The sequence below is a fragment of the Schistocerca cancellata genome, chromosome 8 (genome assembly GCF_023864275.1).
Source record: "Schistocerca cancellata isolate TAMUIC-IGC-003103 chromosome 8, iqSchCanc2.1, whole genome shotgun sequence".
In the NCBI taxonomy this organism is placed as follows: domain Eukaryota; kingdom Metazoa; phylum Arthropoda; class Insecta; order Orthoptera; family Acrididae; genus Schistocerca; species Schistocerca cancellata.
Window position 1 is genome coordinate 243105141 of NC_064633.1, and position 144179 is coordinate 243249319.

Consider the following 144179-nt stretch of genomic DNA (forward strand, 5'->3'; position numbering starts at 1 on the left):
CTGATTCTTTGTGTCCTTTGCCGTCTCTGACATAACTACTACGTTCTCGGTAAACCTCAAAGTTTTTAATGTCTCCATCGTTGTTGACGGTGGCATCTTGGAGGCACGTAGCAGGGTACACTGTCGGTAAAAAATGCAGCACCTACAAGGAGAAGGTCAGTATATGATAACAGTGTAACATGCCCCCCCCCCCCCCCCCTCCCCAGCGGCAAAGGGCAAAGCTGGTCCTGGCGTGTATTCTTGCAAGCAAACGATCATGAAGGTGACGAATGACACCCTGCAGTAGACTGTTCCGAGCATGTTGCACCTTTTGTTCGAAGTCGGCAGTGGTTCTTGCATGCTCTGGAGGACGAATTAATGACCACTTCTCCATGTTTCGTAACTGTTCAATTGGTGAGAGACTCGGTGCTCTTGATGATCGGAGCCGTTGTCGTACGCCATGAAGAGCACGTTGCGTAGCAGCTGCCTTACATGGAAGTGCATGGTCCTGCTGAAAATGCACGTAGCTTTCTTGTCGAAGAAATGGTGGAAACACACGGGTAACAACCTGTGCAACGGAGCGAGTATTGGTTACCTCATCCTGCAGTAACACCAAATAAAATCGTGAGTTGTAACTGACAGCTCTCCACAACTTTAAGCTTTGGGTAGGACCTGTGGATCGTGGGCGAATACACTCTGAAATATGCAGTTCACCAGGTCCGTACTTGTATGCCCATCAGTGGCATACAGGCAGAACCTACTCTCACTGCTGAAGACAAAAGAGCGCCATTTAATTGTCCAATCGACCCGTTCACGGAACCAGAGTAGCCGTGCTTGGCGGCGTCGTATTGTCAGTGATAGCCTGGCCAGAGGCACACGAGATCTTAATTGTGCTGCAAGCAGGAGGTTCCAAATGGTCCCTGACGACACAGCGGGTGCAACATATGACGGGATCTCGTGCCTGGACGACGATGATCGGTCGGCCACCGCTGGTCGAACTATCTGCCGAGCTTGACTTGTGTGTGTATGACGAGGACGTGCAGAACTTGGTCTAAAGGTGTGGGAATGTACCACAGATCACTGCTGAAAGTAGCGACACAACACCGATACACAGCGCTTGAGACCGAGAGAGGTGACGCAGTGGCTAGACACTGGACTCGCATTCGGGAGGACGACGGTTCAATCCCGCGTCCGGCCATCCTGATTTAGGTTTTCCGTGATTTCCCTCAATCGCTCCAGGCAAATGCCGGGATGGTTCCATTCAAAGGGCACGGCCGACTTCCTTCCCCGTCCTTCCCTACTCCGATGAGACCGATGACCTCGCTGTCTGGTCTCCTTCCCCGAAACAACCAACCAACCAACCAACACAGCGCTTGACAGGCGCAGCATTCCGTCCATCTCCATTCAACTTCCTGCAGGCCCACAATGCGAAGCCGTTCAAATGGCTGAGGCTGTTCAACAGGAGTACGTAGGCGTTTGTGGGGCTTAGTTGTGCCGTAGGCTGAATGTTGGAATCACAGTTCACATATGTATAAACTCAGCACAGCCACTGTTTACAGAGTAAAAGGAGAGGACGTACAGACAAGCTTCCTGAGCGGCATCTGAATTCCGATGAACGCGACAAATGAATCACTAACACTGCAACATGCAGTACGCGCATTTTATAACCTGGTACCACTGAACACAGCCCTTGAAGGTGTAGCACTTTTTTCTGACAGTGGAAGATTACAACCACAAAGGGTTGGATTTTATTGCTGTTGATTGTTCGCTAAGAAAACATGATCGATTTCGGAATACACATTCCATCACTTGATGTATCTGTAGAAAATAAAAGGATCATAAGCAAGTACGAGAGCAAATAACATTTATCGCATTTAACAAAACTGTTTGTATGTATAGACAGAATGACAAGAGGGATAGGCTGCAATCGTGACTCACTTTATTCTCAATTATTGCCTCTGTTTCATTTCGTTCAGTTATTATAGTTTCAGCCCGGTGTTGTACAAGCTGTAGACAACCATTCGATCTCTGTATTATTCCCTCACTACAGCATCTCGTGGCCGTGCGGTAGCGTTCTCGCTTCCCACGCCCGGGTTCCCGGGTTCGATTCCCGGCGGGGTCAGGGATTTTCTCTGCCTCGTGATGGCTGGGTGTTGTGTGATGTCCTTAGGTTAGTTAGGTTTAAGTAGTTCTAAGTTCTAGGGGACTGATGACCATAGATGTTAAGTCCCATAGTGCTCAGAGCCATTTTTAGCCCTCACTACCTCCAGAATTTCAAAGAGCGAATTGGGAGGTAAATTTGCCACAGAAAAGTCGGAACAAGGCCTCACGACTCTAGAGCAGACGACATTTCCTCAGAATAGCTGATATCCTTGGGAGAGTTGAACATGACAAAACGATTCCGTCTGGTGAGCAAGGCGTATGATACAGGACGAATTCCCCCCAGACTTCCAAAAGAATGTAATAATTCCAGTTCCAAAGAAAGCAGGTGCTGGCAAGTGTGAATATTATAAAACTATCAATTTGATAAGTCAGGCTGCAGAATACTGACAAGAATTATTTACAGGTGAATGGCAAAGTTGGTGGGAGCCAAACTGAGATCATTATTGGTTCCTCAGAAATCAAGGAACGTGCGAGGCACACTGATCCTATGGCTTCTCATAGATGATGGGTTAAGGAAATCCAAACCAAGGTTTATAGCATACTAGCCGAGTACCCGACATTAGCCAGCTATGTATTTACTCCAGTCTTCTATTACTCCATCTTCTCCTCCCTCTCTCTCTACATCTCCTCCTCTGTGTCCACCTCCTCCACTCACTCCATCTACATCCTTCACCCTCCGCTCTCTGTCCGATTCCTTCTGCGCATCTCTTAGTCCATCTCTACCACCCCCTATCTGTCAATCTGCTCCTCCCTGCTCTGACCATTTGCTCCTTCCCCCTCTGTCCATTTCCTCCTCTCCCCTCCACCTGCTCCACCTCCTCCTCCATCTCTCTGCTCATCTCTTCCTCCTACTCTTCCTGTTTATCTCCTCCCCTTTCCTTTTGTGTCGATGTCCTCCTCTCCTCTATCTCTGTCCATTTCGTTCTCTTCCCTTTCTCCGTCCGTTTTCTCCTCCCCTCAGTTCATCCCCTTCTCCTCCATTACCTCTTCCACCACCTGCGTCTGACCACTTGCTCCTCTTTCTTTCCTCTATACATGTCCCCCTCTCTCCCCTCCCCATAAATTTCTTCCACTTCCTCCTCTCCTATCTGTGCCTATCTCCTCCTTCTCCTTTACTGTTTGTCCATGTTCTCTTCCCCCCTTTTCGCTCCACGGTATCACGCTCACCACAAAAGGAGGCTGATGGTTCTTGTCCCTAGAGTATTTCTTTCCAGATTCTAACTAATAAGTGTATAAAATTTCCAGAATGAGATTTTAACTCTGCAGCGGAGTGTGCGCTGATATGAAACTTCCTGGCAGATTAAAACTGTGTGCCCGACCGAGACTCGAACTCGGGACCTTTGCCTTTCGCGGGCAAGTGCTCTACCATCTGAGCTACCGAAGCACGACTCACGCCAGGCACTCAAAGCTTTACTTCTGCCAGTACCTCGTCTCCTACCTTCCAAACTTTACAGAAGCTCTCCTGCGAGAAATTTGACTGAAATTCCTCCAGGAGATTGGTGTGAGCTTTTCACCAGTGGATTTGCCCGCATACGCTTTCATAAAATATATTTCACAAATGTTTCACACATTTCAAACGTATTTGCACATATATTTCACCAGTATTTCTAACGAATTTCGGCTTGTAGTTTCATTTTCACGCAGCTCAGTGTTTTGCATTGCATGTCCTGAACTATGTGCTGCATTATGATATAATTTTGAAGGTACATCCAGTCTTGTATGTGGCCACTGTATGAGAAATGTGTCGTGAACAGAGTTAATAGTAAAAAAGTAATAAAGTAAAACGTCATTCATGATGTGGCAGTTTTTCACATCTCTCTGTATACGATTTTATATTCCTGAACTGAGTCACAGAATGATAAATTTTTGTTGGCACATTCAGCGGCAGATTTAGATACTGTCAGCTAAAATTGTTGTGCGTAGAGTTAATAGCAACGAAGTAATAAATTTAATCGTCTTGCATGATGCGGTAGTTTCTTTGCCCATCTTAGTGTTTTTGACGTCATACCTCCAGAACCAAATGTTATAGAATTATGTAATTTTTCTGGTAAAGTCCGTGGTACATGTGAATACTGCCTGCAAAATGTGTCTAGAATAAATTTACTAGTAAAGAAGTAATAGATTAAATGGTATGCTTCATGTAGCAGTTTTACTTTATGAAAAGTGAAAATGTACTAAGCGATAAACTTTCATTTTTCATGTAGTTGGGGTCATCAGCGAGAAAAAGTTTCTTAAAGATGTGTAAAATATGTATTAAATTTTGTTGCAATCCTCTAAGTGCACTATTTCTCAAATGTCGGATGACTAAACTATGAGTATTCGCACGTCGTGGGTACACTGATATTTCACCTCTGATAGATCAGTGGTTCTTACTTCCACAGTGTTTCTTTCCAGACACAAAGGGAAACCTGTACCAAGTTTGGTTGAAATTGATCCAGTGGTTTAGGAGGAGACGTGGGACATACATACATAATTTCTGGACCCATTTTTATAATTTGTATGGATGTAGACTTAAAGAAATTTTTTTGACAGTATTGTCTGGGATATTCTCTTTGTAATTCTGAATGTAGCAGGGGTGAAATACAGGGAGGGAAAGATCGTTTACAACTTATACGCCTGTACATTGGGCAAGCGGTAAAGGAACCCAAAGAAAGGTTGGGAGAAGGAATTAATCTTCAGAAAGAAGAAATAAAACTTCGTGGTTTGCCGATGACACTGCTGTAATTCTGTCAGAGATATTAAGGACTTGGAAGAGCAATTGAACGGGATGGACAGTGTTTTGAAAGGAGGATATAAGATGAAGATCAGCAAAAGGAAAAGAAGGGTAATGAAATGTCTAACATTCTGCGTGGTGTCTGTTGTTCTATGTCGTGTCTCCCTACCACTTTCGCGCAACGACGCTCTGAGCGTGTTTTTTAGGGAATTGACTAGTTTGAACCTGGGATCTGTTGCTGGTAAGGAGACGCCAGACCACACATGACATGTAGAGTTCAGAAGAGTTCAGTGAGACTAGCGATGATATAACCAAACACTTAATGATTTCAGCGTCAGCTCCACTGCACTCCCTGTAAAAGAACCTTAATAGTAACTAAATTTAGTGGAAGGGGTTCAAGGCTTTCCTATTTTTAGTTAGATGGTAAAATAACGTCGAAAAAGCAGTTAAGTTTACCATTGGAAATTTTATTCTACTCACAAAACATTGTATATAAATTGCATTATTGATAAAACGAAATATTTTAATACAGGATGATAAAAACCAACTGCGTTCAACAAAAATGTGAACGAATATTCCCTGAATGGGTTTCCAAGTTCTACAATGGATCGAAGGATGACCTATGCCATATCACATCTATAATCTAGGTTTAAATTAAGTTTCACAAAAGAGAAAAGTATCAAAATGGTCTACAGTGACCCTCAATTATCTTTAATTACTTATCTAACTTGTCGTAAATTACAGTGGCTCATGTGGCTTCTCAATAATTATATAACAGAAAAAATCATCGCGTTTCAGATTTTAACTTACGTAGCAAATGTGAATACCATGAGCTTCAATTGACGATCGACACTAGTATTACATAAAAAGCGGATGTAACAGATGAGACTTCTGCAGTTCTGAGTGAAGCCTTATGCGCTCAAAAATGCGGCATCGCGTGCGTTCATTACCTTGTCGGTGTTTAGGCAGCGTCAGTGCGGCGCAGCTCCTCACATCTCGCCGTCTCGGAAGCAACTCTCTCCTAACTTCTCCTTACTACAATTTACCGAAGTTGGTTAAAAAAAAACAAAAACTATCTGGCTGTGTTTTCATCTGACCAATCAGGGTCTCAATGTTAACCTTAAGCTCCGCCTACAAACATTCTGTCTATCCAATGAGAAACGTTATACTTTTCGTGGTGGGGCAATGTTTTTAAAGTTTGCAACGTAACAGAGACGCGAAAAAGTCTCACGCTAAACCTTGCAGCTGGTGTGGCCCTTTTAGTGTTATCGTAAGATCTATACTGTTCTTCTGGAGGGCTATATCTTTTAACATGGGCTGGGGGGTGGTCTTGTCGGCTAATTTTAGTGGTGGGGCAACGTTTTTAACGTTTGCAACGTAACAGAGACGCGAAAAAGTCTCACGCTAAAACTTGCGGCTTGTGTGGCCCTTTTTGTGTTATAGTAAGATCTATACTTTTCTTCTGGAGGGCTCTAGCTTTTAACATGGGCTAGGGGGTGGTCCTGGTAGTTAGCTGGCGACGTGGGTGATCGTCCCTTGTCGTAGGGCCTTCTAGCTTAACACGGTTCTGCTCTCGGCTTCTGTTCTCGTTTCTCCCCTCGGAACTGCGTCTGTCTCACGGTGGGAAGGTATGACATGCATTTAGGCGTTCTTGTGTTAGTCTGTGATATTCCATTTGCTCACTCGTTACTCGTATTACTTTGGTTAATTTAATGTCACGATTTATTCGGAGTTATGTGACATACTACTGGATTTGCTTATCATGTCAGGGTTTTCATGGAAGGTGTTGGATTTGCCTGACACCTTACAAATGTAGTCGAATTAAATCGATCGATGCTGAGGAAACTAAACTAGGAAGTGAGACACGCACAATTGAAGATGAGTTTTGCTATTTGAACACAAAAATAAATAATGAAGGCAAAAGTAGAGACGATTTAAAATGTAGGCTGGCAATGACTGAAAGGCGTTACTGAAGAAGAGAAATTTGTTTATAACTAATGAAGTTTAAGGGTTAGGAAGTCTTTTCTGAAGGTATTTGTCTGGAGTGTAGTCATGCATGGAAGTGAAACGTGGACGCTAAGCAATTCAGACAAGTACAGAACAGAAGGTTACAAAGAAAGGTTAGGTGGGTAAATCGCGTAGCTGAACAGAATAGAGACGAAAAGAAATTTGTGGCACAACTTGACTGAAAGAAGGGGTTTATTGATGGGATACACTTTGAGACATCAAGGAGTCATCAATTAAATACTGGAGGGAAGTGTGGAAGAGGAGGGGGGGGGGGGGAAGAATTGTAGATGGAGACCAAGAGATGGATTCAGTAATCAACTTCAAATGGATGAAGATTGTAGTGGTATTCGGAGATGAAGAGGCTTGCATCGGATAGAGTAGTATGCAAAGCTGCAATAAGCCAGTTTCCGGACTGAATACTGCAACAACTACAACAAAATTCCAATCAGCAATGTCAAAAGCTTCCCTTAAGTTCACAAATGCTGAAAATGTAGGTTTGTCTTCTTTCAATCTTCCTTCAGATCGTAGGATCACTAAAGCTTCGTGTGTTCCTACATTTCTCCACGACCCAACTGATCTCCCCCAGGATCGACTTCTATCAGTCTTCCCATTCTAATGGACTACACAGAGCTGCTACGATACAAGCAACGCATGTCTCAATCCAGTTTCTGCTGCCAAGTACGTACACTTGGTAGGATTCAAAACGGTGGGGCAGAGCTCCACAACTGGTCGAACCGTGTAGTCCAAGTATCCTGTCAAATGCGGAATCGACCACTAGACGTAACAACAGGCCGACCCTACAGAAAAGAAGTGAGGCGGGGAGTAGTGTGTTGTCAGTAGAAACGCAGTGAGAGTAGAGTAGGTTGGCCAGGAAAGCTAAATGACTTTGACGAGGACTTGTGATTGGTCAAATCCGTCAGGGAAATTTCAACCCTCCTAAAGCTGCCTGAGTAGACTGTTGATGATGTGACTGTGACGCGGAAGCGCGGAGGAGCAGCCACGGCTAAACCAAGTCCAAGTAGATGTGTAATGAGGGACAGGGACCGTCAGGATTTGTGGAGAGTGCTTGTAAATATTCGCATCAAATCAGCGGGAGGAGTCACTTGTGAGTTCCGAAGTGCTGCCACAGTCCAGATAGCACAATGACTGCCCGTAGGAAGGTAAAAAAAAAGGGGTACCATGGTGGAGCGCGTTTTCACAAGCCACACCTTAAACGACGCTTGATGAGATGGAGAGAGCAACGCCATTCCACAGCGCATAATGGGAAACGAATGATTTGAAGGTTGAATCATGCCACACCCGATGGAAAAGCGATGCAAGAACTTAGGTGTAGAGAAATCCTGGCGAACGCTACGTGTCATCGTGCGTAGTACCAACAAAGTATGGAGAAGGTGCTGTTTGGGGATGGGATTGTTTTTCCTGGTTAGGATGTGCTCTTCGAATTGTGTTTGACAAAACACTATTTGTGGAAGGATGTGAACACAGTTTACAGCATTTTGTACTGCGTACATTAATGGAACAGTTCGGAGGCGATGATAGCTTGTACCAATATGACAGTGCACTCCGTCGTAAAGTAGCAACGGTGAGACGCGGATTAGTAGACAAAAACATTCCTGTAGTGCAGCCCAGTCCCGACCTGAACAAAATGGAATACCTTGGGACGAGTTAGAACGTAGAATTCTCTCCGAACCCCACCGCCCAACGTCACTACCTTTTCTTGCTCTTGTTTCGGTTCTTGAGGAACTGACCGCCGTTCCTACACAGACATTCAGACACCTCATTGAAAGTGTACCCAGGAGAAATCAAACAGTCATAAAGGCGAAGGGTAGACACTCCCCCTACTAATATCCACTAATGAGTATCCGGATAGTTTTGATAGGATAGCGTATGCGATATTTCTTTATAGATGCAGTGCTCTTTCGCTGAAGTCTTCCAACAATCGAAGACTTTCAGTCCCTTCCCTAATACAGATTTTACGTGTTCGTCCCAATTTATAGTGCTTTTACTCACAGATAACTGTATTCGTATAAATAAAAATGTAGGTGTTCATTTGTTCAAAATCGTATATCTTCGAAAGTTCTTCGCCGATTCCTTGAAATTTTGATACAACGTCGCATTCGAATACGCGCGTTTTTCTAAGTGCCTACCGGAGTGTCCGCCCGGCGACCCGCTGCGAGAGGTCGTGCCGGTTCCCGGCACCAATCCGTCCGGCGGATTAATGTCGACGTCCGGAGTGCCGGCCAGCCTGTGGATGGTTGTTAAGGCGGTTTCCCATCTGCCTCGGCTGGTTCCCCTTATTCCGCCTCAGTTACACGATGTCGGCGATTGCTGCGCCAACACGGTCTCCACGCACGTGTACACCTTAATTACTCTACCACACGAACATTTGGGGTTACACTCGTCTGGTGTAAGACGTTCCCAGAGAGGGGGGGAGGAGGGGGTGGGGTCCAGTGTCCACTGGTGGCCGAACCGCGCAATAACCGTGGGTTCGGTGTGGGGTGGCGGTAGGGTAGGTGGACTGCTGTGGCCTGTTGTGGCGTTGTGAACCACTGAGGACTACGGTGGGACGAAGCCTCTCCGTCGTTTCTAGGTCCGCAGTTCAATAATACACGCACACACACATACACACACCTACCGGAGTGCCATGTATGTTACAAGTAGTTACCATTTGTGGACTCTCCGGCCCATGCATTTCACATTTTATAAACAAAAAGAAAGAAAAATTCTTGGGGGTTCTACAGGATACACAGTAATACCGCGTACTTGCCAGTTCACAACCCCAGCACCTCAGCAGAAGCGTCAACTTGACATTTCTGGAGCCCACAGCAGAGCAGCAGGACGCGGTCTGGTGCGTTGTGTTGTGTGGAGGTGGGACGGTCTCTGACAGAAGTCAATTATTTTAATGTAAGACGAAGAAGACCCAAAGTCTAATGAGTTTTTATTCTATTTTGACTTATGAACACAGAAATTATTATTCTTGGCAGATGTTTGAGTATTTTAACTTCATGAGCTAAGTTTAACAATCTGATAGTGGGAAAATTGCCTCTCTAAAGGCGTTGTTGAGCTGTGTGTAGGACAGAGAGGAGGTGTAATGCTACCAATTATTACAGCAAAAACTTTCAATGTTACTTAAAATCCGTCTTGATTGCATTTTTTTTTATTATTCATATGACCGGTTTCGGTTCATTCAGAACCATCTTCAGATCTGACATTTCAGTTACAGGAGAAACCCGTCCAAATCCAGCAACTTTCACATGCTACGTCACATGACGTAGCTGGATTTGGACGGGTTAATCCTGTAACTGAAATATCAGATCTGAAGATGGTTCTGAATGAACCGAAACCGGTCATATGAATAATAAAAAAAAATTGCAATCAAGACGGATTTTAAGTAACATAAAATCACTGATTGCTGTTATCCCATAAGACATTATATTTGTTTTTGCGAAAGAACTTTCAACTGTTAACTAATATCCGGAGTGGCTCTTATTGGAGCACAGCATTATATGGGAGCGAATCATGATCTGTGGGAAAATCAGAAAGGAGAAGGACCGAAGCGAACGAGTTGTGGTGATGTAGACGCATGCTGAAAACTAGGTGGACTGATAAGGTGAGAAATGAAGGGTTTCTGCGCAGAATCGCCAAGGAGAGGAATATGTGGAAATCATTGGCAATAAGAAGAAACAGGATGGTAGAACACATATTATGGCATCAAAGATCGACTTCTATGCTACTGGTACGGCAATGGACGGTGGAAACGGTAGTGGAAGACAGAGATTGGAATATATCCAACAAGCGAGGACGTCGGGTGCAAGTGATATTCTGAGATGAAGTTGCTGTAGGAGAGGAATTCGTGACACACCACTTCAAAGCAGTCTCACAACATAGAGTACATCCAAACAGTTTGATATGACTTGTGACGGTAAGAGTGTGCGGCCTAGAGACGTTTGGTAGCTGACAAGAAATCCTAAATAATCCCGGCTTAAATGTTGTTGAAATCCGTTAGGAAATGCGAAAACCCAAACTGCCCTCGGAAACGGGTGCGGCTGTAGTTGGAAATGGGTAACTTGAAGATGTTATATGACAAGCAGCGGCTTCCAGAATTTATTTCGCTGTACGGGGCAGGATGAGGTAAACTTGTACGATGTGACGGATCTCAGCTAATGAGAAGGTGTTAATGTAGTGGGCCATTTGCAACGTGTTAAAATGCCGTAATCGGCGCTTTCGTAAGGTTATCCAAAAACGTTGCATTTTGTTAACGTAGTTTTTGTGGAATATATCCGTGGTGCTGGAGATGAATAGTCCTACTTGCTTGCGAAACCTAACGTGTGGGAGCCAATGCGATTGTTGCATGGCTAGTTGACCGATCACCTGTAGTAAGTTCTGATTTCTGCCTAGAGTGTGGCACCACTCCCTTCATATTGCCGTATAAGTTATGTAAGACAATTTAAGCTTCGCCAATGAGAATGACGCTCATGTCATCTACATAGTACTGTACATATGTGTCATGTGAAGCACTCGAAGTTAGAACTTGGGCATCAATAGCTCAAGCACGAGGATGGTTCAATAAATAACACCCCACATGTTTTTTCTCCGAACATATTTATTCTTAATTGTTAGGATTAAGTGGCAACATCAGTCAACATTGCTTTCGCGTATACTAGTTTTCTACATGGTATTCATCACGATGTACCGCCTTACGCCAGCGTTATGTAAGAAGCGTGTATTCCCTGTCAGAAAAAGCTCTTGTTCTGTACTCGAGAGTATACATTCTGGGTGTCCACAAAGTCTTAGATTCAAGTAAATATGAAAGTGGGGAAATTAATAGCATCTGCTGTATAACAGTTATGCTTATCAACATGTGTGTACAACTACAGCCACTGTCAATAATAATAATAACGATATTAATAATATGATAAACTTGTCTGAGAAAAGAAAGAACTGCTTCTGTGGAATTTTGTGTGCTTTGTACGTAATTAACTACGTTTATGGCAAGAACGAAATAATGGTTAAGCTTTAGATACTCTCCGTTTCATATTTTTGTGTAAGTGATAGATTCCGTATTTTATTTTTTTCAGACAAATGTACAAGATCCCTACCACATGTATTAACTAACGAATTAACTTGCGGGCCGAAAATCGGACTTTCGTACGTTGTACCCACACAATAACTTAACGCTTATTATACATTTTGTTATATGTTCCCTTGTAGTCACGCTTATTTGATTTCGTCTCTTTCTCAGTCGACCGCTTTGGTCTGAGTGGCTCTAGTTCCTTTGAGGCTAGCTTTTCCTGGCAATTTTCTTTCCTGTTAGCACTTAAAACAGGTTCGTCAGAGTTCATGACACTGTACACGAAAGCGATTCCTCCACAGTAAACAACAGCTTCAAACACTAACTCCGTTTATGGAAATGATTAAATTCAAGTAGTATTTTCTACCAACATGGCCACTTGACTAGAATACAAATGAGGCGCTGAGAACCATAATGGCCAAAAGCACACCCTCGTCGATCCCACATTTAAGTGAATATCACAGAAACCAGTGAGACAGCTTTTTGTGAATGTTCATACATACTAAGTTGGCTACAGCCTAGATAAAGCTGATCTACCAGATGATCAACAGATGTCAGAAGCATGAATAAAAGCTACAGTCTCATAATCGACGATGATGTGCTTTTTGGATTACTTTATGGTAAAATCCAATACTTCCTATAATATATCTCATTCATAACCCCACAAAATAGGTGTAACTATAACATATACTGATGTCCGATCTACTTTTACTATACAGTGAGTGAATTGACATATCTGAGGAGTGCGCTACCGTCTAGCGGGATTTATGCTGAGCGAACGGTGATAAAAGTCTGCTGCAGTGTGCCACCCCACTGATGTAAACTTGTAGTTGAATGGAAGACTTAACTGTGCCCTCCATGAACTGCGCACATTGTTTATCTAGTCCGTATGTATTTGGCCCGTAAAGCAATTACGTCACGCCAGTTGCACAAGCGCGAAAGCTCCTTAAAACGTGCACAACTGAAGGTGTGCTCGCGATCCTGATACCAACTTTCACGTAGTCCAGAAGAGTAGCAAAGTAGCGTAGCGCGGCAGATTTAGTGCCGTCTATTTCAGCGCACCGCATCTGCACTACATTTAACAGGATTCAAAGAAAAATAACCGATAAGTCCTCAAAGTGTGCCCTTACACAAAAGCCGCCACCGCTCGTAGCCATATTTTACCTGTATGAATTAGGCTCTCGACATCTTCAAAGTATATCCCACCTAGAGAATCTTTAAGTGACCCAAACAAATAGAACTCGGAGGGTAATTGCGGATGGTGCCTCTCCACGGAGTGCAATTTACTTTCTGGCTGAAAGTGATGCACACAGGTCTCGTCACCTGTAGCGATCCGTGACGAAAGGCCTGTCCATTGATCTGAAACAGATCCAACAGCTCAATGAAGCAGCTGTCATGATCCTTTGTGGAACTCATCTTGAGCACACCCTTGAATATCGAAGTGTCTCATTCAATCCACATGCACTTCCAACGCTCTCCGATTGTTGTAAAGCCAACTGTCTACTGGTGATGCACCCGTTTACACGCATAATGTCATCCAGGCCGTTCACCATGTCGGGAGCAGTGGCTGTGACAGGACTTCCCGCAGGTGGTCGATCATGGAGCATAGTTTCTGCACTCCCTGACGCTTCGACTATCTTCACCCTACACCAGATTTGAAGCACCTAAAAGGACGTTTTCCTATGTATGTAAAAATGGGGCATTATTTTTACTCAAAGATCCTCGTATATAGCATTACTGACAGCAGGCATCCTTGTCTCAACCGTCAGTGACAGGGTATGAGTAATGTTTGGGATAAGTTGGCCTCACTTCAGCTTTTCGTATACAGCATGCATGCAGTTGTTGCCCGAACGAAGTCGAGCTCAGAGCCGTAAATCAGCAGAGCCTGTCTCATCTAAGACTACTCGATACTATCATATGCACTTTGAAAATCTATAAAGCGAAGGAAGTGTTTTCATACCAAGACATTGATACCATATTCCTGTATACTGCAAAAAATTTCTCCGGATCGATCGGGTACCGCACAAGATCGGTACTCTCCCATTACTATCCGAGTGACTATCAGCATTCGTGTATAAAGTACTCGATTATACAAACCGTACTCTGCATCCGAGGCACGTGATGAGTCCATAATGCGCTTACTTTCGCCTTTGGACTTCATTGGCTATGGCTCTGAGCACTATGGGACTTAACATCTGTGGTCATTAGTCCCCTAGAACTTAGAACTACTTAAACCTAACTAACCTAAGGACATCACACACATCCATGCCCGAGGTAGGATTCGAACCTGCGACCGTAGCAGTCGCACGGTTCCGGACTGAGCGCCTAGAACCGCTAGACCACCGCGGCGGGCCATTGGCTATAAGGCCGGTGACTCCCTCTGCTAAGTCTTCAGTAACGCTTTTCCTCTAGTAGGGTTCGTTAAAATCCTACAAAGGCGGTGTTCCCTATAAGTAGGAAAACCGCTTAAATGGATAGTCGATTTCGAAAATTTGTTTTTTGGGCTTAAAATGTTCTCTGGGATGTCTACTTTATTATAATGTTCACCCGAACTCGCCAGAAACTCCGTTATTGAATTACAAGAGGATTTGTGAAAAAGTGTCGGCGAAAACCATTCACAACGTGGAAAAAGTAATTGACATCGCGGTCCTTGGGGAGCATATGATTTCTTCGACGGTCTAACATCCATTATCAAAACTAGGATGGTGCTCGATCTTCAAATCCGACCAGCCTGGTAAGACTTCTGCACAACAGCGGACGAGAAGTTTACCGAGCGAGCAGACCAGCGGATTAAAGGAGCTGTCAAAAAAGCCCGCAGGATAACAATGGCCATGAAGAAGATGGAGCGGACCTCCATTTGGATCTGCAAGGATTGCTTTATGGCCAAGGGGTCAGTATGCTTAAACCTACATTCATGCTCATAAATTAAGAATAATTGCAGAATGTGGTGCCACACAACGTGGTACTACACAAAACTGACGCTATTAGCAAAGGCACATAGGGAACACACATGACACAGATCTGTAAGTCCACGGTATTGGTGATAAGTTGAGAAAACTGTCCAGAAACAGATGTCCTACAAAACGCCACTGTTTCCTACGCATGTACCCCGACATCAATATGGGGTATGATCACCGTGGTCACGTACACAAGCCGCACAACGGGTTGGCATACTCTGGATCAGGTGGTTGAGCAGCTGCTGGGGTATAGCCTGCCATTCTTGCACCAGTGCCTGTCGGAGCTCCTACAGTGCCCTAGCAGCGTGAAGACGTGCAGTGATACGTCGACCGAGAGCATCCCAGACGTTCTCGATGAGGTTTAGGTCTGGAGAACAGGCAGACCACTCCATTCGCCTGATATCTTCTGTTTCAAGGTACTCCTCCACGATGGCAGCTCGGTGGGGCCGTGCGTTATCATCCATCAGGAGGAAGGTGGGACCCACTGTACCCCTGAAAAGGCGGACATAATGGTGCAAAATGACGTCCCGATACAGCTGATCTATTACAGTTCCTATTTCAAAGACATGCAGGGGTGTACGTGCACCAATCATAATTCCACCCCACACCATCAAACCACGACCTCCATACAGGTCTCTTTCAAGGACATTAAGGGGTTTGTATTTGGTTCCTCGTCCATGCCAGATGAAATCCCGGCGAGGATCACTGTTCTAACTGTACCTGGACTCGTCCATGAACATAACCTGGGACCACTGTTTCAATGACCATGTACTGTGTTCTTGACACAAGGCTTTACTGGCTCTCCTGCGACCAGGGGTCAGTGGAATGCACCTTGCAGGTCTCCGGGCGAATAAACTATGTCTGTTCAGTCGTCTGTAGACCGTGTGTCTGCAGACAACTGTTCCAGTGGCTGAGGTAAGTTCCCGAGCAAGGCTACCTGCAGTACTCCGTGGCCGTCTGTGGGCACTGATGGTGAGATATCGGTCTTCTTGTGGTGTTGTTCACTGTGGATGTCACGTCCTGTAGCGCCTGGACACGTTTCCTGTCTGCTGGAATCGTTGCCATAATCTTGAGAGCACACTTTGTGGCACACGGAGGGCCCGTGCTGCGACCTGCTGTGTTTGACCAGCCCTAGTATTCTACCCCTCATAACGTCATCAGCATGTGTTCTTTGAGCCATTTTCAACACAGTCACCATTAGCACGTCTGAAAACGTCTGCACACTTACTCGCTGCACCGTACTCTGACATACACCAACAAACCTCTGCATATGTGGACTGCTGCCAGCGCCATCGTGCGACGACCACAGGTCAAATGCACTGCATAGTCATACCCCGAGGTGATTTAAACCCGCAAACTGCCCACCAGAGCGTTGTTTCACGATGTATCAGCATTATCCTTAATTTATGAGCATGAGTGTATAAACACGTTCCCTTGAAACCTTATTTTTCAAATTGGCGGAAAACTTAACTTGATAAGGGTGCATACGATTAAAATATTGAAATGCCTAAAGACAGGATGGCGTAGGACAAGGAAAGCATGGAAGGGCGAACCCAGAATAGCAGCGGCATTCGTCGTTTGAATGGTTATATTTATTCAACCACCACATATTAGCATGAATACATAAATGCAATAATCACAAATAATTGTGAGTGACAAGGTAAGGCTAATTAGTTGCTTACAACAATAATCGGCTTTAACAAATCATTTTACCCCAACATGCTACAAAACATAGTGCCAGAATAAATCTAAAATACAAAAATTTAAAAGAAAAGTGGTTTCGTTATAAGACAGAAGCTGCTGAAGGGCAACAGCAAAGATACCGTGTAAGACAGTTTAAGAAAAGATCACTTAAGGCCTTCAAATGATTTCCGGAACACTAAATTTTTTAAATCAAACACTTTCTTAACACACAAGAGGACAAACACACTGCCGATATCAGCATAAACTGTACTGAAAATTTTATCAAGTACCAAAACAGCAAAATAGGTTAAGGTTGTCCACACGTGAGGAAGGATAATACCAATGTAGGCCCAAAGCAGTGGTTACGGTAAAATGCATTGGAAATATTCACGTAACATAATGATGAATACATTACCTTGTGCTTAAGCATGTTTAGAAAAATCTTAGTTACCCGAAATTCATAACATGGGCATTACAAGGATACTCCAAAGAAGATGTACAACTTTTAGTAAAACTTAAATAGGGTTCCTCAGACCAGAACATTGAGTAATATAGCCAGTACTTAATTTAAAATGTATTAGCAGGCGGCGTGAGCCAGCGCACTTAGGCAATTGCGGACGCCCTCTCAAAGACAGCCAATAAACACCAAGGCGGTGCATAACAGCAACAAGCCCCCGAGGTTACCAGCCGCTGAAAAACCGGCCGTGAAGCTCAGAAGACTAGGTAGGACTTTTAACAGACACCGCTTAGATGAAACGTGGGCCAAACAAACAAGTTAAGCATATATTAATGGCCACTTTCTCGAGAAATGGTCAGCATAAGGTCTCTTAATATTTCAAAAATTAATCTTTAACCAAATTTACAAAATATCAAGAATGTATAGTAGTGGCGAAGGTAATGTCTCTTAAACCACTTAACCGAATAAAATTTGATACAGATAAACTTAATAAACGCCCATAGAATAAAATCTGACAGTAATTTAGCCAAACCACAAGGCAAGGAACTTTGCGTGAACAAAGCAGTTATGTAAGGAAAATGACAAGCTTACGTCTACGAGGCGGTACTTAATGATTAGGTCTTACAAGCAGTGCTTCCTTCCGTGGTATCTGCACGTGGAAATCTACAGCACGATTTTAACACATATTTTAAATACCGGAAATTTCTCTTAAAGCAAAAGAGTAAACGCAAGATGCTTAAAACGGTTAAGATCACAATTTAACCTGCAAAAACACTTTTCCAGAATACTATGGCAGAAGAAAGTTGACAGCCATATCAATGGGAAAATCTAACATTAAAGTTAACCACCGTATTTAGTCTTTCACACTGCATACATCCAACATAAACACACTACAATGAAGCTCTCAGTGGTATATAGAACTCCCCAATACAAGGACAACTGCATATACAGCCATATATCAAAAATTTAATTAATCTGAAGCAACAGAGCCTTAGCTCAGATAATTACGCTCAAATATTTCAGTAAGCCACCCAGGCGACAGAGGTTGTCGTATTGTAGTGTGAAGAAAACGACCATAAACGCACGATGTGGTGGATATTTGATAATCCTGGAAATAACCAGTGCGGCATCCAGGACTGGGTGCCTGAAATATGAGGCTGGTTCGATAAATAACAACCCACGCGCACTATACAGACGCGCATCTTCAAATGAGATACATGTTGGTAACGAGTAACATGAAGCCAACTGTAGTGCAACGCGATAAGTAGGAGACAAATGGCACGAAAAACAATTACTAAACATTTGTGATGGTGTGTCAAATTGCAGTTATTGTTATTAATTAATTGTCATTAACTAATACGACGTACTAATTTATTTAGTTTACCAGTTAATAATACTATCGGTATGGGGAGGTATGGCAAAGTGGCCAGGACGGGAAAAGTGTGTAACGCCGGAAATGCATATCCTCCTATTTCCATCTATTGTACTATAATTTTTTTTCCTTGTTTTGTTACCTCAAGATATGACATTTCTGTCTCTTTATATATTGTAATCGTTTTACTGTTTGTATATATATATATATATATATATATATATATATATATGTATGTTGGTTTGTTTTGTGAATATTATTTGTATTTATACGCTGGGTCTGGCCTAGGGAAAACTATGCTATCGAACGAATACATCGATAGGTCGTGTGGAGAACCAAAGTGTTGAGGATCTTTGGTAGTGTTAACTCCGTCGCGTGGATCGCGGGCAGAGGGGGAGTCTGGCTGGGGTGGTGCAGTGGAGCAGGTGTGTTGTGTGACGCTCCCGCGAGTTGCCGCGCTTTCGGAGTTGGGCAGCATGTAATTGCGCTCGACTTCCGATGATAGTTTCTGACACGGTGTCGCGGACGGGAAACATTAGCTGGCGCGCATAAAGAGCCCGTTTCGCCTGGTGACCGTGTCGAGAAGAAGGCGCGCCAACATCCAGCTTCTGCAACAGCGACGGCCGACAATGAGTGACTGTCGCCACCTCCTCGATCGACGGCTTCAAACCTTCAATCAACCAACAAGGAAGACTGGAAGCACGTAAAGTTTTAGAACTGTATGGCAGACCTCAGCTTTTCAAACTGATCCATTTTCATAACTAAATTACAGCAACGTAGCATGAATCTTTGTTGCATTACCAAGCAGGGTCCCTTCCTTATCCGGAATGAACCCGAGTGTCGTTGAAATTCAAACGCCAGCATCATTCGATTTCACTGCTTTAATTTCAAAGTTCAGTTAAGGTATTCATAGCTGGCCACAATATTTAGATTACACAAGCACAAATTAAGAGTGTGAGTTTTGTTACCGTATTTTAGCTTACGTGTGACTGCAGCTCAGCTTGGTACGTACTAAATTTTACTATTGTTAATTGTTCAGAATCATTTAATTCAAGTTCAAAGTTAAATCTCTTATTTCTAAATTGCGTAGATTCAAGTATCTTTTGAAATGATTGTTGAGGTAGTCCAAGACTAACCGTATTTTACTGAATTTCGATGTGCTTCAGAAAGAAAGCTCACTATTAACTTCAGTCACTAAATTAACTTTCAATTTTCCGGTTTTATTAATTCTTTTGCTAAATAAAGCCAGAGTGTAGCGAAATTTATTACTTCTGACAAACTTTCAGTTTTCACACTACACGTGCCAACCTTCAGTTACCACGCTTCTAGTGCTAATTATATGTGTAATAATCTTTCTTTTTCAGTTACTATAGTAATTGTCCATAGGACTGGCGACCGTAATTTCCCCCAAATCTCAAATATCTAATTACCGCTAGTTAATTGTTAACGTTACGGTCGCACATTTACTTTCTTTATTAACCTTACCCCTTTTCAAAATTAATTTCCACTAGTTCCATTGGCATTTTTCCTTTCATTTAGATGTAACCCTTTCCTCCCTCTTTACCGACAGATTAACTTCGGTGACGATTGCTTTTCCCAAATTTCCATTAGGTACACGCGGTTTAATTTTTCACTGTCATTAATGTCGATAAGTGAGGGGGAGGTTACAAGTGGTCATAGATTAGTTTTTGCCTTGAACAGTGCTGCACCCTGCGAAGAAGTGGTCAGACTAGTTCCAACATGCATCACCATTGTTGTCAGTGAGTCTGACAATGGAAGCTTGTTCCGTTACTTTTTAGTAAAAACTTTTTTGGTTTTGTGTCGCCTGACGTAAGTTACGTCATTTATATTATTCTTGTTACATTCCTCGTATGGAGAGTAACAATTTCTTAGAATGTTCGTGTTTGATCAACGTCTTTCCGCCTAAAAATGTGGTTCCTTCTTATTACTTTCAGTTTGATAGTTTCTTCTGTGAATAACTAACACAGACATGGCGTTCGATCTGAGAGAGTGGCCACACTACTCGTCAGGAAAAGTGGCCAAGGTGTTTACCCTAACAACAATTAGTTTCTTCAAAAAAAATGCGCATAATACAATAGATAAAACTGACTTTTAAACCCTTTTATACGGAAAGCTATCATATACCGTCTTATCCCTTCCCGAAAATTGTTAGTTAATTATATTATTTCAAACCGACTCTGTTTTGTTATATTTGGCATACTACAAACGTTCGATTCAAAACGGTCTACTGCAACCGCCTGGCATTCTTTCAGATCTGGGGCACGAAGGTACCTAGAAAATATTACTGGAAATCAGAAAAAGAAACATGGGATCCTGCTGCGATGGCTCTGACCATGTTACCCACTTAGGTATGGAAAAAGAATCACTATGTAAGCATTCAGAAAAATGCATATAGTTCCTTTACATTTCTTTTATTTTTCGCTTAAAAATACCAGGGTTGTCAAAAAAATGGTTCAAATGGCTCTGAGCACTATGGGACTCAACATCTTAGGTCATAAGTCCCCTAGAACTTAGAACTACTTAAACCTAACTAACCTAAGGACATCACACACATACATGCCCGAGGCAGGATTCGAACCTGCGACCGTAGCAGTCCCGCGGTTCCGGACTGCAGCGTCAGAACCGCTAGACCACCACGGCCGGCATACCAGGGTTGTCCAGAAAGTAAGTTCCGATTAGTCGCTAAAACCAGAAACGTTTTATTTGCAACAGTTAGGTACACCTTCCACCTACTTCTCTACGTAGTCGTCACTCCAACTTCGATTTTTGTCGTAGTGTTGTATCGACTTCCCAATATCCTCGTCATAGAAAGCAGCCGCCTGTGCTTTCGGCCAGTCATCTGCACTGGTCTGCATCTCTTTGTCTGTGGAAAAATTTTGTATTCATAGCCAGCAGTTCTTGTGTGCAGAGATGAGACCAATTACGGACCGTATTGTGGGTGATAAAACACTTCTCATCGGAAACGCTGCAGCAGCGTCTACATTGCCCCTGCAATGTGCGGCCGAGAATTGGCACGTAAGAGGAACTGCTCGACAATTGTTTTATGTGGGGTGCATGACACAGGCGAAATCTCTAGCCAGGCCCTCATACTTGGCGGGAGACGCTATTCCCTACGCATCTTTACGTGCTCACTGTTCACTCAAAATTGAAAAGAGAGACGCGACACGATCGACGAGCTAGTAGAGACACTGTCCAACAAATGTGTGCAAAGCTTTACCGGATTTTCCCAGTGGTTTTCATTTCGCGACTGATCGGAAATTACGTTCTGGAGAACCCTCGTATTTGGTGTGACAACTAATAATATGTAGACTCAAAATGTACAGGCGGTAATCTTCTATCAGTAACCACAATTCGGTGAAAATTCAATTTCTATTTGAGATGCCAATTTACCTCCAACCGCCTACCTATACGGCGCGAGGTATCGCCTTGGCTCTTGAGCAAAGAAGTTGACGACCACAGGTATAGCGTGATGGTGTGCGCAGAACTGGGAATCCTCCGAAAAGATTGTGTGGTGTCTAGTCCTCTCTTCACTGTTGTCATTAGCCATACAATGATGTACGTGAAAAGCTGTGTAGGTTTCCGACCTTTGCGTTTAAGTGCTATTTATCTTTGCAACGCGTACGTTAAGATTCGTGGGAACATGAAATATACATTTAACACTCCTTTAATAATATTGTAACACTTCTTTAATAATATTTGCTGTAAACTCCAACCTGCGCTTGCTGTCATCCGAGTCACTGATCATTGGTTTTCAACGTGAGGCAATAGAAAAACGATTTGTTTGGAGGTTGTGGTCAAGACGTGAGAATTAGATAGGTGGCTGCCAATATGCACCAGACATCTACAGCAGGAATCTGAATCGTTATCGGATTTCGTGTGGCAGCAGACATATCTCTGCGCGTATAAAGTACGTCCCGTAATCACAGGCAGTGATAAATGACGAGTTCCTGCGTCGTATAGAAGGCAGACTGATTTCCTGCGTCACGAAGTTCCGTTTGTGCACCGAAACACTACACAAGATCTGACAATACAGTCAGCTGTAGTAATTTGCAACTCCGAACTGCCACTCCAAGAGGAATAAATCATCGAAGATGTATGAAATGTCTTTTATGCAGCGTTCTTTGTCACCCGTAAATCAATATTTTTTTTAAAAAAAAAAGCTACCTACATCGCGGCGTTCAGGCTTTTTATCAAAGTTGCGACACCACTGCTAGAATTTTCCGCGGAGAAGTTAACACGGCAGAATTCAGTTAGGGACAGAGACATAACTCACTCATTGGCAATCTTCGCATTCTTGACAAATTCTGACAACAATATGACCCTCCATCACCGAGTTCGGAAGTCTGACTATGTGAACCTAGAAAGAAACCAATAATCACAATAATCAATTAAAACAGGATACAGCAGTGGGGTGCGTATTATCAGTGTCCAGTTCAGTATATACAGGGTGGTCCACTGATCGTGACCGGGCCAAATATCTCACGAAATAAGCGTCAAACGAAATAACTACACAGAACGAAATTGTCTACCTTGAAGGGGGAGACCAGATGACGCCATGCTTGGCCCGTTAGATGTCGCTGCCATAGATCAAACGGATATCAACTGCGTTTTTTTTTAAATAGTGTTTTAGTTGGAGCACTATTTCGCTTTGTGATAGATAGCGCTGTAATAGTCACAAACACATGGCTCACAATTTTAGACGAACAGTTGGTAACAGGTAGGTTTTTTAAATTAAAATACAGAACGTAGGTACGTTTGAACATTTTATTTCAGTTGTTCCAATGTGATACATGTGCCTTTGTGAAATCATTTCTGAGAACGCATGCTGTTACAGAGTGATTACCTGTAAATGCCACATTAATGCAATAAAGGCTCAAAATTATGTCCGTCAAGCGCAATGCATTTGGCAATACGTGTAATCTCAACAGCGAGTAGTTCGCCTTCCGTAATGTTCGCACATGCATTTCCAATGCGCTGACGCATGTTGTCAGGCGTTGTCGGTGGATCACGATAACAAATATCCTTCAACTTTCCCCACAGAAAGAAATCCGGGGACGTCAGATCAAGCGAACTTGCGGGCCATGGTATGGTGCTTCGACGACCAATCCACCTGTCATGAAATATGCTGTTCAATACCGCTTCAACCGCATGCGAGCTACGTGCCGGACATCCATCATGTTGGAAGTACATCGCCAATCTGTCATGCAGTGAAACATCTTGTAGTAACATCGGTAGAACATTACGTAGGAAATCAGCATACATTGCACCATTTAGATTGCCATCGATAAAATGGGGGCCAATTATCCTTCCTCCACCATACATTACCCACCAAGGTCTCTGATGTTCCAATTGTCGCAGCCATCGTGGATTTTCCGTTGCCCAATAGTGCATATTATGCCGGTTTACGTTACCGCTGTTGGTGAATGACGCTTCGTCGCTAAATAGAACGCTTGCAAAAAATCTGTCATCGTCCGGTAATTTCTCTTGCGCGCAGTGTCAGAACTGGACACGACGTTCAAAGTCGTCGCCATGTAATTCCTGGTGCATAGAAATATGGTACGGGTGCAATCGATGTTGATGTAGCATTTTTGAGATTCCCGATTCTCGCGCAAGTTGTCTGCTACTGATGTGCGGATTAGCCGCGACAGCAGCTAAAACACCTACTTGGGTATCATCATTTGTTGCAGGTCGTGGTTGAACACTTCCTGTTTCCTTAAATAACGTAACCATCCGGTGAACGGTCCGGACACTTGGATGATATCGTCCAGGATACCGAGCAGCATACATAGCACACGCCCGTTGCGTATTTTTATCACAATAGCCATACACTAACACGATATCGACCCTTTCCACAATTGGTAAACTGTCCATTTTAAGACGGGTAATGTATGACGTGCAAATACCGTCCGCACTGGCGGAATGTTATGTGATACCACGTACTTATACGTTTGTGGCTATTACAGCGCCATCTATCACAAAGCGAAAAAAGTGGTCCAACTTAACCCTTCATATTTCTTTACGTACTACATGAATATGTAATAAAAAATGAGGGTTCCTATTTAAAAAAAAAACGAGGTTGATATCCGCTTGACCTATGGCAGCGCCATCTAGGGGCCAACCACAGCGGCATCTGGTTTCCCCCTTCAAGCTAGACGAGTTTTCGTTTGATGCTTATTTCGTGATATATTTGGCCCGGTCACCATCAATATGGACCGAAGAAACCATTTAATTACGTTGTCACGCCGAACCGCAATCAAATCGGAATCCGAAGGCAGAGGAACACTTAGGACTGGAAGCACGTTATTACTGACACCAACGTACTACCAGAACAAAAATGATCTCCTGGACAAAGAATGGAGCATCGAATATTCCAATATGCTGGTATTTATACAAGTATAGAACATTCCGATGGCCAGGAATCAACTGATGACCCAGAGTACGCCAACCAGCGACGCTACGCTGCTTGCACCGTAACTCGGAGCATTACACCCTCTCCTGGAAAAACAGAGAGCTATGTTTCAGAAATTATCATTGGAGCCGACCACAGCGCCCTGGATCTAGGTCTCAGCAGCGCTGGCGGATCCCCACGTTCTGGTCGTCTTACTACATCCTCTTGGCTGCGCTGAGCATCAAAGGTAGGCTCTCCCGTCGAAGCTCCGCCATCGTCGAATGGCTCGTCTGCTTCCTTGAATCTCTGACCGCCAGTCTGCGCCTCTGGGCCGCAGTAGGGTTTCGCACGGAGCACATGAACCACGTCTCGGCGCTTTTGTCGCCTTGATGAAGGGCGGTAATCCTCCTACGACGTCCGACAAGCGCCGAAGGATACGATACAGTCCAAAGCAGCGCTTAGTAGGTTTTCTGCTGATTCTGCTTTCCTCAAAGGTGCAAAAATCCAAACCAAATATCCTAGGTTGTATCTCACTGGTTAGCGCTTGGCACTGTAGTGCCTCGGTCCTTCTCCTGGACGTCCAGGGTCCGCATGTCAGCCAGCTTGTTGTCTTTTCAGCGCTGGTGATGAGCTCTTTCAGTCATCCTGAATACTGTCTGGCTGAAAACGGAACAGTGTATCCATCCGTTGTTGATTTGGCCTCCGCAACCGTGGAGTAGAAAGAATGGTGTGAAGTCTGAAATGTCTTCTTTCACTGTTTTGGATGCGAGTGTCACGGTGGGCATACTGTTTCGCAGTATACATCTGCCAATGTCTTCGGGCAGGTCATTCTTCTGTGGATGGTATGGCGTTATTATCCTGTGAGCGCAACGTGAGATTACACTACTGGCCATTAAAATTGCTACACCAAGAAGAAATGCAGATGATAAACGGGTATTCATTGGACAAATATATTATACTAGAACTGACATGTGATTACATTTTCACGCAATTTTGGTGCATAGATCTTGAGAAATCAGTACCCAGAACAACCACCTCTGGACATAATAACGGCCTTGGTACACCTGGGCATTGAGTCAAAGAGCTTGGATGGCGTGTACAGGAACAGCTGCCCATGCAGCTTCAACACGATACCACATTTCATCAAGAGTAGTGACCGGCGTATGGTGACGAGCCAGTTGCTCGACCACCACTAATCAGACGTTTTCAATTGGTGAGAGATTCGGAGAATGTGCAGGCCAGGGCAGCAGTCGAACATTTTCTGTATCCAGAATGGCCCGTACAGGACCTGCAACATGCGGTCGTGCATTATCCTTCTGAAATGTAGGGATTCAAAATGGTTCAGATGGCTCTGAGCACTATGCGACTAAACTTCTGAGATCATCAGTCGCCTAGAACTTAGAACTAATTAAATCTAACTAACCTAAGGACATCACACACATCCATGCCCGAGGCAGGATTCGAACCTGCGACCGTAGCAGTCGCACGGTTCCGGACTGAGCGCCTAGAACCGCTAGACCGGCGAAGTGTAGGGTTTAGCAGGGATCGAATGAAGGGTAGAGCCACGAGTCGTAACACATCTGAAATGTAGCGGCCACTGTTCAAACTGCCGTCAATGCGAACAAGAGGTGACACAGACGTGTAATCAGTGGCACCCCATACCATCACGCCGGGTGATACGCCAGTATGGCGATGACGAATACACGCTTCCAATGTGCGTTCTCCGTGATGTCGCCAAACACGGATGCGACTATCATGATGTTATAAACAGAACCTGGATTCATCCGAAAAAGTGACGTTTTGCCATTCGTGCACCCAGGTTCGTCGTTGAGTACACCATCGCAGCCGCTCCTGTCTGTGATGCAGAGTCAAGGTAACCGCAGCCATAGTCTCCTAGCTGATAGTCCATGCTACTGGAAACGTCGTCGAACTGTTAGTGCAGATGGTGGTTGTCTTGCAAACGTCCCCATCTGTTGACTCAGGGATCAAGACGTGGCTGCACAATCCGTTACAGCCATGCGGATAAGATGCCTTTCATCTCGACTGCTAGTGATACGAGTCCGTTGGAATCCAGCACGGCGCTCCGTATTACCCTCCTGATCCCACCGATACCATATTCTGCTAACAGTCATTGTATCTCGACCAACGCGAGCAGCAATGTCGCGATACGATAAACCGCAATCGCGATAGGCTACAATCCGACCTTTATCAACGTCGGAAACCTGATGGTACGCATTTCTCCTCCTTATATGAGGCATCACACCAACGTTTCACCAGGCAACGCCGGCCAACTGCTGTTTGTGTATGAGAAATTGGTTGGAAACTTTCCTCATGTCAGCACGTTGTAGGTGTCGCCACCGGCGCCAACCTTGTGTGAATGCTCTGAAAAGCTAATCATTTGCTTGTCACAGCACCTTTCTCCTGTCGGTTAAATTTCGCGCCTGTAGCACGTCATCTTCGTGGTGTAGCAATTTTAATGGCCAGTAGTGTATATCCTATACTAGTCTGAAATGGAAGACATTTCTACGATCAGAGAGCGTCACATGAGGTGCTCCATACCTCAAAATGCGCTCTTTTACAAGGAACTTTGCAATTTCCAGAGCTTGGGCGGTCTGCACAGATTTAGCGACCACATAGCAAGTGAGGTAATCAAGAGCAGACTTTTATCCATCAGTTCCCATACATCGATTGCTGAAACCTACCCCAAGAGGTCGATTTAAATTCGGAAGGGCGCTGTGCGACTGGGATTGGTACCAGATGTCCCAGAGGTAACTACAGCATGTGCTTCCGTCATTGGCATTCCTCACAGTGACTCATCTGCTGTATTATCGATCGCTAGAGAGACGGCCATTGATATTTGTGAATCATTTGATATAAAGCCTTCACGAATCCCAGGTATTAAAAATACCTAAGGATAGCTCGCTATAGATGAGTCGGGTTAACATTCCTCTCTTCTGGATGTTCATCTACATCTACATCTACATTTATACTCCGCAAGCCACCCAACGGTGTGTGGCGGAGGGCACTTTCCGTGCTACTGTCATTACCTCCCTTTTCTGTTCCAGTCGTATGGTTCGCGGGAAGAACGACTGTCTGAAAGCCTCCGTGCGCGCTCGAATCTCTCTAATTTTACATTCGTGATCTCCTCGGGAGATATAAGTAGGGGGAAGCAATATATTCGATACCTCATCCAGAAACGCACCCTCTCGAAACCTGGCGAGCAAGCTACACCGCGATGCAGAGCGCCTCTCTTGCAGAGTCTGCCACTTGAGTTTGCTAAACATCTCCGTAACGCTATCACGGTTACCAAATAACCCTGTGACGAAACGCGCCGCTCTTCTTTGGATCTTCTCTATCTCCTCCGTCAACCCGATCTGGTACGGATCCCACACTGATGAGCAACACTCAAGTATAGGTCGAACGAGTGTTTTGTAAGCCACCTCCTTTGTTGATGGACTACATTTTCTAAGGACTCTCCCAATGAATCTCAACCTGGTACCCGCGTTACCAACAATTAATTTTATATGATCATTCCACTTCAAATCGTTCCGCACGCATACTCCCAGATATTTTACAGAAGTAACTTCTACCAGTGTTTGTTCCGCTGTCATATAATCCTACAATAAAGGATCCTTCTTTCTATGTATTCGCAATACATTACAATTGTCTATGTTAAGGGTCAGTTGCCACTCCCTGCACCAAGTGCCTATCCGGTGCAGATCTTCCTGCCAATTTTCTAATGCTGCAACTTCTCTGTATACTACAGCATCAACCGCGAAAAGCCGCATGGAACTTCCGACGCTATCTACTAGGCCATTTAAATATATTGTGAAAAGCAAGGGTCTCATAACACTGCCCTGTGGCACGCCAGAGGTTACCTTAACGGCTGTAGACGTCTCTGAGGAGGGATGGTCAGCAACTCACTCAACGAAAGTACAGGCCAAAAGTAGTTGAAAAACTCGAATAAACATGGGTCCTAAAATCAACCGTTGCTGAGGTATCGCATTAATTCGTGTTGGGGAGCAACTGTAAATGCCCCTGGATACGCAGTATTTACTTGGTGTCTCAAGATTTGCGATCGCCTATCTGTTTGTTTACGCATGCGCAACTGCTTCCCTTTCCCACTCTGTGCACTTTGCCGTATCGACCTCAGAAACAGTTACGAACGTGAAGGCATCAAGGACAGAGGTTATACCAGTCAAGAGTACTCTGACATGTATGACAAAGCGAATAGCCTTGAGGCTGCACGATTGTATGAAGAAGCTTTTCCTCTCCGCAGGCAGTCCGACAGGCGTAAATTTAGCAGATTACATCAGTGCCTTAGAGAAACGTTTCGTACACCATGCATGAGAAACTCGACCCAGATCCGTAACGCCCGATGTTGAGGAGAGAGTGCTACGCATTGTACACGAACTTCGACAAGGAGGATTGCTACCCAAGAGCGTGTTCTTAGTCGTAGCAGTAAGTCGAGGAGTGTACCCTGAACTCCTGGTTGCATGCATTATCCTGTTCACGGGTGAAGCTGAATTTACCCGTGGCGGTATTTATAACTATCATAACTATCACACTTGAGCCCATGGCAATCCTAATGCAACGCATGTATCACGACGTCAACTGCGTTATTCTTTGAACGTATGGGTAGGACTGCTCAGAGACCGCATAATTGGACCACAATTCCTACCACAGAGACTAAATGTACAGCAGTATATGCGGTTTCTTAGGACTGTACTTCCATAAATCCGTGATGATGTCTCATGAACCAATGCCTGAACAAGTGCTTCATGCATGACGGTGCTCCGGCACATTTTCATTTACGAGTACGCCTGCTTCTGACTCCGACGTATGGTCAACCTTGGAGGAGGGCCTGTGCCATGGCCTCACAGGTCTCCGGATTTAAATCCCGTGGATTTCTGTGTGTGGGTTAATGTCAAAAGCCTGATACACGCTACCGGGGGCAACTCTCTTGAGGAATTACACTTTCGGATTCATGCAGACTTCCAGCATTTACAGAATTCCCCAGGACTGGCTGAGAGGATTGGCAACTCATTTCAGAGACGAGTTCAATGTTCCATCCAGACACATGGATAACATTTCGAGTACCTATTTTAACGTTTAGAGATTCCATGTGTTCCTAGACGCTGATGAACCGCGACAGAAAATGTTTCATATTTCGACAACGGTTGATTTGTGGACCCATGTTTGTTGGAGCATTGTCCGCAGCTCGTGGTCGTGCGGTAGCGTTCTCGCTTCCCACGCCCGGGTTCCCGGGTTCGATTCCCGGCGGGGTCAGGGATTTTCTCTGCCTCGTGATGACTGGGTGTTGTGTGCTGTCCTTAGGTTAGTTAGGTTTAAGTAGTTCTAAGTTCTAGGGGACTGATGACCATAGATGTTAAGTCCCATAGTGCTCAGAGCCATTTTTTTGTTGGCGCATTTTAGATAATTTTCTCATTCTTCAGGGCGGCTATGGTTCTCAGTAGTGCTGGATCTTCCCTTTGTTCAATATCAGTGTCATTTAAAGCAGCGGTGATTGAGATTTCATTCACACTGCTATTTTCCGCTAGAGGATTCCTTGAGATGTCGACGTCCTCGTGTTTGCGTCTGTTTTCATATACGTCTGTGGCGTCGTCCTCCCGAAGCCATAGTGCCCTTCTTGCCAATTGACCTGACAGATGCTTCAGAATAGTTAGGCATCAGAGAGAATGATGGTTCGTCACAACAGAAAATGGTCTGCCAGATAAATATGGCCAGAACTTGTTTATGGCCCAAACAAGTACAAGGCGTTCTTTTCCAGCTGTGTAGTAGTTCATCTCGGATTTTAAGAGTAGCCTGGAAGTATAAATTATCACGTTTTGAGCACCTCTTTGTATTTTTAGTAGAAATGATCCTATTCCAAAACCACGAGCGTGTCTGTGGAATTATGTCCCAGCATTCTCTTCATACAATGCTAAAACTGGAGAAGACGTTAGCGCTCTTTTTAAGGACAAAGGAAGAGCTTTCTTGTGCCTCATTCTAGGAAAATTTGGCGTCTCGCTGCAGGAATTCTTGCAAAGGCTGTGTCTTGGTACAGAAGTCTTCCATGAATTGCCGGTAGTACGAGAACATCCCGAGAAAACTGCTCACATCCCGAACGTGCCGTGCAGGCGGAAAATCTGTGACACATTTATTTTCTTCCGATCTGGACGGAATCCATCTTCATTCACTTATTGGCCCAAGATTTTCATTCCTTGGACAACTAAGAGGTACTTTCTCGGATTGAGTCGTCAGACAGCTTAGACACTCATCAAATGCCAGTCAAAAAACGATAATGTCATCCATATAGCAAAGACACGTTGGCTATTTAAGATGGCGAAGGAAGTTGTCCATCATACGTTCTAAGATGGTTGGATCACAACACAGTGCAAACAGTGTAACCTTAAACTCATGAAGGCCATTAGGAATTATGACGGCGGAGTTCTCCCAGGTGACCTCCTCAACCTTGGTTTGCCAAAAGCTTGTCCACATGTCCATAGTTAAGACATATTTTGGTCCTTTAAAGCAGTCTAAGGTGTCATCAACGCACAGCAGTGGGTAGATACTTTTCTTCGTCATTTTGTTTACTCTTCGGCAAGTGTTCTTCACAAGGACCAGGGAGAGGACGAAGGATTTTCTCTGAAGGTTCAATGAAATCTTCTTGCAACATCTTCTCCATCTCCTCCGGAATTAGCGGTCATTGAGCTGGCACAAATTGGTGGATGATCCCCAATGTTGATACGGTGTTTTACCATAGGCTACTTGGTCTATCTTTTCTCCACTCCTCGTTTGAAAGCACACAAAAATTGACACCGAACGGCTATCACTCGACGATGTTGTTCCAGTGTCAGGCCAAATTTTAGTGGCAGTTCGATAGTGCTTGTTGTAGTGGAGCATGATTCTTTTTCGATGACACTAAGCTGGGCTGGTTCAGCTGTCCCTACGCACGTACCTTTAGGGGTGAATTGTTGCTGATCGTGACAATTAGTAAACCAAATCTTTTCGTCACAGCCTACGACGGTTACATAGGTTTTTTCTGTGAACCTGAGTGGTTTTTTGCAATCGACAAAAGCTTCACAGTTTAATCGAGCATCTAGACTGACTATTGCAACTCGTCCCATTGATGACGGCTGGATAGCAACGTCTTCAGTGCCAAACAGCCGCCAATAGAAGTCTTCGTTACGTGTGCTTTTTGGAACAGCTACGTCAGTGTGGAGCTCTGATCATCCAAAATATGATTGTGATGCTTGCGAGAAGTCCCCCATTCTCCAGATGTCTGTCTTTTTGCGGAGCGTTCTATTTGGTGGAGGAGTTGATTCTGCCTGCGTTTGTCGGATACTGGGCTGTCGCATGACGGTTACATCATAAGTTAAGCACTGAGGTATGGGATCGATATTCATAACTGCTACCTGTTATGTACTCGGTAGGATATTTCCGCCTGCCATTCACTGCTGTACTCTTCCCTTACTACTGTATATGGCGTACGAGAGAGGCGAACTTGAACTTCCATATGGACAAGGCATCGTTCGTCTTTTTTTCGTTGCATTTCCTCGATTCGTTGGCACCCGTTGATGAACTGCTCCTACGACTCCTTTCATCAAGTGCAAAATTTCTTCAGTTTCTGTCCTAATTGGATTTATCACGCGGTATAGCACCAAACCACACTAAATTTACGACTGCTCTGTCGTGTTCCATTGACAATGGGCCCTGCTTCCAGGACCGGTTAGTGTGATCATCTGATGAAGCCGACGAAGATAGTTATCAAATTTTGTACACGCATTACTGTCCAGTTAACCTTACGTGTTGCTGTGCGGATTCTAGTGAGCCTTCCCACCGCTTACTGGAACTTCCACACCCACATTTTTTATTTAGGATGCCCACCGCCGCTGTTTAACAGTCTTTTCGTTTGATGACGACCATTGAGGGATCACTCACTTTCGTGTATAGCTGCACCTTGGAACATCGTAATTCTCAACAGGTGCGTAGTGATTACTGAAACGCACCTGAGGATGCACCTTAAAGGTGCGATACTGGTCGAGGCTAATGCGGACACATGGACATTCAAGGATTTTAATTCTAATTTTCTTTTGACACCGTGCGTAATATTATGGTATCAAAGTTCCAGTTTCTTCACTCATGGAAGACTTCCAGCAGCGTGAGCCTTCATACACTGCATGATAAAATATGGTGAAACTTGGGATGAAACGTAGCATAAATACACTAAGCGATCGAGACCAACCTGGAACTCACCTCTCCTTGTCCCCTCAGCCTTCCCGTTGGCTTCACTGCCGTCTAAATGTATTAAAGGGGTGCTGCACCTTTCTTGAAATTGCGCCTAACACCAGTATTGAAAGATAAAGGAGTAGGTATATGCTGCTTCCAGTACATCATCTGCAGTATTTAACTGTACTGAACTGAAGTGTACCTTTACTGGAAACCAGCGGAGGACTGGAAATTTGTTTTGACAAAGAGGGAACAGGAGAGAGAGAGAGAGTGGGTTTGGGGGTTGGTTGCCGCTCCGCGCTGGAAGGGATATTCCCGAGGGCTGCAACCCTTGCCACCGCAGCCGTGTTTGCCGGATTGTAGCAGGTCGGGCATTAGAGCGCGCCGGGCATTATCGTGGCGAGTTAATTTAGTTGTCAGTAATTCGGCCTGAGCCGGCGCGCCCGCCGGCAATCAATTAAGCGCAATTAACCGCCGCACCGCCGCTCGCCCGTCTTCCCGCCGTCTGCGGGGTACGCCGCACCAAACCAGGGCCCGCGCAGTTCCGACCGGGAGCCTGGCCCAGCCGGGACCAGGGCCAGGGCAAAGCGGAAACCACGCTCTCTGTCCCCAAAACAGGGCGGGCTCCGTGTCTCTAGCTTTCTGTTCAGTGCCACACTGTCGCATGCTGACGAATATACTGGGTCCGCACTATTACGCTGAAGAGCCAAAGAAATTGGTACACCTGCCTAATATCGTGTAGGACCCCCGCGAGTACGCAGAAGTGCCGCAAAACGACGTGAAATGGACTCGACTAATGTCTGAAGTACTGCTGGAGGGAACTAACACAATGAATCGTGCAGGGCTGTCCATAAATCCGTAAGAGTATTAGTTGGTGGAGGTCTCTTCTGATCAGCATGTTGCAAGGCACCCCAGATATGCTCAATAATGTTCATGTCTGCGGAGTTTGGTGGCCAGCGGAAGTGTTGAAATTCAGGCGAGTGTTCCTGGAGCCAGCAGCAATTCTGGACGTGTAGGGTGACGCATTGTCCTACTGGAATCGCCCAAGTCCGTCGGAATGCATAGTGTGCAAAAGGATTTAGTTTGATTATGAAAGAATATCCGGAGCTTGTTGTCGAAGAAATTCTTCGTATTTATTTGTCAGGATATGTGTTAAAGTTCGAGAATCTTTCTTCCAGCAGGATGGATGCAGGTGATCAGACAGGATCCTTACGTATGTGTCACCTGTCGGAGTCATATCTAGACGTATCAGGGTTCTCATATCACTCCTACTGCACACGCCCGCCGGCCGCTGTGGCCGAGTGTTTCTAGGCGCTTCAGTCCGGAACCGCGCTGCTGTTACGGTCGCAGGTTCGAATTCTGCCTCGGGAATGGATGTGTGTGATGCCCTTAGGTTAGTGAGGTTTAAGTAGTTCTTAGTCTAGGGGACTGATGACCTCAGATGTTAAGTCCCATAGTACTTAGAGCCATTTGAATTTTTTTGCGCACGCCCCACACCGTTACAGAGCCTTCACCTGCTTGAACAGTCGCCCGCGGACATGCAGGATCCATGGATTCATGAGATTGTCTCCATACACGTATACATCCATCCGCTCCATACAATTTGAAACGAGAATTGTCCGACCAAGCAATATGTTCCTAGTCATCAGCAGGTTTTTCGGTTCCGAAAGCCCATACCGATGATGTTTCGCTGGATGGTTTGCACGCTGCCACTTGTTGATGGCCCAGAATTGAAATTTATAGCAGTTTGTGGAAGGGTTGCACTTCCGTCACGTTGAATGATTCTCTTCATTCGTCGTTGGTCCCGTTCTTGCAGGATCTTTTTCCAGCCGCAGCGATGTCGGAGATTTGATGTTTTAGCGGATTCCTGATATTCACGGTACACTCATGAAATGGTCGTACGCGAAAATCCCCACTTCATCGCTACTTCGAAGGTGCTATGTCCCATCGGTCCTGCGCCGCCTATAACACCACTTTCAAACTCACTCAGATCTTGATAACCTGACATTGTAGCAGCACTAAGCGATCTAACAACTGTGCCAGACACTTGTTGCCTTATATAGGCTGAAACTTCAAAATATGATTTTACTTAAACTGAAATAAGTGAGAAGGTGAAACTTCTACGTATTTACCTAAACTGCTATAACTGAGTGAAACTGCTGAATGCTTCCTGAACCTTCTTAAACTGCCATCTCTTTATTTGTTTTTATCATTTCACTGACCTACAAAATTTTCCCTGATAGATCCAACTGAAACTTATTCTATTCATTTTTTGCCCACGATATACAAACGCAGCGCAGTCTGACTGCAAATAGTCAACACAAAAGAATGTCCCTGAATTAGAAGCAATCCTAACAATACAATTTTTCATCAGTCACCTATAGAAAATCTTCATGACACGAACTACAGTAAGCAACAATTACAGCCAGCTAAATAAAAAGATTCTAACAACTGTAGGCTCTAACTACTAATAGGCATTTGGCAAGCAAAGGAAAGATTTGTTGCTTAGCAAACAATGTATTTAGTAGATATTACCGTAATCATGTGATATCCAGTTCCAAAAATTATATAATTATCAATAATTCTATTATCCAAACATTAGCAGATATATCAATCATCATTTTACAATCCATTACTAACCAACACTAAATCTCCACGACGGACACATGTTCAGATTGTCCGCTCGCGCTAACACTGCAAACCTCCATCGCTGCTGTTATCTTCTAACTCCCTACTGCGAGTCCTTTCAGCCACATAGTCTCTTAGCGAGGGTGCAGAGCGCTGTCAGTGATATTAATGCAGTCTATAGCGCTGCCAACATAAAAACATATAACGGGCAACATACAAGGTGTTGCCGACCGCAGCGCCGTATTCTGCCTGTTTACTTATTTCTGTATTTGAATACGCATGCCTATACCAGTTTCTTTTGCGCTTCAGTGCAGAACACGGCCTTAAGTTGTGTAGGAACCACGAAAAAAGGAATCGTCACGGACTCTAATAATTGGGATTAATTATACGTATTTTCCACGATTTAGTTTTTCTTAATTACCACTTTGTCAACTTTCTCAATAGACCCATCAACGAGAGAAAGTTCAAACATGTACACGATGGGCGAAATACACTCTTAAAAGAAACGAAGGACTTACGCAAATTCGGTACAAACTGGTATCCATGGAGGTATGGGCGGAAATGCAAAATTGTTGACTTGGGCGACCGATGGATAAATGTGTGATGTTGGAGCGCAGTTTCACCTCGCTGCTGGCAAGGATAGCAAACAAGAGACATGTCGTTACCAGAGGATAAAGTCTTCGCGAATTTCACCCACTGTACTCAGTTGGACAGTAACTATGCTTCGTAGACAGACGCGTGAACAATATACTCAGATGTTAAAATTTGAGCGAGGGCTTGTACCTGGGCTCCAAGAAGCCGGTAGGAGCAGTTGGCGTATCGCTCGACGCTTGAATAGGAGCGGTGCCACTGTTAGACTATGTTGGCAGGAATGGGTGAACCATGACCGAAGATGGCATCAAGAAGAAGGCGGTCGACCTCGAGAGACGACAGAATATGAAACAGAGCAGTCGTGAGAGTGGCACTCAGAGCCCTAATTCATCATTATCAATCGGACGCGCAACTGGTGCTTCATCGGTCACTAGGAGCGTTAACAGGCGGCTCACAGAAAAGGGCGCCTGGGTCACGGCCGTTGACCTCTGTACACGAACGAGACCGTTTGCAGTGGTTTTGGACACATATGGCTTGTCTTCAGTGATGAGGCCCGTCTCGAACTGAGCTCCGATGACCAGTGACGACATATTTGGAGAATATATGAAGATGGTATCTGTTCTTTCGGACATTAAAATGGTTCAAATGGCTCTGAGAACTATGGGACTTAACAGCTGAGCTCATCAGTTCCCTAGAACTTATAACTACTTAAACCTAACTAACCTAAGGACAACACACACATCCATGGCAGAGGCAGGATTCGAACCTGCGACATGTCCGGAAGAAAAGATACCATCTTCATATACAGTTAAGGCTAACCGGCCATTGACCTTCTTCTACTGTGCTGGATGCACACGCATTGCCCGAACTCCTCACGGGACTTGGTAAGATTGTCTCCGCGAGTAATGAGTGTAATGGGCAGGGGCACTACGTATGTAGCGTAGTGTGTGGACATTAAGTTGGGAATGTGGATCTCACGGGGAGCGTGCAAGGGATAAATCCCTGCATCGCACTATGCTCTGTGCCCTCGGTGGCTCAGATGGAGCCGACACAGTAGCTCAGCGTGTTTGGCTAGAGAGCTGCTTGGCCTCTATAATAAAAAAACTGAGTGGAAGGATCAACAAACGAACTTTAACGGATGTCATGTGACGTCCGCAACGACCAAACCCAACGATCAATGACGAAAAAAAAAAAAAAGATGGATGGAGCGTCTGCCATGTAAGCAGGAGATCTTGGGTTCGCGTCCCGGTCGGGGCACACGTTTTCAACTGTCCCCGTTGATGTATATCAATGCCTATCGACAGCTTAGGGGTCTTGATTAATTATCATTTCATATCTGGAGAAGCTGTGGTATGCCAATCTGACTGTCGTCCGCCAGTAGTGATGGTCTGAAGTGCCATTTCTTTCCATAGCAGAACCCCTTTGTTGTCATCGACGGTGCCCTAACAGCACAGCGGTACGTCGCCAATACTTTGGTCACTCTCAGTGGCAAGCCATGCTGGGCTTACATTTCAGAAAGATAATGCCCTCCCACACTCGGCGAGAGTTTGTACTGTCTGTCTTCGTTCTTGCCAAACCGTACCTTGGCCAGCAAGGCTGCCGCAATCTCCCCCATTGACAACTTTTGAAACATTATGGGCAGGTCACTCCAACCATCTCGAGATTTTGACGATCTAACGTACCAGTTGGACAGAATTTGGCACGATATTCCTCAGGAGGACATCCACCAACTATGTCAATCAGTGCCAAGACGAATAACTGTTTGCATAAGGGCAGAGGTGCACCAGCGTTATTGACTTGCTCAACTTGTGAAGCTCTTTCTCTTGAATAAACGATCCAATTTTTCTGAAGTTGTGAGCATTTATTTGTCTATACATGTACATCAGATATATCAGATCTACCGACTTGAGTCCCATGCGGATAATTCCTTCGTAGTGCGTCGTTTTTTTGTCTTACGTATATAAGGGGTGATAAAAAAGTTTCCGTTCAAAGGCCGCACAGTCCAGAATCGGCATGCAAATCAGGCAAAATCGCCATGAGCATCGAGGGACTCACCCCACCGACGCACCAGGTTGAGGATAGACTCCTTGTAAAATCCCGCTGTCCTGCAGCTTGAATAAGTCCGTAATTGTCTGCTGCACGTCCTCATCCGACAGGTATCGTCTATTTTTCAAAGCCTTTTTTAAAGCTCGATAGTCGCATGGGGAGAGATCAGGACTGTAGGGCAGGTACCTGAGTGTCTCCCACTTGAGCCGGCATAACTTGTGTGTTATGATAGTTGCGATATGGGTACATGCTTTATCATCAAGCGGCAGCAACATTTGCCGCTGTTTTCATCCCACCAAGGTGGTTTCCCACAGGCATGCTTCCCCATACACATTGTTCATCCTCTGATGGATGTCTGCCGCTATTTGTCCTTCGGCAGCCTTGAAAAGACTAAAAGCACAGTGGTTGGTATGGTCGCATTTGGTAATAACGTCGCCACAGTTGACGCTTTCCCATGTATCGCACGGGCATCGGAAAACCACTAATCCTTTGCCTACATGTCGGTGCTTATGTACCCACATCGGAGTCGCACTACGTTGCATACACGCTGCTGCAACGCCCTCGGACTCCAACTTTTAGATCGACGTTTGTAAAACTGCAGCTTAAAATGTTTCATCCGTATTAAGATAGGCAACCCAACTTACGTCATCTGCAACTCGGAAGGATGATGTCAGTTGGGTTGCATATTTTAAGGTGGATGAAACCTTTTCAGGGGCAGTTTTATTTTGTCCACTCTGTACATATCTCGCCAGGACATGGTAACGTGGCAGAGTCGAGGAGAGGCGGCGCGGAAGCTGTGTGAAGAATATTATCCTGGATAACAGCTGGGCTGTGAATTACTTCACATGCAATGGCGACAAATATCGTTTGTCCCTTGCACTAACAAGATCGTGGATTTACTACTTATCGTGACTTCCAAGGGATAGATTCTGCTCTTCCTTCAGCTATTACTTAACAGAAAAGAGTTACTACTAAAATGAATTTACACATGCGTCTAGCAGTGACAACATAGTTGAAATCAGCGTATCGGCAACATTTTCTTTATATTAAAATTAGACCTAGCTGACGACAAAGGATGCCTCAAAATGAACGCAACATTAGTCTGTCTGTACTACAACCGGCCACCTGCTAAAAACCCTCCTGCAAGGGCGGAGTCAATTTAGTGCTTTCGAATGACAATCCCACCCCTATACATCGCCTATTCGGATTATACACCAAAAAATACGTATGGTTTACCAAACCATTGTTTCCAATTCATGGTAGCTAGCTCTGTAATCGACAAATATCAAGTGTGCCTGTTTTTGCAATTAAATATTTGCGTTGCACTAAAAATATTGTGTGTCAGTTTATTGATGATCAGAATAAGTAAAGAGAGAAATGTCTGAGTACGTTCAGTTTTATTCAGCTGTCTCTGTATCAGATAATGTAGAAGTTTACCAGCACAGTAATTTATAATTTTTCTAAGGGGACGTTTCACGCGGAGCGCCCCATTCTGCTCTCTCACGATGTCTAATGACTACTGAGGTCGCTGATGTGGAGTACCTGGCAGCAGGTGACAGCACAATGCACCTAATATTAAAAACGTTCGTTTCTGAGGGTGTTCGGATACTTTTGATCACAAAGTGTAGTTTCTAACCAGCCATTGAAACGGCTAGCCATACTGTACTGTGCAGTCAAATTTGCAACACTAAAGTAAATTTCGGACATAAATATAAACCGTTAGAACACCAAGATTTACATTTATATACTAAATGAATTGTAGAATCAAATGTGTCTGTTCTTAGTCGCAATATCAGGCACACTTGATATTTGTGGTTTACAGCGTCATCTGCAACGAATGAAAAACAATGTTTTCAGTTAACCGTACGTATTTTTAAACGTAGAATCCGAATAGGCAATGAAAATAAGGGTGTTTCCATTTGAAAATACAAAGCTGACTCCGCCCAAGCAAGAGGGGTGGTTAGGTGGCCAGTTGTAATAGACAGGTGTCTCCTTTACTAATATCAACTTTTTACTTAGAATATATTTTTCGTACGGTGAGCTGTTTTCGAGGTATTTAGTCACCTCAGATTCAAACCAACACCCCGTGTACTCTACAGAAAACGTAGGACGAACACATTGAGGTGTTTTACCCAGTACTGATCGGGTCCTTTCGTTCGGAACTGAGTGAGGTGACCCAAGCAGTGGCCCCGTAGATACAGTGACAGTCGTGTCTGCGGATTTCTGAATCTGGGTTATGTGGTGGGGAACTGTAGCATCCACTTGACAGGTTAGGGGTGCACTACACATAGGAAGCAGTTACTATTGTAGCAGAGCACGAGTGGAGTACACGCGGCGGTTTTATAGGCTAGACTTTAATTTGAAGACCTATGATGAACGCTCGTCAGTTGATACCCAGAGAGTGAAATTAGACTGCGTAACAAATAGACACACTCCGAATGTCAGGATTTCAACAGTAAATTTCCGCCCTCCAGCAAGGCTGTCGCGCTCAAATTATACTAGATGAAACGAAAGGTAGAAAGCCCAGAAATATTTACTGAGGCATAGAATGTGTATCGAAAAGACAGATTACACTTCATAGGAAGGGAACTGTTTATTACAGTCAACAAAAGTATTGTATCTATCAAGATCGAAACTGACAGACTATGAAATACACTGAAAGTGAGTAGCAGCCTAGATGAATTCAATCATGGGATGTTTGCGCCGGCCAACCGATTCCACTGTAACAGTTGTAGAAAAATTCAGAAAGTGTTTACTCTCAGTAGCGTGAAAGTACTCCGATCATGCAATATTAGGTGCTAGTGACCTTAACGTACCGAGAATATGGTGGGACGATTCATTGGACGGGGGCGGACAGACAGTCTTCTGGAGATGGTTCTGAACGCATTTTGTGAAAACTATCTAGAGGAGCCTGTTCAACAACCCCGTACGCAACTGAAATATTTTAGAATTTGTAGCTACAATGAGGCCTGATCTTATCAGCAGTGTCACTATAGAGACAGGGATTAGTGATCATTATGTCATAAAAGCGACGATGCTTACCACAGTTAGTAAATCCATCAAGAAGGTTAGGAGAGTTTCATACTGGAAAGAACAGATAAGCAGTTGTTTGCATGCTACTTCGATAATGAGTGGACGTCATTTAGTTTCAACATGAGAACTATGTACCGAGTAAGTCGGTTAGGGGCCGAAAATACCCACAATAATTTAATAGCAAAATTCGGAAAATGCTGAGGAAAACCGAAAAATCGACAGGGAACAGTTATTAGACGTTCGTGTGTCTGTGAAAAGATCGATGTAACAACTTTGAATGTCTCTCCAGTCAGTTGGTAGTTGATGGTTGAAGACACAACACCGTTGTTACAGGTAGTATGCAAAAACCAGGTCATAGATATTGGCCAGTGATGAATCGTGTATACTGTGGTGTCACCGCCAGACACCACACTTGCTAGGTGGTAGCCTTTAAATCGGCCGCGGTCCGCTAGTATACGACGGACCCGCGTGTCGCCACTGTCAGTGATTGCAGACCGAGCGCCGCCACACGGCAGGTCTAGAGAGACGTTCTAGCACTCGTCCCCAGTTGTACAGCCGACGTTAATAGCAATGGTTCACTGACAAATTACGCTCTCATTTGCCGAGACGATAGTTAGCATAGCCTTCAGCTACGTCATTTGCTACGACCTAGCAAGGCGCAGTATTCAATTGATATTTATCTTGTGAAGCATGTACAGTCAAGAGAGATGTTCACCAATTGTGGATTAAAGTTAAGTATTCTACCAGTTACCTCTTGTTTTGCTAGTCTTATTTCACTGACCTGTTCCAGACCTCACGCCAGCCTGCGTGAGCTTAAACGCGTGCATTTCGGCTTCCTCCAAACTCCGTGAATTGGCTCCTGCCAATTCACAACATACACTACTGGAGTTAAGGCCTGAAGAGGGCGTACTGAAGCACCGGAACTGGTAGCCATATAATAAGTAACATCGTAAGGACGGCTGTAGGTGTTCCGTTTTATTACATAAGTGAACGGTCGAAGTGCCTCAAACCTCCAATCAGAAGGCTGGACATACCAAAACTTCTTTGTCATCGATTGGCGAAAGACCTTGCCGACATCTTGTCCTATGTAAAAGCGCTAAACGGCACGAAGGCTTCTTTTTAATCAAATGCCCATCAGTCTGGTGTGGCAATAGAAGACAGCAAAACAAAAGCTCAAGTTTTAAATTCTGCGTTTTAAAAAGCTTCATTTAGGAGGATCGTGTGTAAATATGTACTACGACCGTCGCACGCTCCTCCGTGCGGAGGCCATGCAGCTAGGCATCCTTAGTATTGAGAAGCGAAGTTGAAAACAAAGAAAAATCACTGGGTCGGAATGGAATACTCTTCGGCACTAGCCACTTACTAAGCTAGAATTTATTGCGAAACCGTCACATAGTGCAAAGTTTCAAGCGACTGGAAAAAGAGCAGGTGACTCACCTATATACACTGATGGAAAAAAATCGCAGCACCGAGGAAAGAGTTGTGCGACATAAACAAAAATTGGAAGGCGTGTTTCTGCATCTGAAAGATGATGTCTATTCATATCGGTTGCATAAGAATTGCTCTAGTAATGCCATTGTGAGGATGAAAATCAGGTTTGCTTCAAATACACGCTGTCACGGTCGTGAGAGTTGCCTTTGAGAGAGCACGTGGTGAGTTCATGTTAGTCATGAAGCCTTTAAGACGACAAAGACGCCATTATCAGCAACTCACTACGTTTGAATGGATTCGTGTAACAAGGCTATGAGAAGCTGGATGTTCCTTCTGCGATATTGCAGAGAGGCTTAGCAGGAAAGTAAGCACTGTGCTTGAGTCCTGGCAGTGATGGTCACCAGAATGCACGGTCGCAAGAAAATCGAGCTCCGGACGGACACGTGGCACTGCCGAGGGGGATAAAAGTCCATGGGTCAACCGAGTCCGGCGGAACGCGGAGGTAACAGGCAACGAACTGTCGGGCAAGTTTCCAGACGTCACTGGTGGCAGCGCAAGTCAGTTGATGGACATCGTCATCCACGAGGTGGCAAATGGAACAAAGTGGAGAGTCCTTTAGTCCGATGGCGTGAATACGATGATTTGTGGCGAATTTTTCATTTGCGATTTGGTACCATGTTGCCTGGACGTTGGAGGGAAGAAAAGGCTGGTGGATGTGACGCCAAACCGTGGGCCACCGCGTGGACGAATGTCTCAGATCGATATTGTTGCTGGATATGGAACAAAGGAGTAGGGTGTAAAAATCTTTAGGTCGAGGAGAACGCGTGGTCGGTAAGTGTGTGTGAGCAAAATAGTCGGTAATTGTGTGTGAGCATAACTGAAATCGCCGATGAAATCAGAAATGTACGTCAAATGGTGCTTGATGTGTCCGACTGGTACTGGTGGTGTTATGGTCGCGGGCACAAGAATTTCCAGCAAGCTGCGCGTAAGGGAGGTGCCCCAGTACCACTGCTTGTGCATGGTGGACATGTACAAGGGCGCCGCGCGGAGTCACACATTGACAAGGCCGAGGCCCCCCGCTCGGGGGGGAATTGTGAGCGTGTCGTAGCGGACCTTAAAGAGGGTACCGGCCGTAAGGAAGTATCCGAAGGCAGCCTGGAGGCTGCGTCCAATAGTTAATGGCAGCGGGAGGACCTGTGCAATGTGGACCATTCTGGACGCCACATGTTGATTGAGGTATTGGACACGTTGTAAAGAATCGAGTCGTCGGAGAAGATTTTGTCGCACCGTCGTGCGGATAGTTTGGAGTGCACGCCGAAAATTGATGGCAGCGGAGCGGCGCACGGTGGAGGTGAAAATGATACCAAGGTATCGTAGTTTTTGTCCACACGGGAGAGGTGCTAAGTCGTCGTGTGAGAGGCCGTGTCCAATGGGCATCGCCGCGGATTTAGCCACATTCACGTTACTGCCCGCTGCAGTGCCGTACGTTGATATCAAATCAAGTACCGTGTGTGTTTCACTCTGTGAGCGGATTAAGAGGAGCAGGCCGTCCGCATACGCACGACATCGAAAACTGTGCTGTCGCAAAGTGAGACCAGAAAGGTGGCTCGTCAGACTCCTGATGTGTGGCTCCAGGCTTATGGCATAGAGTAGGGTCGAAAGTGAGCAGCCTTGCCGTACGGAACACCGGATCGCCACTGGTCCCGCCACACGGCCATTAACCTGAATCAACGATTCGGCGGTGCCGTACAGGCGCCGGATGACATCGATAAAGGCTGGTGGAAAACCCATGCGGTTCATCACTGAGAACAGAAAAAGATGCCGCACTTTGTCGAATGCGCTGTCAAAATCAATGGCAACCACTGCGGCGCGGAGTCTGCACGCCGCTGCCAGTGCAATTAAATCGCGACATTCTCTTGTGGCCGTTTGCATATTAACTGAGCCGCCCGGAGTTGTCTGTTCCGGGGATAAAATGCTAGGCAGGATCTTGCGGCATCGCGTTGCCAGTAGGCGTGTAAAAATTTTACAGTCTGCGTTAAGCAGAGTCAGGAGACGGTAATGTGCTTTCGTCACACCTGGTGTCGGTTTGTGGATGGGTATAATAATTCCCGTGACGAAGGACGGCGGTACGGCGTTCCCCATCGTCAGCAGTTCATGAAATATCGTTGTTCACCGTGACGCCATTAGTGTGAAGAAAGCGCGATAAAATTCTATCGGCAATCCGTCGACACCAGGTGACTTATTCAGAGCACCTTTTTTGATTGCATCGTGGATTTCGTCACGCGTAATGGGCTCCATCAGCTCATCCGCTTCATCGCTGGTGAGGGTGCGAGTTACGTGAGGTAACACAGACTCCTCAGCGTGGTTGTTGGTAGTCTCCTCCTGGTACATTGTCCGGTAGTGGTCGGCAAAGGCACTGGCGATTTCAGCCTGGCAAGTGACGTGCTGGCCGCGACAGGTGGTGATCTCGGTGATGAGTTGTTGTCGTGTTTCCTATCGGAGGCGATATGATGCATGGTCGGATGTTCTTGTTCCACCGAATCTTGACATCGGTTTCGCACCATAGCCCCCTGCAGTCTACGGCGTGTCAAAGTTACAATTTGCGCCTTAATGCTGCTGCGTTCCCTCTGGGTGTCGGGGGTGGGCGGTTGGGCGTCCAGGTCGCGGAGAACGGCGTAGAAATAGTCGGTAGTGTGCCGGCGCCACATAGCACCTTCCTTTCCATACTGAATCAAAGTACGTCGAATGGCAGGTTTGGCACATTCCAGCCACCAGGTCAAGGTCGTGCAGTATTTAGGTAAGTGACGTTCACAGGTGGCCCATGTCTCGGTAACACGTTGAAGACGTTCGGGATCATGAAGATGGGAGGTGTTTAGCTTCCACGGTGCACGACTACGCCAAACCACTTGCATGGGGAAGAGAATGTTGCACGCACAGCCCAAGGCCCAAGGGCCAAAATTCTGCACTTTGGACTGCAGGTGTGAGTTCCCGAGAGACGTAAATTCTATCAAGGCGGCTCGCGGAGTGACTCGTCTGGTATGTATGTCGCGAAGCAACAGCTCACGGACGACATGACGCAGTTCTTGACAGGTTTTGTAGTGGGACACTTGATCTTTAGGATGCAAGACACAATTAAAATCACCCCCAAGCAAGTAATGGTCGCAGCGTCCAAGAAACAAAGGAGCGATTGCTTCTGAATAGAAGAGTGCCCTGTCGCGTCTGCGGGTGGAGCCTGACGGAGCGTAAATGTTGACAATACGCGTCCCCATGACGGTGACGGCCATGCCTCTGGCAGATGGAAGGTATGTGATATCGGCCACTAGAATGCCTTCTCTGGCGTAGATGGCTACGCCGCGTCCCAGGTGGTCACCAGGAGAAGGATAAGTGTTATATCCCGCGACGTCTGGAAGTGTGGCCAAGTGTACTTCCTGTAGTAGTGCGATATCGACGTCCCACGCCCATATCATCTCTCGCAGCAGTTGAAGTTTCACGGGTGAGCTGATGGTGTTAGTGTTGATCGTCGCTATTCGGTAGGTTTGGAGCCGTACCCCGCCGTGGAGGGTAACTCCACCGGCGGAGGATGAAGAGGGGCGAGGCAACGGCGAGTCGTGCCGTACGCCACCTGACAGAGTTATCAGCGGCGTAACGATGCTTCCGTCTGTGGTAACTCTGTCCCCAGCGTGTGGTCCGGGTCCTCATCGACGTCCTCACTCCACAACATTGGAGGCGCTGTCGTTGTGATGGTTGTACGTTCCACTTCGGTCGTAGGGGCGGAAGAAGTCTCGGCGGCAGTCGTAACGGTGGAGTCCATTGGTTCAGGAGCACCTGGGTGAGCCAGTAGAGTAGGCATCGACACAGCCACAGTCGGCAGTCATGTTGTCGTCATTCGTATCGTCGTGTAGGCTCTCCGAGGCCTCGTCGGGTCGGACGGCCTCTGGAGCATCAGGGGCAGGTGATCCGTCTCGTTCCGAGACCGTACGGCGCCTCCTCTTGCGCCTCTTAGGTGAACGTTGTTTGCGGGTTCGTCCCTCCGTGTCGGAAGACGGGAGGGAGTCGCGTCGCTCTGAGAGGAAGGCCGTCGCGGGAACGTCAAATGAAGGGGCGTCCATATGTTCAGGCGGGTGGGTGTCGGAAGTCGTCGCTGTTGGTAGTGGCGCCGGAGTAGCGTCAGGCTTTGAGCGCGACGTGTCGGCCCCGGCGGTATCCGTAGCAGCTGGAAGGGCCACGGGTACGTGGTCCGATGGGCGGCGGCCGGTGGGAGGAGAAGAGAGCGCCGATGTGTAGGTGATCGGTAAAACCGTCGTCGGAGCCGGAGGTGCCACGGTAGCGGCTGGCAATTGGGTGATTCGTCGCTGAAGACACTCACATCTGAGGTGGCCTTCTTTGCCGCACCCGGAACAGGTCTTGGGTTGGCTGCCGTATATGACAACCGCGCGGCACCCGCTAATTTGCAGGTAAGATGGCACGTGGCGGTGGAGGTCGATGGTGATCTGCCGTACACCGTTAAGAACGGGGTACGTTTGGAATTGCGCCCAGCGTTCGGCAGTGTGGCCATGTACAGTGCCATAGGGGCGGAAAGCCGCGATAACGTCTTCCGCCGGAAGCTCGAACGGGAGTTCGAAAACTCGTATGGTGCGCATTCCTCAGCCGGCATGGTCGACAGTGACCGCTCCGACATTGCCGTCGGCGTGGCAAAAGCGTAATCCATGGTTGGTGTCACGAAGTATTCTTTCACATACCGCGTCATTGATGACTTTGACGTTCACAGTACTGCTTAATATGGACAAATGGATGCCCAAGATGTCGGAAGCTGGGATCTTAGCAACGTCGCGTAGGAAGCGTTCCACTTCCAAGGCCTTTGGTCGTGCGTAGTCGTTGCAGAAGTTGAATCGTAAAGTTGATTTTCGAAAACGGTTGGCCATGGTTCTAGTGCACGTAAGCGACACGTAAGTGACGGCCGCTGAAATGTAAACAACAGCGAGCGCGCGCGCTCCGCAGGCGGAAACAACAACACGTCCGCACTGCACGGCGGCGAAAGCCGGACTGTCCGGCCGGCAGACATATAAAGGTTATATAGGAACAATACTAAGCTTTGTGTACAGTACATACACACAATAAGATACTTTTTGTATTACAATGGTAAAGCTAATTTTGAACACTGAATCTATGGATGCATTTTGCATTATATATATTTTACTACGCCCATACTCTCTCACAGTATCGGTAACCTAAAATCTTTGCGATTGTAGTATCTTGGGAAAACATTGCTACGTCACTCATGTGAGGCTGGGCAATGCTTTGTAAATGTTTGTCGTGTGCCCTACCTTTAAACAGAGAATGGTGTGGTGTGCTTTACAGTGAATTAGACAACACTTGCATACTGCACATTCACAAACAAATTGATTTTAAAATTCGCGACAAAAACACACGACGACTTCGTCACATGGGGTAATACAATTCGTAAGTTTTCACCACATTTCTACATCTACATCTACATGGATGCCTGGCAGAAGATTCATCGTACCACCTTCACAATTCTCTATTATTCCCAATCTCGTACAGCGCGCGGAAAGAATGAACACTTACATCTTTCCGTAGTTGCTGAAACGTTCCATAATTGCTTTGATTGAGGGTATTGGAATTTTATCTCTTGTAAACTTTATCAAACAGTGAACAAGATGTGTTATCAATACCATTCCACGGGTGTGAGAGCTGCAACGGAATTGCGAATTCTGTCAGACGCGGATAACGGTCGTGCGGGATCTGGCGGAGCCAGTGATGCACGCACGCTGCGCCACCTCCGGCGGCTCCGCACTATGGGCGCTCTCTGCTATAGTCTGTCGGTAAACTGAAGAGCGAGCGAGCGAGTCCCCACTCTGCCAACCCAGCTACGTCACAGGGCGCTTCTACAGGCTGTTTCACAATGTAGTATCGCCCCTGCCGCGGCGCGCGCTTTAAATCTGTGGAGATGCCGTGTACAGATACGTCTCGGCTGCGTTCATTTTTAGACAAATGTATTAAGACCATAAGGAATACAAAAAACTGTAGCTTCTTCCGAAACACAACATTATAGAGTAAATAATATCAAGATAAGAATGTTCATGTGAATGTATTGATGTTCCCCTACTGCTATTCGTAAAACGAACCCCATATAATGCAATCAATCTGTAGAAATTGAGGCTTGTTCTTGCTTTGTGTTTCTACTAGAAGGTAGAAGTTTTCTTTGAAGGACTGCATTGAAACTTAACAAGTTTTGCAACTTGATAAGTGGTTAAAAAGTAAGCATAAATTTATAATTTTGCGTGTTGTATTAGTCCGATTTGCACTACTTTTTTGTCACTGTCTTCGTAAACATGACTCAGAAGTATGTGTACAATGTTATGCATATTGGGTATTTACTCTGTTGTGAGCTGTCAAAAAGGTTACATGTGTTTTGGTAGCAGCAAAGATTATTTGTTTTGTATAAAAATAGATTACAGAATCTGCATTAAATTTTGTTATAGAAATGGAATAAAGTTTATGAAATTTTTAGAAATGTTAAATATTGCTTTTGGTGAGCCTGTTATAAGTGAACCAAGGGCATACAAGTGGTATAAACATTTCAAAGCGGGCCTTAAAGGACAGCGGTTTTACGGGCATGGATGAGATTAAAAATGCACAGTTAAGAGACCTACAAACTACCCCGAAGAAATAGTTCCTAAAGAATTTCGGGAATTGTAAAAAGCACTGGCACAAGTATATAGTAGGCAATGGGGAATATTTTGAAGAGGATAACATTGCTGTAGATTAACAAATAAAGGTCTTACCAAAAATTAAAAATTAATACGTGAACGCACCTGGTATTTCAAGCTTTTTGCTTAGAAGTCCAGAATCAATGTACATGTTTCGAAGAAAATTTCAGCAGTGTTTAGAATAGCTACTGCGCACAAATTTCAAGCAATATGTCTCAGAATCAGGTGAATAACGACCGAGATAGACATTTAGTGTTCCATAAGCATCAAAGGTTTTATGTTATTTTGAAACTGTCTATAACGATCGGTTTCCTCCCAAGATTATTAGTTTTCCTTCGTGGCGATTCCACTAAACCATGCGGCTTATTTTCGCGTTCCTTCCTTATGCGTCCTATTGGACGAGGCTGACGTTTGCATAAATTGCAGCCCTTTGATTGAGACTGGTAATATTAGCCAACAGCTCTTTTTGGATCGCCTCTTTAATACACGCTGTTATAACATTAGAGACGATCGAACGCTCGTTACTCCGCAAATACCTCCTCTTCCTCGTATTCTTCACATTTTCTTACAATGCTAGACGATTATCCATCACTAAGTATACAAAGTTAACTGACTGACACTGGCAACTATGTAGGATGGACAGCGGCAGCCACGCAGCCCACTCCAACTTGGAGCCTCTTCGCTACGTGACGCAACGCGGACGCTGCCTAGTCGCAGGTCCGACACCATCATTCGTGCTTTAGTTCAGAGCCTCATCCTTGCTGCTATTGTATCAACTGGATTCTGTTCCTTGCTGCACGATTTGTAATGAGTCTTCGTACCCTTGGAGAAATGCAAGTGAAGTAAATCTTCCGATACTGTGTTACTTTGTTGGCTAATCATTTCTACTCCTGTCCAGTTTTCCCTTGACGACAGTTGCCCACCTATCATTACCGTTGAGTACGCGCGCCCAGTTATCCGTGCGGTCTAAAGCCGTCGGCACACGGACCTTGCATCAGAATGTTGAGCGTTGAGCGTGCCAAGTGTCTGACGTTATAGCGTGGAATAGCACGTTCGGCAGTCTTTCCGAACGTGCAGAGCAATGTCTGGCATGTCAGATGTTCTCAGCGTGCGTCTTAGCGTTGACCAATGAGATGGCACAACGCCACCTACGTCACACGCACGCCGTTTCCCTTCAGTACAGAGTTGTGAGGCGCCATATTGGCATTCATTTAAAGCCTATACTTATATATGCTGTTTCTGAGCACCAGCAAATATAGAATCACTGGAAAACCCGTTGTTAACTGTGTGATTCGTTCCAATAAAATAATGAGAAATATCATATTCTTGGCAAAAGAATCATTGTAACTTGCGTATTATGAGAGTATGCTATTTGAAGGCAACGACGCACTGAGGATCCATCAAAAACCCATTGTTCTTGGTACAATTTGTTATAATTAAATTTCAATCAGTAACACATGTACAATTAAAGTTTTCAGCAAGTGGTAATATGCTATGATTGTTTGTCAGAGCGTGTTGCTGCTTTAGCGTCGTGAGTAGCGTCACTGATACGGATGAAGATTTAAGTAAGGGCGGCGGTTCCCATCTCGGAACTCTCAAATTTTTTTCCTAACATTTGCGTTTTCATTAGGTTGGTTGGTTTGGGGAAGGAGACCAGACAGCGAGGTCATCGGTCTCATCGGATTAGGGAAGGACGGGGAAGGAAGTCGGCCGTGCCCTTTGAAAGGAACCATCCCGGCATTTGCCTGGAGCGATTTAGGGAAATCACGGAAAACCTAAATCAGGAAGGCCGGACGCGGGATTGAACCGTCGTCCTCCCGAATGCGAGTCCAGCGTCTAACCACTGCGCCACCTCACTCGGTGTTTTCATTAGGTTCTGATACTTTATTATTAGTTTAATATAAGTATATACTTTAATATTTGGTGCTATGTAAATATAAGTTCACCTTTTTCCGAGGGGTGACTTTTTTCGATTGGCTTAATCTACAGGACAGCTTGCGCTATTTGTATAAAGATTTTTGCTCCTTTCTCTTTCACGCTTCGTAATTCACATGTTGCAATGATTCTGCTATTGGAACAGTGATCAAGTAAGACTGACCTCGCGGTTTTACTAAAATGTGGGAATGATGAAATAATGTTTATCTTATGTGTAGAAGTATTGCAAATTTGTATCGTACTGTTTGTAATGGAACTTTTATAAGCCTGTGTCCTTATTGACTGGACATGGTACTTTACTTTTCGTGGACGATGGTGGAAATGTGCGTTTTAATAGAGCTAACGTGGGAATTTTATGCGCGCCCGTTTAGTAAATAATGTGATTTACGAACTAGAAACATCCTGCAACTGCCACTGGAGTGCGTCGTGATCGTGTATACCATGTTGGGGCTCACGTACCGTATGCACAAGTCGCATCGTTTCTGAGCGTTACTGCTGTGGCCTGTTGTGGGATTGTGTAACACTGCGGGCTACGGCGGGACGAAGCGTCTCCGTCGTTTCTAGTGTAAGTAGGCTGTTTAGGTTTTTTTATTGGTAACGCCACGTAGCGCTCTGTATGAAAATTACTGTCTCTGCTGTGCGCAGTCTGTGGCTGGTTTGCATTGTTGTTTGCTATTGTAGTGTCCGGCAGCTGGATGTGAACAGCGCGTAGCGTTGCGCAGTTGGAGGTGAGCCGCCAGCAGTGGTGGATGTGGGCAGAGACATGGCGGAGTTTTGAGAGCGGATGATCTGGACGTGTGTCCATCAGAGACAGTAAATTTGTAAAACTAGATGTCATGAACTGATATATATATTATGACTTTTGAACACTATTAAGGTAAATACATTGTTTGTTCTCTATCAAAATCTTTCATTTGCTAACAATGCCTGTCAGTAGTTAGTGCCTTCAGTAGTTAGAATCTTTCATTTAGCTGGCAGTATTGGCGCTCGCTGTATTGCAGTAGTTGGAGTCACGAAGATTTTTGTGAGGTAAGTGATTCATGAAAGGTATAGGTTATTGTTAGTCAGGGCCATTCTTTTATAGGGATTATTAAAAATCAGATCGCGTTGTGCTAAAAATATTGTGTGTCAGTTTAGTGATTATCAGAATAAGTAAGGAGGATAATGTCTGAGTGCGTTCAGTTTTGCTCAGCTGTTTGAAAAGCAAATAACTTAAGAGATTTTCCAGCACAGTAATTCATAAATTTCTCTAAGGGGACGTTTCACTAGGTCCCCAGTTCAATACAATACAATATCGTTGAGTACAAATTCGTACACAAAAAATTATTCTAGGTATCTAGTGCAGCAAATCAATAACAGATATAAAACGAGGCAGGAAAACAATGAAACCTGTAATAACCATCTGATGATGGATTTATAAGCAATCCGAAACTGGTCATGGTTTGGTCCTAATAAACCTTACCTATGGTTGGTTGCTGTTTCAATTATTACAGTATTACAGTCATGGTTCTCACAATGTCAGTTTTCGACAAAATAGCGAGATTGTACGTACATATTTTTTAGCTATTCGTTTCTTTTAACAGACCGTCGAAGATTAATGTAGGAATAGCCTTTGTTCAATCGCGAAGTGAACATATGTGAGGTGATGAAGTAATGGTTCAAATGGCTCTGAGCACTATGGGACTTAACTTCTAAGGTCATCAGTCCCCTAGAACTTAGAACTACTTAAACCTAACTAACCTAAGGACATCACACACACCCATGGCCGAGGCAGGATTCGAACCTGCGCCCGTAGCGGCCGCGCGGTTCCAGACTGTAGCGCCTTTAACCGCTTGGCCACCACGGTCGGCGATGAAGTAATACGAGAAATGCTAGGAATTTTACTGCGGAAAAGGACAACAGTGTTATATGCGAATTCCCGACACAAAAGAGAAATGTTTTTCGTTTCACTGTGTGAAAACACGGGTTGTATGAGATGCTTTCTGTCAGAGACGACGCGGCTGGCAGTCAAAAACCAGGACATGGTAACGCGGCGTCCACGCTGTGGACACAGGGAGACGACAAACACGCGCGCTTTGTGGGCGCGACAGCCGCTGCGGCGCTCATGCAAGTTTGAGGGGCGGCCGCAATTTGCGCCGCTTTGCCGCTGCGCCGGCGGCCAAATTGCCCCGCAAACAGGCAGCCGCTCTTACCGAAAGCTGCTCCGCGTCCGCCGCCACCACGTAAACCTCCCCAGTCCGTGGGCAAAAGTCGCTCTCCACAACGGCGACTTTTCCATATTACTCCGCCGTAATCTTTCGTATTCTCGGGCATTAAAAAAAAAAGAAAAAAGATGTTTACCGTTCGGATAAAATCTCCGAGTTGTGAGCAGGTGAAGCTCACGTCTGAGGTAATGGCCAGCGGAGGGAGACGACAGAACGACGGACAAAAACTGCTCGAAGCCGGATTTAGCTTTTTTTTTCGCTCGGGACAAACACGGTTAGAGAGAAACGGGCAAAGTGCCAAATCCAAACACTGTATGCCGCTTAACAGCGATTCGTCGCTATACTAAAACATTAATATTTAAGAAACACAATAGGGAACTCTCTTTACGGGTATTACTTAAAGCACTTTGTAGGTCGCGCGCCATATGGAAATTAAATATGTTGGGAGTGGAAAGCTTTTACGAAATTAATTTTTTTCTCCCGCTTTTCTCCCTATCTTTCTGAGAACGTGCACGGTACTTCACGGGCGAGTGACAATTCTTACAAAAGCTTTGACATCAGCTTGGACTAACCTTGGTGGTGGCCTGGAAGCCATGACACGGTGGCGCAGGTAGCCGCAAGAGACACAGGTGAACAATCAGTAAAAATGAAATTTCCCAGCTGACGTCAACATCCTCCGACCGTTGAGAAACTACTGATGACCACTCTTAATCATCAGTAAAGAATAGGTAGGGCCGTAAAGAAAGGAAATCACCGGAGTAAAAGTAATAAATATTAATTTTCAAGATTATAAGAAGCTGAATCACAGAAAAAAAAATTGCATAAGCCGCGCTGGTACGGAGAAGCTGTTATAAATGTGATAAAAAATTGTCCAATACTACAATATATTTGTCAATATAACAGAATCATGATATTTATTGTATTGGTCAGCACAATAGATGAAAGAATTTGATCCAGCTACAGTGAGTGATATTCATTCTCTTAAATTCCACCTAAAAATAAATCAATCGACAGACAGTTCGGCACATCTGGAGCCAACTGAAGGGAGGAAGCAGAGAACTATCACATTTGATAAACTGTAGAACATAGACCATTTTTGGATCTGCCTAGCAATTTTATCACCGTGGAATACAGTTAAACGAAAGGTGTGACTTCAGACGAAGCAAGAGTTAAATCTCTTCCAGAGATTGGAAAAAGAGAGGATTATAAGAATCAGACTCACCAGAAGTTGTTCTACTTTTGAACTAGAACATGTATTCCCATAGACATTCAGGATAATTATTTATTGCCTAAAGTACACGCAAATAAAAGGAACGGTTTTCAAAGGATATCTCGATCTGATTATAATAGTGATAAGGAGAGCAAGCTTAAGCACGGCGAAAGCAGCACAAACAAGGGTAAAATCGTCCAGTAGTGATGCCTGCTGAACATTAAGTATGAAATGTGAGTTGTGAGTTCCCAGTTTTATTATTTCAAAGCATAACGAAAACCACTTAATTCTATAACCTCGGGAAAGTCCCTTAGCAGCAGTCATTCACTACTGTGAAATGACCTGCGAATCTCTGTATTTTGATGAATATTGATAAGAGGAATTTGTTCGTCTCCTCCGCCAGAACATTTCAGGGAAAACTGCATCCGCATCACACACAACTTACAATTTTTAAATCATTCATTCATCACTTACGAAAAATAAGTTCCAAGAGAAGACGCTAGTGCAATGTGTCCCTGAAATACCACATTCTGCGGATCGTATTAAGATTTCATTCAAAAATCATACTTGGATGCCATAACACAAGACAAGTTTCTGAGTCAGGAAAGGGGGGAAATAAAACTAATGCTTTTAGGTAAATTAAAATGTCTGAAGCTGTAACTGAAAAAAGAAAATCAAGTATACAGTTCCATTCTGGTGGCTGCTCTTACACACTGACATTAACCAGTTTTAAATGTTTTATGAACAACGCTTTAAAATCACACCAAAGAAAATACCTCATGAAATAAGTACGACGTATAGAGTGAAATAAGCTGTTTCAAAGTCACTTGCACGTTTGGACGGCTATCATTCCAGTAGATTACGAATCAGACTTGCTATAGATACGTTCTAAGTTGAACAAAGGTCAATATCAACATATGTAATTATAAACCTGATGATCTAATAATCAAGAGGTCATTTATAGGCAAACTAGAAACAATGAGTTCGGCAGTATGCATTCTGTAATAAATTAAGCGGTTGTGGTAAGTCAGAGATCCAATTATATCTTCTCTGTTTAAAATCTTTAGTATAATTTGCTTCTTCAATTTAAAAAAAATAACTGAGGTACGTGTAGCCACTCCCTTACCTCCTTTCTTCTTCCGTCCGCCTTCATGTAAGGAGCCATTTCATGTTGCATACAATTTTAAGAATGGTAATGATAGTATTTAAATTGTTTTATACTTTTATTTCACAGTAAGCGTTTTATTAATGAGGTCTTCACAATTTGTGTCAGTTTAAGTCTATTAAAAACGTTGGGAGGCGGTTCGTTTGGTGAACTCTCGGTTGCACATCATCCGCGTGTCATTACCCGCACATTTGCAGTCTTTCACATGTCGAACCTTGCACTCTAAATTTCTTGTCACGAAGTCCAATTACTGCTTTTCTTTGTGTAATGTACGTTATTCAATTTCATTATACACCAAATCACCACCGTCCGGCGTCATGGGGCTAATGTCGGTATTTACCTTTCATCATGTTACAACACGGTCACGGAACCATGAGTGTGTCTGTTCTTTTGGGCATGTCCGAAAGAACAGAAAACAAGTATATATATATATACTCCTGGAAATGGAAAAAAGAACACATTGAAACCGGTGTGTCAGACCCACCATACTTGCTCCGGACACTGCGAGAGGGCTGTACAAGCAATGATCACACGCACGGCACAGCGGACACACCAGGAACCGCGGTGTTGGCCGTCGAATGGCGCTAGCTGCGCAGCATTTGTGCACCGCCGCCGTCAGTGTCAGCCAGTTTGCCGTGGCATACGGAGCTCCATCGCAGTCTTTAACACTGGTAGCATGCCGCGACAGCGTGGACGTGAACCGTATGTGCAGTTGACGGACTTTGAGCGAGGGCGTATAGTGGGCATGCGGGAGGCCGGGTGGACGTACCGCCGGATTGCTCAACACGTGGGGCGTGAGGTCTCCACAGTACATCGATGTTGTCGCCAGTGGTCGGCGGAAAGTGCACGTGCCCGTCGACCTGGGACCGGTCCGCAGCGACGCACGGATGCACGCCAAGACCGTAGGATCCTACGCAGTGCCGTAGGGGACCGCACCGCCACTTCCCAGCAAATTAGGGACACTGTTGCTCCTGGGTATCGGCGAGGACCATTCGCAACCGTCTCCATGAAGCTGGGCTACGGTCCCGCACACCGTTAGGCCGTCTTCCGCTCACGCCCCAACATCGTGCAGCCCGCCTCCAGTGGTGTCGCGACAGGCGTGAATGGAGGGACGAATGGAGACGTGTCGTCTTCAGCGATGAGAGTCGCTTCTGCCTTGGTGCCAATGATGGTCGTATGCGTGTTTGGCGCCGTGCAGGTGAGCGCCACAATCAGGACTGCATACGACCGAGGCACACAGGGCCAACACCCGGCATCATGGTGTGGGGAGCGATCTCCTACACTGGCCGTACACCACTGGTGATCGTCGAGGGGACACTGAATAGTGCACGGTACATCCAAACCGTCATCGAACCCATCGTTCTACCATTCCTAGACCGGCAAGGGAACTTGCTGTTCCAACAGGACAATGCACGTCCGCATGTATCCTGTGCCACCCAACGTGCTCTAGAAGGTGTAAGTCAACTACCCTGGCCAGCAAGATCTCCGGATCTGTCCCCCATTGAGCATGTTTGGGACTGGATGAAGCGTCGTCTCACGCGGTCTGGACGTCCAGCACGAACGCTGGTCCAACTGAGGCGCCAGGTGGAAATGGCATGGCAAGCCGTTCCACAGGACTACATCCAGCATCTCTACGATCGTCTCCATGGGAGAATAGCAGCCTGCATTGCTGCGAAAGGTGGATATACACTGTACTAGTGCCGACATTGTGCATGCTCTGTTGCCTGTGTCTATGTGCCTGTGGTTCTGTCAGTGTGATCATGTGATGTATCTGACCCCAGGAATGTGTCAATAAAGTTTCCCCTTCCTGGGACAATGAATTCACGGTGTTCTTATTTCAATTTCCAGGAGTGTATATATGCTGCGAGGAATTAATATGGTCAAGAGAAGGCGCTGAAGAAGTAATGTGTGACAAGTTGGGGATTTGGGCTGGACGGGAAGTGTACACGGATTGCCGAAGTTGTTGAAATGACCGCTCGTGTAAAGGAAAAACTCTGGTTCGAATCCCAGCCTGGCAAAAATTTTCACTTGTCGCAAATAAACTATTTCAATGCCCTCAAGCGGCTGACGCCGGTAGTTATCTTTCATAATTTATCTGTTATGTTACTATAAGCTAGATTCAAGAGAAAGTTTTAGTACTCTTCAAAACCACGTAAAGAAGAGCTTAGTAAAGCAAGCCGATTTTGAATGAGCACAGTTTTCTTGCTCCTCACGAGTTGTACATATCGTCCTGCTCATCTTTGAGCCTAAGTTATCTTTTGATGTCACTTTGATTTCCTATTTATTAATGTGATCCAACACTCTATGCAAAGACTGACATTTATTCTGCAAGCAGGCAATGTTGTCCTGACCTATACAACATCTGATTCCGACACAACACAGGAGTGCACAAAGCCAGGACAGTGTCGTGTATGAAGATACTTTGTGAAACTACATTTGTGGTAGTATATGATTACGATTCCAGAACAAAGATTGTTCTGTAAACATATTACCTAACTATGTTTTGTATTGAACACCTGAGAAGTGAGAAAGGAACAGAAAAGTATGGACTGTAAATAACAGACTCGAGAACAGTGATATGCACTGCCGCAGAAAAATTTATTACGCTCTTTTAGAGGTTTCCAATTCACTCAAAATTTACTGTCGCAACATTGCGTGTAGAGTACATGAAATGATTAATTTTACAGATTAGTAGCACAAGCGTTTCAGGGGTACCATATATCGACCCACACTGAAACATCTCTATTAGTACGTGGTGACTCCTCCAAGGGTGGCAATAGAATTGCTAACTCTGGCACCCAGTCGATCATAAAGATTGAGAATACGGTTCCAGGATACGTTATTCCACGTCTCCTAGACCTGTCCACACAGTTGTGTAAGAGCTGTTCGTTGGTGAGTTGCACGAGTCTTGTCTGGTTCCACCATATCCCACACGTGTTCGATTGGAGACAAGTGTGGATATCATGCTGCCCAGCGAAGTTGCTGCACGTCTTGCAGAGCACGCGAAGTTTTGCAGGCAGTGTGTGGGTGAGCATTTTCCTATTAGAACAACACATCACCTTCCTGTAGCAAGAACGGCAAAAGAGCGGGTCTAACAACATTCTGCACGTACTAAGCGCTGGTAAGCGTCTAGGAACACCAAAGGTGATGGAGAGTTGTAGTTTATCCCACCCAGGGCGTAAGGCCCGAGGTGGGACCAGTGTTCTTGGACAAATGCTTTATACGAGTCAGCGCTCACCAGACTTAAGCCGTCGGCACACGGACCGTGCAACCGAACGTTGAGCGTTGACCGTGCCGAGCTTCTGACGTCATAGCGTGGAATAGCACGTTCGGCAGTCTTTCCGAACGTGCAGAGCAATATCTGGCATGTCAGATATTCTGAGCGTGCGTCTGAGCGTTGACCAATGAGATGGCACAACGCCACCTACGTCACACGCACGTCGTTTCCCTTCAGTACAGAGTTGTGAGGCGCCATTTTGGCATTCAAATGGCCCTGAGCACTATGGGACTTAAGTGCTGAGGTCATCAGTCCCCTAGAACTTAGAACTACTGAAACCTAACTAACCTAAGGACGTCACACACATCCATGCCCGAGGCAGGATTCGAGCCTGCGACTGTAACGGTCGCTCGGTTCAAGACTGTAGCGCCTAGAACCGCTCGGCCACCCTGGCCGGCATTTTTTCATTCATTTCAAGCCTATACGTATATATGCCGTTTCTGGGCACCAGCAAATTGAGAATCACTGGAAAACCCTTTGCTAACTGTGTGATTCGTTCCAATAAAATAACGAGAACCATCATATTCGTGGCAAAAGAATTATTGTAACTTGTGTATTAAGAGAGTGTGTTATTTGAAGGCAGCGACACACTGAAGATCCACCCAAAATCCATTGTTCTTGGTACAATTTGTTATAATTAAATTTCAGTTAGTAAGATATCTACGATTAATGTTTTCAGCAAGTGCTAACGTGCTATGATTGAGTGTCAATAGTGCGTTGTTGGTTTAGTGAAATGCCGGCACGGTAGCTCAGCGTGTTCGGTCAGAGGACTGCGTCAGAGGACTCTGTAACAAAAAAACTGAGACAAGGCATCAACGATCAACTCGAACGGATGTCTTGTGACGTTCGCCCAGGCCAAACGCAACGAACTATATCGAACAAAATGGAAAAAAAAGTGAGTAGCGTCAGTGATCTGTACGAAGTAGCACGTTTGGACAGTGGTTCCAAAGTGAAGCGTCTAGAACCGCTCGGCTACAACGGTCGGCTTTTTATTAGGTTCTGATACTTTATTATTATTTTAATATAAGTGTATACTATAATATTTGATGTTATGTAAATATAAGTTCACCTTTATTTGAGGGGTGACTTTGTTTGATAGGCTTAATCTATAGGACAGCTTGAGCTACTTGTATACTTGTATACTTTTATACTTGTATACTTGTATACTTGTAAAGACATTCTGCTCCTTTTTCTTTTACGCTTCGTAATTCATATGTTGCAAAGATTCTGCTACTGGGTAGGAACAGTGATCAAGTAAGGCTGATCTTGGGGTTTTACTAAAATGTGGGAATGATGAAATGATGTTTATCTTATGTGGAGAAGTATCGCAAATTTGTATTGCACTGTTTGTAATGGAACTTTTATAAGCCTGTGTCCTTATTTATTGAACGTGGGACTTTCCTTTTCGTGGACCATGCAGGAAATGTACGTTTTAATAGAGCTAACGTGAGAATTTTACGCGCGCCCGTTTAGTAAACAGTATGATTTACGAGCTAGGAACATCCCGCAACTGCCGCTGGAGTGCCTTGCGATCGCATATACCACGTTGGGGTCCACGTACGGTATGCACAAGTCGCATCGTTTCTGAGCGTTCAGCAGCACGTTGAATTTAGCACGCTCAACGTTGACGTTCGACAGCACGGTCCGTGTGCCGACAGCTTTACGTCGTCCGCCCAAACCATCACTTGCGTGCAGGCAGAATCTGCTGAACCGCGTGACCGCTACGGTCGCAGGTTCGAATCCTGCCTCGGGCATGGATGTATGTGATGTCCTTAGGTTGGTTAGGTTTAAGTAGTTCTAATTTCTAGGGGACTGATGACCTCAAATGTTAAGTCCCATAGTGTTCAGAGCCATTTTGAACCAGAATATGCATTCCTCACTGAAGAATGTGGCGCGACATTATATCCTCAAAATGATTCTCCAACGCCACCAGTCGAACCACGCACATAGATGACGCGGCGTGAGTGGAAGACAAGCTAGATGTATGCGTGCCCGCAGTGCCACTGCTAATAACCAGTTCGAACAGTTCGTAATGACACATCTGGACTCACAAGCTTCCTTACCTGTGCTGTTGAACCTGCATGTAATCTGTGCTGTAGTAGTCGTTCGATCTGCCAATGCTGCCCTTACGGTAAGACGATCCTGGCTTGCGTCTGTGCTGCATGGACGCCCAGAAACTAGGTCTGAGAATGTTTGCGTGACCACTAAAACCAGAATCGTCGCACAACTGATGCAGCACGTCCAGTTTGTATGGCAAATGTCCGAAAGAACTATCCCACCACTCGGAGGACCGCAATTGGATTCCTTTAAAACTCGCTCAGTTGTGTTTAGGAAGCACGAGTCCGTCTCCGTGGCATATTTGCCTGCTTGCTTCGCGCGTTTGCACCACACTGAGCCTTCTGTCTGCGAGCATTCCCTTTTAAAGGGTAGACACAGATGGCGTTCTGGTAACTATGCTACTACGCTGTCTGTATCGGACGTCGGTGAAACCATTATCAGTTCATCTTCTATCCACCAGGTGGCATATGACGTCACTGGATTAAAATCGACTTCGTCTTTCCATCTGTACTGATGTTTTTTTTTTTTTTTTTTTTCAGGAAGTGTAGTAAAGACAAACTTACTGTATCGGTGGGTCTGTGACGGCAATGTGGGACAGTGAGTAACAGATGTCGAAAACAGATATGGCACAGTCAACGTAGCGTTGTGTTTGAGCGTGTTGATGTGGACTACAAAACTAAACTACTAGCGTACGACTTACGACGAAGTTGCACTTACTGGGGATGAAGACAGCAAAAGGCTATCCAACCCTGGTGTAGTGCATAATGATGGTCGTGTTATCCAAGTGCGTAAGGCGACAACCGATCGCACTCTTCACAAGCACTTCATTCTTCGAAAAATAACTACGGCACGTTGCTATCACGTGTCTTCCGTGTGCCTGCATATAAGAGCGCATTTCTTTGTTACTTATAATTTTACGCGTACTACTGATAACATATAGACTCATTTATACTTTCGTTTAGTAGTGATCTGGTAAATATAATTTTACTAATAATGTGTTCAGAATTTGTATCTGTTTCAGTTTTTAATAATGTTGGGAAGCTGTTGGTTTCGTGACTTGTCGATATGCGCCACTCCATGCCATTACACGCACATTTGTATTTTTCACAAATCGAACCTCTCAGACTAAATTCATTGACGCAAAGTCCGATTACTGTTTTCCTTTGTGTAACGCGCGTTATTCAGTTGCATTATATGTACATCATCTTACTAAGGCCCGCCGTCACCAAGCTTTTCTGCTAACTAGCAACGACTCTGCTCCTAAATACAAAGAAAGCAAGTAACACAGGAGATTTATTTTGGCCAACCAGAAAGTCTAAGTTTAATCAAAATTGATGATGTATCTTTCTTTATTATGCTTCTGCTGTTGGTCACTGTGATGTATCCCGCTTCAGATCAACTAGCCTTCGGAAGAATTAAGTACAAGTGTAAGTTCCCCACTATGTGTTTCTGTATGACATTTAGCCCAAATTTATCTCCCACTCTATAAAAAGTGTACGTATTACCTAAACTATGTACCCACAAACCGTTATTCAACTTAAACTCGTATGCTAACCTTTGAATAAACAGAACCAATTTGAATTAAACTGTATCTGGCCCGAATACAACCAGTCTTTAGATTAAATGCGCAACTGAAGTAAAATTTTCTGGTACTAATGAAAATTTCCATTTATCTCGCGTTTTGACAACAGTGTAGCAAATTTCTTGAAAGCACAACTGCAACAGCAAGCAGGAAGAGGGTAAGCTAATTTCTATTTTTAAATGTAATTTCCAAACAATATTCAAACTTTTGCATACCACATTGTGCAATGTGGTAATGCATAATGATAAAACTTCTTTAAACAAGAGTGGTTGGGAGAGTAAACTATTCCTATGAAATGGTGTCCCAAGATAACGATTTTAGAATGAAGTGTGTATTCAAAAAGACAGGGTAAAACTTCGCTTAATGTCACACATAACATCGGTCTGAACAATTTATGCTTAACAGAGTGAACAGTGTTTTCAAGAGGGTAGAATGTTAAAAGAGAATTTCTTTAAAAACCAAAGAGCTTAATCAGTTGATATGTTAATGCATACCGCGGCTCTCAGCTCTGAGCAAGTGAACGAAGTTAACTAGCTGAAGATAATCATTCTGGTAAAAAATGGCAAAAGAAGTCTTATTTTATTTTTGTTGTGTCTTATTTTATTTCCGTTGTTTCAAACTAATCGCAAAAATAATTCGTTGACTGATTCATTATTATATTATAATGTTAAATTATGTAAATTATATTTCAAAATGGAAGAAATGAAATATTTCAACAAGAAACGAGGAATTTAGAGCCACCAGATAATTTGAAAGCGTATGATTCAGTTCATGTTTTTAAACGACTTACACGATTAAAAAGAGACACTGATATAAGTTGTATAATTTTATTACAAACTACCCTATTTATATCATAAACACGACAAGTAGAAGAAACATTGTAGCAACACAACAAAGTACAGTGAAATTATAAGCTACTTTTAACGATAAAATACCAACTGATACACCTTTGTGTATAATTATGCATAGGAAAAAAGCATTTAACATATGGTGCTCAACATAGAATAGTATCAGAGAGTTTGTGAACATGAATTTTATGAAGAGTATACCAATTGACATGACAACCATACGTTCAGAATCACTTGAAGGTAGCCATCGTAATGGAATACCAACAAATATATCCATGCACAAACTGTTACTAAAAGTCTGTGCAAATCCTGGCTCAAATTTAAATGGATGCTCGCAATTTCCACGCTATTATGGACGAACTAATTTCCCTGTGGAGTTTTATTTATTGATTTCTTTGCAATGCAGAAGTTACATACGAATATTTTAGCAAAACAGAGCTTTCTTTATACAGTTAAATTTAATATAGTACAATACCTGTGTCCTGTTAAGGCTACTGCCTGCACCATTTGAACTGCCAGCACCTCCCTGTTTGGAGAAAAATTAAGAAAACATAACTAAAATGACAATCCCAATGCGGAAGAAACAGAATCATCCAGTTAATAACATTACCCCAAAATCACAGTGTGTAACTTAATTTTTCATATTTGTCAAATTGTCTCCGACTTAATCATCAAAAGTTGAAAATTCTATGTTTTCGTCTTCCTTCACAAAACATGCATCATTGCGCTTCTTATGAAAGATCTGCTCCGAAAACAATAGAAGTCTTAAAGGCATCATTCAAACCAACGCCGTGGTTCAGTAAGTCATTTTGAGATGTAAACAACACGTGCATTTCATGCGTATTCATTTCCTTGTAATACTTAATTCCTACGAAACACGATTCATAGTTACGCAATAGTTATAAATATATGTAGTTTAACTATTTCACCTTGATCAAGGACCTACGTACAAGACTACATAAGTTTGAAAAACATTACGGAACACAACAAAGACAGATTTTACAGTCACACCAATAAAATGGTGAAGCCAAAGCAGGTCATTATATAACCTCTCGGCTAAATTTCAACTACGACGAAATCTGTTGTCTGTAATCACATAGCTAATATGAAGTTGAATATGTAACTCTACTTATTCGCATAGCTTAGAAAAATGTCTCTACATCTGTATCTCGAATTTAATCATTTGTTACACATGGGGATATGGCAGCTGTATTCATCTCGCGCCGTGTTATTTTGACTCTGAATCAAACCACAGCTTCTGGCGTCAAGCTGAGGGGGGCGCCACAGCTGTAAGGTTTCCACAGAGGACGTATCACAATTTTAGCAGCCGCTTGGGGTGCCAAGCTGAGAGGGGCATCGAAGTGCAAGATTTGTATTCAGTGCGGATCACAATTAGTACTGAAAACTGACGCGGGTGGAAGCGTATGTAGGAAACTGGGGAAGGGGGAAGGGAAGGGGCCCCAAGCTATAAAGCGGTTGCGTGGAAGAATGTTATCGAACCGGTCATGATAAAAGCGAAAATCTGGCGTCCGTTGTCAGTGTCATACATATATACTTCTGTATATGCCAAAGACGACGTAGTGTGGGTGATTCTCCGATACAACATTGCTTGCTGTGTTACGATATCCTAATACGTCGACAATTTTCGACGTTTTACTGTTACAATGGAAAAATGCTAACAGATCACAAGAAATCGAGTATGTTCCTCTTTAAAAGACTCTTGCAGAAGTGGGGAAACCGCTTTCCTTACCAAAAATTTTGGCGTGCGTATATATTCTCACTCGACTAACACAGGACATTCTAAATCCTTTTACCCAGTATTTCCTCGTACTTAAGCCTTCTTATTTAGCATCTCTCTTTCACTGCCAATAAATATATACGAGTATGTCTCTCTCCCACTGTACCCTTCTCCCCCCTCCCCCTCCCCAGTTATTTCCAGTATATTAACGGCGTCGACATAATAGGATGGTCGGGGGAGAGGAGGGGCGGGGGGTGAACTCGACCTAGGAGTGTGGAGTATTTTTAATATTTTGGAAGACAAATGCTTCAATCTTTACCCATCTCTTTTCCGCTTTTACTGACACTGTGTGCCACATCAATATCTCCTCGCTCTTTGGTTCCGACTGTAATTGTCTCCACATAGTTCCCCCTTTCACTGCCACTTTCTCTCCCTCCACCATCACAGTCTCCTCTCTGCGAACGCCTCGTCTCTCTTTCTCTGTCACTGTCTCTCTACTAGTCTGTCAGTACAAAGAGCGCGTATATGTTCGCATGTTAAAATTTTTGGTGAGGAATGCGGGCTGAGCATTGAGCTGGTTCCTCTATTTTCTGTCAGAACTTTTCAAGGGGAACCTACTGTTTTTTAGTGCTTCGACGCGAGTATTTTTTCGATGGTTCTGTTCTTCTCCCTCTTACAGCAGGGTGTGCTGTTTATATATTAAACGAATTCTATAGGTCAGTAAAATTTCGGTAGTTGATTTATTTACCTCATCGGTCGAAATTCACCGAAACGCCCTGCAAAATGGTTCAAATGGCTCTGAGCACTATGGGACTTAACTTCTGAGGTCATCAGTCCCCTAGAACTTAGAACTACTTAAACCAGGGCTTAACAACTGGCCGGTTTTGAGCGCGAGTACTCGCGTCTGCTCAGGCACGTGCTCGCGAGCAGGTGCAAGGTCGCGGAGTAGGGAGGGAGGGGAGGGAGGGGATATGCGCGCGCACGTTTGAATGTGATCTCGCGTTCTTAGCAGATTTAACTAGCCACCTGAATGCTTTGAACATTTTACTACGAGGTAAAGATCTGCTAATTACTCATTTCATAGATCGAATACGAGCTTTTAAAATGAAATTGACGCTTCGGGTGAGTCAGCTGGAAACAGGAAACCTAGCTCATTTTCCTAAATTATCATCCATGCAAGATGTTCACAAAGACTGTGAACGTTATTCACATAGTTTAGTTGATCAGCGCTTTCAGGATCTGACAGCACTAGACAGTGATTTTGATCTGTTCTCTCCATATTCAGCGAATATTTAAGAGATTCGTCCTGAGCTGCAGCAAGAAATTATTGACCTGCAGTGTGACAGAGAATACAGAGATAAATTTCAGAACAGGAAAAACATTTTGGAATTCTGCAGACACTTCCCTCAGGATAGATTTCCTCGTTTGCACAAACTGGCGGCTACAATAATATCAATGTTCGGTTCCACGTATGTCTGTGAACAACTGTTCTCTGCAATGAAATGTAACAAGACGCGCCTGAGAAACGCATTGTCTGATCGAAATTTAAAGTGTACGCTGCGCCTAAAATGCACAAGAACAATTACTCCGAACATAGACGCAATTGTAAAGGGCAAAAAGTACAAGATAACCGAGAATCCCACACTGCAGTGACACCTTTTATTGTGTAACAGTTCACAAATTAATGCGAATGTAGAGGCATACACTAAGTTAATAAAATTATGTGGCATGTATACATTCTCCTTGATTTGTTTCATTTGTCGCAGTAATAATTCGTGAGGTGGCCGCGGATTTACATTGACTGGCGGCAGCTGTTGTGTGCCCCACGTGACTCTCCCCACTCTCTGCTCTGCTCTGCTCACAGCCTGCTCCGCGAGCACGTATGTTGTGAAGCCCTGACTTAAACCTAACTAACCTAAGGACATCACACACATCCATGCCCGAGGCAGGATCCGAACCTGCGACCGTAGCGGTCGCGCTGTTCCAGACTGAAGCGCCTAGAACCACTCGGCTACACCGAAAACGTCCTGCATACGATTTGTATCTTAAAAGAGTAAAAACGTTATTAGAAATATGTTTCTGAGTTTTCTGTCTTTCCAGCTTTACATAATTTTTGGCAGACATTTTAAGTTCTTTTCATACATCTTAAAACCCTTAAAGCCCACATTTTTGTCATGTATTACCACTATGAACATATCTATATAGGCGTGGAGTGCCCATTGTACAGAGACAGAGCATCATAAAATTTTATTGTTAAAGAAATGGTGACTAAAAACTTAGTTAGGTGACTTCAGAACCCTTGCGATGTCCCTGAAGCCTTACCATGTGTTCGCTCCACCAGTTAAAACTGCGTTTTCGTCTCAGACCGGATATTACGTGGATGTTTTACGTGCATAGGTGCGGTAACTTTGAACCACTGGTTCACCGACAATACCATTTTAAAAACATATGGTAAAAATTTAGGTGATATATCTTGAACAGAAATTATAGAAGTGGTCACCCTCACAGTTGGTAGATCATGGTTTTTCAAGAATCTTGATGAGCGATACAGGTGTCCGAAAATGGGAAAATGGCGTTTGTTGATGAATGTATATTAACCGTATAGTTAAAATTTGAGCCAGTTGCTATAGTTAGTTATTCAGAGAATTGGTTCCCACGGTGTAAAAACGACAAAAAAGCGCTTTGTGTGGTTTTTTGCATAAGTATGGTAACTTGGAACTTCTGGATCGCCGTAACGGATAGTGATATCGAAAAAAGTGTCGAAGTTCCCCGAAAATGTCATCTTAAGAACAGATGGCGAAATTTTTGACTATCTATCAACAATAGAAATTAGAGACGTGGCCATCCCCATATCCCCATAACTGCTCCTTTTGCTATCCAAAAATCATATTTTTTAGGGGTTTTCTCAGGAACCGTCCATGAACAAATGGTGCCTTTAGAAGCCTCCTAATTCAGAAAAAGCAAGAGATTCACTCAATTTGCATGGGCTACAGGAAGTGTAATGTTTAAATTTGGTCCCTTAATTTTGGAATGTCTGCAGTATCTTTTTTCTTCCGATATGTATACATTTGGCCGCTGCCCCAAGGGCTATCCAAAACACTGGACCCCTTATCTCTGTGATCAACAGAACCGAACTATGACTCCAGAAAAGTTACACTTACGCGCATAGCCGTACACGGGCAGATTATTACGATTATTATTAATAATTATTATTGATTATTATTATCATTGTTACCATTGGTAATTCTTCCTGGCTTGTTTCCTCCTTTTTTCCCTTTTGGCGTTTGCTCAGTCTCAGTATTTTTCTGTCAGTCTCTTGATTTCGTTCTTCCCTTGACTGCTGTTGTTTCTCAGGAGAAGAGGGCCGCATTGTAGTGTCTTAGTTTGGCGTTGTTTGAGTTACTTCACTTTTTGTGCTTGTTGCTTTTAAGTCTGTTTACTCTCTGTAGTTCTGTGACCCTTTCTTTGTTCAGGCCTGTTTCCTGTATAATCTTACGGATGATGAGTTCAGTCCTGTTTTCTGTATAATCTTTTCCATGTACACTCCTGGAAATGGAAAAAAGAACACATTGACACCGGTGTGTCAGACCCACCATACATGCTCCGGACACTACGAGAGGGCTGTACAAGCAATGATCACGCGCACGGCACAGCGGACACACCAGGAACCGCGGTGTTGGCCGTCGAATGGCGCTAGCTGCGCAGCATTTGTGCACCGCCGCCGTCAGTGTCAGCCAGTTTGCCGTGGCATACGGAGCTCCATCGCAGTCTTTAACACTGGTAGCATGCCGCGACAGCGTGGACGTGAACTGTATGTGCAGTTGACGGACTTTGAGCGAGGGCGTATAGTGGGCATGCGGGAGGCCGGGTGGACGTACCGCCGAATTGCTCAACACGTGGGGCGTGAGGTCTCCACAGTACATCGATGTTGTCGCCAGTGGTCGGCGGAAGGTGCACGTGCCCGTCGACCTGGGACCGGACCGCAGCGACGCACGGATGCACGCCAAGACCGTAGGATCCTACGCAGTGCCGTAGGGGACCGCACCGCCACTTCCCAGCAAATTAGGGACACTGTTGCTCCTGGGGTATCGGCGAGGACCATTCGCAACCGTCTCCGTGAAGCTGGCCTACGGTCCCGCACACCGTTAGGCCGTCTTCCGCTCACGCCCCAACATCGTGCAGCCCGCCTCCAGTGGTGTCGCGACAGGCGTGAATGGAGGGACGAATGGAGACGTGTCGTCTTCAGCGATGAGAGTCGCTTCTGCCTTGGTGCCAATGATGGTCGTATGCGTGTTTGGCGCCGTGCATGTGAGCGCCACAATCAGGACTGCATACGACCGAGGCACACAGGGCCAACACCCGGCATCATGGTGTGGGGAGCGATCTCCTACACTGGCCGTACACCACTGGTGATCGTCGAGGGGACACTGAATAGTGCACGGTACATCCAAACCGTCATCGAACCCATCGTTCTACCATTCCTAGACCGGCAAGGGAACTTGCTGTTCCAACAGGACAATGCACGTCCGCATGTATCCCGTGCCACCCAACGTGCTCTAGAAGGTGTAAGTCAACTACCCTGGCCAGCAAGATCTCCGGATCTGTCCCCCATTGAGCATGTTTGGGACTGGATGAAGCGTCGTCTCACGCGGTCTACACGTCCAGCACGAACGCTGGTCCAACTGAGGCGCCAGGTGGAAATGGCATGGCAAGCCGTTCCACAGGACTACATCCAGCATCTCTACGATCGTCTCCATGGGAGAATAGCAGCCTGCATTGCTGCGAAAGGTGGATATACACTGTACTAGTGCCGACATTGTGCATGCTCTGTTGCCTGTGTCTATGTGCCTGTGGTTCTGTCAGTGTGATCATGTGATGTATCTGACCCCAGGAATGTGTCAATAAAGTTTCCCCTTCCTGGGACAATGAATTCACGGTGTTCTTATTTCAATTTCCAGGAGTGTTTTTCAAAATTTTCTACTTGGGCTATCTTTTCGTACTTAGTTTCCAATGGGTGTCTCTGGATGTTGTGTCCATGTGATACGTTTCTTTATATGAGATTTGTAGTCCCGTTTTTGCTGAGATTTCGTGTAGTGCTCTAGAGTTTCTTTGGCTGCATTTCTGTTAATTTTTACGATGGCTGTATCAGCAATGGCGAGAAATTTTATGTTGGCAGTTCTTTCCTTGCGACGCCATTGATCCGATTGTCCCATGCCATTATTTCCTCAAAAACTGATTGAAATAGAATGGGTTACTGGCCATCTCCCGGCCTCATTTCTTGGTTTCTCTCCCGTGACCATCGATTTGGATGCTGTATTTATTAATGTTTCCTGCACTAGCTTTCTTGTCTTGTTGTTCATGTTCATTTATGCTAGCATGTTGAAAAGTGTTTCTCTGTCTGTGGAATCTTGAAGTTGACGAATGTTATTATGAAATTAGAATTATATTATGGGGCTCCGGAAAGGCTCAAAATCATGAAAAGTTCAATTTTTACTTTTTTGCGTTTTCTGAATCTGCAGACTATTACCTTTTAATAGATATATAATTTATTCAATTCCGAAGACTACAACTATTTTTAATTTTTTTTTGAAATGTGTTCTACATGGGCGTGACCCACTGTGGCGCTGTTAAACTGCTGTCAAATGGTGTTATTATTAACGTCCGTGTTCATCAGGTACATTTAAGTGATGTGAGATAAAGTATGTGTTGTGGCTAACCTGTGATGGTTCAATATATATCGCTGGTGTGATTGTCGATTGTTTCATGTTTATTTACTCTGTCGTTATCTCGAAAATATTCGTAATTAATTCTGTTTCTTGAGTCTCTGTTTTGTTGAAGTATAATAATGAGTAAAAGTAAAGTTGCTGTTGCGACTTTCAATGATGGCAACATTGTAAGGTGCAAGGTATTTAGGAATATGGGAATGAAGATAGGTCTAACATGGTACGAGCGATGCCTGCTTTAGACAAGGAACGCCTTCGGGCTGCAGACAGGGCTGTAAAGAGTCTAGAAATACAAGCAAGAGTAAACAGGAGGAGGAACAAGAGGAAGCTGGAGGAGGAGTTTGCAGAGGATGAAGATAATCCATCCTATGGACCTGGAATGCACTAAAACGTTAATCCAATCTTTGTCGCTCGATTCCCAAAACTTTTATTTTCTCATACTAATTACATGTTTTCTAAGGATCTTCCAAACATATTTGTTTCAAACTTTCAGTAAATGTTACAAAGTACCTTCTGCATAATTTAACACAGCCTTTTTCTAAAAACTGTATATTTTTGAATATATAAATAAAAAATTGCAAAAAAATGTTGTGAATTTTCATTACAATTGAAAAAAATCATCTTTAATAACTGAACTAAAATTTTGTAAAATCCCTGTGTTAAGTTGTAGCCCATATTCCAATAAATAATCTGTAAAAAGTTCAACTTCCTACCTCAAATACTTTGTGAGGAAAGATGTAATTTAGAAGCGTTATTTTAACATTGCAAGTATAGGGCGTTCCGGAGCCCCTTAATACCGTCAGCTGTGCACGGGCGTTAATATAGATCAACGGAGACCGGTGAAAATGTGTGCCCCGACCGGGACTCGAACCCGGGATCTACAACTTACATGGCAGACGTTCTATCCATCTGAGCCACCGACGGCACAGATGATACTGCGACTGCAGGGACTATCTCGCGCACGCCTCCCGCGAGACTCACATTCTCACCTTGTATGTCCACACACTACATTCGTAGCGTCCCACCCCAACACACTCATTACTCGTGGAAGGCATTCTTCCAAGTCCCGTAAGAGTTCGGGGCATATGCGTGCATCCGCACAGAAGAAGAAGGTCATGGCCGGTATCGCCAGGACATGTCCGAAAAAACAGACACCATATCCATATAAGTACATAGCAGCTAAAACACCTACTTGGGCATCATCAATTGTTGCAGGTCGTGGTTGACGTTTCACATGTGGCTGAACACTTTCTGTTTCCTTAAATAACGTTAACTATCCGGACAATTGGATGATGTCGTCCAGGATACCGAGCAGCATACATAGCACACGCCCGTTGGGCATTTTGATCAGACTAGCCAAACATCAAAACGATATCGACCTTTTCCGCAATTGGTAAAAGGTCAATTTTAAAACGGGTAATGTATCACGAAGCAAATACCGTCCGCACTGGCGGAATGTTACGTGATACCACGTACTTATACGTTTGTGACTATTACAGCGCCTTCTATCACAAAGCGAAAAAAGTGGTCCGACTAAAACATTCATATTTCTTTACGTACTACACGAATATGTAATAAAAATGGGGATTCTTATTTTAAAAAAAACTCAGTTGATATCCGTTTGACCTATGGCAGCGCCATCTAGCGGTCCATCCACAGTGCCATCTGGTTTCCCCCTTCAAGCTAGACGAGTTTCGTTCTTTGTAGTTTTTTCGTTTGACGCTTATTTCGTGAGATATTTGGCCCGGTCATGATCAATGGACCACCCTGTATATACCCTATGTGATCAAAAGTATCCTGACACACCCAAAAACATACGTCTTTCATATTAGGTGGGTTCTGATGCCACCTACTGCCAGGTACTCCATATCAGTGAACTTAGCAGACATTAGATCTCGTGAGAGAGCAGAATGGGGCGCTCCGCGGAACTTACGGTCAGGTGATTGGGTTTCACTTGTGTCATACGTCTGGGCGAGAGATTTCCACCCTCCTAAACATCCCTCAGTCCACTGTTTCCGATGTGATAGTGAAGTGGAAACGTGAAGGGACACGTACAACACAAAAGCGTACAGGCTATTAACTGACGGAGACCGCCGACAGTTGAAGTAGGTCGTAATGTGTAATAGGCAGACATGTATCCAGACCATCACACAGGAATTCCAAACTGCAGCAGGATCCAGTGAAATTACTATGACAGTTAGGCGGGAAGTGAGAAAACTTGGATTTCATGGTTGAGCGGCTGCTCGTAAGCCACACATCACACCGGTAAACGCCAAACGACGCATCGCTTTGTGTAAAGAGCATAAACATTGGACGAGTGATTAGGGGAAAAACATTGCGTGGAGTGACGAATCACGCATCTGCCAGAATGTGTAGTGCCAACTGTAAAATTCGGAGGCGGTGTTATGGTGTGGTCGTGTTTTTCATGGAGGGGGCTTGCACTCTTTGTTGTTTTCCGTGTCACTATCACAGCATACTCCTACATTGATGTTTCATGCACTTACTTGCTTCCCACTGTTGAAGAGCAATTCGGGGATGGAAATTGCACCTTTTAAAATGATCGAGCACCTGTTCGTAATGCACGGCCTGTGGTGGAGTGGTTACATCCCTGTAATGAACTGGCCTGCACAGAGGCGTAACCTGAATCCTGTAGAACCTTTGGGATGATTTGGAACGCCGACTTTGTTCCAGGCCTCACTGACCGACACCGATACCTCTCCTCGGTGCAGCACTCCGTGGAGACTGGGCTGCCAATCCCGAAGAAACATTCCAGCACCTGACAGAACGTATGCCTGCGAGAGTGAAAGCTGTCATCAGAACTAAGGGTGGGCCAACACTATACTGAATTCCAGCATTACCGATGGAGGGCGCTACGAACTTGTAAGTAATTTTCAGCCGGGTGTCCGGATACTTTTGATCGCATAGTGTATAATGTAATCCGAAACTCTGGAATACATCTGGCTGTATACAAAGTCTTTGTGAAACTATAGTGTTGTAATATTTTTGTAGCATGTTTTGATTAATAAAACAATACAAATGGAGAATCGCGTTTGTGTGACATTCTGTGTAATGGAGGAGGCACAATACCTGTGAGTAGACAAACGGAAATACCATTTCCAACAACAGCACACAAAAACGTGCCAAGATTAATGTCGACTGATTTGCCGATTGCAGTATATCCTTCAAAAGACATCTACAATGCAAGAGGGGCAGAAAATCACTCATAAAAACTTCACCAAAGATATTCATGTAAGCAAATGCACTTGAAAATGAGAATCAGTTGTCGGAACGAGTTGTGCTAAGTATGAAAAAATAGGTAACTAGTGCAGTTTTTATTAGTTAAATCATGAATGACACAGTTGCAGGCTTACGTAAAACATTCAATATGATGAACGAAATTAAGGTATAATGTTTGTTCCCCAAAGGTGACGCTGTGTTCCCTGTTCACACAGCTCGTTCCTCCCAGGACTGGTATTGTGAGCACGAGAATGAATTGTCGCTTCTCTCCAGGCCGCCATAGTCAGCAGATTTTAGTACTATTGAGCCTTCGTGGTCTACTATCTGAATTTTCCACTATTTTGCAGAAAGAATTGTACAAAGTTCCCTTGAAACCCACAGTGGGCCTGTACTTGCCCATTCCGAGTTGACTGGAAACTGCTTTGAATGACGAGTAAACCATTGTAGACGCGATGATGTGTTTTTAGTGATTCCGCGTTTTTTGTCCAATCCCTGTATATCCATTGGTAGTAGGATTAGGTAGTCGATCCAGTTCCTTAATACTTTCGACAAATACTATCACGTCATCAGAGGACTGTATCATGATGATTTTCTGTGTGATAATTAACTCCTACAACGAGACAATTCCTTTCTTCGCACACTGCCTTTTCAAAATACAAAGTGAACGTTTGAAGTGGATTACAGAACCAGGCACATTGGACCACCGACAGGGTTGCCATCCGTCCAGATGTATCTGAACCTACACCGTCATTCACCTTCCCCATTAGTGTGGCCACATTGCCTGTAGTCGCTTTACAATTCTTGAAGGTATTTTCGTTCTGTCGTAGCAACTACAAAAATGCGTATTTTTTCACCAGGCGCGTTTCGCTTTATTGAGGTAAAGCATCATCGGTGGTAAGTAATTAAGTTATTTACATTTTGATTTGTTTTAAGATCGGCCAGCCGCTGGTGTCCGAGCGGTTCTAGGCGTTTCAGTCTGGAACCGCGCGACCGCTACGGTCGCAGGTTCGAATCCTGCGCTCAGAGCCATTAGAACCACTTTTATTTTTTTAAGATCGAAAAACAATATGTTGGTTTGTACTTACGGTGATTTTTCGCTCGATTTCTCGCTTACATCGGGAAATACGTTCTGACAGCACATCGCTGATGTTTTTCTTCTTTACACACTGATAGTTGTGTTCTAACTTTTAGTTGTTCTTCAGCATTACACGTTTCTTGTGTTTTATACAGCATACCTTTTCGCACACCACACACTCAGAAGTACAAAAACGAACAGAAAACAGTAGTGTGAGGAAAATTGTGCTATGTAAAACATAAGAACTGCACAGTGCTGCAGAAAAACTTAAAATTAGATCACAACTATCAGTGCCTAAAGAAGATGCAACGTCCCCTTAGAAAAATTATACATGACTGTGCTTAAACTGACAATATTTTTAGCGCAACGCAATCCCTACAATGGCCCCGACTAACAATAACCTATACCTTTCACAAATCACTTACCTCACCAAAAATCTTCGTTACTCGAAAAAAGCCAGTGATTTTCATACAGAGCGCTACATGGCGTTACCAATATAAAAACCTAAACAGCCTACTTACAAAGAAAAACATCAACGATGTGCTAGCAGAACGTATTTCCCGATGTAAACGAGAAATCAACCGAAAATCACCTTAAGTGCAAACCAATATATTGTTTTTTGATCTTAAAGCAAATCAAAACGTAAATAACTTAATTACAGACCACTGATGATGTTTTACCTCAATAAAGCGAAACGCGTCTGGTGAAAAAACACTCATTTTTGTAATTGCAACGACAGAATTAAAATACTCTCAAGAAATCGATCTTCTTGTCCCGACATCCTGACAAGACCCAATTTTGTTCCGATGATGCAAAATACTGTTAAGAGCTTTGGTCAAGTACTGAAGTAACGCCATCTGTAAGTGCAACATGTAGATAATTAAGCTAATTCCGCAATTTGAGGAAGAGAATTGCCTTCTGTACCATAGCATTTGATTACTTAGAGAAATGAGCTATTTCGTTTAATAAATATCAGGTTTTTGACTGGATGACGCTATCTGAAAGATCCATAACGGGTGATGATTCAAAACAATATTATACACCTGACTAAAAATGGTGTGAAGGTTTCTGGCAATTATTTTCAAGAATACATGTATCTGAAGAGCTTTGTAGAAAGTGAGCGTGACTCAGAAGAATGGAACTCTGAACATTCTGTGGAAGAAAGGTGGCCGTCTCTGTGGCTGAGCGGTTCTATGCGCTTCAGTCGCGACCGCGTGACCGCTACGGTCGCAGGTTCGAATCCTGCCTTGGGCATGGATGTGTGTGATGTCCTTAGGTTAGCTAGGTTTAAGTAGTTCTAAGTTCCAGGGGCTGATGACCTCAGATGTTAAGTCCCATAGTGCTCAGAACCATTTGAAGAAAGGTGGATTTACTTTCTCAAGGAAACCGAAAATCCTGAACGCAAATGCCAATTGCTAAAATTGTACGAGTATCTTTTTTTTTTTTTTTTTTTTGTTCTCGCACACGACACCACTGTGGAAAGAGTATTTTCGATGATTTCGGCCCAGTGGAGTGATGAAAGAAATAGACTGCTTCCAGGGACTGTATAACAATCTTACAGTGCCAGTTTAACTACAAGCTGACTTGCATGGAGTTTTATAAATACGTAGAAGGGAATAATGTCTTGTAAATAGTCTTCAGGGGTTTGCCGCCGGATCATGTTGTGCAAATTCCACAATATTTCCTTGGAGCAATAGTCCGAGATATTCAGGTCGTTGGATATTGCTGGTGGTTAGGTACGACTGACAGTATTCTCACGTCGACTCGACGCCCCCTGTACAGAACACGCACGCGGAGAATGCGCAGGCCCGGAAATCACGCATGGGCCATGATTTGCGGACAGAAGGCGCCATGCTCTAACGCCCTCTACCGAAAATCGCAGAGTGGCGCTCTCCTGCGCGTCCATTGTTTACTAACAGTGCATCCGGATGTTACTCACTACAGAACCGTACTATAACAGTGTTATCTGGGGTCTGTTATGGAACAATCTTGATATTTTTCATCGTGATTTAATAGCAGCCATTGCAGGGTTCCAGGCTGTGCTCAGTTGAAATCCTTCATCCTTGTTGATGAGATTATCAGCTGTACGGTTTTATATTGCTTCCTTAATGACGCAATCCCAAAAAGACGATGCCGGAGATAAAACTTCTTTTCATAAATCATGCGATGCCCTGTGTTCAGGCAGTGTTCTGCAGTTGCCGACTTCTCCTGTTCGCGTAGGAATGTATGACGCTGATGGTCGTCGCAGCGTTCTTGTACCGTGTTTTTTTTTCCTTTATTGATTTTCAATTCCCCCCGAAGGGGGCGAGCTGGCAGCAGCTTACTACGCTGCTCTACAGCCTTTGTACCGTGCGACGTGTCTGGCCTATATATGTCGACCCGCATTGAGTATGATGCCATCTATCTGCAAGTCATTGCGTATGCGTGATTTCCGCGCCTGCGCATTCTTAGCGCCTGTGTTCTATATACGGGGCGTCGACGTGCGGGTACCGTCAGTACGCATTCCGAGTTGCGATGTCGAGGCGAAAGGACGTGTTTGACGATCGAGCGAATGGATCGCTGTCCGGCGGGGTCAGCTCAGGCGACTGACTTGCTCCCGTCGGCGGCCCCATCCGGCCCCCCACTTATGACGACCCGGCGCAGACTACCTGACAATGACTTGGATGTCTCTTCTGGTGCCGTTTCTCGCTCCCAGGAGCGCATTCTCGTGCGTATGCACAAGCTTGCGCATGGGGGTGACTACCCTGGTCGTGAGTACGACGTAGCTGCCGTGCTTGCGTACTGCAGGATCCGTAAGGCTGCTGCACTGCCGGGCACGGGGCGACAGGAGGCAGGTGAGCCGCTGGGGGCCTCGCCAGGCGCAAAGTCCGTGTCCCTGGCAACGGCGGTCTCACTGGGTGCGCCACAGGGGCCGGCCATGCAAGAGGTCGGTTCCCTCGTGGCTGCTCCTACGGCCCTGCAACAGCAAGAACCCGTAGCCACGCCAGTTTCTGCCCCGCCCTGCGCGAAGGGCACTACCGCGGTCTGGGCGGGTGCAAAGCCAGCTCAAGAGGCCGCCGTGATTGCCGACGACGAAGAATTTCCAGACGCAAATCTTGCGGAGGCCATTGCTGACGCAGACAGACGTGACGCTGACGATGCTCGTGCGCTCCGGAAGCGCCGTGCTGACACGGCTGACGACTCTGACGTCCGCTCCCAAGCCTCTGACACTGCTCGAAGAAGGCTCCTAAAGCCTCCCAAGCCGCCGCAGCCACCGCAGCCCAGGCGGCCGCGAAGACGATGAGCGCGAGGGAGCAGCGGTCCTCTACAGGGACTACTGCCATGCGCCACCCTGATGAGGACGGGTTAGTCATCCCTGCCAGGCGGCACATGGCAAGGGCGGCTGTCCTACAGCCTGCGCAGCCGCTGCCGACCGCCAACGCCTTCCAGGACGCGTCTGATGATGTCCCGGACGACGCCGGGGTTCCGCCCCGGACAGCAGCGCCGCCCCCCCCCCCACCCCCGCCGATAGTGGTCCAATGGGACGGCCCTTATAAGCCGTTCGAGCAGAAGATCACTCGGGTGGCGCCCACTGCCGGCGTCAGGACTGCCGGCAATGATCTTTACCGGCTCTCCATGACCACTGTCGAGGACTACTGTGCAGTCATGGATGTCATCTGCAAAGATGGCCTCCATTGCTACACGCACCCGTCGGAACCGCTCAAGCTGTTGAAGGTGGTGTTCCGCCGCCTCCCCCTCTAGTTTGGGGCGGATTACCTACGTGAAGAACTGGAGGACATGGGCTTCGGCATCCGCCACACGGGGCTCATGAACTCCCCGCGCACCCACCGCCCCATGCCGCTGTACCAGGTCGTTCTTGTGGACAACCTGGAAAATCGCAAGATCTTTCAGATGCGGCGGGTTGGGCAGGTCGACGTCGAAGTGGAGCCACTGCGGGCCAAAAGCAGGAGGGCCCAGTGCTTCTCTTGCCAACGGCTCGACCATGTGTCTCGCTACTGTTCAATGCCGGCCCGCTACATCAAGTGTGGGGCCCAGCATCAGAGCAAGGAATGCACGCTCCCACGAGAGGATAAACCGACGTGCTGCAACTGTAGCGGCGCGCACATCGCGAGCTACTGGGGATGTCCGGCCTTCCAGCGTGGCCGACATCAGCACCGTGGCCGGGCTGCCCCTTCCTGCAAGGTCCAGCCTGGCACCAGCTTCGCTGATGCCGCCAAGGGGGGGGGGGCGCCCGCCCCCCTCCCCTCAGCAGCCTGCTGCCTACTGCGCCGCACCAGCCTGCCTCGTCCACAGCGGCTGCTGCCCCTGCACCCACGCCTCCCGCACCAGCTGCCGCCCCACGCCGGCGCCGCCGACGGCCGCGGCCTACCGCCGCCGCGGCGGAACGTCCGGCCACTGCTGCCCCGCTGGCGCGACGGCGGCCTGCCCCTTGGGCTGTGCCCCCGCCACCGCCGCCTCCTGCGGTCCCACCTGCCTTGGAGGCCGCCCCAGGGGCCTTCACGGCTCCCGATGCAGCTGAGCTCCGTACGCTCCTGCGTTCGTTGAGCCAGCTGCTCGAGCAGCTCCCGGTGCTCGTCACCGCCGTCACGTCCGCCCTCCAGGCCAGCGTTGTTCCTGCTGACCGCCATGGATAATGAGCATGTCCATGGGCTCACAGTGTGCGGTTTTAACGCCCGTGGCTTGGTTCCCCAACAAGGGGAATTCCACCAATTCCTCCGGGATGTGGCGATCGACACTTGTCTCGTCTGCGAGACGTTTCTGAAACCTGGTGTGGCCGTCGGGGTGGCGAACTATCGCTGCTACCATACCGACCGGCCCACCCATGGCGGAGGCACCGCCATCTGTGTGAAGACTTCGCTGAAGCACCATGCAGTCCTGATGCCGCCTCTCGCTGCAGTGGAGGCCACTGGGGTGGCTGTCGCCACCACGGCGGGGGTCATTACCTTCGTCGCCGTCTACAGGCCACCGAGGGGCCACCTCCTGGAGGCCGACCTTGATGCCCTGCTGACGCTGCGTGGGAAGCTGTTCATTGCGGGTGACTTGAATGCCAAGAGCCCACAATGGAACTCTCGAGTCAGCAACGTCAGTGGGCGGCGCCTTCTTCGCGTCACGGCGCTGTCGTCCTGGGTCCATTTGACCACGCCTTCTTCCCCAACAGAGGCCAATCCGACGTGCTCGACGTCGCCGTCCTGAAAGGCGTCGGGCACTTTACGTCGGCTACCGTCCACTGCGCCCTGTCCTCCGACCACTTTCCGGTGGTCTACGACATGGACGTCGTCGGCGCCTCCCTGCCGCCTGACCGCCGCACCTTCCGCGGCATTGACCAGGCCCGCTTTCGGGCTGAACTGCTCGGCCGCTTCGACGGTGCTCCCGATCCTGCCCTGGAGGGGGCCGATGCTGCGCTGGCCTTCTTTACGTGGCACACTCTCAGCGCTGCTGCCGCTGCGTCTCCCTGACAGCTGCGGCGGCCTCGCGAGATGTCCCGGCAGCTTCCGCCGCACATCTTGGAGGCTATAACGGCCAAAAACCGTCTCTTCCGTGAGTGGCAGCTCACTCGCCAGCCTGCGACCAAGCGCCACCTCAATCGGGCGCGGCGCGACATCCGGGCCGCTATCGAGCAACACCGGAACCGTGACTGGGCTGGCCTTGTGGCCACCCTGACCACGACTGACGGGAGTGCCTGACGGACCGCCAAGCGCTTCCTCCGCCGCCATCAGCCTGTTCCTCCGCTCCACGTCGGCGGCGAGGTTGTCTGTGCCCTGGACGCCAAGGCCAACGCCCTCGCCGACGTGTTCGCCGACAACTTCCGCCCGATCGCGGACGTCTTCGATGCCGACCACGTCCGTCTCGTGGAAGACCGCCTGCCGGTTTTCCTCGCCGCCAGGGCCGCTGACGATGTGATCGCACCCATCACCGCCAATGAGGTTGGGCTCCAGCTCCGCTGCCTCAACCCCAGGAAGGCGGGTGGTTCCGATGGTGTCACGAACCGCCTCCTGCGGTTATTGCCGCCGGCACTCCATCAATCACTGGCGGACACTTTCAAATGCGTTCCCCGCTCCGGGATCTTCCCTTCCGTGTGGAAACACGCGCAAGTGGTGGCAATCCCCAAGCGCGGCAAGGATCCGCGCCGGGCGGAGCACTACCGGCCGATCAGCCTGCTCCCGTCTCTCTCCAAGGTCTTTGAGAGACTGTACGTGGAGCGGCTGTGGCGCCACGTCATTGCCGAAGGACTCCTTCCAGCGGAGCAGTTCGGATTCCGGCGGGGCCACTCGACCACGCAACAGCTATTACGCCTGGTGGAACAGGCGATGCGGGCGCTGGAGTCGCGGGAGTACCTTCGGGGGGTCCTCCTCGACGTCTCCAAGGCGTTCGACTGCGTGTGGCACGAGGGCCTCGTGTACAAGCTCCTTGTACATGGTGTCCCTACGTCACACGCCCTTCTGCTGCGGTCCTACTTCGAGGGCCGCACCTTCCACGTCCGGGCCGCCGGCGGCACCTCCACCGACCGGCCGATTCGTGCGGGGGTACCACAGGGGTCGGTTCTCGGCCCCCTGATGTACACCTTGTACACCGCTGACACACCGCGGGTGGCGCGCGTGGAGTTGGCTCTTTATGCCGACGACACTGCGCTGTTCACCCGCAGCATGAACGTGTCCGCGATGTGCCGCCGCTTCCAACTAGCGTGCGACGTCCTGGGGGCGTGGTCCACCAAGTGGCGCCTGAAATTTAACGCCGCCAAGAGCCAGGCGGTCGTCTTCACTCGGAGACGGCTGCCTCCTGCCCTGCTGCCAGTCTCGATCTCGGGAGGCCCAATCCCGTGGTCACCGACCGGCAAATACCTCGGTGTGACGCTGGACAGGCATCTCACCTGGCTGCCGCACATCCGCGACATCAGGGGGCGGGCGATTGGGCGCCTCCGGGCGCTCTACCCGCGTCCATCCTCCCCCCTTGGCACGGCCTGACCATGCACTTGGCCCTCGTCCGGCCAGTACTCGAGTACGCCGCCGTAGTGTGGGGGAATGCCGCTCCGTCGCACGTTGCGATGCTCCAGCGTGTCCAGAATCGGCCGCTGCGACTCGCTCTCCACAAGCCGCCACGTTACTCCACGAGGCTCCTTCATGAGGAAGCTGGCGTCCCGTTGCTGCGGGATCGCTTCAGGCAGTCCGCCAGGGTGTTCTATGCCTCTGCAGAACACTCTGGCAGTCGTCTTATACGCGGACTGGGCCACCAAATCCACCGCAGGCCGACCACGCGTTGGCCTGATCTGCTGCGGGAGTAGTTTCTTCCGCAGCCCCTATGCGCTTTTGACGCAGCGTCCGCCCAAACGCGGCCGCTCACATAGGCCAATCCTAACCGTGAGGCCAACCAATAGTTCTTGAGGTCCACACAGGAACAGCAGCTTCGCTGCTTAGCCTGTCTCTCTCCTGGTAGATGTAACCAGAGATTTGCAGTGCAGTGGGTACCGTCAGTCTTACCTAGCCACCAGCAAGGTTCAACCACCTGAAGATGTCGGACAATTGCTACGTGGAAATATTGTGGAATATGCACGTCATCCGGCAGCAAACCCATGAGGACTACGTATTTTCAACATATCCGCCGGGAAAGCTTGAAGAGTCGAAAAACGACTTTCTGAAAAATGTTAAATCTTCCGAAAAATATGGTGCACCAACTACTTCTACTGTAACACGTTCCCTGTACCAGTAACTTTATCTTGGAACTCTTCCAATTTTTCCGTGTTTGTTTATAAAAACAACAATATGGGAATTGTGAGTCCATGTTGCAATACACTTATTTACTTATTTATTCCCCAAATTAGTTTCAGCGACAAATATCGCTATCATCAGTGGGTTCTTTAAATCTAAAACATGCAGAAAATAGCATATATATACTGTAAGAGGTCCATGATTAAGGAATTTGTTGCTAGCGCACTCGAGCAGATGGATTGCTCACGCGCTACCTGCGATATGTAAGCTATAAGAGAGTCTGAGGCCAAAGAGCAGTGTTGACTGCAGTAGGAACTGTGTAGCAGTAGGAGTAAGTAGTGTGTATCGTGTTGGCTGGGCCGGTCATGGTAAAGCGATGGCGGAGTAGTATAAGGTAAAAGCAGCCTCGCGCATATGTAGTATTGTTACATCAAGTCCCATGTAAATGTTTCTAAAAAAAATGTCTTAATAATAATCTTTCTTATAAAAAGTAATTTTTGACAATCACTCATCTCAATTTAGAGAATTTACTAATTTCCCCAATCCATGGTCATCCCGATTATTGCTAATAAAAGTTCTTGTTATACATGACAAATCTATCGGCCAGCACTGCACTGGGCTGTGCCACAAAAATTTATTGTAAGAGCAGATATGTATGCGTTATCCGGCGACTTCATTGAGGTAAGAATTTTCAATTTATTCAGAATGATCTTTCAGGGCCATGACGCAGCACTGCTGACGTCCAAAATTTACCAGTTTAAATTCACAGTCAATTATTGAAAGGTTATAAGTGAGTCACATTATTATTCCTAGGTTACGGAATAATAAACTATTGGAAGGTTACGCTGAATGTGAATGAAATAAATAATTATGTTGTTTTTACTGTTGGGAGGTTACGGAATTTATTTTATGGGGAGGTTACACTTGTCGACAACCGGCCAGGATCGTATTTTCTTTGTGAATTTCTGAGAAGTAGTCATATATCTGCTCTTATTTACTTAATGTTAAATGGAGTTTGCATCTGGCGCAACGCATTTACTAACTTGTCACTCTTTCTTTCACAGATCATCGGCAATTTATTGCTCTTTGTTGTAATTGTATTTGTTCCATTTTTTCTTTGTCTTTGTTTGAGTTTGTGCTTAGCTTTGATTTGTGAAAATGCCGCGAAAAACTGCTAACAGTACATCGCGATGTGCAATGAGTGAGAAAGCCGACTCGAATAATTTGACCGATAATACTAGCGACACTCAGTGTCATAATGATAATCCTCTAATTACAGATAATCAGTGCGTACTGACCACTAGTAATGAATTTACTCCTAATGATGAGCAAACAAATTCAATTGCGTCCACTGTAAATTTAATGACAACTGATGACGCGGCACGTTCCGTTGCAATGAACGCTGCCCATTTTGAAACACCTGATTTGCAAAATTTACACAGTGAACAGACAAATGTTTCTAACGAAGGTGAACAATATATACAAAACGCGTCAGATTTATTTGATTCCGATGTAGTGACCAACAGAGCACATCCGATTAGCAAACCTTTTTGTGAATCAGACAATGACCAAACGGTTATACAAAACGCGACACATGCAGATACACCGTCACACAGCACAGAGAATACAGCAGCTAATTTTGGCATGGATCGAGTTATGGCGTTATTGCTGCAACTGAATGAAAATCTCAAACAACAAATTAATGAAAATAATGAAAATCTCAAACAACAACTTAATGAAAATCTCAGACAACAACTCAATGAATCGAACAAACAACTTAATGAAAATCTCAAACAGTCGAATGATAAACAAGACAACAATTTCAAACAACTTAGTGAACAGATTACAGCCGTTGCCGTACAATGTCATGATACTAAAGAACAATTACGTGAGGAAATTAAGGCTTGTGCTAGGAACAGTAGTGAAGAAATCAGATCTGTGGCACAAGAATTAAGTAATACACATGCAGCCACAACTAAATTACTTAGATATGAAATTAGTGCAGTCGCTAAACAATGTTCTGAAAAGGCAACACAGTACGCGACGAGTTTAAATTAATGTCATCAGAACTTTCACGCACACTGGATGCGAAAGTAGACACGAAATTTGACCAACAGAACAGCCAAATTGACGAACGTTTTAATCACCACCTACAAAACAGTGAAACCCGTTACCGTAAATTTATACAGGAACAGAATAAAGTAAAGAAACAAGTCATGGAAACAATTACGGCACAGAGACAGGAAGACAAGCGTAAGTTATTTACGAAAGCAAAAACATACGTAGACACCAACACTGCGACAGTATCAGACGAAATTAATACTATCAAACAGTTGAACACTGAATTGCATGATGAAATCTCCACTCTTAAAACAAAAGCAGACACTCACACAGTAGACTTTCAATGACCGGCAGACTTGAACAGTTGGAATTAATACAGGATCCCGATGCTATTAAAGCAGACGTTAAGAAATTAAACAAAACCACACGTAAAATCCAAAAACTTATTAATGCTTGTGACACTAAAAATGATGATCAGGTTAAAGCATTGACTGAAAAATTTGATGAATTGGCCAGTCGTATTGAGGTTATCGAAAATAACAATGACACTAAATCAGACGATACGTCACCAATTTCGTTCAATCAAACACCCGAATTCCAAAACTTACAGCAGACAATCAGTGAGATAGGTTCGTCCAATAATACATTACGTAGAAAATTGTCATCTTTACAGCAAGAAGTGACAGAGATGAAAAATGTTTCAGCCTCTAACGCGGCACAGCATACGCCACATTCCGAATATTTCTCACACTCGCACAGCCAGTATAATTTAGGTAATTTACAGAGAGTACGTGACTTAGATTCCGAACAGTCACAGACAAACAGATTATCATACAATCCTGAACCTGTTCAGACATACAGAGACGATAATTTTGATTATAAGCATTTTCTATCCGTGAGAAAATTTAAGGTATTTAAGAATGACAGAACACAAATTCACCCCTTGGATTGAATACAACAATTTAGTTTTGCTTTTCCACCAACTTGGCCCGTAACACACAAACTTGAATTTATTTGCAGTTTTTTGGAAGGCGAACCGGCAAGTCGTATGAGACCGAGCGCGAGGGAATGCTACTCGGTAGAAGAATTTCAGAATGCTTTTCTGTCAGCGAATTGGTCGAAAACGACACAGCGCGGAATCAAGAATCAATTAATTAGCTTACCGAATTATGAGAACTCAAATTTTCCCGCTGTTACGCAATTTTTTGAACACATGGTACAACAAAACCAATACTTAAGTGAGCCATACAGTGAATCAGCACTTATCCAGTTATGTATTTCTAAATTACCACGATCGTTAAGAGTATCACTTTTAACAGGACAGTAGAAAGAAAATATTTCGGCATTTGGAGATCTGCTACAGCTTTTGGAAGTTCAGCAATCATACTATTCTTTCATAAACAAAAATTTTTCACATCATAACCAAGGCCAACAAGCATACAGTAATTACGACCAGCCACGCTATTTTAATAGCAAAGGTGATAGACGCTCCAGGAATGACAACCACCAGAACTTAAATAACAGACAAAATTTTAATTATCAGTATCGTCAAAATTATCAGCAACAGGAAACACATTTTGGTAACAATAGAGGTTTTTCCCTTCAACAACAACAAAACCAGCCGGTTAGCATACCTAACCAACAATGTAGTCTGCAAGATCAACCAAGCTTTAATGTTTCGCCGCCTACACGTATAGCGTCGGCTCCACCAAATAGTAACGCACAGCAACAAGGAAATCACTACGTACAGAAAACACACCATTTCAACTCATATCGCAATGCGCCGTATAGCAACGATTATTATGACAGACGTAAAAGTAAAGAGCACCGTTTTCAGCGTACTTTTAATAACAGTCGGTCTTACCAGCAGCATAATCATCCGCAACAACAAATTATCTTGAACGAACCAGACAGTCGATATCATCCCGAACCTAATACGTCAGGAAGAAATAACAGAACCGTACAAATAGTTGAAATGCCACAGCATCCTCCCACAAATAACAGCACGTCAGAAAGAATTTGACTAGATACAGTACAGGTTGCATCTTCCAGCAACGCAAGCAATACTTTTGACACAGAGAATCTTGTTCACGAAAATGTTATTACTTTTGACGACATCCGAGACACTCTTTTGCAGGAAAAACCAGTTATTCAAAACACCATTTCCTACCCTGTCATTGAAGTACAGGTTGGCTCATCCAAATTTTCAGCAGTAATCGATTCTGGATAATCTATGTCAGTCATAAATGAAGAAAACTTCAATGAATGTTGTTGTTGTTGTTGTGGTCTTCAGTCCTGAGACTGGTTTGATGCAGCTCTCCATGCTACTCTATCCTGTGCAAGCTTCTTCATCTCCCAGTACCTACTGCAACCTACATCCTTCTGAATCTGCTTAGTGTATTGATCTCTTGGTCTCCCTCTACGATTTTTACCCTCCACGCTGCCCTCCAATGCTAAATTTGTGATCCCTCGATGCCTCAGAACATGTCCTACCAACCGATCCCTTCTTCTAGTCAAGTTGTGCCACAAACTTCTCTTCTCCCCAATCCTATTCAATACCTCCTCATTAGTTACGTGATCTACCCACCTTATCTTCAGCATTCTTCTGTAGCACCACATTTCGAAAGCTTCTATTCTCTTCTTGTCCAAACTAGTTATCGTCCATGTCTCACTTCCATACATGGCTACACTCCATACAAATACTTTCAGAAACGACTTCCTGACACCTAAATCTATATTCGATGTTAACAAATTCCTCTTCTTGAGAAACGCTTTCCTTGCCATTGCCAGTCTACATTTTATATCCTCTCTACTTCGTCCATCATCGGTTATTTTACTCCCTAAATAGCAAAACTCCTTTACTACTTTAAGTGTCTCATTTCCTAATCTAATTCCCTCAGCATCACCCGACTTAATTTGACTACATTCCATTATCCTCGTTTTGCTTTTGTTGATGTTCATCTTATATCCTCCTTTCAAGACACTGTCCATTCCGTTCAACTGCTCTACCAAGTCCTTTGCTGTCTCTGACAGAATTACAATGTCATCGGCGAACCTCAAAGTTTTTACTTCTTCTCCATGAATTTTAATACCTACTCCGAATTTTTCTTTTGTTTCCTTTACTGCTTGCTCAATATACAGATTGAATAACATCGGGGAGAGGCTACAACCCTGTCTCACTCCTTTCCCAACCACTGCTTCCCTTTCATGCCCCTCGACTCTTATAACTGCCATCTGGTTTCTGTACAAATTGTAAATAGCCTTTCGCTCTCTGTATTTTACCCCTGCCACCTTCAGAATTTGAAAGAGAGTATTCCAGTCAACATTGTCAAAAGCTTTTTCTAAGTCTACAAATGCTAGAAACGTAGGTTTGCCTTTTCTTAATCTTTCTTCCAAGATAAGTCGTAAGGTCAGTATTGCCTCACGTGTTCCAACATTTCTACGGAATCCAAACTGATCTTCCCCGAGGTCGGCTTCTACCAGTATTTCCATTCGTCTGTAAAGAATTCGCGTTAGTATTTTGCAGCTGTGACTTATTAAACTGATAGTTCGGTAATTTTCACATCTGTCAACACCTGCTTTCTTTGGGATTGGAATTATTATATTCTTCTTAAAGTCTGAGGGTATTTCGCCTGTCTCATACATCGTGCTCACCAGGTGGTAGAGTTTTGTCATGACTGGCTCTCCTGAGGCCATCAGTAGTTCTAATGGAATGTTGTCTACTCCCGGGGCCTTGTTTTGACTCAGGTCTTTCAGTGCTCTGTCAAACTCTTCACGCAGTATCTTATCTCCCATTTCATCTGCATCTACATCCTCTTCCATTTCCATAATAGTGTCCTCAAGTACATCGCCCTTGTATAAACCCTCTATATACTCCTTCCACCTTTCTGCTTTCCCTTCTTTGCTTAGAACTGGCTTTCCATCTGAGCTCTTGATATTCATACAAGTGGTTCTCTTCTCTCCAAAGGTCTCTTTAATTTTCCTGTAGGCAGTATCTATCTTACCCCTAGTGAGACAAGCCTCTACATCCTTACATTTGTCCTCTAGCCATCCCTGCTTAGCCATTTTGCACTTTCTGTCGATTTCATTTTTGAGACGTTTGTATTCCTTTTTGCCTGCTTCATTTACTGCATTTTTATATTTTCTCCTTTCATCAATTAAATTCAACATTTCTTCTGTTACCCAAGGATTTCTATTAGCCCGCGTCTTTTTACCTACTTGATCGTCTGCTGCCTTCACCACTTCATCCCTCAGAGCTACCCATTCTTGTTCTACTGTATTTTTTCCCCCATTCCTGTCAATTGTTCCCTAATGCTCTCCCTGAAACATTCTACAACCTCTGGTTCTTTCAGTTTATCCAGGTCCCATCTCCTTAAATTCCCACCTTTTTGCAGTTTCTTCAGTTTCAGTCTGCAGTTCATAACCAATAGATTGTGGTCAGAATCTACATCTGCCCCAGGAAATGTCTTACAATTTAAAACCTGGTTCCTAAATCTCTGTCTTACCATTATATAATCTATCTGAAACCTGTCAGTATCTCCAGGCTTCTTCCATGTATACAGCCTCCTTTCATGATTCTTGAACCAAGTGTTAGCTATGATTAAGTTATGCTCTGTGCAAAATTCTACAAGGCGGCTTCCTCTTTCATTCCTTCCCCCCAATCCATATTCACCTACTATGTTTCCTTCTCTCCCTTTTCCTACTGACGAATTCCAGTCACCCATCACTATTAAATTTTCGTCTCCCTTCACTACCTGAATAATTTCTTTTATCTCGTCATACATTTCATCTATTTCTTCATCATCTGCAGAGCTAGTTGGCATATAAACTTGTACTACTGTAGTAGGCATGGGCTTTGTGTCTATCTTGGCCACAATAATGCGTTCACTATGCTGTTTGTAGTAGCTAACCCGCACTCCTATTTTTTTATTCATTATTAAACCTACTCCTGCATTACCCCTATATGATTTTGTATTTATAACCCTGTAATCACCTGACCAAAAGTCTTGTTCCTCCTGCCACCGAACTTCACTAATTCCCACTATATCTAACTTTAACCTATCCATCTCCCTTTTTAAATTTTCTAACCCACCTGCCCGATTAAGTGATCTGACATTCCACGCTCCGATCCGTAGAACGCCAGTTTTCTTTCTCCTGATAACGACGTCCTCTTGAGTAGTCCCCGCCCGGAGATCCGAATGGGGGACTATTTTACCTCCGGAATATTTTACCCAAGAGGACGCCATCATCATTTAATCATACAGTAGAGCTGCATGTCCTCGGGAAAAATTACGGCTGTAGTTTCCCCTTGCTTTCAGCCGTTCGCAGTACCAGCACAGCAAGGCCATTTTGGTTAATGTTACAAGGCCAGATCAGTCAATCATCCAGACTGTTGCCCCTGCAACTACTGAAAAGGCTGCTGCCCCTCTTCAGGAACCACATGTTTGTCTGGCCTCTCAACAGATACCCCTCCGTTGTGGTTGCACCTACGGTACGGCCATCTGTATCGCTGAGGCACGCAAGCCTCCCCACCAACGGCAAGGTCCATGGTTCATGGGGGGGCAATGAATGTAACAAAGAGAATATTTATCCTACGTTACCATTAGGCAGAACTAATGTAAAAGGAGCAGTATCTAGTAAAGGAGTAGATGTAAAGTTACAAACACACTTATCATTTTGTATTACAGGTCATACGTTCCACTCAAATTTTTGGATTGTTCCCTTATTGACAACAGACGTTATTTTAGGTACGACTTTTCTGGTACAACACGACGCAGTTGTTGACTTTCAAAATTCCTATTTAATGTTAAAGGATGAAAATGTACAACTGGCATTAGAATTTCAGCACTCTTTATCTGCAGAAGAACAAACAATTAATCGGACAGAGGTCATTTCTGCATCACGTAACATAAACTGTCATTCCACATTGTTCATAGATACGTATGTTCACAACTACAATACACCAGACGAAGCCGACTATGACGTTATGCAAATGATTTCTGATAAAGTTAAACAGAGCAGTGCAAATACAGATGACGAACGTACAGAGCTACGCAAAATTCTTTTACAGCAAGCTCCAGTTTTTGACAACTTCCCTGGTACTATGTCCGGTTTTATGTATGAATTTCAAGTTAAACAGCACGACACGTTTAAAGCCAAACATTATCCCATTCCATATAGTCACAGAGAGCAAGTTAAGAAAGAATTGTAAGCTATGCTTGACCAAGGAATTATTGAACCGGCAATTAGTCCGTACATAAACCCGCTCCATATTGTTAAGAAAAAGGATGGCTCACTTCGGCTCGTACTTGATTCGCGTCACATCAATGACATTATTATTAATGAAACAGGTCGCCCTCAAACACTAGAAGAACTTCTACAGAAATTTCATGGTACTGCTGTTTATTCCACATTAGATTTGAAATCGGGATTTTGGCAAATTCAGCTCCATCCGAACTGCAGAAAGTACACAGCATTTCTCTGTTTTGGTGACTGTTATCAATTTTGTAAATTACCGTTCGGTTTAACAATTTCTTCAGCAGCGTTTATTCGCGGTTTGAATACTATACTTCCGACAGAATTAAAAGACAGAATCACAAAGTATGTAGACGACATTCTTATTGCAGTAGCTAACTGGTCTGAACACAATCTGATTCTTGAACAACTGTTGCAAACTTTTCGTGCACAAATACTCAGTTAATCTTAGCAAATCGCACTTTGGCAAAACTTCCATAAAATTTCTTGGACATGTAATTTCAGCAGAAGGTATTGCGCCTGACCCGGAAAAACTTCAAGCTTTACGTGACATTACTGTTCCAACGACGAAGAAACAACTACGCAGCTTTTTGGGATTAATTAACTTTTTCCGTAAATTTATTCATTACTCTGATTTAGACACCCCTAGATTATGCCAATTGACGGGTAAAAACGCTATTTGGTCCTGGGATAGCCAAGCACAGTCTGAATTTGTCAATCTGAAACAAGCTTTGTTGAACGCACCACTTTTATCACACCCAGATCCTACCAGAAATTTTTCCATTGCCACCGACAGTTCTAACACAGCTTTAGGCGTACACATTTTTCAGGAAATTGAAGAAGACGGTACTACAGTAATTAAAAACATCGCCTTTGCAAGTCGCATTCTGTCACCTGCTGAACGCAATTATTCTGTCACAGAACTTGAAACATTATGTGTTGTATGGGCATTTACGAGATTTAGGCATTTCCTTTATGGAAGACATACGACCGTTTACACAGATCATAGAGCTATACAGTTTTTACTTTCCGCAAAATTTACACACGGCAGGTTAAGCAGATGGAAACTTTATTTACAGGAATTTAATTTTACAATTGTTAACATTCCTGGTACACAAAATATTGTAGCAGACGCACTATCCCGTTCTCTCAGCAACAATCAGCAAGACATCGCAACCAACTTCTGCCAAGCAAATTCTAGAGTCATGTATATTCAACAAGTCGCATTTGAAAATTTCATTTCATCGTCATTACGAGACATAGCACAAGAGCAGAGCAAAGACAACGTGCGGAAAGAAATTAAACGCCTTTGGCAAGATAAGAATAATGTTACCGTTAGAAACCATTATACTGTACGGTATAATATTCTGTTTCGCCGCTCTCACCCTGACAGCAACAACTGGTTATTATGTATTCCTGACGAGCTTGTTAACTGATTAATTTGGTATACTCATTTAAGTTACGCACATTATGGAGCCAGAAAATGGTTTCTTATACTGAGACAGAACTGTTATTTTGCGAACATGGAGAAACGTATTCGACGAGTTTTAGCGTCATGTAAAATCTGCCAGAAAGCTAAATCAGACACGACTTCACATATTCCTCCGTTACATCCCATTGTACCCATTAAATTGAGACACATGGCCGCTGTAGACATTTTTGGTCCGATTCCCAGATCTAATCGAGGTTTTTGTTACATTTTTGTCGCTGTTGTACTCACTTCGAAATTTGTTACCTTCACTCCGTTACGCAAACCTACTGCTAAATCTGTTTCGAATGCATTTGTAAAATATTTTCTATTTCATGTAGGGCATGTATTGAAAGTAATTTCCGACAATGGACCACAATTTCGATCTGCGATATGGACCCGTATGTTACGTGCTAGAAACATTTCTCTGATCTATATATCCAAGTATCACGCTTCTTCGAACCCTTGTGAACGACTGATGAAAGAAATTGGTAAACTATGTAGAATATACTGCCATAAAAAACATATTGATTGGGACACACACATACTCTCATTCCAGGATGTAATTAACTCCATAGCAAATGAATCTACTATGCTATCTCCGACTGTTATATTGAAAAATGTTCAACACCTAACAAAATTAAAGAATTAGTATCTTTTCCTACATCTCGTCGACTACGTCACTATGAAATAATTGACATTGCGCTCAACAACATCAAACGTGCCGCAGAGCGCCGGAGACGACAGCAGGAACAGGTTTGTACACGCCATGACTTTCACATTGGACAGAAAATATTAGTACGCACGCATTATTTATCCAACAGAGGAAAGAGTAGATGCAGTAAATTTGAGCTTCTATACGCAGGTCCATATAGAATACGAAGCATTCCTCACCCTAATGTAGTGCCCGTCGAAACTTTGAGAATCAGAAAAAGCAAGGGCAATCACCATGTCTCCAATCTCCTTTATTGAATGAACATACTTTATGATTTATCACAGTGTAATGCCATTTCCAGATATTTATATGACCACTTACTGATGATGATTATATTTTTTCTTGGCAAGTGCCCAGCAAGGTAAGGTTAGCAGGTCGCTTTTCTTGTCGTTAGACATCAGACCGTGCACATTTTCGATTTTTTGTTTATGTATGATTGTTTTCCTATCGAAAGTATAATTTTTGTCTGTATGCACTATGAAATGTTTAAGATGTAACAAACACCAGTTGACATTGACATTTTGCCTAATGATATCTCAACATCTTGACTATTCTACATTTTTTGCTACTATTTTATGATACTGTGTGTACATTTTATGCACTTAAAAACTGTCTATGTTTTTGACCTAATACGTTTTCTGTCATGCTATGCTGTATGCTTGGTCGTATCACTAGAAACAAGTTTTTATTTAATGGGTATATGATTTAAATGCAAGATTTTAACCCTTATTCATCATTTTCAGAAAGCAATAACGTGTAAAAGAAATAAATTAAACAAACCACAGTGGTTTACTATGAAATGGAAATTTCACCATCGGAATGAACGAAAGAAAATGAAATACTTTGTCATGAAGAGTAAATGGATCAGAATTAACAAGCATTAACAAGAATATACTATACACACTGTATAATAGCAGTCTTAACTAATTATTTTTCTTTCAGAATACGAGGCGAGTATTGCAGGCTGTCAAACAGAACTACACATGTTAATTTTAGTGAAGAAATATGCTAGAAGTAAGAATCTCTATACTATATGAAGTAATGAATAATAATAAATAGTTGTATGAAGTAAATGGTAACATTAATATCAATAATGAAGTGTCTATTTTTTGCAGATGATAATAAATGATGATGAATAGTTGTATGAAGAATATGGCAATATGAATAATGAAGTTTTTCTTTGCAGATGATGATAATGATGAAGTTATTATAATATGAATAATGAAGTTTTTCCTTGCAGAAGAGAATAATGATGAAGTTTATATATTTACTATTAGTTAAGAGATGCTATGTAGTTATTTAAGTATTTGTTGCAGTTCCTTTTGACTGTATGTCTTATGTTGCATAGTATAATGATTGAATGTTTTGGGAAAGACAGCTAGAGTACATGCATATTAAGTACACATTTCATTACCTGTTAATTCGAAGTTTACTACTTTTCAGCATAATATACATTTTTTCTCTCATGGCAATAATCCATTTTGTATTTTTTTTTTCAGGAGAAGCTTTTCATGATATTAATATGCTATAAGCATTTAGTTAGTAAACCTGTTCTAGTACTTGCATTTTCTTTACCCAGTTGTGTATCATTCATGAATGTGTTCACATATACTCTACTTGTTTGATAACCTTGGTACAGCTGACTCATGACAAATGACGTTATTAATCCTTATTTCCAGCAATAAATCAAAAGTAAATATTTTCATGCCCCAGCAATTAATTATCGATCCCAACGCAATGCATTGCTAGCAAAAAAATTTTTTATTACCAGTCCCAGCTATTACCAGTATATAACTAAATAATGCTACCAGTTTAAGATATATTTCCAGTCTTAAATATAATGCAAATTTTTCTGTGTATTGATTCCATTATGTCTATGTATTATTGGACTACCGACCTTGAGTAATACTTCCAATGTCTTACATTTTAAATATGTCTTATGTCACTTACATGATATCATATATAAACACCAGTAGCTTGATGCTACACTCAATAGCTCCTGTTTTGAATGATGACTTGTGAATAATACTGAATAATGTTTTGTAAAACTATATGAATACTTTGTAAATGGCCAATGAATGCCAATAATTACTGCAATCAGATGAGTTATGAATAGTGTTTTGTAATACTCAGTACTTGCTACATGTTTAGTAACTGGCAAATGAATGCCACTGATTACTGTAACAAGATGACATATGTGTAAATGAATGCCACTGCTTACTGTAGTGAGATGACTTATGCATAAATACTATGCCAATAATTACTGTAATAAGATGACCTATGAATGCTGTTCTGTAATACTCCAAACATACATAGAAATGTTTAGCAACTAGCCATGAGTGCCAACAATTACTCAAATCGGCTGATACACTAGTGTAATTCTGAATGATGACTAGCATAAGACTTAATGTCCTTCACCATCTGACCCAATTACCAGCAATTACTGCAATATCCGTATGTCCTGTCCAACCTCATGATCATGGAGCACTATATTTGGTTTTTGCACTAACTCTACATTGATGTAAGAGTATGGATTCTACAAGAATGTGGTGTTGACATATCAAGCTGTCCACCACCTTGAATGATGGAGATGCTATTGTGGACCCGCTGTTTGGTGTACCTAATGTACTACCAAAATGATAACATACAATATTAATACAAGATTTCAGTGCCTTGGCTACACTGATGAATCCTTCAGGGAAGAGAAGTTCAGATTGTCTCATTTGGTGTTGTGCTTCTGTAGAAAGATATGGACTTTCAGTGCAGCTACGTGCAACCTACTTTGCTACAACCATAATGCAATCCTTCCCATTCCTTTCCTAGTTCTTGTAAAATGGTAAAGACTTTTACAGTGCGAGTGCACTTTATTTCACTCCCTGATATATTTAATTCATGTAAAATGCTAAAGACTTTTACAGTGCGTATGCACTTTATTTCTTTTCTTAATGTACCCAGTTCTTGTAAAATGCTAAAGCCCTTTACAGTGCGTGTGCACTTTATTTAATTTGTTAATGTTTTCAGTTTTTGTAAAAAAATGCTAAAGACTTATACAGTGCGTGTACACTTCATTTCATTTGTTAATATGATCAGTTCTTCTAAATATGCTAAAAATTTTACAGTGCATGTGCACTTCATTTCACTTATTAATATGATCAGTTCTCCTAAATATGCTAAAGACGTTTACAGTGCGTGTGCACTTTATTTCATTTCTCAATATGTTTAACTTCTTGTAAAATAGTAAAGACTCATGCAGTACGTGTGCACTTTATGTCATTTTTTAATATATTTTGTACTCATTGCGTATATACTTTGTCATTTCTGAATATGTTTTGTACTCAGTGCTTGTGCACTCTATTTCATTTTTTAATATGTTCTCTACTTATATTATTTATCAATAATGTTATATATATGTATATACTCTGTGCCTGTAGACTTAGTAAACTAAATAGATTATAGAAAAATTTGTTGCTCATGGCAAGTCCAATTGACTCACCATGCAAAATTCCCCCCCCCCCCCCCCCCCTCCGTGAAGGGTTATGTAAGAGGTCCATGATTAAGGAATTTGTTGCTAGCGCACTCGAGCAGATGTAATTTCGATGGATTGCTCACGAGCTACCTGCGATGTGTAAGCTATAAGAGAATCTGATACCAAAGAGCAGTGTTGACTGCAGTAGGAACTGTGTAGTAGTAGGAGTAAGTAGTTGCTAGCGAGCAGTCGTGTGTATCGTGTTGGCTGAGCCGGTCGTGGTGGAGCGATGGCGGAGCCTGAGCGTTGTTGTATAAGGTAAAAGCAGCCTCGCGCATATGTAGTATTGTTACATCAAGTCCCATGTAAATGTTTCTAAAAAATCTCTTAATAATAATCTTTCTTATAAAAAGTAATTTTTGACAATCACTCATCTCAATTTAAAGAATTTACTAATTTCCCCAATCCATGGTCATCCCGATTATTGCTAAGAAAAGTCAGTTGTTCTTGTTATACATGACAAATCTATCGGCCAGCATTGCACTGGGCTGTGCCACAAAAATTTATTGTAAGAGCAGATATATATGCGTTATCCGGCGACTTCATTGAGGTAAGAATTTTCAATTTATTCAGAATGATCTTTCAGGGCCATGACGCAGCACTGCTGACGTCCAAAATTTACCAGTTTAAATTCACAGTCAATTATTGAAAGGTTATAAGTGAGTCACATTTTTATTATTCCTAGGTTACGGAATAATAAACTATTGGAAGGTTACGCTGAATGTGAATGAAATTAATAATTATATTGTTTTTACTGTTGTGAGGTTACGGAATTTATTTTGTGGGGAGGTTACAATAAAAACACTGTAACACATTAATACATTTGTACTGCTTGTTTTTTTGAATACAGTTTTCTGTGGATACTTTCATACTACCTTATTTACTGCATTTAATAGCATGTTTTTAAGAATTGTTGTCGCTGTTTTGCGGCATATTTTCTGTATTTTTTATGTTGCCGTTTTTCTCCGCATGCATCTTGTTAACTGTAACTGCGTGAGCGGCTGTTACTATACAAATACTAAAACTTGAACTTACGTATGTTAGCTTTATACATTTGGGATTGCGGTAGAGTAATGGATGCAGTTTTGGTGTGTTACTTAGTTTGTCATGTACTCACATTCTTTGGACGGCTTGCAGATAACTTTCTGCACAGACAAGCAAAACTTTCGCACTACGTTTATGATCCAAAACATTACGTCATCTTGCTGTTCGCGTGTGTCACGAGAAACATATCGCATGCTGCGAGAAGGCTATGAAAACTGAATCGGGAGTTCTGACGACTTCCGTTTCTTACTCATGTCTCTGGTCTGATGGGGGAGTGGTTCTTTTGCATGTGTGTGCTGGGTCAGTTCTCTCAGAGCGGTATAGTGTGCTGCTGTTTCAAAGTGTTGTTTTCGTTTATTATGTTTTTCCCTCCCACTACAGCGTTTTGCGTGTAGTAATTGCCTTCTATTGTTAGTTGTCGGTGTAGACAGTTGCTATGTTTCAGAATGTGTAGTTCGCTTTCGGTATTAGTGGGGCTATGGTTTTTGTTCATTAGGTGCTCTTCGAAAGTTGAATGTGTGCTCTCACTCACTGCTCTCACGTGCTCTGTGTACGTCATTCGGAAATTTCTGCTTGTTTTCCCTACGTATTGGAACTGACAGGAGTTACATGTGAATCGATATATTCCAGCATTGCTGAATTTGTCTGAGGATCTTTTGTATGGTCTTATCCTTTTTTGAACGGTGTTGTCTGTTCTGAATGTTATTGGGATCCTTTGCTTTTACAAGATGTTTACAATTCTATGTCATATTTTATTATTGTATGTTAGTGTACAAAAATGGCTCTGAGCACTATGCGACTTAACATCTGAGGTCATCAGCCCCTTAGAACTTAGAACTACTTCAACCTAACTAACCTAAGGACATCACAGACATCCATGCCCGAGGCAGGATTCGAGCCTGCGACTATAGCAGTCGCGCGGTTCCGGACTGAAGCGCCTAGAACCGCTCGGTCACCGTGGCCGGGTATGTAAGTTTGTACCATCTGTCTCTTTTCCTGATGTGATGTGGTCTGCTGTGTTGGATGTGTGTTCTGCCTCTGGGTTTTCGGATCCTTTGGTTGTGCTCTTGAGTGGATGACCACTATTTTTATGTTTCGTTTTTTACCTTGTTGAGCTTGTTTATGATGTTTGTTTTGCGATCGTTTTCAACAGCAATATGTGTGATAATATTTAGTTCCTGTATATACACTCCTGGAAATTGAAATAAGAACACCGTGAATTCATTGTCCCAGTAAGGGGAAACTTTATTGACACATTCCTGGGGTCAGATACATCACATGATCACACTGACAGAACCACAGGCACATAGACACAGGCAACAGAGCATGCACAATGTCGGCACTAGTACAGTGTATATCCACCTTTCGCAGCAATGCAGGCTGCTATTCTCCCATGGAGACGATCGTAGAGATGCTGGATGTAGTCCTGTGGAACGGCTTGCCATGCCATTTCCACCTGGCGCCTCAGTTGGACCAGCGTTCGTGCTGGACGTGCAGACCGCGTGAGACGACGCTTCATCCAGTCCCAAACATGCTCAATGGGGGACAGATCCGGAGATCTTGCTGGCCAGGGTAGTTGACTTAACCTTCTAGAGCACGTTGGGTGGCACGGGATACATGCGGACGTGCATTGTCCTGTTGGAACAGGAAGTTCCCTTGCCGGTCTAGGAATGGTAGAACGATGGGTTCGATGACGGTTTGGATGTACCGTGCACTATTCAGTGTCCCCTCGACGATCACCAGTGGTGTACGGCCAGTGTAGGAGATCGCTCCCCACACCATGATGCCGGGTGTTGGCCCTGTGTGCCTCGGTCGTATGCAGTCCTGATTGTGGCGCTCACCTGCACGGCGCCAAACACGCATACGACCATCATTGGCACCAAGGCAGAAGCGACTCTCATCGCTGAAGACGACACGTCTCCATTCGTCCCTCCATTCACGCCTGTCGCGACACCACTGGAGGCGGGCTGCACGATGTTGGGGCGTGAGCGGAAGACGGCCTAACGGCGTGCGGGACCGTAGCCCAGCTTCATGGAGACGGTTGCGAATGGTCCTCGCCGATACCCCAGGAGCAACAGTGTCCCTAATTTGCTGGGAAGTGGCGGTGCGGTCCCCTACGGCACTGCGTAGGATCCTACGGTCTTGGCGTGCATCCGTGCGTCGCTGCGGTCCGGTCCCAGGTCGACGGGCACGTGCACCTTCCGCCGACCACTGGCGACAACATCGATGTACTGTGGAGACCTCACGCCCCACGTGTTGAGCAATTCGGCGGTACGTCCACCCGGCCTCCCGCATGCCCACTATACGCCCTCGCTCAAAGTCTGTCAACTGCACATACGGTTCACGTCCACGCTGTCGCGGCATGCTACCAGTGTTAAAGACTGCGATGGAGCTCCGTATGCCACGGCAAACTGGCTGACACTGACGGCGGCGGTGCACAAATGCTGCGCAGCTAGCGCCATTCGACGGCCAACACCGCGGTTCCTGGTGTGTCCGCTGTGCCGTGCGTGTGATAATTGCTTGTACAGCCCTCTCGCAGTGTCCGGAGCAAGTATGGTGGGTCTGACACACAGGTGTCAATGTGTTCTTTTTTCCATTTCCAGGAGTGTAGTTTTCTGTTTTATATGTGGAGCATGTGTGTAAAACTGGTATATTTATGCACTGTAGGGTGGGAGGATGAGCTATGGATAACAGTGCTTGTGGATGTGGGTTTTCTGTAGCTGGAGAAATTATGTTAGTTGTTTCTTGCGATTATAAGATCCAAGAAATTTAGTTCCTTGTTTTTTTCTGTTTCGATTGTGAAATAGATTTGTGGGTGTACTGTATTGATGTTACTGTGTAGCTCTTCTATCCTATTCTATACTAGGTTAGCCAATATTCTATAATAGGGTAGAATAGCTGCTGTAAAGAGAGACGGCACATAATCAACGTCCACAGAACACCTAATAAACAAAAATCCTAACCCCACTAATATCGAAAGCAACCTGCACATCCTAAAACACAACAACAGTGTATACCGAGAAGTAACGATAGTACATGCAAAAGGCTTTCACTGAAGGAAAAAACGTAATAACGAAAACACAACACTTTGCAACAGCATACTCTTTACCGCTCAGAGAGAACTAACCCGGGACACAGAACAGAAAGCACACACACGCAAAAGAACCACTCCCCCATCACACACAGAGACATAAGTAAGGAACAGAAGTCGTCAGAACTCCCGTTACAGTTTTCATAGCCTTCTCGCAACATGCGAAACATTTCTCGCAACACACACGAAAAGCAAAATGACTTCATGTTTTGGGTAAAAAAAAAAAGGAGCAAAAGTTTTGCTTCTCTGTGTATAAAATTAGTTGCAAGCCGTCCAGAGAAAGAGAGTACAGGACAAACTAAGTAACAGCCTAGTACACACCGAAACTGTATCCACAACGCTACCGCAATCTCAATTCTGAAACGCTGACATATATAAGTTCACGTATTAGTATTTCTTTAATAAGAGCCGCTCACGCAGTTGCAACTGACATGATGTATGAGAAGAAAAACAAAGAAATCTCAGAATATACGCCGCAACCATTAAAAACATGCTGCAAAGTACAGTAAATAAGGTACTGTGGAAGTATCCACAGAAAACTATATTCAAAGAAAAAAACAGTGCAAATATAAAAATGTGTTACAGTGTTTGTGTAACTATGCTATTTTATGCATGTTTTAGATTTAAAGAACCCACTGATGATGGCAATATTTGTCGCTGAAGCTAGTTTGGGGAATAAATAAGTAAATAAATAACAGGAAGTGTTTTGCATCAAGACGGACTCGTTGTTGTTGTTATTGTTGTTGTTGTTGTTGTGGTCTTCAGTCCTGAGACTGGTTTCATGCAGCTCTCCATGCTCCTCTATCCTGTGCAAGCTTCTTCATCTCCCAGTACATACTGCAGTCTACATCCTTCTGAATCTGCTTAGTGTATTCATCTCTTGGTCTCTCTCTACGATTTTTACCCTCCACGCTGCCCTCCAATTCTAAACTGGTGATCCCTCGATGTCTCAGAACATGTCCTGCCAACCGATCCCTTCTTCTATTCAAGTTGAGCCACAAGCTCCTCTTCTCCCCAATTCTATTCAATATGTCCTCATTAGTTATGTGATCTACCCACCTAATCTTCAGCATTCTTCTGTAGCACCACATTTCGAAAGCTTCTATTCTCTTCTTGTCTAAACTATTTATCGTCCACGTTTCACTTCCATACACGGCTACACTCCATACAAATACTTTCAGAAACGACTTACTGACATTTAAATCCATACTCGGTGTTAACAAATTTTTTTTCTTCAGAAACGCTTTCCTTGCCATTGCCAGTGTACATTCTATATCCTCTCTACTTCGACCATCATCAGTTATTTTGCTCCCCAAATAGCAAAACTCCTTTACTACTTTGTCTCATTTCCTAATCTAATTCCCTCAGCATCACCCGACTTAATTAGACTACATTCCATTATCCTCGTTTTGCTTTTGTTGATGTTCATCTTATACCCTCCTTTCAAGACACTGTCCATTCCGTTCAACTGCTCTTCCAAGACAGAATTACAATGTCATCGGCGAACCTCAAAGTTTTTATTTCTTCTCCATGGATTTTAATACCTACTCCGACCTTTTCTTTTGTTTCCTTTATTGCTTGCTCAATATACAGATTGAATAACATCGGGGATAGGCTACAACCCTGTCTCACTCCCTTCCCAACTACTGGTTCCCTTTCATACCCCTCGACTCGTATGACTGCCATCTGGTTTCTGTACAAATTGTAAATAGCCTTTCGCTCCCTGTATTTTACCCCTGCCACCTTCAGAATTTGAAAGAGAGTATTCCAATCAACATTGTCTACAAATGCTAGAGACGCAGGTTTGCCTTTCCTTAATCTATTTTATAAGAAAAAACGTAGGGTCAGTACTGCCTCACGTGTTCCAACATTTCTACGGAATCCAAACTGATCTTCCCCGAGGACGGCTTCTACCAGCTCTTCCATTCGTCTGTAAAGAATTCGTGTTAGTATTTTGCAGCATTGGCTTATTAAACTGATAGTTCGGTAATTTTCACATCTGTCAACAGCTGCTTTCCTTGGGATTGGAATTATTATATTCTTCTTGAAGTCTGAGGGTATTTCGCCTGTCTCATACATCTTGCTCACCAGATGGTAGAGTTTCGTCAGGACTGGCTCTCCCAAGGCTGTCTTTAGTTCTAATGGAATGTTGTCTACTGTGGGGGCCTCACAAGTCCCATATTGTTGAAGTTCCATGCAATTTTGTTCTAAACAGAAAGTAATTATATTAAATAATTTTTTTACTTCATTTCTGTACCCCATCTCAGAGTCAGCCGACGAAGTCCCAGCTCGATACGGCAACCCTAGCCACAGACGAGCTTAGCGCCGCAGCCGGTGGTTAGCGGCGGCGCCGGACTGACAAATAAACACTCGGTCAGGGCGCCGGACCTCTGGCGGCGGTCGTTGCCTCACTTTGAGAAATGGGGGAAGACGGAGGCCGGCAGCTTGTTAGCGGATCCTTACTTGTGCTCGGATAGCCATGAATGTTTCATGGCCGAGGCCCTTACTCGCGGGCTCGCCGCCCTAGAGCAAACTTCACCCCCCACCACCCTCCCGCAGACGGTGGCCACTGCCGCCCGCTCAACTATTCCATTTGCCGAGATCTGCGGCCAGCAACACGGTGCTCCGCAAGTTGCCGCTACGACTCGCAGCCGAAGCGCAGACGCCGCCGTACTCCAGACGTGCTTCAGCGCCACTGAGGTGCAGGTATCTCTTTTTTTCTGACCAGTACTGATTTGACAATACATCCCGACGTACCCGTGTCACTTATCAAGGACGTAGCCAAAGGGGGGATCCAGGAGGTTCCGGACCCCTGACTGCCTCTATCAGCTACATGAAATCACATATGACGTAGCTGTCATGAAGTGAAATTGAGAGATATTTTGGTTTTCAATCTTTCGACGAAAAAAGGACTCCCTCTGCTAGTAGTCAACAAGGCTATCGACAAATTCGAATCATCGATATATCGAAATCACTATCGACTATCACCCAGTCCTACTTTCATCAAGACCGACTACTGTACATTCCTGAGCTCAGCTGTTCTTTTGTTAATCAATACAGATCATACTTGTAGCTGAATTTGATGTAAGTATTTCTGTTCTGTGTGTTGCTGTGATACTTTCTAATTATGGATAAGTATGTAAGAAGAAACAAGGAAAAGCTATTTTTATTCGGCCACTAGCGTTATCCTAAGCTTAAAATATGTACGCACTGCTGTAACAGCCTACTTACCAAGCTATAGCAGTATGATGTTGGCACTGGAGTCGTTATTAGGATAGTACTACAACTTTTGGGTTACAGTATTCCTTATTTCAAAAGGCAGCGAGCAGCAAACATTATTACAAATAACATCGAATTAAAATCCATTTGTAAATATACACTTGGATTTTCTTGTCACCCAAAAGACATGTTGATCAACAAAAATATCGACCAAACGTTGACGGTTGCATTTCCTTAAAAAAAAATTAGCTCAAAATGCTATCATTAATAGCCCAAATGGTAAAATATCACCCAATCTACTCACCCAGGTGGTAGTCAATTACGATAACCAGTTCCATTACGGAACGATGGTGTGGGATTGGGCAGAACAGAAGGGGTACGTGGTGACAACATATTCTATAGTTCGTTTCTAAAAGATTTTTTTCAGCGGTCCACTTCAATTCGTCGAGCCCCGATCCCCCATCCCCTTTCTTCCAAAATCTATTTACGCCCTTGTGATAATGTAATAACTCAACGGCAGGAATTCCATGCCTAGTTAAATCTTAAAATAAGCATGCACTCATGCACTATTTCAGCTGACCAAGCATGCGATATCAACATTCTATTTTCTGTTGTGGTCCATTTTATTTTATTTTAAAACAATGTAGAACAAACAGTTCTTCCAAAATCTCCAGTGACCAGCCTAGCTCAGTGCGTCGAGGCGCAGGAACTCTGACTGAAGAACTGGCCCCCACCTCTCACGGACCTCCCATTGCAGTGACGCATATTTCACCACCATTACCTCACCTACAGGAGTTTTTTGTAGACTTCACTTATGTCAACGCTGACCTGTCGAGTGAGCGACTGCAGAGGGCCCGTGATGTTTCCTGCGATATGATGCGAGGCCATCCCCGAGTCCTCGATTACTTGGCCGGTGGTCTGGCGTTCAGGCACGGCACTCTTCTCGATTCCGATACCACAGCGGCCCGGTTTTTTGTGGTCAGTCACAAATATATGTAACGCCAGAGACTCCATTCCATACGTATGGTTGATTTTCCGTTATGTTGCCAGTGCTATCTACCTGATACAGATGAGCACAGCCTGGAATGACAGTCCGCCATGGAGCTGTGGAGGTTGAAGAGACTGATTGTGTCCCTCCTTCAGGGAACGACCCCTACAGCAGTGACTTCGACATCCCTTCTTATCCCATATATGACGTTTTATCCACATACTAAGATGAATGCAGTGATACGGATCAAGGGCGTGGCCATACTGTACCCTTACCGTGATGATGACAGACACTTTCTCGAGTTTTGGACCTTCCTATTGGAACGATTCACTCGTCTACGACGTCAGTAGAACTACCGCCAATACTTTGCTAATTATCTGGGTAGTATCTTCTTGGACCATCCCCACAGTTGGGGAGTGTCGGGTATGAAATGTTCAAATGTGTGTGAAATCTTATGGGACTTAACTGCTAAGGTCATCAGTCCCTACTTAACCTAAATTATCCTAAGGAAAAACACACACACCCATGCCCGAGGGAGGACTCGAACCTCCGCCGGGAGCAGCCGCACAGTTCATGACTGCAGCGTCTGTGTATATATGTTAATTTTACGGAACGGACCGGAACAAGTGACACAGTCATAAGAATCCTTTCTTCTTGAAGACGCGCCCGGCGCGAATGATGGATTAGAATGATCCATGGACGTGTTGATCGATGGTAGCATTGGATGTCGTGTCTAATGCTGGTTCCATCAGAAGGGTGGTCTTTACGTTCTATTTATGCTTTAACTTTTTGTTGGTTAGTTACCTTTTTTAACCCCTAGAAAGAATAAGGATATTTTGTTTGTGGCCTCGGGTTCCGACCCCCCGCTACCCTACCTCCACCGACCTGACGCTGATTGCTCTACTTCATATATATATAAAGTTCCAGTTTAGGCAAGTGCCGGGATTGGTCTCTTACTATAGGCGACAGCCAATTCCTTCCGAATTCCTTTCTTTCCTGACCTTCGGACAGTCCCGGCTCTGAAAGCCATATGATAAGTAAATAATAATCCAAATTTTCCCCATTTAGGATCATGTTCCTACTGGCCGGGACGTTCTTTAAAGCAGTAAAGCGATCTTTCTACATTGCGAGAAGTGACAGAAGCATACTTAAATGGGAAAATTTGGAAACCTGTAAGGTCGAATAATTGGAGATCCTTTGCATTTTCGCCACCAAAAATTGTTCTAGGTTATCTGTGAACAGAACAGTGTCATATCTGTTTATTCCAACAGACCTGTTGGTAATAATCACGGTGTCCCAAAAAGCTCGCTCTTGTCCATTGCTGATCACTTCCTCAATTCCGATCTAGATTAAAGGAGGAAGAAGAATGTAAAATGATCTTCGAGGATGAAGGGAGACAGAAGCAGGACTGTTTCTTAGAATTTTGCCAAAATATAATAGTCCCAGGTAACGAAACTATGTCTTTGCTTGGTGAAACTTGGAGATAAAAGAAAACAATTCAGATGGCTCTGAGCACTATGGGACTTAACTTCGGAGGTCATCAGTCCCCTAGAACTTAGAACTACTTAAACCTAACTAACCTAAGGACATCACATACATCCGTGAGCGGTCGCTCGGTTCCAGACTGTAGCGCCTAGAACCGCTCGGCCACCCCGGCCGGCACTTGGACATCATTGTCGAATAAAATGGTTAATAGTTTTTCACTGAAATTCCCTATTTTGTAGACCAAAATTCAGAGAATGCACTGTTATACACAATCGTGTAATATTACACTCTAAAGCCAGAAAAAGGTGATTAACATGCTGGATGAAATTGTAAAATATGCCATATTAAGTGTAAGAAATCAAAATATGCAAGAATTTGCTTCCTGTAAAGTCAAAATATGCGAACATGCACCGGAAAGCTAAGGTTGTTGGTAATGAATAACAGCATAGTTTGAGAAGTGTAAACAACATATACAAAAACGTGTATTTCCGTGGAAATCCTGGCTTTAATAATAACTGTAACCGATGTGAATCAGATTTCAGGTTACACTAAAAATACATTAATTTTTCAAGTTTATTTGCAGCCATCTACCAAGTACTGTTTCTGCAGTTCAACAAGAAAATCAACAGTTGACTCGACGAAAAAAAATACAAGAGGACAAAATATGTTAAATTAGGCTCTATCGACAAAATAGGCCTTTTTAGGTCGTTAAAAGACGTCAGGTTTTTATGTTGTCATCTTTGAAATGAGTAGGTCTATGTAGAAATTATCATGCACATATTATTTAAAGATTAAAATAGGTTTTTACCTCAAATCCGAAGTCTAGTGATGAGTAAGGGGTTTTGCGACTATATGTACGGAAAATCAAGACATGATACAAAAATTGCCATGGTTGTAGTGGTTCGCCGAACACCATGATGTAAAATGTAGAGAACTTCATTTTTTGTGGTAGCCGGGTTATAATGGAAATTCATTTTAAAGATTTATTTTTTCTACTGTTCGACCGTACCGATAAATACATTTTTCGCGATCTATGCAAGGGGGGCTAGGACATTAATGTTCTGATAACATCATTGGATAAACTTATACAGGCTAATCGGATCAGTATGGAATTTAACATTTTGATAAATATGTTAAGCTGACTCAAAGCCTACATCTTTTCTTCCCTTCTGTAAGTCAGAACTTTGTTTTTAATCTACTTTAGTTCCTTTTTTCAGTCGAATTAATGAACTTTAACAGAACTTGTCTTTGAAATTTGTAGATCAGCAATTCGTTATATTTTTGTGCCAACTCAAAAGTCTTTTCATCTTCGTTTCAGAGTTCTTATAAGGAATTTCAATAATCTAATCCCAGACTGAACTTCCGCTCTTTTAAAACACTTGCAACCAAACAAAGTGATCCTCCATCCAGACTCGTTCAACGAATCAGGTCGTTTCTTTGAACTAAACGGAAGTCTTAATGCAATTTTGTCCTATGATGACATGATGGAGACCGTGGCTGTTGTTTGAAGACCAATGTTGATGGTGTTGGGACAGCAACCAGCCACAGATTTACTTTCACATCCTTTATTCAAAGGGTACCGTTACCGGTTTCGAATCGTTGTGTTTCGTCCTCAGACGGTTTACACGCTTTCTTTATGACATGTGGTCGGTTTTTTTTTACAGATTAATTGTCCTAAAATATAAATAATACATAATTATAAACACGCCACACACAGATGGTTGCGTTACAGATTTTCGTTGCAAGTGACTTACGTGAAATGTCAGTTTAGAGTGTTTGTTTTCATAACATTAGTCCAACAGATTTGAACACATTCCCACTGCATTCTTATTGTAGCACACGTAAATTTTTCTCACTGAACACTTTAGATTTGTCACTGAGAAGATTTCTACCACACACCACATGTTTTGATACATACAAAGAGCCTATGAGTATCAAAGATGCTATGATATATCGTAACATTTGACTATGGTGTCCTATGTTTGGAAAGGATCATATATTCATTTACGCAACTGTAATGCCTTTTACACTAGTACAGATATATATTTTTTGAGTTGATATTGTTACATTAATTATAAAGTTGTTTTAAACGAATGTCTTTCATAATTTGATGTCAGAACAGTTGGAAAGAATATCTTCGAATCTCCTACACAAATAAAGATTAATGCTCTAGGTAAGTCCCACATACTGAAAGAATGGATAGCTCATTGTAAAATGATTGATTTAGCATTTTATGAGAACTGCATTCTTTTCGTTTCAAAATGTCTTGGAAAAGGTGACCACCCAGTGAGAGCGATTCATTAATAGACGAGCACTTCAGAAATTGGAAAGATGCAATCAACAAATTCCAAGGACTTTACAAGAAAATTAACTGCATTTCTGCTGATAATTTTCTAAAGTTGTTTCTGGTAAAATAGAGGCTATTGCTATTTATTTGGACAAAGAAAGGAGGAAAGAAAAAGAACGAAACAGAATCAGTTATGTTTTGTAGAGAGAATGAACTGCCCTTCCGAAGTGACACAGAAAGGGTTCCCATTATTCTTGGAACCTGGTTCTGCCTGGAACCAGTGATGGCCGTGTTTTGATTACAGCTGTCTGCGAGCTAGACACACTGAACCAACACTCGCAGCTATGGTTTGGGGTGCGATTTCGTGTGACAGGCGCACGATAATCTGGTCATTCGATCTACTGTGATGCCGTTCCTGAACAGCATACCAGGGGGTGTTTTCCAGTAGGATAACGATCGCCCATGTACTGCTGCTGTAACCCAATTCGCCCCACAGAGTGTCGACATGTTGCCTTGGCCTGCTCGATCACCAGGTCTGTCTACTCTCGAGAACATATGGGACATCATCGGACGACACCTCTAACGTCAGCCACACGTCCCTACATTGACAAACCGAGTGCAACAGGCATGGAACACCAGTCCACAAACTGATGTCCGCCACCTGTACAGCACAATACAAGCACATCTGCATGCTTGCATTCAACATTCTGGCGGTTACACTGGTCGTTAAGATTCCCGCATTTCACGTTTGCAACGGCTTATCTCCCACTTACGTTAATCTGACATCTTGCAATGTTAATCACTTAAATATGTTACCTAGGCAAATGTACTTCCGTAATTTTATTATTCTTCATTAATTTTTGGCGTTGAGATTTTGTTTCCCCATCAGTGTAATATCTGTCAAAAGCGTTAATTCTTAGTTGATGTTTGATCCGATTTCGTATTAACTTGATGATTCTAAGAGAACTGAATACACAGAGGCGCTACGTCGTTCAAGTTTGTCAAACGGAAAAAAATGTGATTTGAAAGTAAGAATGTGAGAGTAACCTATAAAGGACGGGACTGTAATATTCTTGAAAGTAGACAATCATTATTATCACAAAATAATTTACGAAATTGCATCGGTTCTAGAATTTTGTGCGTTTCAAAGCCAAAACAGATAGCACACCAATTATACTACTGGCCATTAAAATTCCTACACCAAGAAGAAATGCAGAAGACAAACGGGTTTTCATTGGACAAATATATTATACTAAAACTGACATGTGATTACATGTTTACGCAATTTGGGTGCATAGATCCTGAGAGATCAGTATCCAGAACGACCAGCTCTGGCCGTAATATTGGCCTTGATACGCCTGGGCATTGAGTCAAACAGAGCATGGATGGCGTGTACAGGTACAGCTGCCCATGCAGCTTCAACACGATACCACACTTCATCAAGAGTAGTTAGGTTGTTTGGGGGAAGAGACCAAACAGAGTCAACGGTCTCATCGGATTAGGGAAGGAAGTCGGCCGTGCCGTTTCAAAGGAACCGTCCCGGCATTTGCCTGGAGCGATTTAGGGAAAACACGGAAAACCTAAATCAGGATAGCCGGATGCGGGATTGAACCGTCGTCCACCCGAATGCGAGTCCAGTGTGCTAACCACCGCGCCACCTCGCTCGGTATCAAGAGTAGTGACTGGTGTATTGTGACGAGCCAATTGCTTGGTCACCATTGACCAGACGTTTTCAATTGGCGAGAGATCTGAAGAATGTGCTAGCCAGGGCAGCAGTCGAACATTTTCTGCATGCAGAAAGGCCCGTACAGGACCTGCAACATGCGGTCGTGCATGATCCTACTGAAATGTATGGTTTCGCAGGGATCGAATGAAGGGTAGAGCCACGGGTCGTAACACATCTGAAATGTAACGTCCACTGTTCAAAGTGCCGTCAATACGAACAAGAGGTGACCGAGACGTGTAACCAATGGCACCCCATACCATCACGCTGGTGTACGCCAGTGCGGCGACGCCGAATACACGCTTCAAATGTGCTTTCACCGCGATGTCGCCAAACACGGATGCGACCATCATGATGCTGTAAACAGAGCCTGGATTCATCCGAAAAAATGACGTTCTGTTATTCGTGCCCCGAGCTTCGTCGCTGAGTACACCATTGCAGGTGCTCCTGTCTGTGATGCAGTATCAAGGGTAACCGCCGCCATGATCTCCGAGCTGATAATCCATGCTGCTGCAAACGTCGTCGAACTGTTCGTGCAGATGGTTGTTGTCTTGCAAAAGTCCCCATCTGGTGACTCAGAGATTGAGAAGTGGCTGCACGATCCGTTACAGCCATGCGGAGAAGATGGCTCAAATGGTTCAAATGTCTCTGAGCACTATGGGACTTAACATCTATGGTCATCAGTCCCCTAGAACTTAGAACTACTTAAACCCAACTAACCTAAGGACATCACACAACACCCAGTCATCACGAGGCAGAGAAAATCCCTGACCCCGCCGGGAATCGAACCCGGGAACCCGGGTGCGGGAAGCGAGAATGCTACCGCACGACCACGAGCTGCGGACTGCGGAGAAGATGCCTGTCATCTCGACTGCTAGTGATACGAGGCCTTTGGGATCCAGCACGGGGTTGCGTATTATCCTCCTGAACCTACCGATTCCATATTCTGCTTACAGTCATTGGATCTCGACCAACGCGAGCAGCAATGTCACGACACGATAAACCGCAAACGCGATAGGCTACAATCAGACCTTTATCAAAGTCGGTGGTACGAATTTCTCCTCCTTACACGAGGCATTACAACAACGTTTCACCAGGCTGCGCCGGTCAACTGCTGTTTGTGTATGAGAAATCGGTTGGAAACTTTCCTCATGTCAGCACGTTGTAGGTGTCGCCACCGGCGCCAGCCTTGTGTGAATGCTCTGAAAAGCTAATCATTTGTATATCACAGCATGTTCTTCCTGTCGGTTAAATTTCGCGTCTGTAGCACGTCATATTCGTGGTGTAGCAATTTTAATGGCCAGTAGTGTATCTGTATCACATCTCTGTCCATTTCCTACACTCTCATCTCTCTACCCACGTCTTCCTCCGCCTTCTCTGTATGTCCTACTCATCACATATCTGTGTGCAACTCCTCTGTCCATCTCATCCTCCACCTGTGTATGACCATCCCATCCTCATCCCTTTCTGACCAAATCCACCTTACCCCTCTTTATATCCATTCCCTTCTCTCCCCTCTCTCTGAACGTCTCTTCCGTCCCCTCTCTTTGACCATCCACTCCCACCTCCCCTCTCATTCTTTCCATCTCTTCCTCCACACTCTATCTGCCAGCTTCCTCCTTCCCAGTCTTACAGCCCAGCTCGCCCTCCCTCTGTGCATCTTCTTTTGCCTCTGTGTCCATGCCTTCCTACCCCTTCTGTCCATCTTCCCCCTCTCTCTGCCCACCTCATTCCCACAATATCATCTGTCCATCTCCTTCTATCCATCTCTCTGCCTCTCCATCTCCTCTTCCGCTCTGTGTCCATCTCCTACTCCCACACTTCTACCCATCTCCTCCTCCCCCCTTTTCTCTGTCCATCTGATCCTCACCACCCCTCTCACTATCAATCTCCTTTCCCCCGCCTCTCTCCGCTCAGCCACGCCCACCTGCTTGTGTGGCGTCTGTAATACTACTGGCAAATACAATTTTCGTGCAGGGCAGCTAGATGTCAGCAGCTGAAAACCCTTTCTAGTTATATCTCCACTCCTAGAGAAACAGAGATTCCTACCCCCCGTGATGCTGATTCCCAGATAGCAAGTAGAACTGGTAACAGATTTAGTAGAAATTGATCGAGTGAAGCATGGACTTTGTGTGCATCGCCACCACACTCACTTTGATGTACCAAATGCAGACATCATTACCGAGAGGAAACAGACACGTTGGACGGAAAGGGAAGTTCTGTTGCGCGCCTGAACTGAGGCCGAACTCCATCTAGGTAATGACTTTCTTTTTATCAATGTGGAACTAGAACCTCTCTTCCCCCATCGGACTCTGGGCGCTATAAAATACCGAGCGAAGAAATCAGTGCACAGGGAGATTGTGAGTGAGATGGTCGTTACGATCGAGCGCCGCCAGCAAGAAAATGTGTCGTCCCTGGAGAGGCCCTTCCCTCCACCTGGTTCTGAACCCAGTAGGTTACCATCTTCAGCAGTCGATGATTCCGTGTGGAGGCATCTCAAGCCCAATATACACAGAAGTACCGTGCCACTACATGCGGCAGCGTCGTGACGGAAACGTAATGTCGTTTTGAGTCATCCCTATGCTAACACTGAACGTGGTACCGCTTCGAATCATCCCTATGCTAACAAGTGTCACAACGCAAACAGAGGCGGCGTGGTGGCGATCTGTCCTTACGTCAACCCTGCCATGATAATGAGACTGAACTTAATGACTAGATGAAAACATAAAACAGGTTTGTCTGATAAAATCAGCTCTTATTAGAAAAATTTTACTTCAGATCTTGTCATATTTGAAGCACCTACACCATCATCTGGAACATCATTATAAATGAAGTGTCCCAAAATAATAGGCTTCGGAATAGTGTAGACCTTTAGAAGTCTTCCCTCGGTAATGTAAGAGAAGAGCAAAGTAGATCAGTATTCAGTAGACGGGCGGAATGCCAGCAAGGAAGATCCGCTGATTTTACAACGCTTGACAGTTTCTTAGGAACAGAGGCATTGTTGCACAAGAATAATTACCGGGAATTGTGAAGACATGAAACACAGTACATTCGTAATAAATTTGGAGTAGTACATTTATAACGAAAAATGGCATATATCTCACCACATGAGAAAGCTGAATAACAAACATAAATAACGTACACGTTTGACACAGGTCAGACTCCCAACATAAAGATCGATATTGAACTCTGAGCAAGGAATGTGCCCTCCTCTGGTACTGATGCACACTTTGCTCCTGTTATTCACGCTGCCTACCTAAGTGTTGCAGAGTCCTTGGAGGATATCACCCCACTCCTCTCTTAAGGTGGTTTCCAGTTCTTGCACGGTTCGGGGCTGGGGTGTTCATTGAGAAACAAGTCTGCCTAGGGCACCCCAGGCATGGTCTATAGGGTTTAGGTCCGGGGACTATGCAGGCTATTCCATACTTTCCGACGCCTTAGCGGCCTGTGTCGTCATAAATAGAAATTCGGGACCTACCGCACCCCTAAACTGACGGACATGATCCAGGATAATGTCCCTACAATACCTCCGTGCTGTAGAGGTACCTCGCGTGAAGATGTGCAGCGGTGTTTGGCCCTTGTGCTAATGCCTGTTCACACTATAACGTCTAGATCACACCGATAACGTTCAACATTCGTAGTGTGTATGTGTTCTCTCTCTCCGCATTGACTGGTAGCCAGAACCACTTCCCACAGTGAAGTGGTAGTCGTCGGATAACATCACTCCGGACCACTGCTACTGACCCCATCCACCATGCTCGGAACACCAATGAACTGGAATGCATTCAGCATGCTTCCGAGCATACAAACCAGCCTGATTTAATCGCCACAAAATGGTTCTGGCAGAGACACGTGTACCGGTGGTAGTTGCAAGGTCTGCAGCGATCTGCCTCGGACTGAGACTTCTGTTTTTTTTTTTTTTCGCCATTAGGGGTGTGTATCGATCCTCTAGCAGTGTGATGGTCCGCCTATAACCACTAGAATACTTTAGCATTGCATTTCTACCTTCAGCGGCTTTTTATATTCGCGAGATGACACTTTTGGACACACCGATTACTGTGGCCACAGCAGTCACACTTTGACCTGCTCCGAGTGGTCCAACTGCTCGTCCACGATCATACGAAGTTAAATGATTTCTTGCGCATAAGCTGCCTTACCACACGGAATGTCGCACTAATCGGTTGCACAACAACCTTCGTCAAACACAGTACTGCATGAACTGTCGAATGCTCACAGAGAGTTCATGCACAAGTCTCGCTGCAGGTTAATATGTCCCAGTCTCTAGATTTCTCTTTAGCTGGTGTTCCGTAGCAGTTGTCTTTTGTTCTGTAACAACTGTCATTTGTTATTTAGGAAACTGGAATTTGTGGTAAGATATTATGGTACCAAACTGCTCAGGTCATCGGTCCCTAAGCTTACACACTATTCAGTCTAACTGAAACTAACTGATGCTAAGGACAACACACACACCCATGCCCGAGGAAGGACTCGAACCTCCGACGGAGGGAGCCGCGCGGACCGTGACAAATTGCCTCAGAGCACGCGGCCACCCTGCGCGGCTATTTGTTACCAACGTCAGTTGTTCCTTAGCAATTGTCAAACAGTATATATACTATTCGGCACAAGACAGAGTTAATTGCTGCACGCCCTAAGAACTGGGTGTCCAAGGCACTAATGCTGACCACCACAGCACTGTGTCCAAAGCACTAATATAGCACAACGACATCATGGAGAGAGGAGGATGTAATGTGTTGACCACGCAGAGTGAAGTAACAAGCTATAAATTGGACATAAGGACGATTATTCACAGTCTGCAAGATACGATCACTGTTGCTTCTGAGAGTCAAACGCCTTTTAGCTACAACTGAAGCGTCTAGAAAGCCGACCAGTCAAGGAAAGCAGGCCAAGTGAAGTGACCATTAGCATGCAAAAGCAACACATGCGAGATAGTTACCATACAAATTTTTCTCCTGTCCATTGGCTCGACCTACTTGGTTCAAAATGGTTCAAATGGCTCTGAGCACTTTGGGACTTAGCATCTCAGGTCATCAGTCCCCTAGAACTTAGAACTACCTAAACCTAACTAACCTAAGGACATCACACACATCCATGCCCAAGGCAGGATTCGAACCTGCGACCGTTGTGGTCGCGCGGTTCCAGACTGAAGCGCCTAGAACCGCTCGGCCCTACTTGGTTCACAATCGATCAAGTTGGAGGTGACAGCTGTGTCGGTCTATCCCTTGTTCATGGAGACCACCTTTGAGCTCCAATGGTGCAGCAAGTCGAGCCAGGAGGACCTTGACACTGGAAGACGCAGTATTGCCGTTTGAATCGAGACTGATGGGAACAGTGGGCGAAACACACCATCTGACCTTTTGGAGACCTAATTCGTGTGGCCAGGAAGAAGTTAACAATCGGCAACGTGCAGGGGCGGCCGGCTCCCACATCCGTCCCTGTAGGCATATTCCGATGCTGCGGGCCTTACGCCTGTCTGAGGGCACAGTGTGAAGCAACCTGACATCGCACACTCAGTGCAGGACCAATGGGTGCTTAGTGGAGCGCAGTCTAGAAGTGCAATATGTAAAAGCTGGTGGGTAGGAATTACTAACTCATATCCATATATTTTTGAATATTTACAAATTAATTTATGATGTGAATGTAAAACAACTCCTTCCACATCATTACGATTTATCGTGCAAATGACCTATGAAAATGAAACTAACTCGATTCCATTTTCCTGAATGTTTTCACCGAGGTATTTAAATTGTGACACTTGTTTAATTTTTCCGTATTTCGTCCCCGTGTATTTTGGCACTTGTTTGTTGCAGGTCGCGTATTCTGTCTTCTCGAATGTATCTAGAGCCCGACTTTTTCTGCAGTTTCTTAGAAGAGTTCAGTCTGATTTTGGGATAATGAAATGGCGCTAGTTAAGATATCTAAATCCTATACAAATACTAGATAGTCCATCGGTACATATGCAACATCATGCGCTACCTTCAATTTTTCAAAACACGGGGCACAAAAATGGTGCTCATAACTCTATTGGTGATATAAGGGTAGGGCCAAGTCTTGCGCAGAGCCCTTGGGCTAGTGACCATTTGTACTTGCATTCCCAACAGAAGTATTGCATATCCTGCAGTACAGGGTCGAAATTTGAATATTAGGCAGTTCCTCCAGCTTAGGAAAATGGAGCAATTCGCTTAATTATTTTTGCATTAGATGTAATCTGCGATGGATAAACCATTTAGTTAACGAACGATTTCTGAGAAAACCCCAGAAACGTGGCTTTTTTGGTATGGAACTGAGCTGTGGATTCGAATACCCCTATGCACACCAAATGGCTCTAATTTTTAGAATATTATCTTAAGATTCCAATCTCCAACCACCTTCAAAATCTTCTTTTATTTTTATCCGTTTTCAGGATACAGAGTTCAAAGTTCCCCTACGCACGTACTATCCAGTGTTAGGCGAAAACGTAGTTTATAAAGTGACGTATCGCCGAGAAATATGCTGTAAAGTATCTTCCTTTTCATCAGAACAGTCCTGAGGAGTCCTTGTAGTACTGAAACAGGTACGAAATTTTCCTGTCGCAAAATCCGGCCTGAGGTGTAAAATTAGTTTTGCGTTGTTGCAACTACAGTTTTACTGACCCATTAAGTCCTTTTCATATGAGTGACATTCCCTGCTGTAACAGGGAATAGAAGGATACCAGCGGAAAAACGCCCCTATCAGAGCACAAAAAACGCTAATAAGCTAGGGTAAGAGTGAAGGAGACAGTGCCAATGAGAGAGGAAGAAAGAGAAAGTGAAAGTGAATGAGTGCGAGTGATAAAAAGAGTCGATGACAATGACAAGGAGGAACAGAGAGACAGCGACAGAGAGAAAAGGCAACAGCAGTGGGAAAGAATGAATGAGACAGTACCAGTAGCAGGGAGCTAGGGGGAGACTGTGGCAATGAGAGGGGACAGTAGTAGGACAGAAAGAGACTGTGGCTGTGAGACAGACAGTGACACAGAGGCAGAGAGAGGTAATGGGCAGAATGAATGAGGCGATGGGTACTGGCGACTTACAGCGATGTACTACGTTTACATGTATACACCGCTAGCCACCAAGTGGTGTGGCGGAGGGCACAATTTGCTCCAAAGTCATATTCCCCCCCCCCCCCCCCCCCCGCCCTTCTGTTGCACTCGCGGATCGCGCGAGAGAAAAACGAATGTCTGAACGCCACAGTATGAGCTCTAAATTCCCTTATACACTCCTGGCAATGGAAAAAAGAACACATTGACACCGGTGTGTCAGACCCACCATACTTGCTCCGGACACAGCGAGAGGGCTGTACAAGCAATGATCACACGCACGGCACAGCGGACACACCAGGAACCGCGGTGTTGGCCGTCGAATGGCGCTAGCTGCGCGGCATTTGTGCACCGCCGCCGTCAGTGTCAGCCAGTTTGCCGTGGCATACGGAGCTCCATCGCAGTCTTTAACACTGGTAGCATGCCGCGACAGCGTGGACGTGAACCGTATGTGCAGTTGACGGACTTTGAGCGAGGGCGTATAGTGGGCATGCGGGAGGCCGGGTGGACGTACCGCCGAATTGCTCAACACGTGGGGCGTGAGGTCTCCACAGTACATCGATGTTGTCGCCAGTGGTCGGCGGAAGGTGCACGTGCCCGTAGACCTGGGACCGGACCGCAGCGACGCACGGATGCACGCCAAGACCGTAGGATCCTACGCAGTGCCGTAGGGGACCGCACCGCCACTTGCCAGCAAATTAGGGACACTGTTGCTCCTGGGCTATCGGCGAGGACCATTCGCAACCGTCTCCATGAAGCTGGGCTACGGTCCCGCACACCGTTAGGCCGTCTTCCGCTCACGCCCCAACATCGTGCAGCCCGCCTCCAGTGGTGTCGCGACAGGCGTGAATGGAGGGACGAATGGAGACGTGTCGTCTTCAGCGATGAGAGTCGCTTCTGCCTTGGTGCCAATGATGGTCGTATGCGTGTTTGGCGCCGTGCAGGTGAGCGCCACAATCAGGACTGCATACGACCGAGGCACACAGGGCCAACACCCGGCATCATGGTGTGGGGAGCGATCTCCTACACTGGCCGTACACCACTGGTGATCGTCGAGGGGACACTGAATAGTGCACGGTACATCCAAACCGTCATCGAACCCATCGTTCTACCATTCCTAGACCGGCAAGGGAACTTGCTGTTCCAACAGGACAATGCACGTCCGCATGTATCCCGTGCCACCCAACGCGCTCTAGAAGGTGTAAGTCAACTACCCTGGCCAGCAAGATCTCCGGATCTGTCCCCCATTGAGCATGTTTGGGACTGGATGAAGCGTCGTCTCACGCGGTCTGCACGTCCAGCACGAACGCTGGTCCAACTGAGGCGCCAGGTGGAAATGGCATGGCAAGCCGTTCCACAGGACTACATCCAGCATCTCTACGATCGTCTCCATGGGAGAATAGCAGCCTGCATTGCTGCGAAAGGTGGATATACACTGTACTAGTGCCGACATTGTGCATGCTCTGTTGCCTGTGTCTATGTGCCTGTGGTTCTGTCAGTGTGATCATGTGATGTATCTGACCCCAGGAATGTGTCAATAAAGTTTCCCCTTCCTGGGACAATGAATTCACGGTGTTCTTATTTCAATTTCCAGGAGTGTATTTGAATGGTGATCATTGCGCGATTTGAAAGTTGGTGGTGATAATATACGCTCTACATCCTCGGCGAAGACCGGATTTCGGAATTTAGTGAGCAGCCCCTTCCGTTTAGCGCGTCGTCTATCTACAAGTGTGTCCCACTTCAAACTTTCTATGACATTTGTAACGCTCTCGCGATAGCTAAATGTACCAGTCACGAATCTTGCCGCTCTTCTTTGGACGTTCAGAATCTCTTGAATCAGACGCAACTGATAAGGGTCCCATACAGACGAACAGTACTCTAATACTGGACGAACTAACGTATTGTAAGCAATTTCCTTTGTTGAAGGACTGCATCGCTTCAGGATTCTACCAATAAACCGCAATCTAGAGTTCGCCTTTCCCGTTACTTGTGTAATCTGATCATTCCATTTGACATCATTTCGGATAGTCACACCCAAATACCCAAGTACTTGACGGATGTTACCGCTTCCAAAGACTGGGCATTTAGTGAGTGTGTGATCGAGTTACATTTAGGAGAGCTTGTGGGAGTGACATGTGAGTTACTTCTTAAAAAGAGAGCAAATATGTTCGCATGCCAAAATTTTTGGGTAAATTTTCAAACGTCCTGATGAACGAAGAACAAGGCAACTTTTCAGTCAGTCTTTAATTTTTCCGCTGGTATATAACGTGCCTCTTCTTAGAGTTATTATGTGGTCAGTACTGAGGACTGACTTGTTATTTATTGATTGAGTTGCTATTTATTCTTACACTACTGGCCATTAAAATTGCTACACCACGAAGATGACGTGCTGCAGACGCGAAATTTAACCGATAGGAAGAAGATGTTGTGATATGCAAATGATTAGCTTTTCAGAGCATTCACACAAGGTTGGCGCCGGTGGCGACACCTACAACGTGCTGTCATGAGGAAAGTTTCCAGCCGACTTCTCATACACAAACGGCAGTTGACCTGCGTTTACCATCACGTTTCCAACTTTGATAAAGATCGGATTGTAGCCTATCGCGATTGCGGTTTATCGTATCGCGACATTGCTGCTCGCGTTGGTCGACATCCAATGACTGTTAGCACAATATGGAATCGGTGGGTTCAGGAGGGTAATACGGAACGCTGTGCTGGATCCGAATGGCTTCGTTATCACTAGCAGTCCAGATGACAGGCATCTTATCCGCATGACTAACGGATCGTGCAGCCACGTCTCAATCCCTGAGTCAACAGAAGGGGGCGTTTGCAAGACAACACCCATCTGGACGAACAGTTCGACGACGTTTGCAGCAGCATGGACTATCAGCTCGAAGACCATGGCTGCTGTTACTCTTGACACTGCATCACAGACAGGAGCACCTGTGATGGAGTACTCAACCACGAACCTGGGTGCACGAATGGCAAAGTCATCTTTTCGGATGAATCCAGGGTCTGCTTACAGTATTATGATGGTCGCTTCCGTGTTTGGCGACATCGCGGTGAACGCATATTGGAAGCGTGTATTCGTTATGAAACGTCCCCTTAAAAAATTTAATGAGTTACTGTGCTGATAAACCTCTTACATTATTTGATTTTCAAACAGCTTAGCAGAACTCAGCGTACTTAGACATTTCGCACTTTACCTATTCTGATCAACACTAAACTGACAGCCAATATTTTAACCGCAACGCAATCTGACTTTCAATAATCCCTACAAAAGAATGGCCCTGACTAACATTAACCTATACGTTTCACAAATCACTTACCTCACAAAAATCTTCGTTACTCGAACTACTGCAATACAGCGGGCGCCACTACCGCCCGCTAAATAAAAATTCAAACTACTGAAGGCACTAACTACTGATAGGCATAGTTAACAAATGAAAGATTTTGATAGAGAACAAGCAATGTATTTACCTTAATATTGTTCAAAAGTCATTATATATATATATATATATATATATATATATATATATATATATATATATATATATATGTCCATGATATCCAGTATTACAAATTTACTCTCTCTGCTGGACACTCGTCCAGATCATCCGCTCTCAAAATTCCACCATTTCTCTCCCCACATCCACCACTGCTGGCGGCTCACTTCCAACTGCGCAACGCTACGCGCTGTTAACAGCTAACTGCCCAACACTACAATGGCAAATTCCAACAATGCAAACCAGCCTCAGACTGCACACAGCACAGTCAGTGATTTTTACATAGAGCGCTACGTGGCGCTACCAATATAAAAACCTAAACAGCCTACTTAAATCGTCATCGCCATACTGGCATATCACCCGGCGTGATGGTATGGGGTGCCATTTGTTACATGTCTCGGTCACCTCTTGTTCGCACTGACGGCACGTTTAACAGTGGACGTTAAATTTTAGATGTGTTACGACCCGTGGCTCTACCCTACATTCGGTCCCTGCGAAAACCTACATTTCAGCAGGATAACGCACGACCCCATGTTGCAGGTCCTGTACGGGCCTTTCTGGATACAGAAAATGTTCGACTGCTGCCCTGGCCAGGACATTCTCCAGATCTCTCACCAATTGAAAACGCCTGGTCAATGGAGTCCGAGGAATGGCTCAGCACAATACGCCAGTCACTACTCTTGATCAGCTGTGGTATCGTGTTGAAACTGGATGGTCACCTGTACCTGTACACACCATCCAAGCTCTGTTTTACTCAATGCCCAGGCGCATCAAGGCCGTTATTACGGCCAGAGGTGGTTGTCCTGGGTACTGATTTCTCAGGATCTATGCACCCAAATTGCGTGAAAATGTAATCTCATGTCAGTTCTAGTATAATATATTTGTCCAATGAAATTCCGTTTGTCATCTGCATTTCTTCTTGGTGTAGCAATTTTAATGGCCAGTAGTGTATATTAGGGTTTCTCGTCCACGAGCATTTCCCTCTGAGCGCACAGCACGAGTAGTCGGTCTTGTCCGGGAAGTCGGCCGTGCTGAACGGGGCTACGGGGCTTAGGGCGATCGATTGCCCACGGTCTCCCCCCAGGTCTCCACCCCCCCCCCCCTCTCACCCCGTGCAGACGGTGGCCAGACGGGGGCAGCCGAGGCGACTGCCGGACGCCGCCGTCGCTGTCGGCAGCTCCCTACGTCACAGGGGGAAGTGTAATTAATTAGGTGCACGTAATTAACATTATCCCGCTGCCCGCCTCGGGCCCGGTCGCCTAATTAAGCTGAGAGCGCGTATAGTGTTACCCCGTGTCGCCGAGGCAATTACAAGTCTTGACAGTTGCCAGCCTGCAGTTTTTCACTCCGTAGGTTCGCCAAGAATCCTACAGCCCGCGGACGTCCCGCCTTCCCCAGATTCCCTCCCGTGGAGTGGGTCTTAGCTCTCGCCTGGTGTCGTAGATTCCATTTTGCACGTTATCCCTTACACGTTTGGGAGGAGTCAATGTCTTCGCAATATACCATCACTTTGTACTTAGCAAAGTGTAAAGATGGTACACATCTTCGCTTCCCTCACAGTCGATCTCTGTGGAGCTGGGATGTCTCTGGGACCAGAGTAGTGATCGTGGCCAGCTTGCTTTATTTAAAAAGGTGGGATTCGTAACGTGAGCTTCCGCAGGATGTTCGTGAGGTAAAAGGCTTTGTGAAACCCAGGCATTCTTTGTGCGCCTGCAGTGTTACGTGGCTTCATGCTTAATTACAGACTTACAATTTTATCAGCTGATTTGTTTTCACCACGTAACGCCCGCTGTTTACGTCCTTCTTCGTTGCTGAGCGATGTATCACTTTTCGTTCTGACGCCGCAACTCTTCCACTCCTATATCTTTACTACTTTTTATCTATATAAATGATGAACTATTGGTTTTGCCGTTTAACAACTTTTCACCACCGGCAATGGAGGGTGAAGCTTTGACAATAACAGCTACTCGTGCTGGCGAAACGTCAGAAAAATCATTATATGAACGTCGGCCGATGAACCCGAGACAGAAGCCACTAGACAGTTTGTCAACAAGTGGCCACGAAAGCCTTACCAATTTTGAACTTTTTAATAACTGTGGAAGTATTACAAGCATCGGGTCCCACCTAATATGTTACCTGCCTATACGTTTTATTCCTTGCCAACTTTTTGCTACGTCGAACTTTCGTGTTGATCGTTGGGCAACGTCTTCCACGTTATATGCAACATAAATAAACTTTCTTCCCACATTGTTTCTGAAAACCCAAAAACAAACTTAAAGAACATAATAATAATAATAACTGTTCTTACAATTATTCGTATAAGTCTTGGTCGATTTAATGAGGGGTGGGACAGGCCTAAGCCTTGTGACACCACACGCCCGTCTGGTCACACGACACATTTCCAACCAATCGTTTTTTCTCTAAGGGGCTGGGTTGGGTTGTTTGGGAGAAGAGACGAAACAGCGAGGTCATCGGTCTTATCGGATTAGGGAAGGGCAGAGAAGGAAGTCGGCCGTGCCCTTTCAAAGGAACCATCCCGTCATTTGACTGCAGTGATTGAGGGAAATCACGGAAAATCTAAATCAGGATGGCCGGACGCAAGCAGTCGTCTTTAATGTGACTGGACTGAGTACTTTTCTTAGTCTTCCTTTTAACCGTTTTCACGATAATTAACATTATCCCGCTGCCCGCATGGGGCCCGGTTGCCTAATTAAGCTGAGAGCACTCATAGACCCACAATGGCTTAATAACGAAATTCGCAAGATGCTGAGGAAGCAGAGGCTGTTGCACTCTCAGTCCAGAAAAGAGCGCAGAAATGACGACAAATAAAGGTTAGTAGAGATTCGTACGTCTGTGAAAAGATCTACGCGTGAAGCATACGACAACCACCTCCGTCACACCTTATCAAAAGATCTGACAGAGAACCCCCTGAAAATTCTGGTCCTAGATAAAATCTCTAACCGGGTCTAAGGCTTCCATTCAGTCCCTTGTGGACACGTCTGGTGTGGCAGTTGAAGATGGAAAGGCGGAAGCTGAAATTTTAAATTTCACGTTCAAGAAATCGTTCGCTCAGAAGAATCGTACAAACATACCGTCATTTGACCATCGGACAGACTCCCGTATGGACAGTATAGTAATAAGCATCCCTGGCGTAGAGAAACAACTGAAAGATTTGAAAGTAAGTAAATAACCAAGTCCGGATGGAATCGCAGTTAGCTTTTACAGAGAGTTCTATACGGAATTGGCCCCTTACCTAGCTTGCATTTATTGCGAATCTATCGCACAGCACAAAGTCCCAAGCAACTGGAAAAAAATCTCAGGTGACTCCAGTATGTAAGAAGTGCAAAAGAACGGGACCGCAACATTGCAGACCAATATGCATAACTTCGGTTTGCTACAGAATCCTTGGACATATTCTCAGGTCGAATACAATGAACTTTCTTGAAGCGGAGAAGCATATGTCCACGAATCAGCATTGTTTTAGAAAGCATCGCTCGTGAGAAACTTGCCCTTTTCTCACATGATATACTGCGACCTACGGATGAAAGGCAATAGGCAGATTCCATATTTCTAGGTTTCCTTAAAGCATTTGACACGGTGCCTTATTGCAGGCTGTTAACGAAGTTACGAGCATTTGGTATTAGCTCACAGATATGTGAGTGGTTCGAAGACGTCTTAAGGAACAAGGATATCGTCAAGAGTACCCCAGGCAAGTGTGATAGGACCGCTGTTGTTCTCTGTATACATAAATGATTTGACAGACAGCGTGGGCAGCAATCTGCGGGTTTGATGATGATTCTGTGGAGTACGATAAGGTGTCGAAGCTGAGTGACTATAGGAAGATACAAGACGACTTAGACTGATTGGTGTGATCAATGGTAGCTACCTCTAAATGTGGAAAAATGTAACTTAATGCGGTTAAGTAGGAAAAACAAAGTCGTAATTTTCGGGTATAGAATTGGTAGCGTCCTTCTTGACACAGTCAAGTCGTTTAATAGTCTGGGCGTAACGCTGCAAAGCGATATGAAATGGAACGTACGTGTGAGAACTGTGCTGATTAAGGCGAATGGTCGCTTTCGGCTTATTGTGAGAATTCTAGGAAAGAGTGGTTCACCTGGACCGCATATAGGATGCTGATGAGACCTATTCTTGAGTACTGTCGGATGTTTGGAATTCGTATCAGGCCATATTGGAGGAGGACATCGAAGCAATTCAGAGGCGGGCTGCTAGATTTGTTACCAATAGGTTCGAACAACACATAAGTGTTACGGAGATGCTTCGGGAACTCAAATGGGTTATCTCTGGAGGGAAGACGACGGTATTTTGAGAAACACTACTGAAAAATGTAGAAAACCAACATTTGGAACTGACTGCCAAGCGATTCTACTGCCGCCAAACTGTGCGGCTGGTCCCGGCGGAGGTTCGAGTCCTCCCTTAGGGTAATTTAGATTAAGTAGTGTGTAAGCTTAGGGATTGATGACCTTAGCAGTTACGTCCCATAAGATTTCACACACATTTACTGCCGCCAAAATACATTATGCGTAAGAACCACGAAGATAAGATTCGTGAAATTAGGGCTTGTACGGAGACAGTCGTTTTTCCCTGGCTCTATTTGCGAGTGGAACAGGAAGGAAATTTTACAGGGTTACAGGGTACCCTCCGCTATGCACCGTACGATGGCTTGCGGAGAATGTATATAAATGTAGATGTATATTAGAATATACCCAAATATTTAAAAGCCTGTATGATAAAAAGCAATAGTACACCGATGTTCGTCACCGTGAATATGGCATCTGCCAGATGAAACAAGGTCCGGCCGCGGTGGTCTCGCGGTTCTAGGCGCTCAGTCCGGAACCGCGCGACTGCTACGGTCGCAGGTTGGAATCTTGCCTCGGGCATGGATGTGTGTGATGTCCTTAGGTTAGTTAGGTTTAAGTAGTTCTAAGTTCTAGGGGACTGATGACCACAGATGTTACGTCCCATAGTGCTCAGAGCCATTTGAACCATTTAGATGAAACAAGGAAGAGAGGTCCCTCCCGTGGCAATCGCAACAAAACATAAATCAAGTCCTTTTGGTTACATCAAGAATTTCGCAGTATTCTAGGACACATCAGAACATTCTTGGTTCGTAATAGCGTCTTACACGTATGAACCTATACATAATGAGCAGTTCCCGACGCGAAATTTAATACCGTATGTTGGCGTTTCGGATGCTGATGTAAGGAAAAAGTGTATAAGCAGATAACAGACGAATGAGGTATCGCTCAGGCGACGATATGGGCTGCAAACGGGGAAATCCACTGACATGAGTGAATTTGGCAAAGGGTAGACCGTTACAGCCCTGCGCCTGGGAAAGGGCGTCTCCGATTTGGCGAAGCTGGTCAACTGTTCACGCGCTACTTTTCTTTGCAAAATTCTTGATGTACATTGAAACCACGAGGAGGAGATAAGGTGTTGGACGCTCATACTTATCGTATAACGTGGAGGCCGGAGGCTGCATAGGCGGCGATCTGTGGCAGATCTGGCGACAGAGTACAATGCTGTTGTACTCTGCACAAGTGTTTCGGAGCAAACAGTTCGGCGCGGCTTGTTGAACATGAGACTCTACAGCAGACGATCCAATCTTGACGCAACGACATCGCGAATTCAGTAGGCATGCAGTCTTAGAGATTGGACCGTCGAACAACGAGAAAGTCTCGGACGAATCACTTTTCTTGTTACAGCAGACGTATGGTGGGGTCTGGATAAGCCGCCACAGAGACGAACGGCTGTTAGAAACATGCCGCGCGCCACGGACACAGGCCGTTAGTGGCTGTGCTGTACTATGGGCGACATTCTCCTGGGCTGGTGGTAATCAAAGGTACCATAGCAGCTGTGGACGTTGTGAATATTATTGCGGATCATATGCGTACCTTCGTGCTTGATGTCTTCCTTGATGGCGACGGCACCTTCCAGCAAGATAACTGTCCGTGTCACAATGCCAGGATCATGGTGCAGTGATTTTAGGAGGCTGTTAGTGAATACAAGACGTCTCTGTCACCAGAATCGCCTGATATGAAACTAAAGGAACACATTGTGAGAGGTATCAGGAGACAGCTCCTCTCCCACAAAACGCCAGCCCACAATTTATTGAGTGACCTGTGCGCAGAAAACTGTTGCCACATACCTACGGGAACCTACCAATGCCTTTCCGAGCCCCTCAGTACCTACCTAAATATTCCTGACGGTGTGTGGTGGAGGGTAGTTCTGGCATCACTAACAGACCCTTTCTTCCCTGTTCCATTCGCGAATGGCGCATGGAAAGCCCCGGTATTAGCCCTAATTTCTCGGTTTGGTCGTTTCGCGGAACGTATGTGGGGAACAGTAGCACGTTGTCCGACTCCTGCCTCTCTAGAAATTTAAATACTAAACCTGTCCGTGTTGCACTATGCCTCTCTTGCAGCGTCTGCTACTAGGGTTTGCTGAGCACCTTTGTAACGCTCTAGCTTCGACTAAAGGGTCCCGTAAAGAAACGCGCCGATCTTCGTTAGATCTTCTCCATGTCTTCCATCAGCCCTACCTGGTGAGGGTTCCAGATTGATGACCAACACTTAAGAACCGTACGAACAAGCGCCTCCTACGCCACTTATTTAGTGGATAAACTACGTTTCTTTAAGATCACGGAGCGCGGTAGCGCAGTAGTTAACGCACTAGACTCGCATTCGGGAAGACGACGGTTGAACCAGCGTCCGGCCATCCTGATTTTGGTTTCTCGCATAAAACAAATGCCGGGATGGTTCCTTGGAAAGGGCACGACCGCTTTCCTTCTACATCCTTCCCTAATCCGAGCTTGTGCTCCGTCCCTAATGACGTCGTTGTCGACGGCTCATTAAACACTAATGTCTTCCTCCTCTTTAATTCTTGTTATGAATCTCAGTCTTACATCTGCTTTTCCTACTGTTTGTTTAATGTGGTCACTCCAGTTAATGTCTCTCCACATAAATAGCCTATTCCCAGTTATTTTACGGTGGTTATTGATTCCATCAATTTTTCTTCAGTAGTGTATATTTCGTGTCCTGTGTATGCGCATTGTGTTACATTTATTTACGTTCAATGTCAACTGAGAGTCCCTGCACCATTCAGCAATCGTCTGCATGTCCTGCAAATCAGAACTATTTTCTGGCTTTAGTACCTACATATAGACAACCACATAATCTGCGATCATCCTTCAAGTGTTTCTTTGGAACCTACTGGATCATTTATACAGATTGTAAACAGTAACAATCTTATCACATTGCACTGGGGGACATCTGAAATTACCTGTACATCCACCTTTTTCCGTTAAGTGCGACGTGTTGAATTTTACCTGCAAGGAAGTCTTGAATCCAGTCGCAAGTTTGGCCCGATACACTGTGAGCTTGTATTTTTTTCACAAGATGACAGTGCAGGACAGTGTCTAATGCCTTCCCGCAGTCGAGAAAAACTGCATCAGCGTGGGCGCCGACGTCTATAGCTCTGTGAATCTCATGGAGGAACAGAGAGAGCTGAGTTCCGTAACAACGTTGTTCGCTGAATCCATATTAATTTTTGTAGAGGAGATTTTTGTTCTCCAAAAACGTCATGGTACGTGAGCATAACTATGTGCTCTGACCTATGACCCTTCTTGAAAACTGGAATGGTGACATTGGCTAACTACTTCAAAGAGGTACTCATGAAATGCCCTCCCAATAATATGTGCAACAGTTGATGTAATCAGATAGTTCAAAAATGGCTAAGTCCCTGGTGAATAAGGTATATCTGAAATGTGGATGTTAGGAGGAGATGAACTAAAGAGAATATATAAATGTTTAACAGGGATCTGAGACGATTGAACGATTTCACATGACGGGAAATACATGTTAATACATCACTGCGTAAGAAAATAGATCAGGACAGCTACAGACGCTTACTCTTTTGCCAGTCACGTACAAAATTCATTCTAAAACTCTCATGAACCTTTTGGACCTACAGAGTGACCACCTGATTCGTGACTATCAAGCAAGATTCAGAAGGGTTGATCACGTGCAGAACATTTATGCAATCTGAAGACGGTATAAGGTACTGACTTTGTGGACCTTGAAAAGGCCATGATTGTGTTGACATCCTGATTTTCATGATCTAGAAGAGATCAGAGTGGGCAGAAGAACAGAGAACTAATATACCATCGTCCTACAAATGGAAATGAAGTCCGATGCTGAAACTTCCTGGCAGATTAAAACTGTGTGCCGGACCGAGACTCGAACTCGGGACCTTTGCCTTTAGACGAGAGAGACGAGATACTGGCAGAGGTAAAACTGTGAGGACGGGGCGAGAGTCGTGCTTGGGTAACTCAGCTGGTAGAGTAGGTCCCGAGTTCGAGTCTCGGTCCGGCACACAGTTTTAATCTACCAGGAAGTTTCATATCAGCGTACACTCCGCTGCAGAGTGGAAATCTCATTCAAGTCCCATGCTGCTTGGCAAAGCACAAGGGAACGATGAACGATGCGGGAGACCCGCACCGCCGTACTAGGCAAGGACCTAATGGAGGTGGTTTGCCGTTGCCTTCCTCCAACCGTAATGGGGATGAATGATGATAAAGGCGACAAAACAGCACCCAGTCATCTCGGGACAGGAGAAAATCTCTGACCCCGCCGAGAATCGAACCCAGGACGCCGTGTTCGGAAAGCGAGAACGCTACCGCGAGACCACGAGCTGTGGATGGTCTACATCCTCAAAAGAAAAATTTATAGTGTAATCTCTGAGGTTTTTGAGATATGTCCAGATGTTCGACAGAGGGATGGTTTTCCCACCAGCTGTTCAACTCAGTTATGGACAATGTTATAACAGAATAGAAAATACGTCGTATAAACATCGGAAAGTCTGGATGCAAATTCATCGTTCTGGATACTTTTGATCACGTAATGTAATTGAGAACTCTGCGTGTACGTGTCGCTCTGTGATGAGAAGATTCGTACGGGATGGAAAATTGTGGCTGGCCACTTCATACCACTCAGAAAATTGATTAAATAGCTGTGCTATAATTCCGTATACTTCGAATAATTGAAAGTTGTGATTGTAAATGATCGATCAAACCTGTGTTCTTTAATTCGGTTGGTGACACAGTCACAAGAACTTTTCGAAATGGAAGCCATTTCTACCCATACAGTGGGGTTCTTCGGTGTCCTTCCCGTAGACGTCCACAGAAGGGTGGAGGGGTTGGCTCCTCTTTGTTCGTTACACAATTCTCAGACATTTCAAAAAATTTTTTTGTTTGTATTTAAACTGCAGACTCATGTCTGACAAGAGCAACTGGAAATACTGTGTCTTTAGCAATTGCTGTGTAATTTGGTGTCGTTTGGTTGTTAAACACTTCACGGAAAATTATACGTTTTCCTTGGCTTCGATGCGGCTTCGACACTGTCCGGCAGTCAAGGTGGATGCAAACTTGGCTGAATGTACATAAATGCAGACTCCAGTCTTTTACCTGTCGCTTTCTCACGTAGTCGTTATTGAGCTGCAAACTTAACGTTTCCAGTACTCGGGCTCACGGATTCCAGCGCCAATTTCAAATAAACATGGATGTAATCGTTGGCAGAGCAATTGCCCGCGAAAGGCAAAGGTCCCGAGTTGGAATCTCGGTCCGGCAGACAGTTTTAATCTGCCAGGAAGTTTCACACCAGCGCGTACTCCGCTGCAGAGTGAAAATTTCATTCTGGAAATATCCCCCAGGCAGTGGCTAATCCATGTCTCCACAATATCCTCTCTTCCAGGAGTGCTAGTTCTGCAAGGTATGCAGAAGAGCTTCTGTGAAGTTTGGGAGGTCGGAGACGAGATACTGGCGGAATTAAAGCTGTGGGAACGGGTCGTGAGTCGTGCTTGGGTAGCTCAGTTGGTAGAGCACTTGCCCGCGAAAGGCAAAGGTCCCGAGTTCGAGTCTCGGTCCGGTACACAGTTTTAATCTACCAGGAAGTTTCATGGATGTAATACATTGCCCGAGCGAAATGATGATGCTTTTCGAATGAACGGCGGTTCAAATTACCGTCCGGCCGTGGAAACATAGTTTATTTCCATAAATCGTTTAAGGTGAATGCGGAATTGTTCCTGCGACAGGGCAGAGTCGTTTTCCTTCTCCGTTCTTTCCCAATTCGACTTCATCGTCTACGAAACACAAGCGTATTCTTTCTGTCGTACTGCACCACGTTGGTTGACTTTCGTCACTAATTCCCACAAGATCACGTCTTCCACTCCCTCTCTCTACTGAACCATTCAGGTACAGCAGTAGTTTATAGTCTCGAAAAGAAGGAATAAAAGTGGATAATCTGAAGGTCGAGAGGAGTCATCTTCAAGAGTTGTCGCCTTCTCACACTACATGGGGTGGATCACAGCGCTATACTCAGTTGTTTAACCCAGTAGCCATGGTGCACAATAACTAGTCATCCAAGGACCATCTTGGTTCAGTCCTAGGCTGCTATTAGTCGATTCTACTAGTCAACTTACCGTTGTTTTAGGAGGTTCTAATGCTAGTTGTGGGTTACATTTCGGTCATATAACCTAAAAATATTTACTTTAATTATTCCAAGTAACACTAAAAAAATGGAATGCATGAAGATAATCCAGAAAGGCCATTTACATGATCAGAGGCGAAATTTTGTAAACAAACTGTGTTATAGAAGCCATCCAATTTTCTGTTTCCTCACTTTGAGGACTGGTAATCAATGACAGATTTTACTTTTATTTTGGTGATATCTAGAAGGGTCCCTCAGACAGATGGACATTTTTGTTTTGTTGCTGATTTTCAGAGTCATTCTAACATTATTCGACATTTAAATGAAAAAATCTTTAGTGAATACTTTCACTTTCATTTCCCAATTCATCGGATTTAGTTAGGCATATGATGTCGTTTCGTTTCGTTAATTCAGTAAGGTACTACTCATATTTGTTATTTTTTGTTATTTATCATCTTTAGCCTGTTTACTCGCCGCAGAATGCCAAGATCTTATTTCTTCACTCATTTCTTAAGTAACTGACTCTTCGACTACAAGTCTCCATCTACAGCGACCTTCAGATCTTCTTAAAATAATGTGACGAGTGAGGCCAGTAATCGACTTCTTATACGATAATGAAATATGCTTACCTCTTACGTATCAAAGTAATGTGCAAAAAAAAAGAGGTATGAGTTGATAGCTACCAATCCTTTGAGATCAATGAAACTGATGTAAGTCCTGTACATGTGTCTTTGCACATGACACGTTCAGAGACAGAGGATGGACTACATAGAAAATGGCAATTTTACAATCTTGCCTCCTCCTGAAAAAGTTATGCGGATGCCCATGCTCCTTTCTGAAGGTGACCACTGTGTGGCTGAAGGCTTTTATATTACGAAAAATTCCTGTGACCATAAGGCAACTCAACCACAGTATCCTCTAACAGAATATCAACTCTTCTCCAGAAGATGACCATTGTGTACTTGAAACCGTGGATTGTTCTCGTGATTATGGAGCGAAGTGGCGCAAAGATAGCACTGCACTGGTATTCGCGTGGGCGGTTCAGTTCTCCGCACAGCCAGTGAGATTTAGGAGTCCGTGGTTTCCCGAATTCGCTCAAGGTGAATTCTGGGGTGGTTCCTTTGTAAGGGCACAGTCAGTTTCCTTTCCTAGTCTTCCTCAACCAGAGTTTGTGCTCTGTGTAATGATCTCGTTGTCGACGACACAGTGTTAAATCATAATTGACCTTCCTTTATTCCTCCCTTTGTTCTTATGAATGTTTCAGAAACAGTATAAATGAATGTGAAACCATTACCGCCAACAGAATGTCATTTTTGGAATTTTATGTCAAATTGGCATTCGAAGTCGGAACTCAAACAAAATACTAGACGTCAAGAAAGGTCTTTCTTGCCCTCTGAACTAGGCTGCAAGGAATCGTTCTGCATGATGATCTGTTGCGTAGTTGGAGGCATATCGTAGCTTCACTCGTTAGGCTAAAACCATCTTTTTATTAATGCCGATCAAAATAGTTTGGTGAGATTCATGTATTTTAGCTTGAAATATTTTTACCCGGTGGGGAAATTCGTGATAAGTGCCTAAAAAGTTGTGATATTGGTGTATATTATTGTTATATGCGACACTGCTGAGAGCAATTGTCCGCAGCTCGTGGGCGTGCGGTGGCGTTCTCGCTTCCCACGCCCGGGTTCCCGGGTTCGATTCCCGGCGGGGTCAGGGATTTTCTCTGCCTCGTGATGACTGGGTGTTGTGTGATGTCCTTAGGTTAGTTAGGTTTAAGTAGTTCTAAGTTCTAGGGGACTGATGACAATAGATGTTAAGTTCCATAGTGCTCAGAGCCATTTGAACCATTTTTTGAGAGCAATTTTTAATACCAGTAATAGGATTTACGGCCCGATTCTGTTTATTTTAATGTTGCAAACGATAATCGCTTTACTGAAAATCCGGTGTTCTGAAAGCTTTTAACGTTATACTGCTGGCTGATACGCTGCGTGTGTCGTGCCTGTACCACATTCCCTCTTTAGGCTGTGACACGTGTAATAGCGGATGTTACAATGAGAGCGACATTTTCTAGTGAACGCTGGCGGGCATATCTTCAAACTGCACCGGTCGAAGCAGAGTTCTTACAGTGATGGATGGGGTTCGCTACAGGCGCTGAAAAACCAAACAGTCTTCAGTGGAATATACACTCCTGGAAATTGAAATAAGAACTCCGTGAATTCATTGTCCCAGGAAGGGGAAACTTTATTGACACATTCCTGGGGTCAGATACATCACATGATCACACTGACAGAACCACAGGCACATAGACACAGGCAACAGAGCATGCACAATGTCGGCACTAGTACAGTGTATATCCACCTTTCGCAGCAATGCAGGCTGCTATTCTCCCATGGAGACGATCGTAGAGATGCTGGATGTAGTCCTGTGGAACGGCTTGCCATGCCATTTCCACCTGGCGCCTCAGTTGGACCAGCGTTCGTGCTGGACGTGCAGACCGCGTGAGACGACGCTTCATCCAGTCCCAAACATGCTCAATGGGGGACAGATCCGGAGATCTTGCTGGCCAGGGTAGTTGACTTACACCTTCTAGAGCACGTTGGGTGGCACGGGATACATGCGGACGTGCATTGTCCTGTTGGAACAGCAAGTTCCCTTGCCGGTCTAGGAATGGTAGAACGATGGGTTCGATGACGGTTTGGATGTACCGTGCACTATTCAGTGTCCCCTCGACGATCACCAGTGGTGTACGGCCAGTGTAGGAGATCGCTCCCCACACCATGATGCCGGGTGTTGGCCCTGTGTGCCTCGGTCGTATGCAGTCCTGATTGTGGCGCTCACCTGCACGGCGCCAAACACGCATACGACCATCATTGGCACCAAGGCAGAAGCGACTCTCATCGCTGAAGACGACACGCCTCCATTCGTCCCTCCATTCACGCCTGTCGCGACACCACTGGAGGCGGGCTGCACGATGTTGGGGCGTGAGCGGAAGACGGCCTAACGGTGTGCGGGACCGTAGCCCAGCTTCATGGAGACGGTTGCGAATGGTCCTCGCCGATACCCCAGGAGCAACAGTGTCCCTAATTTGCTGGGAAGTGGCGGTGCGGTCCCCTACGGCACTGCGTAGGATCCTACGGTCTTGGCGTGCATCCGTGCGTCGCTGCGGTCCGGTCCCAGGTCGACGAGCACGTACACCTTCCGCCGACCACTGGCGACAACATCGATGTACTGTGAAGACCTCACTCCCCACGTGTTGAGCAATTCGGCGGTACGTCCACCCGGCCTCCCGCATGCCCACTATACGCCCTCGCTCAAAGTCCGTCAACTGCACATACGGTTCACGTCCACGCTGTCGCGGCATGCTACCAGTGTTAAAGACTGCGATGGACCTCCGTATGCCACGGCAAACTGGCTGACACTGGCGGCGGCGGTGCACAAATGCTGCGCAGCTAGTGCCATTCGACGGCCAACACCGCGGTTCCTGGCGTGTCCGCTGTGCCGTGCGTGTGATCATTGCTTGTACAGCCCTCTCGCAGTGTCCGGAGCAAGTATGGTGGGTCTGACACACCGGTGTCAATGTGTTCTTTTTTCCATTTCCAGGAGTGTATGTCCAGAAAGGAACCATATGTAAATTGAAGGTGGAGAGGACAAGAAAGGAAATGGAGATAGGAACACCGCTGTTATGCTACATCAGGATATTATGCAGAATAAGCGGCGACTGGTGAAAATGTGTGCCGGACCGGGATTCGAACCCGGGATCTTCGTCTTTCTAAATGGTTCAAATGGCTCTGAGCACTATGGGACTCAACTGCTGTGGTCATAAGCCCCCTAGAACTTAGAACTACTTAAACCTAACTAACCTAAGGACAGCACACAACACCCAGCCATCACGAGGCAGAGAAAATCCCTGACCCCGCCGGGAATCGAACCCGGGAACCCGGGCGTAGGAAGCGAGAACGCTACCGCACGACCACGAGATGCGGGCTTCGCCTTACTAGGCAGATATGTTAAGCACTGCGTCATCTGGGACACATCGTTATCGTAACTGCGCGGACTATCTGGGCCCGCCTGACACCCTATTCACACTCCCATCTAGCGTCCCTAGTCCCACAATACGTATTCATATAACGAAAAGGTACCGTTTCCGTGCTACATCCGTTTAAAAACACTTTTACTAGGTAGGTATGCAACAGGATAGTAGTGGGAGAGGTTACATTGGATCGGCTAATGTCATTTGACGTTTGTGTTATTTCTATAGACTGCTTTGACCCTCATTCACGTTTTCGTAAGTTCAAAATGGTTCAGATGGCTCTGAGCACTATGGGACTCAACTGCTGTGGTCATAAGTCCCCTAGAACTTAGAACTACTTAAACCTAACTAACCTAAGGACATCACACACATCCATGCCCGAGGCAGGATTCGAACCTGCGACCGTAGCGGTCGTGCGGTTCCAGACTGTAGCGCCTTTAACCGCTCGGCCACTCCGGCCGGCTTTTTCGTAAGTGTTAGACTGGTTGGTTGATTTGGGGGAGGGGACCAAACAGCGAGGTCATCTGACCCATTGGAGGAGGGAATGACGGGGAACCATCCCAGCATTTGTCTCAAGCGATTTAGGGAAATCACGGAAAACCTGCGACCGCTGCAGTCGCGGGTTACGAATCCTGCCTCGGGCATGGATGTGTTTGATATCCTTAGGTTAGTTAGGATTAAGTAGTTCTAAGTTCTAGGGAACTGAGGACCTCAGATGTTAAGTCCCATAGTGCTCAGAGCTATTTTTGAACGGAAAACCTAAATCAGGATGGACGGACGCTGGTTTGAACCGTTGTCCTCCCGAATGCGAGTCCAGTGTGCTAACCACTGCGCCACCTCGCTGGGTGTGACTGTTAGAGCAACATGGTTCAGTACACGATTGTAGAATACATCGACATGGTCCTTCTGTATCGCAAACAGCTGCTCGTCACCTTCACAAGATCGTTATTTACAATGTCCGACTCCATCACAAACCCTTTTTGCCACAATTACGCAACAGCTTCGAGAAAGGAGTACCTTCACCGTCAGCAGATCAGACTGTGGTGCTCCAAGGAGACGCCACACACTCGAGTTGGAAGAGGCTGTACTGCATCACGTTGGAGAGGAGGCGTCAACGCGTACACGAGCAACTTGCTTGTGCAATGTATGTTGCTCGCAGCACCATCTGGTATGTTCTGCATGACCAACAGCTTCACCCATACCACCTCCAAAGGATAGTGTCACTAATGCCAGCGAATTTTGCGCCACGCGTTGAGTTCTTTACGCCGGTTCTGTGATGCTACATCAAATAGCCACAGTATTTCCATGGCGCATTCTCTTCACGGACCGATTGAGGTGGCGCAGTGAGTAGCACGCTGGGCTCACATTCGGGAGGACGGCGGTTTAAACCCTCGTCCAGCCATCGTCATTCAGATTTTCCGCAATTTTCCTAAATAGCTTCAAGCAAATGCCGAGATGGGTCCTTTGAACGGGCAAGGTCGACTTCCTTCCCCATCCTTACCTAATCCGATGAGACCACTGACCTCGCTGTTTGGTCCCCTCTTCTAAAGCAACGAACCAACCAATCTCTTCACGGAAGAATGTAAATTTTCTAGGGATTGTGTTCTCAGTTCTCGAAACAGGCACGTCTGGGCAGACGAAAATCTACATACTACGCATTCCCAGGATTCAAATACAGATTTGCTATTGAACCGTGGCTGACTCATGTTATGCGTTGGATTAAACCTTGGTTGCTATTCTGTGTTTAGTCTCCCGCGGTTGCTATTCTGTGTTTAGTCTCCCGCGGTTATCGCGATTATGCTGTTATCCTCTTTCTCCACCTTGCCAAGGGTCGGCAAGAGGCTAATTGGCCGGTAACTGTTGGGGTCTGCTAGGTCTTTACCTGGCTTTGGTAGTGGAACTATTTGAGCCGTCTTCCATGCCGTAGGAAAATATGCCTGCAGAAGACAGCTGTTGAAAATTCGGGTAAGGAGCACAGTTGGCTTCCTGGGGAACTGTTTGAAATCGGTGTTGCTTATGGAGTCGTTGCCCGGCGCATTATTCCGAGTCTTCCGGATAATTTTACGGATCTCTGCTGGTGTGGTGAGTCGTGGGCGGCTCTGCACAGGCGCAGCACGAAGAGCAGTCCATGCTGCTGTAACGACGGCTTCCTGTTCTTGCAGGCGGACGTCGTTCACGGTGTCGCTGGTGTAGACATCAGTTCTTGTTAAGTCGTAGCATACAGCTCCGCCTGGGCGAGTTCGTCATAGAGGAGGCCATCTGGTCCTCTGATGGCTCGTTTAGGTGGCCACTGGTGTCGTATGTTCTTGACTACCTGCCATTCGTTCTTGGTTCGAAGTAAGAATTCATTCACCTTATCTTCCGACACCTGCTGTCGCCACTCGGCCACTCTCCTGTGCAGTTCTCGTGTTAAGACGTGTGTTTCTCGTCGATCGATCGGGTTTCTATAGCGGAGCCAACGTCGCCTGCTCCTGTTTCTCTGTGTCTTCAGTTCTTTGAGTAGAGGCGGGAACTCGTCGAAAGCTACTACAGGGTAGAGCGTGTGAGTAGCTGCCCTCCGTTTGGCTACTTTTATCTTCTGCGTCAAAGTTTGCACGGCGATGTCGATGGCTTCCGGTGTTGAAACGTCCTGCGTCCGGCGGATATTGTTGTCAAGATATGTCCGAAATTGACCCCAGTTCAGAGTTTGTGAGGTTGGGGGCGGAAGGTTGGCCGTTGCATTTTCCACTATGCTGATAACAGTTCGGTGGTCAGACGAAAGATCGTCGACGGTGCGGAGCTGGAGGTTCGTCTCAATATTTTTGATGACAGCAATATCTAGGACGTCGGCTTCTTGCCGATGGAAGTAAGGAATCCGTGTGGGCTCTCGTGGACCATGGACTGTGATGCCCAGTTCTTACGAACTTGGCCGTACCAGCGATCGGCGGCTGGTTAAGTCAGCATTGATAGGGGGCGCTGAACTATCTTCCTGGAGGTGTGGCGGTGCTGTCTCTGTCCATTGGCATGGGTAAGCGCCTTCTTGATGTCGTTTCGCGGCGCTGCACTGGTCGGTGTGCAATCGATGCTTTAGACATGCACTTGCTGTACTGGCTCACGTCTAATAAATTACCTGTAAAAGTGGTCGCGTTACCAACATGTTGTGAAGTGATTATACCACGGAAATGGTTGGTTTCTGGATGTGGGTTTCAATTCGGAATATTATCTACTCAGTCCCCTCTAAAAGTCCTAGAGTTTGCAACGGGAATTTTAGAGCAGCTTGAATATTTATATAATTATGTTCCGAACGAGGAGTCGGTGTAGATGGGGAATTTGGCAGCCGGAATATAGCGCATCTGTTGCAACGTCCTCAAGCTCGCATCCAAGTCTGAGTCGTACACCGTGAAGCGGATATTGAGAAAACATTCTGGAAATGAAACTTCCTGGCAGATTAAAACTGTGTGACGGACCGCGACTAATACTCGGGACCTTTGCCTTTCGCGGGCAAGTGCTCTACCAACTGAGCAACCCAAGCACGATTCAGGCCCCGACCTCACAGCTCTCACAGCTCTACTTCTGCCAGTACCTCGTCTCCTACCTTCCAGACTTTACAGAAGCTCTCCTGTGAACCCTGAAGAACTAGCAGCACTCTTGAAAGAAAGGATATTGCGGAGACATGGCTTAGCCACAGCCTGGGGGATGTCTCCAGAATGAGATTTTCACTCTGTAGCGGAGTGTGCGCTGATGTGAAACTTCCTGGCAGATTAAAACTGTGTGCCGGACAGAGACTCGAACTCGGGACCTTTGCCTTTCACGGGCAAGTGCTCTACTATCTGAGCTACCCAAGCACGACTCACGTTCCGTCCTCACAGCTCTACTTCTGCCAGTACCTCGTCTCCTACCTTCCAAATTTTACAGAAGCTCTCCTGCGAACCTTGCAGAACTAGCACTCCTGAATCAAAGGATATTGCGGAGACATGGCTTAGCCACAGCCTAGGGGATGTTTCCAGAATGAGATTTTCACTCTGCAGCGGAGTGTGCGCTGATGTGGAACATCCTGGCAGATTAAAACTGTGTGCCGGACCGAGACTCGAACTCGGGACGTCTGCCTTTCGCAGGCAAGTGCTCTACCAACTGAGCTACCCAAGCACGACTCACGCCCCGTCCTCACTTCTGCCAGTACCTCGTCTCCCACCTTCCAAACTTTACAGAAGTTCTCCTGCGAACCTTGCTCAGTTGGTAGAGCACTTGCCCGTGAAAGGCAAAGGTCCCGAGATCGAGTCTCGGTGCGGCACACAGTTTTAATCTGCCAGGAAGTTTCACATCAGCGCACACTCCGCTGCAGAGTGAAAAATCTCTTTCTGGATTCTGAAAATGGCACAGCACAGCGGAATTACGCTGCTTAGACCCGTGAGTGTAAACGACCGATGAAGGTGGTGATGGCGACACGTGCGTGCGTAACTACGGTGCACGGGGGAGGCTGTCCAGAGGGGCATTTTGGCACGTGGTAAACAGTGAGCTGTGGTGAAGGCGGCCGCTGGTGGCCGGCGGCGGCGCACACGTGGCTCTCTGCCGGCGGGGGGGGGGGGGGGGGGGGGGAGGCGGCTCTCTCTGCACGGCTCCCCAGGGACGCGCTAACTCACCCTATTACGCCGACTGATAGGCCGCGCCCGGCGAGGAATAATAATAATAAAAGAAACGTGCCGAGGGAGCGGCGAAATATGACCAATTTGTGTGGAGTAACGAAGCGAGCCGCCGCGACTTGTAACGAATTGCGGGCCCGCCTCGCCTCTGCTCCTACTTGTGCTTCTGCTCCTGCCTCTAGGCACGCCGCGCCTTTCTTTATCAAGTTTGGTTAACTCGGCCGGTCGCGGTGCTCACCAGCCCCCTCCCCCCAATCATCCTTTAACCGAGCGGAGCTGCTTTCCAGCTCAGGCGACTCGAGCGGTGGCAGGGAGTGAGGGAGGGGGAGGGGTAGGGGGAGGGGTTAGACGGGGGGGGGGCGCAGCGATCCCCTGCGCGGGGGCGCGGATGCACCCGAATCCTATTTTTGCTGACTACTGCCTAGGGATTTACTCTGATTTTCTATTATGGCGTATGGTATTGGGGAAAATTAAAGTGACACTGAAGCGAAAAAGAGATTTCGCCCTCTCTCTCTCTGCCCTCTCTGGGGCGTCGGTGGGGCGCATCTGCTCGCAGCGAGGCCGGCAGCTGCGTGGGCGGCGGTGGGCGGCGCCGCTGCCCGCTTGACGGCCACTCTGTCACCGCAGCCGGCGATCCGTCCCACCTGAAGTGAAGAGCCACCTCCCCCTCCACAGCGACCAGCTGTCAAATTGCACGGCTGAGCAGTGCGGGTGTTGCCACCTTTGTTGTTACACCAGTCTTCTGAACGTGTTTTATATTTTATATTTTATTTTATATGTCATGTTCCGTGACACTAGCTATCAAGATGGCTAGTGAAGATGTAGGTCTAAGGATAAGTGAAGACAAAACTAAATACCTGGTTACTACTAGAATGCCAACAGCAGTAGATCAGGAAATGTGAAGAGTTGGAGACATGCAGTTTGAAAAAGTGAACACATTTAAGTATCTAGGCGTGGACATCACTTCGAGAAATGAGATTGAATCCGAACTGAAGAAGAGATTACGGGCGGGAAATGCGTGCTACTTCTCACTGAATAGATTACTTTCATCGCGGATATTGTATAGGAATTTAAAGATTAGAATATACAAAACTATTATTCCACCAGTTGTGATGTACGGGTGTGAGACTTGGTCTCTCACTGTGCAAAATGAAAAGCCGTTTCGAGAATTTGAAAACAAAATTTTGAGGAAAATTTTCGTAGATAAAAGGGATGACATTAGCGGAGAGTGCCGAAAAGTGCATAACGAAGAGGTTCACGAACTCTATTCAAGCCCTGACATAATCAGTATTATTAAATCGCGTAGTCTGCGATGGGCGGGTCACGTAGCTCGAAAGGATGAGGGCAGGGCAGCGCGCAGAGTACTGGTAGGGCACTTAGAGGGAAAACGTCCTGTGGGGAGACCGAAGCGTAGATGGGAGGACAATGTGAAGGCTGATTTGAGGAGCCTAGGTATTGAAAGCGAATGGAAGGAAATTGCCCAAGACAGGGACAGATGCCGAAAATACGTTGCTGCGGTAATGGACTCTCGAGTCCGCTATGACCAGTGTGTGTGTGTGTGTGTGTGTGTGTGTGTGTGTGTGTCATGTTCCGTAGGACCAAATTGAGGATCAAGTCTCCGTGGTCATGGAACGAGTGAGCACACCCAATTATAACAGAAGAGTAATAATAGATCAAATGAAACGTATTATGGCAAGTCAGAGAGAGGGATAGTTAGCAACAGGGATTTATGTGTGTCTGGTAAATCCCTTCCCTCGTAAATTTCCTTCCTACATACCTCCTCGGTGTTACCACAGATAATGTTTCACTTATCTCATTTGTACTAAGATTGCAGTACACGCGAGATTCCTAGTTCCTTCCACCGTCTTCAGTTGAATGCATAAGTTCTGAATAATGTTCAACAACCTGCACTCTTCGATAGTTGTTGTCCCCTGCGCAGAAAACGTCGCGTAGGTCGTGGGTCCGTTAATTTCGACGCTGTAATAAACTGTTATCGAAGAATGGCTCCTGTACAAATAATTAAATTTTGAGTTGTTGGTTTAAACGGGATGCCACTCGCTTTGTATCAACAGAATACGAGAAACTGCACAATTAAAATCCAGTTATTTGTTGTTGTGGCCTTCAGACTAAAGACTGGTTTGAGGCATCTCTCCACGCTAGTCTATTCTGTGCAAGCCTCTTCATCTCCGAGTAACTACTGCAACCTACCTCCCTCTGAATCGGCTTACTGTATTCATCTCTTGGTTCTCCTCTACGATTTTTACCCTCCACGCTGCCCTCCAATACTAAATTGGTGATCACTTGATGCCTCAGAATGTATCCTTCCCACCGATCCCTTCTTTTAGTCACGTTTCACCACAAATTTCTCTTCTCTCCAATTCTATTCAATACCTATTCATTAGTTATGTGATTTACCCATCTGTCTCCAGCATCATTCTGTAGCACTGCATTTCAAAAGCCTCTATTCATGTCCAAACTGTTTAACGTGCATGTTTCATTTCCATACGTGGCTATACCACAAACGAATACCTTCAGAAAAAACTTCCTAACACTAAAATCTATAGTCACTGTTAACAAATTTCTCTTCTTCAGAATTGTTTTCCTTGCCATTGCCAATCTAGATTTTATATCCTCTCTACTTCGACCAACATCACCTATTTTGCTGACCAAATAGCGAAATGCATCTACTACTTTAACTGTCACGTTCCCTAATCTACTTCTCTTACAATCACCTGATTTAGCTCGAGTAAATTCCATTATACTTGTTCATCTTTTATCCTCCTTTCAAGATACTATCCATTCCTTTCAACTGCCCTTCTAAATCCTATGCTGTATTTAACAGAATTACAATGTTATCAGCAAACCTCAAAGCTTTTATTTATTCTTCATCGACATTAATTCCTACTCTGAATTTTTCTTTTGTTTACTTTATTGCTTGCTCAATATACAGATTGATAGGGGATAGGCTGCAACCCTGTCTAACTCCCTTCTCAACCACTGATTCCCTTTCGTGCCCCTCGACTCTTACGACTGATATATAGTTTCTGTACAAATTTTAAATAGTCTTTCACACCCTATATTTTATCCCTGCCACCTTTAGAATTTGAAAGAGAGTATTCCAGTCGACATTGTCAAAAGCTTTCTCTAAGTCTACAAATGCTATAAATGTAGATTTGCCTTTTCTTAACCTATCTTCTATGAGAAGTCATAGGGTCAGTATTGCCTCGGGCGTTCCTTTCTCCGGAATCCAAACTGATTTTTCACACGGTCGGCTTCTATCAGTTTTTCCATTCTTCTCTAAACGATTCGTATTAGTATCTTGACCGCGTG